Genomic DNA, 144,179 nt, shown 5'->3' with positions numbered 1-144,179 from the left:
TGGGAGGGCTTCAAGAAGGTATTCTATGATAAATATTTAACTACCGACGTTCGTTCGAGGTTGAAGAGAGAGTTCACGAGTCTCCGTCACGGGGATTCACATGTTGCTGAGTTTGTTCGTAAGTTTGATAGGGGCTGTCATTTTGTGTCCTTGATTGCAAATGATGTTGCGGAGAAGCTACGACATTTCTTGAATGGTTTGAGGCCGACGATCCGTCGAGATGTGATGCTGACAGATCCTATTGACTATACTGCTGCTGTTGCTAAAGCCTTTCGAGCAGAGCAGTCTCTGAAGGTACATTGACTAAGATATGCAGTTCAAGAGGAACCGTGCCCAGCAATCAAGTCAGCAGAACAAGAACCCGTCCACGGGACCACCGAAGCGGCCAGGACAACATAAACTGCAAGGACAGTCACCTAAAGAAAACATCCTGAAGACTGAGGAGAGGCCACTTTGTAAGGAGTGCAATCGCCGTCACTATGGCAAGTGCATGTGGGGCACCTACAAGTGCTTTAGGTGCGGAGGAATGGGGCAAAAGGCTGCTGATTGTCCAAAGTATAAGCAGCACGCGACTAGAAGGGCTTACGTGATGCATGCTGAGCAAGCGGAGCCATACACTATGCTTATTTAAGGTACTCCGACTATTTAAGTGTTTCATATTGCCTTATTACTTGAGCTAATAAGCATGAATGCTAGAATTCAATTGAGGTACATTGAGTTTGATTATTTAGAATTGCATGTTTTAAATTCTAAGGCTTAAGGAATTGAATTTTTGCAAATATTAACTATGTGGATCAAATTGTAGAAGATTGGAAAATTTAGGGGACTAAATGGGAATTTTCGAAAAAAATATTGAGGAAATTCGGGAATTTTTAGGACTTAATTGCATAAATTCGAAAATTTTGGAGGGGTTAAATAGCAAAACATAGGCTGAATTTGAAGAATTCTAGAACATTTGGGCTAAATTGCAATTTATCGAAAATTTTAAGGGATTATTTGCAATTTCGAAAATTCAAAGGGTTGAATTGCTAATATGAGAAACTAGAAGGGCCTAGATGATAGGAATTTCTCAAATTTATGGCCTTGTTTGATTTTAATGCAAATATTATCACATACAGAATTTCGTTAGCGGGCATAGCTATTTACGCTTTGCTAGATTCTAGAGCAACGCATTCTTTCATATCTGATTCCTTCATGAAACGATTGGAAATTTTACCTGAGGTCATAGAGTCGGGATTCAGAGTTACAGTGCCTTCGGGCGAACATATGGTCTCTACAAGCATGGTTAAGGATGTGGAGCTCAAATTGCAGAGGAATGTCGTTCGAGCAGACCTTATTGTATTGCCAATGCCCGAGTTTGACATTATTTTGAGCATGGATTGACTCACACTGAACGAAGCCACTATCGATTTTGTTGGAACATTTCATGTACGCAATCTTTATTTTGATGTTAACAAAACTTGTCATTGTGTTTCTAACATATTTACTCAAGTGTGAAGTTATTAAAACAAGAAGCAAGCTGAAACTGAATTCTGCACAAACTGAATTTCTGGCAAGTTTTGGTGTTTTTATGATATCTCTCAATTGGATGATTCAAATTACAATCTGCTAAATTTCCCGATTAAAAAACCTAATTTGGAACAAGTCGTATTTCACGTCAGTTGGGCAACTTCGGATGTTACCAAGGTCTAACTGATCGCTCAAGTACCGAACAGATTGCACGAAAACAGCAATCAGTTAGGAATGAGCCGTTACAGCACGTTGGCCATATCTCTCAGCTCGGTTATTGGAATAAAGCGATTTTGTATGCTTTGGAAAGATAAGACAATGATCTACAAATAATATTCAGAAGTCAAAGTCTAAATCAAAGCTTAAGATGCTGATAAATGATAATGAAATTACTGGTTCTGCACAAACTGAAATCAGCTAGGCTGATTTCAGCTTACCAACTGAACTGAAACTGAAACTGAACCAGACCAACTGAAGACCATTTGAACTGAATCCAAATGAAATTGAACCAGACCAGCTGAAGACCAGTTGAACCAGACCAGCTGAACTGAACCAACCAGACCAACTGAACCAGCTGAACTGAACCAAACCAGAAGTTGTCCAACTGAATTGAACTGAATTGAATGACCAGTTGAGTTGACCAGTCGGGAAAAAGTCCAGCAAGAGGAATTTGATCGTTGCAATATCAGAAACAGTACAGAAATTTTCCAAACGGTCATATTCTTGTGTCTAACGTATATCATTTTTGGGGCCTATAAATACATTATCTAGAAGATCAAACAAGAGCTTTTGAAGAGGATTCAAAGCATGAGTAGTTAGCATGAATAAATCAGCTAGTTGAGAGCACAAACCCTTGTGTGAGGATACATTTGATATGTAGTCTTTGCATATGAGACATTAAACGATATGCTGATTGTGAGGTGCTGCCTACAATCTTGAGTGCTAGGAGTTCAGTTATGCAGTAGCGTAAGTCCTAGCTGAATGGGTTTGTACAAAGAGTTGTATAAATCAAATTCTTATAGTGAATCCTTTCCAAGGGGAAGAAGGGGTGACGTAGGAGCATTTGAAGTCTCCGAACATCCATAAACAAATTCGTGTCTATTTGTTTATTGCATTTACATTGTTTAAGGATGCATTGTTGAAGCATTTTATGTGTCCTTCAAATACAAAAATTATTGCATATCAAGTGTTTGATAAATTGCTTCAACCAAATTATTTTTTACTCATTCAACTTGCATATATTTTAAATGATTTACAAAATATTTAATCGGTTTCTACGAAGGATTATTTCGAGTATTTTCCGCTTGGTTTGAACACTAAACTCGATTTAACATCGGTATTCAATATTTCAAGAACCGAGCTATTGTAGCTCAACGATTTACCCCCTAATCGATCCTGTCAATTGGCAGCGGAGGCCAGTATCTATTAGACCGCCCAAGGGGAGAGCCTTCATCTTTGAGGCGGTGCAAACTATCAAATGCCGCACATTATTTCATGCATTTGTGCCAAGAAGCTTATCCGGAGAGGCTGTCTAGGTTTTTGTGCTAGTATTATATCCATACCCGACACTGAGAGTCGATCGATCAAAGATGTGGAAGTTGTCAAAGACTTTCCGAATGTGTTCCATGACGATGTTTCTGGCATCCCACCCAAGAGAGAGGTGGAATTTGCATTTGAGTTTATGTCTGGTACTGTGCCAATCTCTAAGGCACCATATCTCCTAGCACATGTTGAGATGAAAGAATTAAATGATCAAATTCAAGAGCATCTAGAAAATGGATTTATTCGCCATAGTTTCTCTCCATTGGGCGCGCCAGTGCTGTTTGTGAAAAAAAAAGATGGTAGTATGAGACTATGTATCGATTATAGGGAGCTGAATAGGGTGACAGTGAAGAATAAGTATATGTTACCCTTAATCGAGGATTTGTTTGATCAACTGCAAGGAGCATCGATATTTTCAAAGATAGATCTTCGGTCTGAATATCACTAGTTGAGAGTAAAGGATGCGGATGTGCATAAGACGGCTTTCAAAATGTGTTCTGAGCATTATGAGTTTTTAGGGATGCCTTTTAGACTGACTAATGCTCCGGCGATCTTCATGGATATCATAAATCACGTCTTTCAGCCGTACCTCGATCAGTTTATTATTGTCTTCATTGATGATATTTGATATATTCCAAGAACCGAGAGGAGCATGATCAGCACCTGAAGACGACCTTGCGAGTTTTATGGGATCGGAAATTATATGCAATGTTCAGTAAGTGCGAGTTTTGGCTAGAGAAGGTGGCATTCTTAGGTCACATCATTTCGAGAGAAGGAATAGAAGTCGACCCATCTAAGATCGAGTCAGTTAAAGAGTGGCCAGTGCCTGAAAGTGTAACAGAAATCCGCATGTTTCTTGGGTTTAGCTGGCTACTATCGCAAGTTCATCAAGAGTTTTTCAACCATTGCAATACCCTTGAAATCTTTGACAAAGAAGAATGCGAAATTTGTATGGGGACCGGAGTGTCAAAACCAGTTTTGGTCAATTGAAGCAAGATCTCACTACCGCGCCAGTTCTAGCTATGCCGACAGAGCAAGGGGATTATGTGTTATTTACCGACGCTTCGAAACTAGGATTAGGCGCAGTTCTCGCTACACGATCAAGTCATAGCATATGAGTCTAGACAGCTGAAAACACACGAGAAAAATTATATGATGCATCACATTGAGCTTGCAGCAGTCGTATTCGCGCTAAAAATTTGGAGCCACTACTTATATGATGAGAAATGCAAGATCTTTACGGGCCATAAAAGCCTCAAGTATTTCTTCACCCAAAAAGTGTTGAACATGAGACAAAGAAGATGACTAGAACTTGTAAAGGACTACGACTGCAACATTAGCTATCATCCCAGCAAAGCTAATGTAGTGGCAGACGAGTAGAAAATGTCTAGTCTTGGCCCATTTTTCAGTGCAGAAACCTCTACAAACCGAAATTCAGATGTTTCATCTTGAAGTTTATGCTAGGGTAAAGACCCTTAATCTCTCTACTTTGACGATACAGCCTACTCTACGAGATATAATTCGAGCTGGACAGTCTAATGATGAGCAACTGCAGAAATGGAGACAGCGAGATGAATTGAAAGGTAGCGTGTTATATGTAGTCGATGATCGCATTGTCAAATATCGAGGTCGACTATGAGTTCCTAGTGGAGATTCACTTAGAGTTGACATTATGGCTGAAGCCCATAGTACCCCTTATTTTATTCATCCCGGAAGTACAAAAATATAAAAATGACTTGCAACTTTTATATTGGTGGTCGAGAATGAAACGAGATATTATGCACTTCGTTGACGTCTCAACAAGCAAAGGCAGAGAATCAAAGACCCGCAATAATGCTCCGACCACTTCCCATTCTCGAGTGGAAGTGGGAGAACATTACTATGAACTTCGTGGTAGGATTTCCAAACACGGTGAAAGGATTCAACGCCATTTGGGTAATAGTGGACCGCCTTACTAAGTCAGCACATTTCTTACCAGTAAAGACGACTTTTTCTATGACACAGTATGCAGAGCTATATTCGAGAGATAGTCAGACTGCATGGAATTCTCGTCTCTACAGTGTCGGCCAGAGACACACGATCACTTCATCATTCTGGAAAATTTTACATGCGATCTTAGGAACCAAGCTACTATTCAGCACCGCATTTTATCCTCAGACAGACGGTCAGTCTGAGAGAATCATACAAATTTTGAAGGATCTACTTCGAGCATGCGTGATTGATTTCCAAGAGAGTTGGGAACCGAAGCTACCTCTAGTGGAGTTCACTGACAACAACAGTTATCAGTCATCTATAGGAATTGCTCCATGTGAGGCACTCCACGGAAGAAAATGTAGATCACCTATCCATTGGGACGAGGTAGGAGAAAGAGCTACGATGGGACCCGAGATAGTTCAGCACACCGCATAAATGGTTGCCAAAATCCGAGACAGAAAGAAAAATGCTCAGAGTCGACAGAAGAGCTATGCGGACAAAAGAAGACGAGATCTCGAGTTTGCAGTCGCTGATCACGTATTTATAAAGATAGCACCTATGAAGGGTGTTATGAGATTTGGCCAGAAAAGCAAACTTAGTCCGAGATTCATCGGACCATTCAAGATACTAGAAAGAGTGGGAGTATTAGCATATCGAGTGGTGTTGCCACCTAATCTTGCAAGAATTCACAATGTCTAAAATGTATCGATGCTCTACAAGTACATGTAAAACCCTTCACGTGTACTGAACTTTGAGCAACTGCAACTTACGCCCTACCTGTAGTATGAGGAGAGGCTTACTCAAATCTTGGACAGACAAGAGAGAAGGCTGCAGAACAAGGTGATAAAGATGGTCAAGGTAAAATGAATAAATCACTCGGAAGAAGAAGCTACTTGGGAGACCGAGTCAGAGATGAGGAGTCGTTTAAGGTTTAATAATATGATTATATATTATTAAAATTTTCTAAAAATGCTGGAACCCAAATTATTTTACGAGACGAGCTTGATATTATCCGAGAAGCCGATTTTAGCCAAACGAAGGACTTTTAAAAGCCCAAAAAGTTATTATTTTTGAAAACAACTTTTATTTTACAATTAAATATGTATTAATGAGCCTAATTTACCTATGATTTTTTGGGCTTAACCATTCCTAAACTAAAAAGCCCAAAAACCCTAATCTTTAAACATCAAATTTTCAAAAATTATTAAAAGAAACCTAGGGCTCTTGAGACTCCATTCAGCCGAAATTTACACATAAAAAACACAAGAAGAATTCGAAAATTTCAAGAGGAAAATTCAAGGATCGTTCGTCCCTCTTCACAACCCACGCCAACGAACGAATATTCGAGCGTTTTTAACGCAAAGACACGTTTATAAACTCTTTTGATGCATCATTCAAATCATATTATGCATGATTGATGTTTTTTAACATGAAAATTATTTGAGTACAAATCGCTTAACATTTGTTTTGATGATTATTTTCAAAACTTTGATGATTTTACGATTTGTTTGAGAACATTATGAATTATAAGGGGCATTTTGCCAATAAAAGATATTTAAGGGATGGAAATAGAGTCGTTTAAAGGTGGATTGTAGGCTGGAACCGAGCTTGGCCAAGGATGGATGAACCTAGGGTTTCAAGGGCCACTCGAAGGGTTAAACGGGCAAGGTGGCTCGGCTAGGGGGAGTCAATGCCTAAGGCTTGTTTCAAGGCCTGTGCGTGGCTTGGGTGAGAGGCTAGGAGGAGTCCATGGGGGGCTAGACTCGTGGCTGGGTGGGCTGAAGCCATGCGTAAACCCTAGGGGAATTAGGGCGCGCGCGTGGCTTGATCTTACAGAGAGGGGCACACGGCTGGTCTAGGGGGCTAGGCTGGTCCAGTCGGGTCTAGGGAGGATGTATTTGGGTTAGGACACGATTTGGTACAGCATGGTCCGTGGTGGCTCGGGTTGTTTAGGGCTGCGACGTTGGGAGCTTAAGGGAAAAGGGCGTGTGGTTTGTCTTGAGGTTAGGGGCTAGTGGCGCTGGTCCAGGATGGTTCAGGGTGGTCTAGGAGTGCCTGGACGTGGTCTGGCACCAGGTGGCTCGATAGTGGTTCGAAGGTTTTGGCAGAAACATGGCTTAGGAAGGGTCTAGTGTTCGGTAATAGCCTAGGGAGGAAAGTGGCTCGAACCATGGCTCACGGGAGATGGTTCATGGCTCAAGGGGGTAGTTTAGGTATGAAAAATTTATGTTTAAAATTTGGGAAGAAAATATTTGGAATTTATTCGGCATTAAAACGCTTTTCGATTTAGTAATAGTAACGTCCAAAACCAACCTACGTAAACCACATGCATGCAAACGATTTAAATTTCTTGTGTGCTTCACATGATTGATTTTAAATGCTTACGTGATGAATATTATATGATTAACGGCATGACTGCATGATTAAATGATTTAATGTCATGATTTCATGAGAATTGTAGATTTTATCCGAATATTCGATAATAGGCTAGGGAAAGGAGAACGGGGACGACGAAGATATGATTGCAATAAATATTTTCAAGGCTTCTTAATACGATTAAAAATGATTAGATTTTTCTAAAAATGATAGAGTTCAAATTATTTTACGAGACGAGCACGATTTTATACGGAAAGCCGGTTTTAGGCAAACGAGGGACTTTTTAAATATCAAATGCATTATTTTTGAAAACTAATTTTTACAAACTTTTATTTTTCAATTAAATAGGTATTATGGAGCCCAATTTAACTATTTTGAGTTGGCTCAATTGCTCCGATACTTGAAATCCCAAAACTCAAGCCCATTATCATGCAAATTAAATCTATAAAAATACTAACATAGGTCTTTTGGGACTCACATCAGCCGCCCCACGCACACACCAACACACACTAAATTTCAAGAAGTTCATAGGGAAGAAAGATAGGGTTCTTCATTTCCCGTTCGTTCCTCTTCATGCCTCTCGCCTACGATCGTATATTCGAGCGTTGTAAAACGAAAAGGCACGTTTTCTAAACCTTTTGACGCATCATTCAAACCATAATATGCATGTTTTAATTATGTTCGCATGAAAAATATATATGTTCGATGATTTAATGAAACAACGATTATTTTCGAACGTTTGACGATTTTACGCTTGTTTATTTAGCGTTACTATTTCTAAGGGACGTGCTGCCAATTTAGAACTTTAAAGGGCTAGGAAAATGTCGTGTTAGGAGTGAAACGAGGGCTGGACATGAGTTGGAAGGGGTTGTGGATGTTGGAGGGTAGAATCCTAGGGTTTTCATGGGAAGTGTGGCTTGTAGGGGTTCGACTATGAAGGGGACGCACCAGGGCGGTGTGCGCAGATCAGATACGTGGCTAGGAAGAGTCCTAGTAGGGCTGGACTCTAGGCTGCACAAGGAAACATGAGGGCACTAGGGTGAGGCTGGCCAGGCATGGTCCAGGATGGGTCTGAGGGTGGTCCAGGGATGGTCCAGAGGGATCCTAGGCGCATAAGGGATCCTAGGCGCATAAGGGAGGGACTCGTGCGGCTGTTGCTGGTGCAGGAGGCTGCAGCATGGACCAGGGGCTCGGGGCTGGCTCGGTTGGGGCTGAGACTGGTCCAGAGTCGGCTAGGGTCAGGTGTCATCAATGGCTAAGTAGTAATAAAAGTCCTAGTTCGAGAATGAGTCCTAGGGAAACTAGGAGACTTGCGCGGCTCGTGATCTTGCGGGTAGGGCTTGTGCGAAGTTTAGGGGCTGGTTAGATGGGTCAGTAGGGTCCCTAGGTGGGCTGGTCACGTGAGGGTTGAGGAGGCTCGGGCATGGATCGATAAAAACACAATAGGGCTCGAAGGAAGTGGCTTAGGATCGAGTTAGTGTTAAGAAGAAGAGAAAAAGGGTCGAGCAATTGTCCATAACATCCCACTTTACGTCTAGGGGCAAAACAGTCATTCTACACTTGGGTAGTATGAAAAGGGTTGGCAGCGTCTCGATGGGTCATAACACATGTTAAATGATATATTTTGATGATTTTGATATAAAAAAATATGATATTTTATTATTTATTGTAAAGCTGTAAAATTTTGATTGTAAAAATGCTATTTTTGAAAAATCATGATATTATATGAAATAAAAGGAAAAATATTTGGAATGATGTTAATTGACTGTGACAAAGATGATCGAAGATATGTGGGGGATCCGTTTTAAGAAGAAACGGTGAACTTACAATTTTATTGGAATATTGTGATGGAAAGGCCTCAGAGGGAGGCCGTTTACGGGACAAGGCCTCAAACCTCAAAGAGAGCCCGACGATCGTATTTCAATATTTTTACGTCGGTGACTAGTGCCCGTCCCCATGCGCAATGATGAGCTGAGACTGATTTTTCGACCAGAGGATAAAAGGCTATTCACTTTAAAGGATCAAACTTCACCCAAAATGATAAATGATGCAAAACTTTATGATTTCATGATTTTACGATATATGATTTATTTATGCTTAAAATTATTTTAAATAAAAATATGATTTTAATGGCATGTGCGTATATGTATTACTTGTTACTCATGTTTAGGACGTGCTGATTCATTAGACTCACTAGGTTTGAATGCTCTAGGTGATGATGATATTGAGGGAGACGCTAACACTTGAGTGGATCGAGTATGGCAGTACACTCCGGAGGGACTTTATTTTCCGCATTAGCTTGTTAGTTAAAAGTTATAAAGGATTTTTGTTATGGATTTTATATGAGATTTTATGCTTTATTTCGAAGTTAGTTTCGATAAAAATAAAAAAAATTCAAAATCGAGAATTTTAGAGTCCAAGGGTAAAATGGTGATTTTACGTCCCCGGGTAGTACGAAAGGTCTGTCAGTGTCCCAAAGAATCATAATACATGCTAGATGATATTTTAAAACGTTTATGATGAAAATATAGAATTTTATGATTTACGCTAAAGTTGTACGATTTTTCATGTTAAAATGCTATTTTATGAATTTGGAAAGGACACGATATTTTATGAATAAAAGGAAATGAAAATATTTTGAAGGATGTGAATTGACTGTGAAAAATATGATATGATATTATATGATATGTTATGATATGATTGTGAATATCGTGAGGTAGAAGGCCCAAGAGGGAGCCCGTTTACGAGGAGAAGGTCCCAGAGGGAGCCTGACAATCGTATTTTCATTTACGGCGGTGCCTAGTGCCCGTCCCCATGCGCAATGGTGAGCTAAAACTGATCAATCAACCAAATGATACAATTACAACTTGTCACTTTCAATGATCAAACTTCACCCAAAAATGATATATGATGATGGAAAGCTTTACGATTAAATGATTTATGATTACAAGCTTAATTTCAATATATATATATATTATTTGTTACTCATGGTTAGAACGTGCTGAGTCATTAGACTCATTAGATTTGGATGGTTGCAAGTGAAGATGATATTAAGGGAGACGCTGACGCTTGAGTGGATCGAGTCCGGCAGTATACTGCCAAGGGACACTTATTTCCTCATTAGCTTGATAGTTGAAGTTTTGAAATAAAGATTTTGAGAATGATTTATTTAGAGATTTTTATGTTTCGTTTTGAAATTTAGTTTTGATCATGTTAAATGTTGACATATGATTTTTGTTAATTGATGACTTAGGGATTTTTATGCACTTAAGATTTTTAAATATTAAATTAATTTTTGGATTTTGGAAATGTTGAGTTATTTTAGTATGCAAGTTTCAAGGTTTATTAAAAAAAACAAAATTTAATAGGATTTTAAAGTTAAAAAGTAATTGACGTTTCACTAATGCTTTGAATCGTAAGGTTGTTGATGTTGATATATTTTATATTCATATTTCTAAATTGTATGAGGTTATCTGCACATCTGTCTTGATTTTAGATTCAAGAAAATGTGTTGGAATATTATATGTTTTGGAGTTTGACAAATTAATCTTTAAGAGAACAGAAGAATCTAACTAATCGAATAATCGAGTAATCATAACTGAAGACTTCGTATGAGCTGAACTAGAAAAAACATTATCAATTGAAGTATTTTTAATTGATAGGACATCAGTTAGAACTGATAATGTCTAGCTGAACTAATCGTCTGATCAGTTAACTTCTAATCAGTTGGCCACGTCATCAGTTGAAGTATCAGCAGACAGACTGATAGGTCGTACCAAAGCAGAACAGATGAATCAGAACAGAACACTCTGAATACCTCGTACTAGTGTCATATAAAGTAACTAGACGAAAATTCAACGAATATTTTTCATTAAATGCATTCAATACGACCATTGAGATCGATGACTATATATAGCTGATCGAATAAGTTGAAGATAAGTAATGAAGTGCTGAAAGAACACACAAACAATCAGTAGCGATACATTCTTCGAGTATTTTCTCAATATTACAATCACACATTCAAGCTCTAAGTTCACTGTATTAATCCGTAGAATTCAGGCTACCAGTTAGAGCAAATCAGTTATTCACTATAAAGTATTGATTGACTAAGAGTTTCAGTTTGACAGTGTTTAAAATCAACTGAAGTGGATTATTACAATTTGTTGTAATATAGTTAAATTATATTCTCGTAGTAGAAAGAGTGACGTATGAGCATTTGAAGTCTCTGCACATCCATAAAAATTCTCGTGTTCATTTCAGTTATCATTTCAGTTTTACACTATATTTTTCATAAGTATTCAATCTATATTTCAGTCTAATTCAACATTTTTATCAGCTGACTTATTTATATTGACAAACAAAATTTTAGGATCAGTTCCTCAAATAACTGATTCATATTTCTGGAAAGGAACCAAAATAACCTAAGTGTTTATTCAACCCCCGTTCTAACACTTAAACTCCTTAACCAATCCTATCAAAATGCTATATGTGTGTCCCATATTTCTATTGAACCAGAATTGATACATATTGTTAAGTCAACTCAGAAATCAGACGATCAAATTCAGAAATCGTATAAGTCAGTGTCTCAAGGATACCTATCTGGGTTTACAATTCATTCGGATGATTCTCCTTGTTTAAATGGAAGATTGGTTGTTCCAGATATGGAGGATTTGCGTACAACCATCCTTAAGGAAGCCCATTGCACTTGTTATAGTATCCACCATATCCCGGTTAAATCTGAAACTATTTGTATATCGAGAGTTATATGTGAATACGATAACGATGTGATGTATTTTTGAATAATAACATTGACATGATATGTGCAACTGAGGAAACACATTTCCAAAATTCACATGTCTTACTATGACCAAAGATTTCGTGCATTATTAAGTCATCAGATTACATATAATATCTTCACCCACAGGCAAGATGAATCTCCGACCACAATGTATTGGCTACTTCGTATTTCAAAACTATACTCAACCTCGCCATCTGATGATCATCAATGAAATTGGTAAACGGATCAAAGTGCATGCTAATACCTATAGTCTCTACATTGTCTCAGGTCAAATGAATAATTGTGTACAACCATAATCGCATATTATTTCAGTCGATAAGTGATAACCACTTGAACAGTCCGAGGGAGGGATATTCAGTGCATCATCAAATGATCATACATCTGTATGAAGTGACATATCCATGTCATTACTAATTAAACATGACGTTTACATCACATATGCTAGTCTCAAGCTCAAGCGACCTTTATCTTTATTTTAGCTGCTGATTCAACTAGAAACATGCTTAGAATATACAGGATATTTCCTAAGAGTCAATAAGGCATAAGCCACAAGTTGGCTCGCTAGAAACCTACTCTAACTAATTCATCCCATTTACTGGATTCATCTTGATTATCTTTCGCGAAATCTTTCCTCTGCCAAACATCATGTTCGAGCAACTGACAATGCAAATGGGATGTTTTCTTGAATCAACTTCTTACCAAACTACTTCGATTTTGTATTACATCAAAGCCTGAATATAACTTAAGTAAACCAATATTTGTGGCTAGAGGTGCAAACGAGTACTCCTTTTTCAAGCTCGAGTATTCTTTTTTCAAGCTCGAGTTCGACTTGTGAAGATATGAATTTACTCGACCTCGATATTGTACGTAGCATAATTTTAGTGTTTGAATTTTATATTGATACTATCAAAAATAGTGGTGTTCAAACTTCGGATAAAATCGAAAAAACCGAAAATCTAAACCGAAAAAACCGAACACTGAATCGAATCGAAAACCGAATTTTATAATTCGTATACAAATGTTAAAATCAAAATTTATTTGGTTCGATTTCGGAATATATATATCAAAACCGAACCGACCGAAAAGACCGAAATTTCATTAAATTAATAGTTTTATTTTTATTATATATTTTTTGAGATGATATCAGTGAATGATGAATTATTTTGAATAATATTTAGTTGATTGTTATTTATGTAATTCATTTTAAACTTTATATTTAGATGTTTTACTAAGAAATCATGTTAAAAAATAACATATTATATTTTACAATATATTTATCTTATTAATTTAAATAATTGTATCAAAACCGAAATAACTGACCGAAAGGGTCTAAAAAACTAGTCCTCGGGAGCATAGCCAGAACCATATGAAAGAGAGCTCACGCCTAGAAATTTCATGTGACAAACAAAATCAGTTTGAATCATCTAGAAGTCTACTGATCCAGCTTGTTTAGAGGCACAAAATTTTGTAAACCCACCACTTTCTCCTATAATCACTGCAGTAGATGTTGAAACAGGCTCAATCAAGAAATAAGAAGAAATTATATCAGTATGACTTCTTGATGAAGGAAAGACGAATCAACAGAAACCATAATCACACTATTCATTTGTCAAGCTCCATGCCCTCAATTAGAACCGATGTCGACACCATTTTCTTCCAAGAATTCCTTTGCTTCTATGATATCCTACATGACAAAACAACCTGTGAAATCTTCTTTCAAGAATTCCTTTGTTTCTATGATATCCTACATGACAAAACAACCCGTGAAATCTCTAAGCACGACACAATTTCAGCTTATACACAAGTAAAAACATAAGAAATCAAAATTCATAAGTCATTATTCTAATTCGGTGGCACGTAGAAACCATCATCCTTCTTCATTTTTCCATAGGTTCAGGTATTTTAGATACTCCATCATAAATAAAAACATGACTTGGCCTCCCATATATTTTCTGAATACCATATATTTTCTGAATTTCAAACTTTGTACCTCTACAAGAACCTTGTGGCTCCTAACTATCACCAACAATCAACAAACTAAGGAACAAAAGATCTTCCACCATAGAACAAGAATCATGATCCATAATGGTAAGTTTGTGTGAAATTTGGTACATACCTGTTGCAACAGAATTGCCTCATGCGGGCAAGTTGGAAATAGCATCAAGCCAATTCCAACCATTAATAGGCCATAGCATCCAAGGGATACAATGGAGTACATAGGCAGCTGTTACATGTAACCGGAAAGAATGAAACAGAATGTATGATTGAATAATACGAGAGAGAGCATGTAAGAAGCTTACCAACCAAGTGTAGCTCCTTGGAATTATGGATGCCTGAAGTAGGCCAACCCAAAGAGCTGATAGGGTTACAAGCAACGTCAAAATTTTTACAATGTGCTTCATTGGATCTGCAACTAGAAAATTAATTCACTTCAATCTTTCTAACCGCAATGCGAACATAAATCACAAAATATAATTCTGCAGTAAATATCTTGGAAGATCAGACACCTACCGTTGCATCATAGGCTATAGTTATAGCAACATTGTAACTCAAATATTTTATTTTGTAGAGTAGCTCAAGCGCCACTGGCCCACTTTTTAATCATTGTCAAATGAGTAGCCACACAGAATTGTTGATATTATGAACCAAACAATCTCTCCTAACAATTGCTCCTAAAACTAATGAAAATTGAGCCCATAACTTTAACTCTAACAACACTTATAGGATCATTCATGCCACATGATCAAATGTGATGCTAATAGTAATGGTGTGATTCAAATATTTTAAACCACACATTATTCCAAACACTATGTTTAAATCAATGTATTATATGAACAACCAAATAAGACATTGGGCTCAAGCATACCCAGCATTTCTTTTGTGGGAGACGTTGGAGAAGCTATGCAACTCATTCACTCAGTTTTGGATCCACTAAACCCACCATCAACTCTTAAAAATTTGCATTGCCATAAGAAGGGATAAGTATGCTGGTAATGTCGCTACCCCTTCCCACGCCTGCATATTCCAGGGAGAAAACCAATGCTGTGGTGCAATTTCTAAACCTTAAATGGCAGTTTAACTTAATCCTCAGGAAACTTTATTCGTGCAAACATGGAGGCATAATTCCTTTTCAAATCCTCATCTCTTAATGATAGATGCTACTGAATTATTTTGGACAAAGGAATAATGTAGATTGCTAGACAAGATTTCACATCAAACCATTTCAAAATCCCATATCATGTTGTAAATTTGATGGTGGAAAACAGAAGGCGAGAAGGCGCCTACCGAACTAATTTGACACTGATTGAAATTAAAAACACCCGGTAATAATACCATTACCAATACATCTGATAAAAATTACAGACCAACAAAAGATTAAATTTTTCTTAAGAAGCAGCATCCGGAAAAACACTGTCACAAAACAAATCAACAAACTGAAAATTCGATTAATTTCATAACATAATCATTTAGATCGGTATTCATTATCACAACTGGAAAAAGTCAAACCAGTAATTCCACAAAAAAATCCTACCCAGAAAAAATCCGAGAAAAACGAACAAAGCCATTCATGATCAGCACAAAAAACTCGACGCATACATGCTAAATTACAGGGAAACAAAAATTTGACAAACCAAACAAAGGAGGCTTACCTTAAAGAGAACAGAAACAGGCTAACACAAGGGCGCCGGTAGCATATCAAAGTGATGGGTTTCTTTTGTGGGGTAACCCGATACGGTGAGAATCTTATAAGGTGGCGGAGGTAGTGGTGGCGCGGCCCTGTATGAGCGGAAGGCTGTCCATTTTTTTTTACATTTAATTCAACAATTAATAATTACTTTTTTATATTATCTGCTTTACATGTGTTGATATTAGTAACATTGATTTTAGCAAATATTCTCTATGTTGTTTTGTAAAAAATTAAATTTTAATGAGAATATTGGAAATCGTTTTACACACTAGTACTAATGCGATAAGTGAATCTATAATAAAATTTAGTGTCGAATAATTTTTGTGAAAATTTTATATATTATATTAAAATTAAAAACTATAAAATGGTTTTGTATAATAAATTCGTGAGACGGATATCATATCCGACATGACTCATTAAAAATATTATTTTTCACTTCAATATTGATCGGATCAACTCGTCTCATATGATAGCTACTATTTTCTTGAGTAGGTATCTTGTGATATGATTTCACAGATCTATATATGTGAGACGGACTGACTCGCTTCATCTCTAAAATGAAAAATAATATTATTGACATAAAAATCAATATATATTTTCACTGGTCGAGTGTGAGATTTGTCTCATAAAATTGATCCGTCAGATGGTTTGTTGGATGTAATAATTATCCCTACTGGAAGAGCGATCGAACCGTGGTGCTTGAGTTAATGTGCGGTTTAAAATATTTGAGTTGCACAATTACCACCAGCTATAGCTTATAGTAAAGCGGTAAGCCCTCGGTCCTACAATTGATATCAGAGCCAAGGTCACGTGTTCGATTATCATGAATTGCAAGGAGGCGCAACTATTGAGATGGAGATTGTTGGGTGCAATAATTTTCTCTACTGGAAGAGCGATCGAACCATGATGCTTGAGCTGGTGTGCGGTTTAAAATAATTGAGTTGTATCATTACCACTAGCTATAGCTTTTGATAAAGCGGTAAACGCTCGGTCCTACATGGTCTCATAAGATTTTTTGTGTTTTTTATGTTATAAATGATATGATAATTAAAATTCAAAAATATAAATAAAGATAAAAAAATATTTTATTAAGAAACTTCTCGGATTCAGGAAGAGAATAACACACATCTTTCTGGTGCAGTTGGCCCGCCACCCACTGGTCCCCGGCCTACTGTTAACTTAACACCTGAAGAGTTGGCCAAGATTATATCTGATGCTGTAGAGGCAGCCTTGGCAAAGAAACCCCTCGCTAACCATTCTACCCGACCAAAGCAAAAACAGGTGCGTGTACGGGAAAAGCAGGAGAAAGAAAGGAGGAGGAAAGGGAGTCGAGTGCTGGTTCCAAATCTCCTACTGTGGCAGAAGAACTAGAAGAGTTGAGGAAAAATGTGAAAGTGTTGGAAGGACAAGTCGATTCTAGGAGCAGTACTCGAGTTGTTGTCAAGGTTTGCACATTCTCTGATGTCATCGTCCAAGAGCCACTTCCCGGGCACTTCAAATCAGCCAGGATAAGGATTATGACGGGAGTTCTGACCCTGAAGAGCATCTCGCCAGATTCGAAAACATGGCCATGCTACATTGTTATGAGGACCAGATTAAATGCAAAGTGTTCATGACCTATCTTGATTGACTCCGCCCAGAGGTGGTTCGAGGGATTGGCGCCTCAAAGTATCCAATCTTTTGAAGATTTTCAAAAAGTGTTCTTGCACCAGTTCAGCAGCAAAAAGAAATATAAGAAGATTGCTTTTAGTCTGTTTGAAGTAAAGCAGGGCCAGGATGAAACTTTAAGAGCATACATCAAAAGATTCAATCGTGTAGTTTTGGACCGCCTGAGCCCTCGAGACAAAAACTACTGCCTTCATGCAGGGGTTGTGGGAAGGAGATTTCTTTCGATCTTTAACAAAGAAGTTTCCCGGAGATTTCGAAGATCTCTTATCTCAGGCGGAAAAATACATCAATATGGAAGAAGCCCAGAACCAAAAAAGAGAAGCTTTGAAGAGAGCCCGGGGAGATCGGGTTGTCAGGCCCGAGGAGAGAGCTCCTAAGAAGAGTAGTCCAGGGCATTTTTCTCATATCCCCTTGAGAATCGCCCGAGATCTGGAAGTCCAAGAATGCAGCTCAGATTTCGCCCAGCACTCGAGTTCAATGGCACGATTTCGAAACCAGAGAAGAAAGGGTTTTGTACCCTCTATAAAGAATGTTCTCATGACACTAGTGAGTGTCGAACTTTGAAAAAAGAGTCTCATCGACGTTCTACACCAGTATCTCATACATACATTGAACCAAGGCAACCACCCAGGTTAGCCCTGCGCCCCGGGCCTAACACTTCTAGAAGATCGGCAGAGGTCTCGAGTGGGAGCAGGAGAGAGGAAGGAAAGCTCCCGGGAGAAGAGAAATAAACAACCAGAAAAGAAAGACTCCTCCCCAATTCGAGGAATAATAAAAATGATTTCGGAAAGGTCCACAGATGGCGACTCCAATCGGGCTCGGAAGGCAAGAAGTAGAAGAGAGTGTCTGAAAATTGATGGGAGGGAAAGAAATGAGCCGATCATAAGTTTTTGCCCGAAAGACCTAAGAGGAGTCAGTCTACCCCATAATGATGCTCTTGTCATCCAAGCTAGGATTGCCAATTATGATGTATTAAGAGTTTTTGTTGATAATGACAGCTCTGTTAAAGTCATCTTCAAAGAATCTTTGGTGCAAATGGATTTACATGAGTACCAGTTAGAGGCAGTTGAGACTGCCTTGTTTGGCTTCGCAGGTCACGCTGTATATCCAGAAGGGGAAATAAGATTACCAATAACTCTGGGATCTGGAGATTTGCGAAAGACGGTCATGACAGTTGACACCCGAGAAGTCTCTTGCTTTGTTGCCGACCTTGCTGAGACCTTTGCCACCCTTGAAACAATATGGACTAAAACTCAACCCAGCCAAATGTGTGTTCGGGGTCAAAAGTGGAAAATTCTTGGATTTCCTGGTAACAGATCGAGGAATTGAAGTGAAACCGGAAAAGATTAAAGCAGTACTTGACATGCCTTCCCCCCAATCTATCCGGGAAGTGCAGAAGTTAACTGGGAGAATTGCTGCCTTGTCTCGATTCATTTCTCGGTCTGCCCATAGAAGCTATCCATTTTTTCAAGTCCTGAGGAAGGCACAAAAGTTTGGATGGGATGAAAAGTGTGAGCAGTCTTTTCAAGATTTAAAAAAGCATTTGTCCGAACTACCCGTCCTGGTAAAGCTTGAGCCTAGGGAAAAGTTGTGGGTCTATTTGTCCGCCACAGTGTATGCTGTTAGCTCTGTACTCATCCGAGAAGAATGGACTGAGCAAGAGCCAGTTTACTATGTCAATCATGCCCTCAGAGGGGAAGAGCTAAAGTACAGTGAAGTGGAAAAAATAGCCCTTGCTCTGGTAATGACTGCCCGGAAACTGAGACCATATTTTCTCTCACATCCAATTGTGGTTTTTACCAACTCCCCACTGGGGCGAATCATGACTCACTCTAAAATCTCGGGAAGGATGTTCAAGTGGACAGTAGAGCTCGGGGAATACGACATCGAGTACGACCCCGGGTTGCTATAAAAGCCCAAGCATTAACGGATTTCCTGATCGAAATGATTCAACCAGAAGAGGAAGAAGTGTGGAAAGTTTTTGTTGATGGGGCGTCGAATCTGTCAGGATGTGGGGTCGGAGTGGTTTTGATTGTCCCATCAGGAAAAAAGGTAAAATTAGCTTTGAGGATCGACTCCCGGGTCACCAACAATGAAGCTGAGTATGAAGCCGTTCTGGCAGGACTACAAGCTGCCCGAGAAGTCGGAGCTTCCCAGGTCATTATTTACTCTGATTCTCAATTGGTCGCCCAGCAGATAAAAGGAACATACGAGGCCAAAAATGAAAAAATGCTCAAATATCTAAGGCTCATCACAGCCCGGGCAGCATCTCTGACTGATTGGAACATTGAACAGATTCCTAGAGAAGAGAATGGGGAGGCTGATACCTTAGCCAAATTAGCCTCTTCTATGTCATACATAAGCACTCGAGAAGTCTTGTGTTTTACCCGTTTGGTTCTCTCTATTGATGAAAATGTGCCACTAATGCAGAAGAATTCATGGATGACCCCTTTAATCGAGTATATAGTCCATGCCAGGCTCCCGAAAGATCGGACTCAAGCTTTAAAAGTCAAAAAGCAAGCACCCAGGTTTGTCCTTTTAAATGATATTTTGTACAGGAGATCATATCAGGGTTCTTTGCTCAAATGTTTAGCGGAAAATGAAGTAGAGTATGTCCTCCGAGAAATAAATGAAGGATGCTGTGGCGAACATCTCGGTGGAACCGCCCTGGCTCGGAAAGCAATATTAGCCCGATTTTGGTGGTCTCGGATGAATCAAGATGCTGCTCACCTTGTCCAGACATGTAAAGGCTGCTAGTATCATTCTAACTTTCAGCACAATCCAACTACTGGTATGCAACCCATCTCAGCATCACGTCCCTTCGATCAATGAGGCTTGGATATCGTGGGTCCATTTCCCATAGCCCGGGCACACAAAAAATTTCTTCTGATGGCTGTGGATTATTTCTCTAAATGGGTAGAAGCCGAGCCTTTGGCCAAAATTACTGAAGAAGAGGTGATGAAATTTCTCTTGAAAAATATTGTCTGCAGATTTGGTATCCCTAGAAGATTATTTTCAGATAATGGGCGGCAATTCCAGAGGAAGAAAATTATGTCTTTGTGTCAAGAAATGAAGATAACTCAGTCTTTCACCTCAGTACCATACCCACAAGCCAATAGCCAAACAGAGGTGACTAATAGGGTCATTGTACAAGCAATAAAAGTCCGACTTCACGGGAGAGGAAAAGACTGGGTAGAAGAATTGACAAGTTCACTGTGGGCATATCGGACTACTCCTCGGACCACCACTCGGGAAACTGCATACAGTTTAGTCTATGGCTCAGAGGCAGTCTTGCCTGTGGAGATCGGACAACCCTCTGCTCGGGTGGAATCTTACCCTAGTAACAATAATCAGGTCCGGGCCATTGAGCTTGATCTAGTTGAAGAAAAGAGGGATCGGGCAGCCATTCGAATGGAAGCCTATCGAAGTCGGGTTATGAAGTCATATAATAAACAGGTCCGAGCACGAGATTTCCAAGTTGGGGATTTGGTTATGAAAAAAGTAAAACCAATAGGTGATGTGGGTAAATTAGAAGCTCGTTGGGAGAGACCCTTCAAAGTAATTCAGAGAGTCAGCTCGGGAGCAGCTTATTATCTGGAAGATTCTCAAGGACACACCCTTAAGAGACCATGGAATGCCTTTCACTTGAAGAAATATTTTGTTTAAAGCCCAGTCCTTGTATCTGTTATTTGTGCATCGAATAAAAAGAAATTATTCAGAAACATGTCTACTAAAGTCCAGGGATCCGTACTCTGGACCGGGAACCCGTACCCCGATCATCTATTAAGCCTAGGGATCCGTACCCTAGCCCGGGGACCCGTATCCCGGTCAATTAAGCCCAGGGATCCGTACCCTGGCCCGGGGACCCGTACCCCGATCATCTATTAAGCCTAGGGATCCGTACCCTGGCCCGGGAACCCGTATCTCGGTTATCTATTATGCCCAGGAACTCGTGTCCTGGCCCGATGACCCGCATCCTGGTCATCTTTTAAGCCCAGGGATCCGTACCCTGGCCCGGGGACCCGTACCCCGGTTACTTACTAAGTCCAGGGACCCGTACCCTGGACCAGGGACCCGTACCCCGGTCATATACTTAGTCCAGGGACCCGTACCCTGGCCCGGTGACCTGTTCCCCGGTCATATACTTAGTCCAAGGAACCGTAGCTCGGTCATATACTAAGCCTGGGAACTTCTACCCTAGCTCGGTGATCCACACCCCAGTCATCAAATAAGTTGAAAAGACTTGTAACCGGATTTTGTTCAAAATATCTTTAGTTTGGAGAAACATTCAAAAAGTCTGAGGCATCTCTAAAAAATATTTTTAAATACTTATCAAAAGCAAAGAACAGTGACAGAAATATATTTCATTAAACAAAGGGAAAATCTACAAGGTGTCCGGAAGCCCGGAAATAAAACAAAATCCTAATCTATCTTGGGATCCTGTTCGTTGTCCTCCTCCTCATCCTCCGAGAGAGAAGCAGCAGCCTTCATCAAATCCGGAAAATCTTCTTGGTAAGGAGGAACAAGGCCCGTCTCTTGAAATTTCTTTAGGCATTTGTGGAAGCCCAGGTCAAAATAGACGAAGGCTTTATCAGCCACAATCTTCTTAAGTTCCCGGGACTTCATAAATTGGGCCATCTTTTCTTCTTGAGAGGCCCTCAAGAGATCTAAAGCAGCCTGTGATTCTTCAGCCTGAGCCCTGGAAGATTCTACCTCATCCCTGGCAGCCTGCATCTCCAGCCTAGCAGCCTCCGAGTGGTCTTCGAGGGCTTTCTGGGCCTCGACCATCTCTGCTTGGGTCAGTTCCACTTGCTGTTTCCAGCCGGCTCTCTCTCGGGCCAGGACATGCTCATGAAGCTCATTTATCTGGCCCACTTACTCCTGAAGTTTGTTAAACATCTCCGGGGAAGAGGAGGCCCGTTGATTTGCCAGCTTAGCTACCCTAGCCACCTGCGCATAGGCAGATATCAGCATCTGCAAGCCTTGCAAATCAAAGGAAGGGTCAGATTGGTAAAAAAAGAGAGAGAGAGAGAGAAGAGGTGAACTTACAGAGAAGGACCGGGAAACCCCTTCATACAGCTTTCGGTTTGGATGAAGTCCCTTGAGATGATCCACCTCTATGGGACGAAGAAGGCCTCGCACCATCTTGGTCAGATCCGTGCTCACCTCGTCGCCAAAAAGGTTTGGCAAATCAAAGGGAACTTCATCCTGGAGGTTAGGGCCAGCAGATGAATGGGGATGAATAGGTGATTGGGCAGGTATCTCGGGCTCCTCCTCCACAGTGATTGTCTCTGTAATCGGCTCCATGGGAGATTTCCTCTTGCGGTGATTTAGAGGAGCCGGGTCCTTCTCGCTGACCTGAGAGGTGGTCTCCTTCCGGGTAGGGATGGTCTTTTCCCGGACATCAGCCTCTGCCCGGGCCTGCCGCTCTTTCTGCTCTTGGGTTTCCCAGGCCCTCTTCTCTGCCCGGGCTTGTTGTTGTTCAGCTTTCTTTTTGGCAGCTGCTTCCAGAAGAGACGCCTTAACCATTTCTTCTTATGCTGCAATATAGATCGAAATTAGAGAAATAAAACAAGGAAAGAATCAAGTAAAAAGGAAGAGTAATTTACCATCCTGTGAACCAGCCTGACCGAACTCGTCTATTATTCGGTCCATAGGGTCTTTAGGGCGGGACCCTATCACATAGTGAACCAGATTGTACCTTCCAATCAGCACAGATGATAAGAAGGACTGGCCTTCCAAGGCGTCCCGGGCATAAGTAAAAGGGGGAAGAAGTTTGAAGTCTCGGGGAAGTTCAGGTTGCCCGGGCATCGAAGGTAAGAAGCCTGTCGAACAGATAAGGGAAGTTGGGAGTTGCAGAAAGAAATTTTTTTTCCCATCCCTTCAGAGAGAAAGAGATGTCTGTCAAGAATCGGTAATACATCCGGGCCATGAAAGAAAAGAACCCGTCATTAAACCGGCAGGAATAGAAGAATTGAAAGATGGAAGAGTTAATGGGTATATTTTTCATGCGGAAAAGAATGAAAGTGGCCGCCATGATTCTAAAAGTGTTGGGGTGGAGATGGTTAATCGAGAGCCCAAAGAACCGGGCAATCTCTTCAAATAAATAGTGGCCTGGAAACCGGAGCCCACTCTTGAGTTGTTCTAAAAAAAAGTTTGAAAGCCCGGGGGAGGAGTGTTCGGTTGATCATTTGGCCGGGAATTTTGATTTTATAGGTTTGAGGAATCGATCCTAAGGACCTAATTTCATCAGAGGCTCCGAGACGAAGAGTGGAGGTCATGGAGGAGAACCACAAGGGCCCTACAACCTTTCCCTTCCCCTTATCCTGAGGGCCAGTAGGATGAGAGGAAGAGGCTTTAGCTTTTTGTTTTGGGAAAAGTCGGGAAGATTGAATAGGAATACCTTTGGGGATATGAACAGAGATTTCAGAAGGGTTCGGGGAGTTATCCTTCGACAGACCCTTGAAATTTTGGCCAGAAGTGGAGGAAGTGGAGTTCGACATGACTGGAAAAGAAGAAGTAGAGCTAATAGGGAGGAAATGACTTACTGAAAAAGCAAAGTGGAGGTGATGACTGATAACTGGTAAAAAATCGCCTGAGCTGAAAAGAACGCGTCGCCGGAGAAGAAAGATATCAGAAGAAGTGTGATGGTGAAAAGTGAAAAGTGAAAAGTGAAAAGTGAAAATGAAAAAAGGTTAAGGGTATATATACGGACAAAAGGGCTGAGCAGAACCATTGATCGCGAAACGTATGAACAGGCAAGATTTACATGGGAAATTGCGCAGGATATTTGAAAAGACAGGCTCGAAATTCGAGGCATCGCAATGATTCTTTTCTTGGTATACGGAAAGTTTCTGACCAATGGAATTCTAAGGCTTACATCAGCCCTAATAATATGACATCAGCCCTACTAATTCGGGCAGACTAAACGACCTATTATCTTCTCTGACCGGGCACACAAGATTGATCGAGACAACGAGTATGACTCTAGCCCGACTATTTAAGGAGGGAGTGACGATGCCCCAGGATGACCCGGGTCATGGATAGTGCTCGGGTCAGGGATACGGATTTTTTCTGAATCACGGATGATCCAAAGTAACAGAGTAGGTCGGCAAAGGAAGCCCGGGTCTCGGGCGACCCGGGACATCGGAGGAATAGCTTGTCAGGGAGAATCTGTGAAAAGGATTCATCAGAGGCTGGGCCATTAAACGCCCGGGACATCTTCTCCCTGGGCCATTGGATGCCCGGGATCTTATGCAAATTCCCGGGAAAGTTTTTTCCCAGGCCATTTTGATATGAGCGCCTCGCTCAAGTATACCAGCAAAATAGAGTGTGGGTGGTCGACCTATCTCTGACACTAATCCAAGTGGTTGACAAAATCAGGTAGGCTGGATGTGACTAGTGTGAAGATTTGACATGTCAAAATAATAGGGTATAATCAACCGTCCTACTAATTAATGAGCAGCACAAAGAGCGATGTCGTCATTACACCCCTACTATAAATATCAGGTTTTCTCTTTGTATTTATTTCCTATTCAGATATTGAATACTCATATTTACTACTCATTTATTGCTTACACCAATATTACAATCGTCACCAAGTTACATTAGTTTCTTGCTTGAGTCCTTCACTGACTTAAGCATCGGAGTTGTCACGTCGGACACCCCTCCGGCGCCCTTTCATGTGGTTGTTTCCTTGTTTGCAGATTTCCTCGGCTGTCCAAGGAAAAAAGCTTTTGATCCAAGCATCTTGCTCTTATTTCCCTCATCATACTAATAGCAGATCCGGTGGAGCACCCGATCCGGCTGACTCATTTCATCCGGATCGCATCAATCACGTTTAATCGTGTTTTCATCCCATTGCTTTGAGTTATTTGAGTCAATTGTTCAAAAATTTCTTACATACTCACTTCGTACTCAATTGAAATCTAACTAAAATATTTTTTTGTTTGATCTGCGCGAAGCAGACGCTTGTAGAACTGCAAGAACATCTATAAATTACGAAAATTTACTTCTACTTGTATAAACTGAATATCTTTTGTTTTGTAGGCATTGAATTGCATCAAAAGGTTCAAATGCTGACATGTTTCCAAAATAAAATATATAAGTTGTATGACTATTTGAATATAAATTTTGTTTATACAATACAAGAAAAAAGAAAACATAATATCTTACAATTATTTTTTTCTCACTCATTCAAAAAAAGTACGTATTTTGTACACTTTTGTAACTTTCCATCTTTTTCTATCACCAAATTGTTGTTTCTCTCAATAAAAGTGGCGATCTTAAATGATATTCACGGGAAATTTAGGGTCCGGTTCCAGCAAGTGTCACTAGTCCAGACGCAGGTTTTGAAATTACTCTGAGCCTGAAATCACAAAGAAGATCGTTAGGAGGGGTCCAGGAGGGTGTCCTGGCGTAGCCCCTCCGACGCTCAAGTCAGAGACTGAGGATATATGGGGGGAGCAGCTAAGGGTGCTGCTGAAAACAATATAGTGAATAAATAATCATACGCTCAAACCTGGTATTTATAGGAGAATACCTGGGCCCTTGATGAGCTTGTTTTTCACTTGGGCCAGGGATGGGCCATGGATAATAGGGCCCTTGATGGGCCTGTTTTCCATGGGGTATCACCAGTCTCCCCCTCCCAAGTCGAACTGAATCGCAGGTTCAAAGTTCGATTAGTTTTGTTGTCCTTGGTTTATCGACGATGAGGACGTACCGTACTAGAAAAATCTATTTTGTTTGCCATTAACGAACGATGTTCAACGCTACGAAAATTACGGGGATCGACCTGCCCGGTTAGGTCTATTCCCGTAATTTTCGCAGCGCTGAACATCAGATCGACCTGCCCGGTCAGGTCGTGGGGGTGTGGGGGCAACGCCCCCATAAGATTTTCATAAACAAGTACTCGAAAGGGTGAGGCCGTGCATTTTTCCTGCCGTTCGCCAGTCTCCAAAGATTTGGAAACAAATCAAATCGTAATCCTGCTCTGAAAGGAAAAGATATCAAATAAAATCGCAATCTTAGTAAGATTTGGGCTCCCCCTATAAATATAGGCTCCTTCCCCACTTCATTCTCACTTCACCCCTACATAATTTTCTCTTCAATTCATTCGTCAGCTTTTCCCCGCACACAATTCACTTGTGCGTTGACACTAGCGCCACATCCCAACCACCCCGCCGTCACCTTCGCCTATAGCTCCGGGCGCCGCCTCGCCCCCAGCAGCCTAGCTCTCGCCCTGCCCCTCCTTCTCCTCGCCGCGCGCGCCCTAGCCCTCCGCGCGCCGCCTCGCCCACAGTTGTCTCTTGCCTCTCTGCCCCGCACGGCGCGCTGCCCATAGCGCCTCGCCCTTCTGCCAAGCTCGCCCCTCGCCTCGCAGCCCAGCTCGCCCCTCGCCCCTCTGCCCAGCTCGCCCCTTGCCCCACAGCCCCGCACGGCGCGCTGTCCCTCGTGCCTCGCCCCTCTGCCTAGCTCGCCCCTCTGCCTAGCTCGCCCCTCTCCCCACAGCCCCGCACGGCGTGCTGCCTCTCGTGCCTTGCCCCTCGCCCCTCTGCCCGGCTCGCCCCTCGCCCCTCGGCCCAGCTCGCCCTTCGCCCCTTCCCCCACAGCCCAGCACGGCGCGCTGCCCATCGCGCCTCGCCCATTTGCCCAGCTCGCCCCTCACCCCACAGCCCATCTGCTCGCCTCGCTGCCCATGCCCCGCTCGCCGCGCGCCCATACCTGCCGCTCGCCTTGGCCCAGCCGAGCGCGCCCACAGCACGATCTCCCGATCCCCTCCGCACGCTCGCCCGAGCCCCTCCGCACGCTCGCCTAGCCCCAGCCGAGCGCTCGCACTCCTGCCTCGGGTTCCTCACTTGTTCGTTCTTGCGGTCCTGTCCTTTGAGTATTTTTCCACGTCTTACTCGGGTCAGTTCTCTCCTTTACCTGTTTGATTACCCTTAATACTTATGTCTTCATCTGATTCCGAGTTTAATTCTTCGAGTGGCCCCGAGAGGTTTAGCGAGTCCAGCGAGTCTAGCAGGTCTAGCGAGTCTAGCCAGAGTAGGGCCTCCCTAGCTGACCCTGAATTTACCCTCGGTTCTCACGAGGAGGAAGTCACCACTCATAGCCGTCCTGGTAAGGAAGTGCGCCATGTGAGCCAACAAATGAACATATCTGAAGCAGACAATTTATGATACGGTCACTTGTCATCCCACATCCCTCCTGGTAGCGAATCAAAACTTAGAACTTTGTGGCACATTCCTCTATCCCATCAGATCATCATTCCTACCGCTAAGGACCGAACCTACCTAGCTCCCAAGGGCTGCTACACCTTCTTTCAGCACCACCTTGATGCCGGTCTCTGTTTTACCCTGTGCAATTTCTTCCAAGAATTGAGCAAATACTATCAGGTACATCTATGTCTGCTCACTCCCAATGCTCTTCGCTTGATAAGCTGTTTTGCTGTGCTATTCCGGGCCTTAGACCTCCATTTGAATTGCACCACTTTCTCCTACTTCTTTGTTCTGTCCAGATCAAAAGAAGGACCTTTTTATGTGACTTGTCGATCTAGCCATAAGCTTTTTGACGGGGCTCCCAGTCATGTGAAGGATTGGAAAAAATATTACTTCTTTATCCAGCCTCCTAAGGAATTGACCTGTTTCACGGATTGGTACCTTATTTTCACCAAGCCCGACCTTTCCAAGAGTTACAAGAAAGATAAGGAGTATCTGGAGATAATGAGTGTATTAGGAGATCGATGCTTTAGCATTCCCCAACTTCTATCTGAAGATCTCTTGTGCCATGCCGGGTTAAGTCCCGCGAAAATTAAACTGAAAGAGGACGCTGGTAGATATTATTATCTCTTCACTCTTTCTATTTCTCTTTTGCTTATTGTGTTCTTTGACGATATTCTCATTCGGTTCATTGTTTTTATTTGTAGGTGCTAGAGTCATGAATGCCGCACTGCAACGTGAGATTGCAAAAAAGAAAGTTGGGAGTTCATCCTCTGTCCCACAGAAATCAGTCGTTCCAGCAGTCACGACGGGCACAAAGGAAGATTGTAATGCTGCTGAGAAGAAGAAAACATGTTCTTGCTCTACTACTGCGAAGAGGCCTGCTAGCTCCCCTACTGCTGCGAAGAAGAAGGCAGGCTCATCCTCCTCCGCCCCAAAGCGAGCCTCCTCTCCACCTCCTCCAGCTGGTAAGAAGAAGGCGTCCATTGATCCTAGCCAGTCAGTCCCGCATCCTGGTAAGCGCAAGATTTCTGAGATCTCAGTTGTGTCGGTCTCTTCTCCAGATGGGTCAGGGTCGGATGTGGGGCCTCCCCTTGAATCAAGGGTACATCCTCTATACACATCAGATACGGCCATCGTGGGGCGGGGTCCTACTCTGCTGGCTCAGAAGATAATGTATCAGCTTCCTTCTGACGCGGATGAAGAGTTCATTAATTCACTGGAGTGGTCTGACCTCACTCGCCGGACATGCAGCAGCATCACTGAGGTATATTTTTCCTTCTAGTCTCTAGATTGATGTCCAATACATGTATGATTTTCTTGTCATCCTTTACTCTTGTCTACTTATCCATGGCATGATGTACATAGGGGAGTTAATAGAGCGTGCCAACGCCGCTCGATCTACTGCCTGCCAAGACTTGCGCGAGGGCATGGCTCTTCGTGAACAGCTCCAGGCTACCATCAATGAGATGAAAGCGACACATGCTAAGGAGTTCTCGGAGTCCCAAGCTCGAGGTGACGAGCTTCTAAAGGAAAAACAAGAGCTTCTGAAAGAGAAACACGAGCTTCAGCGACTGACAGGGGATAGTGTGAGGGAGAACCAGAGGCTGAAGAAAGAGTTAAAGACTGCTCATGCTGAGGCAGCACAAATCCATAGGGACCTCAAGGACGCCAAGGCGCAACACGCTTCCGAAGCCTCTTCATTCAAGGAAGAATTCTTCAAGTCTGAGGAGTTCAACGATATCTGCGCTCCTAAAGCTTATTATTTCCTGGAGGTGGGTTTCGAGGGTGCGGTCGGCCTCTTCAAGGCTCAGGGCTATCCTCCGCCAGGCGCCCCTACTGACTTCATTGACATTGAGGCTTTCGTAGCGAGTCTCCCCCCGATTCTTAGACCGTTACTTTTGTTATTTTTTTATTTCTGTAGACATTGTATGCCTTCGGGCCATATTCTGTTACTTTCTGCACTGCTTTACTTTCCATAGTACTATGCGACTTTTGCGATGTTTACATTTGGTTACTTTTTTTTGCACGCTTTTGGCATGTACGAACTCGCTTTACGCAACATTGAGTATTTTTCATTTGAATTTATGGCTTCTTCGGAGTTTGTATATGATATTATTAACCTGCTAGGGCAAATAAAATCCCCACCCTCTAACTCCTCTACTAGGTGATACTTTAGAAGGAAAATAAAAATTCCACATCCCCACCCTCCAACTCCTCTGCTAGGTGATACCTTAGCAGAAAAATAAAAATTCAACACTCCCGCACTCTAACTCCTCTGCTAGGTGATACCTTAGCAGGAAAATAAAAATTCCACACTCCCACCCTCTAACTCCTCTGCTAGGTGATACCTTAACAGGAAAATAAAATTTCAACATCCTCACCCTCTAACTCCTCTGCTAGGTGATACCTTAGCAGGAAAATAAAAATTCCACATCCCCACCCTCTAACTCCTCTGCTAGGTGATACCTTAGCAGAAAAACAAAAATTCAACACTCCCGCCCTCTAACTCCTCTGCTAGGTGATACCTTAGTAGGAAAATAAAAATTCCACACTCCCACCCTCTAACTCCTCTGCTAGGTGATACCTTAGCAGGAAAATTTAATTTTTCACGCTGCTCCTCTACTAGGCGATGCCTTAGTAGGAAAATAAAATTTCTCCGCGCCCCAACTCGGCTCAACTACTAGGCGATGCCTTAGTAGGAAAATAAAAATTTTTTCTCTTCTTCCAAACTCTGCTCCTCTACTAGGCGATGCCTTAGTAGGAAAATAAAAATTTTTTCTCTTCTTCCAAACTCTGCTCCTCTACTAGGCGATGCCTTAGTAGTAAAATAAAATTTCTTCCCGCTCCAACTCTACTCCTCTACTAGGCACAGCCTAAGTAGGAAAATAAAATTCTTCTCCGCCCCAACTCTGCTTCTCTACTAGGCACAACCTAAGTAGGAAAATAAAAATTTTTTTCCGCCCCAACTCTACTCCTCTACCAGGCGATGCCTTTGTAGGAAAATAAAATTTTTTCTCTTCTTCCAAACTCTGCTCCTCTACTAAGCGATGCCTTAGTAGGAAAATAAAATTTCTCCCCGCTCTAACTCTGCTCCTCTACTAGGCACAGCCTAAAATTTTTCTCCGCCCCAACTCTGCTCCTCTACTAGGCACAGCCTAAGTAGGAAAATAAAATTTCTCCGCGCCCCAACTCTGCTCCTCTACTAGGCACAACCTAAGTAGGAAAATAAAATTTTTCTCCGCCCCAACTCTGCTCCTCTACTAGGCACAACCTAAGTAGAAAAATAAAATTTATCCGCGCCCCAACTCTGCTCCTCTACTAGGCACAGCCTAAGTAGGAAAATAAAATTTTTCTCCGCCCTTACTCTGCTCCTCTACTAGGCACAGCCTAAGTAGGAAAATAAAAATTTTTTCTCTTCTTCCAATATAAAAACATTCAGGAATTAAAGAGAAGAACATAATTTTATTGAATGCCAAATGATTACATAGGAAAATTCGAAATGAAATACATCAGCAATCAAATCAAGGATAATATTTTCTAAGATGATAAGCGTTCCAGGGCCTCTTCAATGCCTTGCCTTGCGCATTCTCCAAATAATAGGTTCCAGAGCTCAGCCTTTCAATAACTTTGAAGGGACCCTCCCACTTTGGGTCCAATTTTCCTCTCTGCTCTTCTTGCAACTTCTTCAGGACCAAGTCACCTACCTGGAAGTTCTTCTGAATGACTCTCCGATTATAAAACTGTGCAATACGGGTTTTATAAGCTTCCATGTGAATTCTGGCAACCTCTCTCTTTTCTTCCAAAAGATCAAGGTCAGTAGCGCGTCTCGCATCATTGTCTTCGTCATAAAACATTACTCTTGCCGATTCCAACCCAATCTAAGCCGGGAGCACTGCCTCATTACCGTAGATCAAACTGAAAGGAGTTTCTTTGGTTTCTTCCCTCAGAGTAGTTCGGTATGCCCATAAGACACTTGGTAGCTCATCCACCCAATTGCCCTTAGCTTTGCCAAGTCAAACCTTTAGACCCTGCACCAGTGTCCGATTAGTCACCTCTACCTGACCATTACTCTGTGGGTAAGCTACAGAGGTAAAGACTTGTTGGATCTTCATCTTTTTACACCAAGCTTGGATCCTGGCCCCTTGGAACTGTCTCCCATTATCGGATATCAGTTTCCTAGGTACTCCGTATCTGCATTCTATACTCTTCCACAAGAACTTCAGGACGTCATTCTCAGGTATTCTGGCTAGAAGCTCTGCTTCCATCCATTTTGAAAAATAGTCAACTGCTACCAATAGGAACTTCTTCTGAGCAGGAGCTATAGAAAAACGCCCCACAATATCTATTCCCCACTGGTCAAAAGGACAGGCGGCCGTGACAGCCTTCATTGCCGCGGCCGGTCGGTGATGTAACCGGGCATGGCGTTTACAACTATCACAAGACATCACTAACTCTTGAGCATCACGCAGCACGGAGGGCCAAGAATAACCGGCGAGCAGCACCTTCCTTGCCAACGCATAAGCCCCTAAATGATTTCCACAACATCCCTCGTGAACTTCTCGGAGCACATAATCAGCCTCTTGATAACTCAAGCACCGAAGAAGCGGCCCTGAATAAGACGTTCTATATAAAACTTCTCCGATCATCACATAACGCGAAAACCTGGTCTTCAACTTACAAGCTTCGCGAGGGTTATCAGGAAGCTTTCCCTCTTTCAAGTAATCAACTATGCCAGTCCTCCAATCCTCCTCCTCCTGTTCAACTGCGGGTGAACTCGTGTGAGGTGTGAGTTCAACTTGAAATACCACATCTCTAGTCTTCCAACTTCCCATTGTTCCAGCCATTTTGGCTAGAGTGTCTGCCTTTTCATTTTCTTTCTGGGAATCTGTTCAAATGTAATCTCTGCGAATTTCTCTCTGACTCTGTCCACTTCTCGAGCATACTCAATAAAATTCTCATCTTTCACATCATACATCCCCTTCATCTGTTGTGCTACCAACTGTGAGTCAGAAAAAATAAGTACCCGGGTAGCTCCCACATTTCTGGCTGCTCGCAGTCCTGCCAACACAGCCTCATACTCTGCCTCATTGTTGGATGCTCGAAAATCCAATCTTACAGCCAACTTCACTTCCTCTCCAGCCGGTGAAATCAATACTACTGCCACCCCACTTCCATCCTTCGACGAGGAACCATCCACATACACCTTCCAAGGGTCTTCATTCTCCTGAAGCATGGTCTCAGCCAGAAAATCGGCTAAGGCTTGTGCTTTGATAGCTGTTCTAGGCTCATACTGGGATGTCATACTCTCCCAGCTCAGTAGTCCATTTTACCAAATGGCCAGACATATCGGAATGAGTGAGGATTCTGCCCAATGGACTGTTAGTTAGCACCACAATTGGATGAGCTAGGAAATAGGGCCTCAAGCGCCTCGTTGTCATCAACAAAGCCAAAGCCAATTTTTCCAACCCTGAATACCTGATTTCTGCCCCTTTGAGTGCATGCAAAACGTAGTAAATCGGCTGCTGAACTGATCCTTCTGACTTGACTAGGACCGAACTCACAGCTCCTTCAGTGGCAAATAAATATACCCACAAAGGCTCACCTGCTGCCGGTTTGGCCAGGACAGGAAGCTCAGCAAGATACTCCTTCAACTCGGTGAAAGCCTTCTCGCAATCTGGACCCCATTCAAATTTTTTTGCCTTGCGCAAGGTCTGGAAGAATGGTAAACTTCTGTGAGCGGAAATCGAGATAAAACGTGCCAGAGCAGCGATCCTCCCTGTCAACTGTTGAACATCTTTGGGTCCCCGAGGAGAGACCATATCTTCGATAGCTTGGAATATCTCGGGGTTGGCCTCGATCCCTCTTTCTGTGACCATATAACACAAAAACTTTCCACTCCTCACTCCGAAGATACACTTCTGAGGATTCAACTTCAGCCCGTAGGATTTGAGGGTCGCAAAGGTTTCCACCAAATCAGGTACAAGCTGGGATGAGTCTTTTGATTTTACCATGATGTCGTCCACATACAGTTCGACATTCCTTCCCATCTGCTCAGAAAATACCCTATCCATCAGTCTTTGATACGTGGCTCCGGCATTTTTGAGTCCGAAAGGGCATGACCACGTAGCAGAAAGTTCCTTCAGAGGTAATGAAACTCACTTTATTTTGGTCCTCCACGGCCAAGGGGATTTGGTGGTATCCCTGATAAGCATCCAACATACACAAATATTGATGTCTCGCTGTGGAGTCCACCAACTGATCTATCCGAGGCAGAGGATAACAATCTTTAGGGCATGCCTTATTGAGGTCTCTGAAATCCACACACATCCTCCATTTCCCTGAACTTTTCGGAACAAGAACCACATTCGAGAGCCAAGTAGGAAACTGCACCTCTCGAATGTGCCCAGCATTGAGCAACTCCCTCACTTCTTTTTTTATAACTATATCTTTCTCAGGCCCGAAATGTCTCTTCTTCTGCTTTATGGGACGAGAATTCGGTAAGATGTTCAATCGGTGCTCTGCTACATCTGGGCTCGTCCCTGTGAGCTCTTGGGCTGACCAAGCGAATCCGTTGAGATTAGCTTGTAAACAAATAGTGAGTTCCTCCCTGACTTTTGGGTCAAGGTCAGGGCCTATTCTAAGGGTCTTCTCATCGGGCCCCAATGTCACAATCTCCGACTTTTCATCCATCACCTCATGAACCTCCCTCACTACCACGGGCACCCCGCTTCGCCCCCTTCTAATCATATTGACCTCCACACGAGCCCTCTTCCCCTCTTTTTCACTATTCCTTCATAACATCGTCGTACAACTTTCTGGTCTCCACATAAGACTCCCACCTCCTTTCCCACAGGAAATTTCAACTTCTGAGATACGTGGAAGCTACGGCTCTGAAATCCTTTAAGGCTGGCCGCCCCAGGATTCCATTATACAATGAGGGGGTATCCACCACGGTAAATGTTATCATCTTTGTTACCCGCCGAGAGTCACGTCCCAAAGATAGGGGAAGAGTAATCTGACCCAGCGGCGGAATGGCATGGCCCGCGAACCCATATAGAGGAGTGGAGACTGGATCAAACTCAAATCCTTCCACCTTCATCTGATCCAACGTGCTCTTAAACAATATATTTACAAAGCTCCCATTATCAATGAAGATCCTTGTCACATCGTAGTTGGCAATGGTGGCCGTCACCACCAAGGCATCGTTATGAGGAGCCACGATGCCTCGAAGGTCTTCCGGCCCGAAGCTGATGACAGGATCTTGGGGTAAGTCTGCACCCCTGGATATCTCAAAATTCTCCAACCTCCTTCCGTGCGCTTTCCGGGCTCGCCCAGAGTCTCCATCAGTAGCACCCCCCGAGATCATGTGAATCATTCCTCTCGTGGGTTGGTTATCTTCATCTGCTCTCCTCCTCGGTTGGACAGGTTCCCGAGGAGCATCCTGACCACGCCCTTCTCTTCTCGGCTCTCCGACCCTCTGGTTGATCCAAGGAGGACCTCGACCCCGCTTAGGAGACGGGCGAGGTTTTGGTCGATCCCCGGATGAGGATCCCTCTCGTCTTTCTATCGGAGGCATCCTAACTCCGCCCTCCGCTCTCTGCGACTTCTCCCACCTTCCCTCTGGCTCCCTTACCTCCATCACTTTATCACGATTCCTATTGAGAGGAACATGTGACGAGAATTGTCCTTTACTTCTAGTTCTGTCCTCCTCTCTTTCCCCCGCACCTCTCTTCCTTCCCCTTTCTCCACTCCATCAACTCTACTTCCTCCGGGCCGGTTCTCCATCCTTCTGTACCGTTGGGCATCCTCCAAGTTTACATACTTCTCAGCTCGAGCCAACAGATCATCATAGCTCGACGGAGGCTTCTTGACCAGCGACTTAAAAAACTCCCCTCCTCTCAGGCCTTGGGTGAAAGCACTTATCATGATGTCCGGAGTAGCCACTGGTATCTCCAGCGCTGCATTGTTAAAACGCTGGACAAATTCTCGCAAAGTCTCAGACTCTTGCTGTTTCATCACGAACAGACTCAAATAATTTTTCTGATGTCTCTTGCTACTGGCGAACCGGTGCAAGAAAGTGACTAAAAAGTCCTCAAAAGAACATATGGAGTTAGGCTGCAAGGTGTTAGACCACTGCTGGGCTGACCTCACCAACGTGCCCAAGAACACCCGGCATTTCACTCCATCTGTATACTGATGCAACAAAGCCGCATTCTCAAATCTCCCCAAATGCTCTTCGGGGTCGGAATGTCCATCATATTCTCCAACATTCGGTTGTCGGAAACTCGGGGGAAGTCCTTCTTCCAGAATGGCAAGCGAAAAATGACTTCCTTTCTTGGGGGCCGGCGCTCTGCTTCCCACCTGTTGTCTCAACATTCGTATTTCCTTCCACATCTCTCCAATCTCTGCATTCCCTTCGCTTGGGAGGGGCTGTGTCTCTTCCATCCTGCTCTGCTGTCCCTCAACATTTTCCTCTCGCTCCTGGAGAGTGGCTTGCTCCTCGGCGAACATAGATTCTTGGTTCCTTTTCATGGCTTCATCTACTGTCCGAGTGATGAATTGGCCCAACTGCTCCAGGGTCAAGTTCCAAACATTTTCATTAGGACGAGGTTGCTCGACCCTGGTCTCTTGACGAGGTTGTTCTGTTCTCGCCTCTTGATGGGGTTGTTCCTGCCTTGCCTCAGCATGAGACTGTTCGGGTCCCCTCTGAGGACGCGATGACGCTGAGTTAACTCTTCTACTCCCTCTCCTTCCTACCATCTCTACGTCTCAACTCAAATTTTCCCACAGACGGCGCCAAGTGATACTCACGGGAAATTTAGGGTCTAGTTCCAGCAAGTGTCACTAGTCCAGACGCAGGTTTTGAAATTACCCTGAGCCTGAAATCACAAAGAAGATCAGTTAGGAGGGGGCCAGGAGGGTGTCCTAGCGTAGCCCCTCCGACGCTCAAGTCAGAGACTGAGGATATATGGGGGGAGCAGCTAAGGGTGCTGCTGAAAACAATATAGTGAATGAATAATCATACGCTCAAACCTGATATTTATAGGAGAATACCTGAGCCCTTGATGGGCTTGTTTTCCACTTGGGCCAGGGATGGGCCAAGGATAATAGGGCCCTTGATGGGCTTGTCTTCCATGGGGTATCATTAAATATAGTTCAAAACCCCTTGATTGGCTTGTCTTCCATGGGGTATCATTAAATATAGTTCAAAACCATGTGCAAAGTCAATTCAGGATTCCATTCTGAACAAGGGAATAAAATTGCAACTTTTTGCATAAATTTTGAATATCACTTTAATTCAGGAATTAACCAAAATTCCAGTCATTACTAATTTAGTCGTAATAATATGGAAATACTACCAATAAACCCACAATGGGATAAAATTGATATTGTATGAATGGAAATATAACATAAAAAAATTCACAACATAATCACCAATTTATCAAAATATAGTACATGCAGGTTAATTAGAGCAAAATCATGAAATTACCCGGTGGAGAGAATATGGGTTTGGGAGAGAACACAGTGAGAGCCGTACTCCACTTACGTTGGGATCGGATCTGGTAACATCTCAGTTGCTCCACGAGCTTCAGCCGAGTTATCATTGAGTTGATCCACCTAACCAGATCTCAATCTCTGCAACCTGCCACAATCTGCATAAAAAATCAAGATCTTTTGGACGTAGGGTGCAAATTAATAATTAAAATAGAGCAAGTCATATCATAGTTTTACGATGTTCAACATCCAATCCTTCTTCACAAAATCTTGATGGGAGACTGAATACAACTCCAAATTCTGAAATAAATACTACTTACTATTTCTACAATTCTATTATATTGTATGATGCATAATACAATCTATGCACTGGCTTCCTGAGAACCGCACACTCGGTCCTTGAATTCAAAGAGGATGCATTTTACTTGAAAAGGGTAAGACGGAAAAGGAATCGGAAGAAGAAATTATCATGGAAGCTACAACGGAATTGAAAGTGGGGACGTGGAAGTAGAGAAGTTTTCCTAGCGCACAAATGGAAGGAAGAAGGTATAATATCATGTTGGAGTATCATTATATCGCACTCAAAGTGCAACGGAAGTTTTAAAATTTTATTTCGACGTTCGAAACGTTCAGTAGATGTCGTATGAATTTAAACTATCCATAGGGTATATAGAATTGTTACTTTTTACGTTTTCAACATTGGCTCCATACTACTTCGAATTTTAAAAGAAGATAATGCTTCTTATATATATATATATATATATATATATATCACTTCGAATGGGTCTCCTTCATTTGATCGTCAAATTAAATTCACGATCAGGACATCGTTCCTTTTTTGGATCGCACGAGAGTTCTGAAACAATTTCTGCTTTGAGACTAGGACGACATAATTTTAGAAATCTGGAGACGATGCGACGACAATGGGCCGGCGAAGATGGAAAGGCGCTTCAGCCGAATTTTTTTTGAAAAAACAACTGTGTTGGCCGAAATTTTGAGAAGAATGAGAGGAAAAATTTTATTGTGTTGTGTATTGTGTTATGTCTGTTGTTATCAACCTTTGATAACATATTTATTAAATTACACAAGTCTTATGTTACTAAGATTCCTAATCATAGTGTCCTTAGTACTCTTAATTTTTATTAATTAAATTCTCGTGTAATCATATAATGTATTAATTAACTTTTGATAACGCGTGATATATTAGTATACACATCTTTTTATATCCAGTTGCAGTTCGGGGAGTGGTTCGATATGCCCAGAGAACACTGGGTATCTCTTCCACCCAATATTTCCCACGCCTTGCAATTTGACTTTTAGAGCTTGCACAATTACCCGATTAGTGACTTCCCTCATCCCATTAGCTTGTGGATAGGCTACTGAGGTGAAAGACTGAACAATCTTCATTTCTTTGCATCAGGCCATAATTCTTCGCCCTTGGAATTGTCGGTCATTATACGATATCAAGTTCCTGGGTATCCCAAACCCGCAAACTATATATGTTTTTTCATAAAAATTTTAATACCTCATCTTCAGTAATCCTGGTCAGGGGCTCGACTTATACCCATTTGGAAAAGTAGTCCACGACCACTAGAAGGGATTTTTTTTAAGCTCAGGCTACTAGGAAAGCCCCACAATATCCAGGCCCCATTGATCGAAAGGTCAGTATGCTCAAACAGGTTGCAAAGGTGAAGTTGGTATTTGGCAAAAATTACCATGACGTTGAATTCTTTGCAAGACTGAACAACTTCCCGTGCATCTGTACTCATAGTAGGCCACCAGAATCAGACCAATAGTGCTTTTCGGGTAAGTGCTATAGTCCCGAGATGATCCCCGCAGCATCCTTCATGAATTTCATTTAACCCATACTGAGCTTCTTCTCCGTCCAAACATTTGAGCAAAGGGTCATGGAATGATTGCCTATATAATTCTTCCTTAAGGACACTGAATCGAAAACACTACTTCTTGATTTTATGGGCTTGTTGAATGTCTCTTGGCAACTGGCCTTTTGATATGAACTAGAGCAGGGATGTTTTCCACGAACTTTCCTAGCAAGTTGTTGGACTGGTATCTATGGTCTACACCAGCTTGGTGTGATGAATGACATCTCTACCGTCTTCTCTTGCCAAGGATGACGCCATTTTGGCCAGCGCATCAGCTTCAACATTTTCTTATCTTGGGATTTTTTCTGCACTCCAATCAGTGAAACTTTCCGACAACTCTTGAATGACTTTCAAATACTCCTTTACTCTCCCTTCTCGGACATCATAAGAGCTTTGAACTGCTGAATGACTGTTTGAGGATTTGAGTATAGAATGATTTCGATGGCTCCAGCTTCTTGAGCGGCTTTCATCCCGATCACCACTAATTCATATTCAGCTTCATTATTTGAAGCCCGAAAATCCAATCTCACAGCTAATTTTATTTTTCTCCCGTGGGGGAAACTAGAACAACTCCTACCCCAATACCTTCTTTATCGGTAGCACAGTCAACAAACACTCTCTAGATTTCTTCTTGCCCGGGCTGTATCATTTCAATTAGAAAATCTAACAAATCTTCTAATCTAACAAATCCTGAGCTTTTATTGCAGTCTTTGGTTGGTAAGTGATATCATACTCCCGCTCTATTAATCATTTTACCAGCCTCCCCGAGATACTCGGTTTGGTCATGATATTTCTCAGTGAACGATTGGTGAGGAAATAGATAGGATGAGACAAGAAATAGAGTCTATATTTTCTCGCGATTTGACCAATGTGAAGGCTATTTTTTTCCAGTTTTGTGTACCTCAACTCGGGGCCTCTGAGGGCATGACTTACATAATACACCGTCTTCTAAGCAGTGTCCTCTTCTGGGATAGCGCACTTAGTGGCAGACAAATATGCCATCAATTTTTCTCTCGGTTCGGGCTTAATCAAGATAGGAAATCCGGCTAAATGGCTTTTTAGATCTTGAAAGGCTTGTTCTGTTTTATCATCCCATCCGAATCTCTGTGCCTTCTAAAGTATCTGAAATAAGGGATTTCTCCGATGTGCTGACCTTGATATAAAGCGGGACAAGGCTGCAATCCGGCCTGTCAGCTTTTGCACATCCTTGTTGGTTCTAGGGGAAACCATTTCTAAAATAGCCTTTGCCTTCTCTGGGTTAACTTTAATTCCTCTCTCAGTCACTGTGAAATCCAAAAACCTTTATCTTTTGACCCCAAAAGTGCACTTTAGCAGATTTAGCTTGACCCCATACTTTCTGAGAGTGGAGAAAGTTTCTTCTAGATCTGATATGAAGCCTGACATTTCCCTGGATTTGATCAAAATGTAATTCACATATACCTCCACGTTTATTCCGACTTGTTTTTCAAAAAAAAAAATTCCATCAATCGTTGGTAAGTGGCCCATGCATTCTTCAGACCAAAAAGCATTCATGTATAACAAAATTTTCCATCAGAGGTTATAGAACTAAACTTGTCTCGATCTTCCCGGTTCAGGGAGATCTGATGATATCCCTGATAGGCATCCATTAACACAGTAACTCATATCCAGATGTGGAATTAACCAGCTGATCGATCCGGAGCAAGGGATAATAATATTTGGGACAAGCTTTGTTTAGATCCCTGAAATCCACACACATCCTCCATTTCTTTGTGGCTTTTTGGGCTAGAACCAAATTTGAAAACCAAGTCGGGAATTGGACTTCCCGGACTTGGCCAGCTTTCAGGAGCTCCCCCAGTTGTTCTATTATTACCCTGTCTTTTTCTGGTCCGAAATGTCTCTTCTTCTGCACAACTGGCCGAGAGTTTTGAAGTGTGTTTAGTTTGTGTTCCATTACATAGGCATAGGCTGAGATCCCAGTTAACTCTATAGGGGACAGGCGAAGATATCCACATTTTGCCGCAAACAGACTATTAATTGAGCCTACGTAGATGACTCCAGATCCCGGGCAACTCTGGTACTTTTCTCGGGATCTCGTGGGATTAAGATAATCTGTTCTTGTTCTTTCCCCACCATCGTCTACACTTCTTCTAAAGAATGCACTTCTCCACCATTTCCTATCCTCTCTCCGTACCCACCCTTCTCGCCCTCTTATTCTCTACTCTAACAGTTTCAATGTAACTTCTTCAAGAGGGATGATCTACCCAGACTTTCCTTACTCTTCTTTTCACTAGAAACTTGATTTTCTGATGATAAATGGAGGAGACGGCCTTAAAAAGAATTCATGGCCGGTCTTACCAATATGACATTGTACGAGGAAGGTGTGCTGATCACCGTGAATGTGGTCATTATTGATTTCCTGATGTCTCTGAAACCTATCGTCAAGGGGAATACAATCTCCCCCTAAGGATGTACTGTATGGCCTGCAAATCCAAATAGAACAGTCTCTACAGGCTTGAGTTGATAATCTTTCAAATCCATTTGGTCCAGCGCTCATTGGAATATGACATTGACAAAATTTCCCAAGTCCACAGACATTCACCTTATATCATAATTTGCAAATTTGGCTTGGATGACCAAGGCATCATTGTGAGGTAGGATGACTCCTTTTAAATCTTGGGGCCCGAAACTGATGATTGGCTCTTCCTCTTTCCCCTGGCTATTCATATTCAAGACTTCTCGGTGGATCCAAGCTTTCCGGGCTTGTTTGGAATCTCTATAAGTATATCCTTTGGAGATCATTTTAATTACTACCAAGTTTGGGGATGTTCTCCGGGCCTTCCCATCTCGAGCTCTTTCTAACGTGGTAGATCTGAAGTGACTGCCCTGTAAAATTTTAGAATTTTGGGCTATGGTGGATGGTACTGCCCCCAGATTCTTGGGACCCATGGGAGTCTTCTCGCTTTCTTCTTTACCGAATAAATTTTGATAGGATCTCCTGGGGATGATTTTTCATTAACTGTTTGCACTCGCTGGTATCATGAAAAAATTCTTAATTAAGTGTACAAAACTTTAAAGCTGGCCTGAGAGCTGGTTGCCTTATCCTCACAAATGTTCAGAACTTGGTCCTTTGATCTTTTTAAGGGAGCGTAATTAGAGAAACGCCCCAGAGGTTTCTCTCTTCGGACCCGCTCCTCTACCCTTCTTGGTTGGTTGCTTATTTCTTTTCTAATAGCCTCCTTCTTCTTATCATAAGCTTTCTCCATATTGATGTATTTCTCTGCCCAAGACAGTAAAACTTTGAAAACTTTCGGGTAGCTTCTTTACCAGGTACCGGAAGAAGTCTCCCTCCTGGAGCCCCTGTGTGAACGCCATGGTCTTAGTTTCTGGGACACAGGAAGGTACCTCCAATGCTGTTTTATTGAACTTGCGGATGTAAGCTCTCAATGATTCTTCTCTACTTTTCTTGATTTCGAACAGGCTAAAACATTCTTCTTGTAATTTTTGCTGCTACTGAAGTGATGTAAAAAGATACTTTTGAAGTCCTCGAAATTTTGTATACTCCGAAGATCTAGCTTCTCGAAGCTGAATCTACCAACGTAGTTAAGAAAGTTTTGCACTTGATTTCATCGCCATAACAATGCAACATGACCATATTTTCAAAACGAGTTAAGTGCTCTTCATGGTCCGAGTTTTCGTCATGCTCTCTAATGTTTGCTGATTTATAGTGGTCTGGAAAGAGCTCATTGACTATACGGGTTGAGAAAGGACACCCTCTTGGTTGAACTTTGGAAGTCCGAGGGGACTTGGCTTGTCCTTCAGGTTTCTTCACCTTTTCTCTCAAGTCTTCTAGTTCTTCAGCCATGTCAATAGCCTTGGAACATTCCTCTTTTTCATCTTTCGCTCTGTCTCGAGAAGGATATTTTTCCCAGGACCCTTCCTCACGAGGTGCCCGACTATTGCTGGGAGGTATCTTTTCTGCCGTGGCATTTTGAACAGCCACTACTATCTATTGAGTTAATTGTTCTGGATTGATCATGAAAGTTTGCTGGGGTGGATTTTCTTGGGGAACCCTTGAGTCTGAGGATTCCGTTCCGGAATTGTCTCTTCGGGCTGACTTTTGAGTGGAAATCATATCTTCGTCTTAGATCTGATTTCCCACATATGGCGCCAATGATGATGACCGGATGAATTTGGTTGAGATGGGTGGACAATTTCACCAGGTCGGACTATGATTGTTCAGGAAAGGGTTCTCCCTAGCTTTTGAAATATCTGCACATGTAAAATAACAGAGATCGTTAGTGGGGCGTCGGAAGGTTTTTTGGCATATCCACTCCGACGCTCAAGTTAGTAAAGTGTTTTATGTTGAGAAAGTTAGTATTTCTTAGCAATAGAGTATATATCTGAATAAATAAATATCAAGAAAACCTGGTATTTATAGGAGGAAATTCAATGATCGTTGCTTTCAGTGACCAACTGCTACTCATGATGGATGGTTGCCCATGCCCTGCTTACTGAAAATGTTAAGTTTGACCCATACCTACTTCGATCGAGTCACATTAATCTTACGTGCGTCGAAAATCCTCCTAATGATGATCAAGTCATGGTGCCCCATACCTATGAGCTCACACATGACACATGTACCAGAATGTCTGGGTAAATATCATGGCGGCAAAGCACTTGTTCTGAATTTTTTTTACCCGGACTCTCACCACCCGGGCTCTCACCTCCCGATCTCAAAGATCTATGTGAACTCTCACCACCCGAGCTCTCACCTCCCGGTCTCAAATATGAACTATGCTCGTGCTGAACTCGTGGTAGGGCCGCTCTATTTTCTGGGCTATCTTAAGTACATACTGGAGATGACCAGGATACATGATATTTCCCGGAGTATCACCATATATCTTCATATTTTATGCCGAAGGAGTACTCGATTATCTCATAAGATGAATCACATTATTAATTGTCAAACACCAGCGTCAATTATAGAATCCAATGTTGGGGAAAATTCATATGACCATAGAATCAATCATTTTAATTCATAAAGAATTAAACTGTAAACTTTATGAGAAGCGTACCTGAAGCCAATAAGAACGAGCTCCTGATCTTCCAGATTTCACATTCTTTCTTGAGAAAATCATTTAGCTATTTTCTATAATGGAGGTAAAGAATAAAGAATGTGATCACACGCGATATGTGGTTATGACCAATATATAGATAATGTATATCATTATTATCGGATATTTCTGTTTTAGTTCATCATAAAAAACAAAAAATTACACTTTTGTCTCTACACATTAAATGTCCATAACCTATCATATTCATTAAATCCCATTAATCAAAACCTTAACCGATCACTTTAGGTTTTGGGTTTCACCCTATTAGACAACTCACATCACATTATAGTTTACATATAAGCTCATATAATTGAAATATGCCCAACAATCTCGCACTTGGGCTGTATATGTACCTTATAATTATTTTTGTAAAAATAACCTTATGAGCTCAAAATAGTTGTCATTATCAAAATATATCTATAACCAATCTGATCATCAATCACATCAATATAGGATTAAAGTAGTCTTTGCTACACATAAGGTAACTCGACCCATCAATGGTCACCTATACCAACACAACTGAATGATATGGATTACGAAGTAAATGCGTAGCATGGAAATTTCTTTCAATGTGATCATAACATGTCTATTTCCAACTGGTCCTCCTTAAACATTATGAGATCAAACTATAACCATAATCAGAGCGTGAATAAATTTAAATTTACTTCTACAAAAAATAACTTTAAATAACTGTAACTGAGAATATCTACAACTAAAAAATATTTAAAATAACAAACTCCCGCTAAAACTGAATTTTCTCAATTGACATAACACCCATACGAGTAGTGTTCTCATTAAATATTTTGCGTGGTAGTCATTTAGTAAAGCGGACCCGTAACCATGGATTTTGTACCGATATGCTCAATAGACAACTTACGACTCTGAATTCTTTATTTAACAACCAGGAACTTGATGTCAATATGTTTTTACTTCGTCGAGCTCCTATTTTTATTGAAATACATAATTTTCAATTTATTGTCACAATTTAATCTTAGTGGTCTTTCAATACCATCAACAATGCACAGTCCCATGACAAAATTTTGCAGTCATATTCCATGATTGGATGCCTCATAACATGCTACAAACTCAGCTGTCATGGTGGAAGAGGCTATAAGAGACTGTTTAGCTCTCTTCCAGGAAATGGCACCTCTAGCGATTAGATAGATGTAGCTCGACGTAGATTTCATATTATCTTGGCATCCAACAAAATCGGAGTCAGTACACCTGATGATCTCAAGCCGATCCAACCTCTGATATATGAACACGTAATATTTTGTTCTTTGTAGGTACCATAAAACTATTTTGACTGCTTTCAAATGTTCTGCTCCTGGATTACTTAGATATCTGACAAGCATTCCTATCATGAACGCAATATCTAGACGTGTATAAACCTGAGCATACACCAGACCCAAACTACAAATTCATAGGGAATCTTCTGCATTTGCTTTTCCTCAAATCATTCTTGGGGCACTGTTTCATACTAAATTTGTCTCCCTTAGCCACAATCGGTCTACAGTCTTTCATCCAATATTGCTTGAGAACTTTATTGCTATAGTCTTTATGTGATGATCCAAGAATGCCTCAAGAGCGATCCTGATATATCTGGATACTCAAAACAAATGATGCACCGCCAAGATCTTTCATCTCAAAATTCCTAAGTAGAAATCTCTTGGTGTCATGCCAAAACTAGCGAGCATGATGTCATCAATATATAAAAACAGAAAAATATGCTTACTCTCATTGAAATTATGGTACACAAAATCATCGAACAAATTCATCTCAAAATCAAACGAGATGATCACTTGATGAAATTTGAAATACCATTGTCGAGATGCATGCTTGATTCCATAGATAATTTCTTGAGTTTGCAAACCATGTTATTTGAGTCTTGGACAAAAAATTTCTAGTTGCATCATATAAAATGTTTCATCAATGTCACTATTGAGAAAAACAATATTTACATCCAACCTATGAAGCTTAAGATCAAAATGCGCCATCAAAACCATTATAATCCTTAAAGAATCTTTCGAAGAAACCGGAGAGAGTCTCTTCATAATCGATGTATTCTTTCAGTGTAAAGCCTTAACGACAAGATCAACTTTATATCTTTTCACATTGCCTTTTGAAATTATGTGCTTAATTTAAAATTATTTTTATTTAAAAATTATGTGCTTAATTATTTTCGTACATTTTATGCATAATTATTGCACGATAGAATTTACTTCACAAAATTTTAAAAGTTCATGCATTAGGGTTTCTAGATGCATTTCGCGCTCGAAAGAGGAACGGAGACCGGAGAATTATCACGAAAATTATTTTATTACATGATTAATTTTTATTAATTATTTTAAGGTGTCTCTAAGTGTGTTTTGCAAAAATGTGTTTTATTGGGCATTTTTACCTGCAGGATTTTTTTTTCCGGTACGTATATTTATCGAATTGGGGGACTTTTTGAGGGTAAGAGCTTACCAAGACAAAATATTTTCGGGAGTGTGTTTTGATTTAATGGGCCTATTTTTAAGCTCATTGGGCCTAAAACTCTTTTTAAACCTTTAAATGATAAATTAAGGCCCATTAGCATGTATTAGTCTATTTAATTAACACTTTAACCCCACTTAACCTAAACCCAGACACTCCACCAGCCGACACCCTCCCTCAACAAGTTTTCTCTCGGTTTTCCAGCCTCCCACAGCTGAAGGTTCCCTCGGCCTTGGCTTGTTCTTGCAAATAAATTCCTCCGGCACTCGTTCTTCGATCTCCTCGCGTCTATATCATCAAGGCACGTCCCGTACTATTATTTACGCATCTTACATGTCATATTTATGCTATTATGTGTGATTATTACCAAATTATTTCTCGATCCAGTCATGAGCATGAAGGTTGTCGATTTTTTTATGTGTTCTTGCATTTCCTCGGTTGATGCTCACATTTTCATGCATTTTTGTTCAAGGGTCTGTGGGTTCGAGTTGTTAGGAGGCTGAAAACTTTTATAAGGTGTGGTCTTGGGGTTCGATATGGTTGGTGTTGCAGTAGGTGGATGGATCGAGGGTGCTATCGGTGGTGTGCCATGCGTGCGTGATGGATCGAAGTAGGGGTGGTGCCGGTGGTGCAAGGGCTGAATGTGGGCAAGGACCAGACTTTGGTGGGTCTGAGTCACGGGCCCAGACCGCTGGAACCATCGGAGGTAACGGCCGCACGCGTGGAGAAGAGGAGCTCGGCGGGGTGCTTCTGGGGTTCTAGCGATCGTGGTTTTGGTGTAGGCTGCATGGGGCTAGGACCGTGAGTCCAGTGAGTCCAGAGGGGTCCTATGGTGGTCAGGTAGAGAGGGGTTAGGAGCTGGTCCCTTTGGTATTGAGCTAGAGTCGAAATATGGTGGGTGCGGCGAGCTAGGGTTTTCGAGGAACACTAGTTGTCATTTTCCAGAAACTTGCACGGCTGATTCAAAGGGATTTTTGGTCTGTTCTTGGTGGTTTCAGAGCCTTTTAAGGGTTTTTTAGGTGTGGTAAAAAGTTGGGAAATTTTGGTTAAGTTTCGAGTCGATTCGGGTTAAAACCGGGGCCTCGGTCCAAGTTTTAAAACGAATCGGTTAAGTTATGTAACGGGCTCGAGTTTATGTCTAAGATTGATTTTAAATATGTTTTAGGACATTTTAAGGAGTTTGGTAAGCTTTGGGTCAATTTTAGAGGTCAGGGATAAAACGAAAATTTTTGGGTTTCTAGGGGCAAAATGGTCATTTTGCACCCGGTGTGAGATTTTGGTCCTGGCAGTGCCCTGAGCACAAATTTACCATATTTTAAATGTTTATGCAACATGATCACGATTTTTAAGATTTTATGAAAATATACGTTGAATGTTTGGATTTAAGGACAATTGCATATGTTTATGATTTTTATAAGGTATGAAAATGATGATGTTTTGAATGACGGGAATTAGTTGTGGCTATCGAAGTATATGTAAATGCATAAGACATATATGTAAATGATGATGATGAAGCCTAGGCTTAGTGGATGGGTAATCCCGTCATTGATGTCCGACAGACGTCGGATACATATATATGTAAATGCATAAGACATATATGTAAATGATGATGATGAAGCCTAGGCTTAGTGGATGGGTAATCCTATCACTGATGTCTGATAGCCGTCGGATACCACGGTTCTATGTATGATGGATCAATCGTAAATGATGATGTACGATAGTCACCTCTAATGAACTGAATTCACCAATGATGAATGATGAATGATGAATAATGATGAACTATTTTGACACGTCACGATTTCCTATGATACGTTTACATTACGCTTTTAAAATTCATTAAAGATATGTTGTGTATGATATTCTTCATTGTTGTGTGCTATGTATATGTATTTGTTATTTATGGTACAGGTGTGTTGAGTCTTTAGACTCACTAGGTGTGTGTGATGCAGGTGAGTTCGATGTCGAGGGGACTGGAGGTGTTGAACTCTGAGTCGGCAGACCTCGTGGGCAACACGACCCGATGACCTCATGATTTTTCGCACATTCACAGATTTTATGTTATTCAGAGGATATGAGCATTTTTACGCTGGTTTATTTTACTGTTTGATATTAGGATTTTTACTTGTTTTTACTCTGCTATATTTTTATTGGTAATTACTTATGATTATTTTTAAATGATATTTTTAGTAGGACTGAATGCAAGCAATTTTTTTAAATGATAAATTTAAAATGTGAGCTTTATCAAAAAAAAAATATTTCTGCACTTTTAAAAATGGTAGACGCTACAGACTTTATCTCCTCATTCATAGATTAATTCCACTTTTGAGAGTTAGAACTTTCATGGCTTGATGGAAGTTGATAGGAATCATCTTCCACATTCCAATGTCTTCCTCATGTTCTTGAAAAAATACAATGTAATCATATGGCATTGTACTTCTTCGCTCTCTAGTGGATCTTCTTAATGTCATAGGATCTAGAGATGCTTGAGTTTATTCATCTGGAATGAGAAGGAAAAAGAATGAAAAAAGCTATCTAAAAGAAGATTGCTCTTTTATTGTGGGTGTTACCTCTTCTGAATCAAAAAACAGAAATCATAAAAGAAGAAAATGGAAAAAGCTACCTAAAAGAGTTTAATGAAGACCGTTCTTCTAGTGTGAGAGCTACCATTTATGGATTTAAAAAAAATAAAGTGTGAATGAGCTCTGTGTGTAGGAAAATAAAAAATATTTTTTGAAATTGAAAGTGTTGCGAAGAGATGTTGCCAACATCGGTGAAAACACCTCATTAGTGATCACATCATATGCACTTTATCATATTTTTGTTATATTTCATTCTGTTTTTAGCCATAATTAGTTCATTCATATACATAGATTTGGCAATGTTTTCTGCTCGGAATGTTATAAATGTATAAAAGGGAACATTAGGTGAAAAATATTATTTACTAAAAATCACATATTTATGATCTCTAATGGTTTAGTAGAGTTAAGCCGACGCGAAGTTTAGAAATTATTATAAAATCAATTACGTTGGATTATTTTTTAATTGTGCCAACATTTTCCTAGATTTATAAAATTTCACCAGTTAACTTTTTGTTTTCGTTGGTGGATTCTGTGCAATCTGTTAGGAGATGAAGGGCTACTCTTGCGAGAATTTTGTTGCCGTTGAACGGACTGTTGTTTACCCCTTGCATATTAATTTTCACTAATCCATATTCTTCTCTTTATTATCCGCTCAAATTTTTCTTGCATTCTGATTAACTATCTACGCAAATTCTCTTCATTATTATCGCTCTCTCCAAATTCAAAAATGGTATGAAAGGGTTTCGACTCCCATGATATTCGAAGTGAGATGAGTTATAAGAAGAGATGTTTCCCCCAACGTGACAACACCAGAAGGGGAGACCGATACATCGACCATGGAAATTTTTCCCGCGCCGGATATGTCTACTCCTCTTGAAACAATTGATCTAAGTGAACCTGATAATGGGATTGACGTTGAGAATTTTCCAGACTTTTCAGTTCTGAATCAAGTGTTTCAACCACCGCCCCAAGTCCGCTGATCAAAATGCGAGGCAGGATACAATCCTGATTACATTCCTTCCAAATGATTTCGCCACAAAGACGAATCATCTGATATATCGTTGTTGGCTGACCTTGAATACACATCTGGTGATGATTCAGAGGACACCGATTATGAATTTGTGGCTAGGGAATAGACTTCTCTTGCCCCGCAAGCAACTCCACTGAGGAAGGTGAAAAAATTCCCTCATCCACTAAAGAAAAAGAGGTTCCCAAGTAAACCGAGTTTCTCTGACGAGTAGAAGTTTCCCTCGCTCATTTTTTGGTAAATTTGAAGAAAGACAAATGCACTACATATGTGCCTACTGCTGAAGAATCCGAAGATGAACCTGATGTAGAGATGCAACAGGAATTTTCCGACAAGCCTGACCAGTCTAATAGCTCCTTTTCCATCTCTGATGATGATGAATTGGTTGATGATGATGATACTACTTAGAACGAGGATGTTGAGAGAAATGTTGCCAACACGGAAGAGACATTCTCTCATAAGTTTTGCTTAGAGAATTCCATAGCTCTTTTGCTTCTCTACGCCAATAGAGGGCTTATTGAATAGAAGAATATTGATCCGGATATGTACGAGAGATATAATTTGGTTGACTTCAAAACTAGAAGAATTTGGTCCACTGTTTCTGTAATTGCTCCATACTGCCGCAAGCCCGTCTTAGAGAAGTTCACCAATCTCAGCATCCAATTTGGGTGATGAGAGATCTGCAAGTTTGGCATAGATTTTTTCCGAAATCATGTATTTCAGTTCAGTCTCGATATCATCAATGTTCTATACAACACTCCGAGTGAGGATGAAGAAGGGGTTCAGCCCGATATTAATGAGGTTACTGTTGTGCTCACTAGAGGGTTGATAACAACATTTTTTGGTCATCCAATCCATCTCTCCGCCGCCAACCTAACTTCATTCTGCTCTGTGTTTCACAAAACAGTTGTGCACAAATGGACACCATCAACCAATTCAATTGTGATCACCAAACTACAAGCTTTCGTGATGTTTGTCATTGGCACTGAGGACACTTTTAATTTTGGGAAGATGATTTTTATTACTATGCTACAATATCCTAATGGAAGATTAAAGTCAATCAAGCTTCCTTTCCCTTCGTTTATCTATGGGATCCTAGGAATCACAAAGATTCATCCAAGACCTCGATGAGCATTTATCTATGGTGACTGAAGATTTGAAGATTGCTCCAGCCCTCTTCAAAGGAAATCGGAAGCTAGATCTTCCATGGTTAGAATCCACTGTTGACCTAGATGTTGGGAACATGTATTCAATATCTGACTATATCCAGCTTACTCCTACCATTTTACAAGCCTAAATTGACTTTGCACTTAAAAAAATTGTTCAAGCAATCCATTATGAAGATCAAGTGGCTCAGTACAGACTTTTATTGGACGTAGCTACTTATTCTGAACAAAAAAAAAATGAAATAGCAGTAGTGTACAAACTTCACAAAAATTTGGACCATCAGGAACAAAAGACAATGATACCACTGAACAAGAAGCTGAAGAGGAAAATGGTGGAGCTGATAGTGAACTATGATCTTATTTTTTTTATCTTGCTCTGAATTTGTTTAGTCTTAAACTCTTTTTGTGTTTCTTGAGCTCCTTCTTAATTCGTTAACTATTTTATTTTATTTTTTAATGCTATGATTAAATCTAATTGATGAATGTGTTTGTCCTCCTGTTGTCAACACTGATAACAACACATAAGCTAACGTGATCAAATTCAAGGGGAGATATTCAAATTCAGGGGTAGCTAAAAGGAGTTGCATAGGCTTGAATAGACTTGTATGTGTTTATTTTGTCTAGAAAGATAACAAAAAAAATGGAAGGAAACATGCATATCTTATTTTTTTTTAATAAGATTTTTCTTTTAAAAAAAATTCCTTTCTAGAAGGATGATTTTTTTTTAACTCTAGATTTTATCTCTATTATCTGGAAGAATTTGTTAGAAATTGACGTGACTCAGCTGGATGCTTCATACATTAGACTAATTTTCTTACTTTGTGAGAATCTATTCAAACCTATCAAGATAAACAAAATATATATATATTGAAGAATAATTATTGCACAAGAGTCGAAGGTGCTAGAGAGGCGAGACGAGCTATAATGCCCAAAAACCCGGACACACTAACCACATGCATGCATGCATGAAAATTTATTTGAATTTATTTAAATGAGTGGTCTAGAAGTATGTTTAAGTATGAGCATAGTTTAATGATTATTTAATCGAATGTTATGAAAGTGATCTTTCTGTGCGATATACGGCAAAGACGAGAGAACCGGGGACAACTTTGATGAGGTTTCTACTTTTAGAAAGTTATAAATAGAAACTATATATTTAGTAAGTCCAAATTAGAAAAGCGGCAACCTATTTATAGTAAATGATGAATTTAATCGTTAACGAACTTTTATGAAGAAAATAAGTAGTTTCGGGGGTGCGATATTAAAAACGAGTAGCACCAAATATTTTAAATATTGATGGGACTTTTTAGTAGGATTAATTAAGTATTTAATTAATTCTTTTATTGGGCCTAGATTAGCAAATATTTAATTAAATAATTAGGGCTCATTAAATAAAATTAAGTCCACTAATAACTAATTAAATAGAATCCTACCCTACCACTCCCCGAAAAACACACGCCACTTTCTCTTGGAAGCACACATTCACACACATTAGTCCTAGGAAGCGGCCAAGACATAGAAGAAGCAAGGGAATAAGGAAATTCGTGTCCCGTTCGTCTCTCGTCGCGCCGTCGCTCGTGATTTTTAAGCATAAACAATTAAGGCATGTTTCAAACACTTCTTGATGCACCATTCAATCCATAATATTGCATGAATATGATTTTTTGTGTGAAAAACTTGTAAGGATTATGGTTTCAAGTTTTCTACATGTGTGTCTCATGTTTTCATAAAAAAATTTTGATGTTTATTGAATTGTTGAAGGAGGGATGCAAACCAAGGTATTCAAGGGCTGGTATAGATGTTTAAGAGGAGGTTTGAAGGGATAAAAGTCACAATGGAAAGCCTCAAGGGGGCTGTCCAGCCTTGCACGCAAAACATGTGCAGGCCATGAACAGGAAGGGTGCGTCTTTGGTGTTCCTACGGGGCTACATGGGACTCTTGTCGTGGTCTTGAGGAAAGGGTAAGGGTCCTAGGAAGGTCTAGGATGGGTTTGGCTAAGGCTTGGACGGGCTGGTTTAGGGCTGGAACCGAAACTCCAGAACTTGCACTCGTGGGGGCTGTTTTGGTGTGTCACGGTTCTATGGGCTAAGGGGTTGGTTTAAGGCCTGGTCCATGGGCTAGTAACGTTACTCAGGGTCCTGGTGAGGGTGTAGTTTGAGCAAAAAGTCGATCCAAGGGCAGGCATAGCTGCTGGAGCGTTTGTTCATCGGCTGCGCAAGAAGATCCATTCGGCGAGCTGTTGTTGCTAGGAGTTTAGAGCATGGGGAGTCTGGTATGTGTCCAAAAGGGCCTGATCATAGTATTATTTAATGTCTAAGTAAGGGGTCTAGGTCTTGGTCTGGGTTCGTTTCGAGCCGTGGTCCGTTCGGGGTCGTAAATTGCCCGTACGTGTCAAAAAAGGGACGAATTGAGCCTATGTTAAATTTTAAATCCATGTTTTCGATTTTTTCTTGGGCTTGGGGACTTCCAGAAACTTATATTGAGTCTTAAGATGTCAATAAAGGTTAGGTATTGGGTTGGTTTGAGTCGGAAGGGTAGTTTGGTCATTTGTTTAATCAAAACGCGAAAACGGTAGTAAATGAGTCATCTGGTAAGCGAATTTAGTCGTTGTTGAAACGTAGGTCCTAAGATTAAATTTCCAGCAAGCTACTGAATATTTTTGGGTGTTTTTAAAGTTTTTAAATCGAGTCGTCTCCTTGAGTCAAAGTTTAAGGTCTTCCGGGTATGAATAGCGTTGAATCGTGAGCAGTCAGTTCGAGGAAAGTCAAGGGCGGTTTGCAACTTCCTAAAACAATTCCACATAATAAAAAATTTTATTTTTTGAAGTTTTAAAGTATATGCATGATATATGCTATTTTTAGAAATTTTAACGTATTTTACACGTATATGCTATTTTTAGCAATCTCGACGCATATGAATGATATAAAGCATATTTTTGAGAATTTTTACAGAATATTAAAAGTTATGAATATTTTATGAAATGGTAAAGTAAAGAAAAATATTTTTTAGAAATGTGAATTGATTGTGATGAAAAAGTAGCAAGGGATCCGTTGAAAACGGGAACGGTGAACTTGCAATGAAAAGGGAGTGAAACGTCGAAAATGGGGACGGTAATTTCAATGATAATTAATCCGTTGAAAAATTGGACGGTAAAGTTATTTTTATGATAGTCGGTGGGATCGTCGAAGAAGTGGACGTTGAACCCGGCGGCCTATTACTATGGTTTATAGATTGATCAATTGAATAATTATTATCACTTTCGAGGATCGGTCTTCACCTAAAAATTGATAATTTTAAAGGAAAATATTCATATTTATGCATGGTTTAAAAATTTGAATATTTTGAAAGTTTCATACTTGCATGAAAAAATCTATTTTTAGTAAAAGAAATTTTTATGCATGTGAGTGTATATTTACGTACTTGCTATATTAGGTTTGAGCATGCTGAGTCATTTGACTCACTAGGTTTGAAAAGTTGCAGGTAATGATGATGTTGACTCGTGAGGTGCGGACTATCGAGTCATCCGGGAAGCACAGTGCATATCCGAGGACCTAGAAATTCTGCATATGTTAAAGACTTTAGATGATTTTATGGATTATCGCTTTTATTTATAGACTGTTAGGATGCTAGAATTTATTGAGTTAAATTTTAGACTTTTATCGCATATTTTATTTATTCCGCATGAATGATTATGGATGATATGGAGTTTTGTTTATTTGACTACTTATGCTAGTTTATTTATGATGAATTAATTCTGCGTGGTGTAAAAAAATAGTGCAAAATAAATGAATTTAGAAGTAGGGTCGTTTCAGTTGGTATTAGAGCAGTGGTTCTTGAAAAGGGCTATGTCTGCTGATGTTTCCAAGGAGCTCGAGAAGTAACGCCTCAATGTTTGTGAGTTTATTTCTTTAATTTTTTTTATCTTATTATTGATTTAATTGTTTAGATATACATGCTTATATGAATGTCAAAGATAAATGTTAGATATTTTTTATTTTAAAACTGCATGTTGGTTATGTGTTGGGTTGGAAGACTTGTATAGAGATGCCTCATAGGCGAGTTCTTCGTAGAGATAGTAAGGATAGGCTGGGATGAGGAGATAGGCAGGAGGAGGAGATTCCACTGCCTCCCCCTAATCAAGATGCTAGTGCTCGTGTCCTAGCCGGTATGGCTCGATTACTGGAGCAACATGTTGGGAATGCTGCGAGGGTCCGACAAGAGGCAGTATATGAGCGGTTTATGAGGAGGGATCATGAGGACTTTTCTGGCACTATCGATCCATTCATGGCTGAGGGATTAGATCTTTGGAGGTGATTTTTATGTATATGGATATGGCAGATGCTGACCGGGTTCGTTGTACCATCTATTTGCTAAAGGGCGATGCTTCTTTATGGTGGGAGGGAGCGGAACATGGATTGAATCTGGCGATGTTGACATGAGAAGGCTTCAAGAAGGTATTCTATGATAAGTATTTCACCGCCGATGTCCGTTCGAGGTTGAAGAGAGAATTTATGAGTCTCCGCCAGGGGGATGCATCTGTTGCTGAATTCGTCCAGAAGTTTGACCGGGGCTGTCACTTTGTGCCCTTGATTGCAAATGATGCTGCAAAGAAGTTACGTCATTTCTTGGATAGATTGAGGCCAACGATCCGTAGGGATGTGATACTGTCTGACACGATTGATTATACTGCCGTTGTGGCTAAAGCCTTTCGAGCCGAGCAATCACTAAGGGACATTGAGTGGGAGATGCAGCGCAAGAGGAACCATGGCTAGCAATCAAGTCAGGAGAACAAGAATCCTTTCACGTGGCCTAGTAAGGGACATGATTAGCAAAAACCGGGAGCGTCAAAGAATGATGTAAAGCCTTTGTGCAAGGAATGCAACCGCCATCATTATGGCAAGTGTCTATGGTTCTCTGGAAAGTACTTCAAATGTGGAGAGCAAGGACATATCGTCTTCAATTGCCCTAAGCTACATGCACCTGCAACTGGTAGGGCTTATGTCATGCATACTGAAGAGGCTGAAGCAGAGCCGACACGACTCCGATTACTGGTAACCAAGTTGTTTAACATTTTTGCATTGCTTTTATTGCATAAAATGTTAAATTGGTTATTGGAATTGATTGGGATAATGAAGAACTTATGATAGGCTCATAATAGCTGGCATTTTTTGTTGTCATATCTCTCATTGTTACCACTTTCAACGTGCTTAATTGACACATTTTTGTGTGATTTTATTGTATGATGAAGTTTTCTGCTCTTGCGATAAATTTGGGCTAAAAAAGGTGATTTTATATCACAATTAAAGTTGCCGATATGATCTTAGTGGAAAAAATGGAGCAGAAAAATTCAGAATATGTTTTTGCATAAGGCGTGATCACGCCTTGTGACTACTCCTCGGCTGCCTAGTGAGAGTTGAGAAATTTTCATATCAAGGAATAAATTTCTGATAGAGTTTTTTCCATAAAAAACTCTATATTCTTAGTGGATATTTTTTTAAGTATCTTTAATTTTAGTGATTAGGATATTATTTTTAGATTATTGGGCTACTATGCTTGTTGGACCCAATCTTTCCTAGTTACCACAACCTACCTCACGTAAAAAAGGGGTTTTCCTTCTTTTTTGGATGGGACACACTATTCACGAGAATAGAGAGGCGGCAGCAGAAGTTCTTGAGAGTCAAGGAAGAAAAGCTTTCTCCAATCACCAACACAACTCACGTGAAGAGAAGATTTTCTCTCAACTTTTCTCCACAACTCTATACTAAGTTTTATTTCTGATTTAAGGGTTGTTTTTACTGTTTAATTTATCACTGTGAGGCATTCGTCCTTAAATTTAATATTCTTGTTATTCGAAGTATTTGTCGATTTATGATTTAATTATATGAACATTTTATATCGATTAATCTGACAATTTAATTCGATATATGATATTCTACTGCTAACCATGAATTCAGTGATCCGTAATTGTCATGAATGATTGGTACACGAGTAGCATAGATTAGATGTGTTGTGCTATCATAATATATTTAATCTAAATAAATCAACGAAATTCGATCTATCAATTGCAGCTATCTCGATTGTTAGATTTTAGGATTAACTGTTTTCACAAAACGAAAATGCTATTTTTAATTAATATGGAACGCTATCGTGCCCAATTAATTATTAATAAGTTTTGACTGGATGCTGGGTTCGGTCAATTAATTTAGGAAAGCTCAAGAATTTTAGCGGCTATCCCTATAATTCTAAGGTTAATTGCTTGGAACAATTTGAATAAATTATGTGTTAGCCTATGAACAGTTATATAATTAAATAGTAGAACTCCCTTGAATCAGATCTTTCTCATATTAAATTCTTTACTTTATTCTAGTTGATTAATTGTCATTTAAATTTATTGTTTTCCGTCTTGAAGTAATTTAGTTTAGCATTTTATTAAATTAATATTCCAAAATCCCCCCTTTATTTACATTTTGCTCGAAAGAAATAAATCTCCCGTTCCTTGTGGATTCGACCCTGCTCATCATTATACTTGTTTTTATTTAAAAGAGTAGGAATTAATTTGGTTGTCAACGACAGCACACCAACTTAGATGAGAAAAGGTTGCATGCTCTACCTGAGCTGGATTTAAGAGATGACATTAAAAATATATTGGGACGTAAATGCAATTTTCGAGATTTTAAGGATCAAAATGAAGAAAATTCGAAACTTTAAAGGTTGAAATTCTATCTTAAGGATCTGCAGCAGTTGTATTGGTTGCCGGGCATGAAGCGAGACACCTTGCGTTTTATGTCTGAATGTTTGACGTGCCAACAAGTAAGGCAGAGCATCGGAGTACGCAGCAAAAGCGTGATAGATTGCAAAATTTAAGCCAAGCGGATTAAGCATGAAGTGAATGAGGGAGCCTAAACTTTTAAATAATCAAGACTAGAGAAAAAATTTCGAGGACAAAATTCTATTCAAGAGGGGAGGAATTGCATCGCCCGAAAACCCGAACACACAAACCACATGCATGCATGAAAATTTATATTAAAATGAGTGGTCTAGAAGTATGTTTAATTACGAGCATGGTTTAATGATTATTTAATCGAATGTTATGAATGTGCTCTTTCTGTAGTCGAATACGTGATATATGGCAAAGACGAGAGAACCGGGGACAACTTTGATGAGGTTTCTACTTTTAGAAAGTTATAAATAGAAACTATATATTTAGTAAGTCCAAATTAGAAAAGCGGCAACCTATTTATAGTAAAGGATGAATTTAATCGTTAACGAACCTTTATGAAGAAAATGAGTAGTTTCGGGGGTGCGATATTAAAAACGAGTAGCACCAAATATTTTAAATATTGATGGGACTTTTTAGTAGGATTAATTAAGTATTTAATTAATTCTTTTATTGGGCCTAGATTAGCAAAGATTTAATTAAATAATCAGGTCTCATTAAATAAACTTAAGTCCACTAATAACTAATTAAATAGAATCCTACCCTATCATTCCAAAACACACGCCACTTTCTCTTGGCAGCACACTCACACACACTAGAGTCCTAGGAAGGGGCCAAGACATAGAAGAAGCAGGGGAAGAAGGAAATTCGCGTCCTGATCGTCTCTCGTCGCGCCGTCGCTCGTGATTCGTGAGCATAAACAATCAAGGCATATTTTCAAACCCTTCTTGATGCACCATTCAATCCAAAATATTGAATGAATCTGATTTTCTGTGTGAAAAACTTGTAACGATTATGGTTTCAAGTTCTCTACATGTGTCTCATGTTTTCATAGAAGTTTTTTGATGTTTATTGAATTGTTGAAGGAGGGATGCAAACAAATGTATGAAAGGGCTAGTCTAGAAGTTTAAGAGGAGGTTTGAAGGGATAAAAGTCACAACGGAAAGCCTTAAGGGGGCTGCCTAGTTTGCGTGCAGGCCGTGAAGGGGAAGGGTGCGGCTTTGGTGTTCCTACGACCATGGGGGCTGCATGGGACTCTAGCCGTGGTCTTAAGGGAAGGGTAAGGGTCCTAGGAAAGTCTAGGATGGGTTTGGCTAAGGCTTGGACGGGCTGCTTTAGGGCTGGAACCAAAACTCTAGAACTTGCACTTGTGGGGGTTGTTTTGGTGTGTCACGGTTATATGGGCTAAGGGGTTGGTTTAAGGGCTGGTCCAGGGATAGGAACGTGACTTACGGCCCTGGTGAGGGTCTATTGTGAGTCAAAGGTCGAGCCAAGGGCAGCCACAGCCGCTGGAGCGTTTGTTCCTCCGTTGTGCAAGAAGATCCATTCGGCGGCCTGCTGTTGCGAGGAGTTTAGAGCATGGAGCGTCTGGTCTGTGTCCAAAAGGGCCTGTTCATGGTCTTATTTAGTGTCTAAGGAAGGGGTCTAGGGCCTGTTCTGGGGTCGTTTCGAGATGTGGTCCGTTCGGGGTCGTAAATGCCCGAACATGTCAAAAAAAGGACGAATTGAGCCTAGGTTAAATTTTAAATCCATGTTTTCGATTTTGGCTTGGTCTTGGGGACTTCTAGCTACTTATATTGAGTCTTAGGATGTCAATAAAGGTTTGGTCTTGGGTTGGTTCGAGTCGGAAGGGTAGTTTGGTCATTTGTTTAAGAAGAAACGAGAAAATGGTAGTAAACGAGTCATCCGATAAGCGAATCGAGTCGTTGTTGAAACATAGGTCCTAAGATTAAATTTCCAGCAAGCTACTGGATATTTTTGGGTGTTTTTAAAGTTTTAAAATCGATTCGTCTCCTTGAGTCAAAGTTTAAGGTCGTCCGGGTACGTATAACGTTGAATCATGAGCGGTCGGTTCGAGGAAAGTCAAGGGCGGTTTGCAACTTCGTAAAACAATTCCACATCATGAAAAATGTTATTTTTAGAAGTTTTAAAGTATATGCATGATATATGCTATTTTTAGAAATTTTAACGTATTTTACATGTATATGTTATTTTTAGCAATCTCGACGTATATGAATGATATAAAGCATATTTTTAGGAATTTTTACAGAATATGGAAAGTTACGAATGTTTATGAAATGGTAAAGTAAAGAAAAATATTTTTTAGGAATTTGAATTGATTGTGACGAAAAAGTAGTAAGGGATCCGTTGAAAATATGAACGGTGAACTTGCAATGAAAAGGGAGTGAACCGTCGAAAACGGGGACGGGAATCTCAATGATATGGATCTGTTGAAAAGGTGAACGGTGAAGTTATTTTTGTGATTGTCGGTTGGATCGTCGAAAAAGAGAACGTTGAACCCGGTGGCCTAGTACTATGATTTATAGATTGATCAATCGAATGAATGTTGTCACTTTCGAGGATCGGACTTCCCCTAAAAATTGATAATTTTAAATGGAAAATGTTCATATCTATGCATGATTTAAAAAGTTGCATATTTTGAAGTTTCATGATTGCATGGAAAAATCTATTTTTAGTAAAAGAAATTTTTATGCATGTGAGTGTATATTTACTTACTTGCTATATTAGGTTTGAGAATGCTGAGTCATTTGACTCACTAGGTTTGAATGGTTGCAGGTAATGATGATGTTGAGTCGTGAGGTGCGGACTATCGAGTCATCGAGAAGAGCAGTGCATATCCAAGGACCTAGAAATTCTGCATATGTTAAAGAATTTTGATGATTTTATGGATTATTATTTTTATTTATACTATTAGGATGCTAGAATTTATTGTGTTAAATTTTAGACTTTTATCGCTTATTTTATTTATTCCGTATGAATGATTATGGATGATATGGAGTTTTTTTTATTGACTACTTATGCTAGTTTATTTATGATGAATTAATTATGCATGGTGTAAAAATAATAGGGCAAAATAAATGAATTTAGAAATAGGATCGTTTCACGAGCGATATACGAGAAAACAAAGAGAACTCACAAAGACGAAGTATCGTTGTTTTACTATGTTGTCGTTGTCGTGACGTGTTGGAGACATTTGAAGACAACACTCATACACAGTAATTGGAGAATTGTTTTGTTACTTCGAATTTCGACTACAAATATTTGCATTTTTATGTTTTTGTTATTTATGTTATTGATATATTATGATGCATTTTATTTTCTTGACTTGTGCAGTAAGATAGTTTTTCGTTATTTCACTGGTATTGATTTTGCAAATTAGATTTTTTTTCTAGCTATTATTTTGTCATGAAACATCACACAAGTGTGTTCACTTGTGCATAAATATCACTGTGTTATTTTAATTATTTGTGTTTTATAATATTATGCTACATGTTATCACAAGATGTAACAACATCCGAGACAATACTTATCTGATACACAATCCTTACCGTTATGTTAAACATAATACTTTTATGGAGGATTCCCCAGTGTTTTCATCGGTTCTTGAATCTTTAGGACATCAAGATCCCCTAGCTCAATTTAAATTCAATTATTATAAAACTCGAGCTAGCTTTATTTTTTATTTAATAAAACCAATGAACTTGATTTGATTCGAGCTTTTGTCAAAAAACCAAACCAATCTGACTCACATGTACTCTCACCCCTAGCGGTAACAATGAAGCAAATGGCAATAATTATACATCTGGGACGAATTTTGTAAGTTACAAAATTCGACCCGAGCCATAGCACAAGTGTTCAAAACACATCTTCTCAAGACAGAATATTTTAGAGATGAGTGAATTAATTACGTACATTGTCTAGAATTCACACCATGGACATGTTTAATCAGCTGGAACAGATCATTCCATTCCACGATGCACATTTGCTTAAGACAACTGACACCCTTTGTATTTTGCTACGACACCTTCCAAGATGCCGTCAGATCTAAAACTGGGAGAGAACAACCTTGGATCAACAGGTCCCGGCAGGCCGAAGGAAAGCGTGAAGGGTCCAGGGGGGCATTGCCGTTGGTATTTCATTTCGAAGACTCGAGAGTATTTCGTGATGGTTTTGCTACCTGTTGAAGTTAATCCTTTAACGCAGACACTTCCATCCCGTTGGATCTCAATGCTGAATTGACCTATTAAAAAAATGAAACAAGTATAAAGGTCGTGTCTTGCAGGGCTTAAAAGAAATTGGAGTTCAGTATGCAAAATGGTAATTTGATTCCCAAGGGCTTGGATACGGGAGTAATGGAATCGATAAGAGCCTTCACCAAACACGAGCTACATAGTACATACAGCTAACCTAGGATGTAACAACAAATAATGACACAAGCATACAATTATACACACAGTAGCAGAATAAATATTTGCAAATGCAAAAGAAACATGTTTATTTCCCCTACAGCCTTGCACATGGTATTTAGAAAAGAAACAAAATATGGCGAGAAACATATCATGTTTGTCTTCTAAATGAATGTCCGCTCCGTTGTAAAAAAGTTCCGAACAGGGGTTGAGATTTTGCTACATCAATGGTTATGTTTGTATTTACAGCGACAAAAACAGAACAGTGAAGCTTACATTAAATGCAAATGGCGCGAAATATTCTTCATTTTCAAGTCAAAAGGATGCAACATCAGGCCGACAATTATTTCTAGAATGAGGTGAAAAAGTGTAAATGCAACATAATTCATACTTCATAGTCAAACTAAAAAACTGAACGTACGTTACTTGCTGACTTCATTTTCAACACAAAAATATTCCTTTTTTTAACTTGTCAAGGCTACTGATAAAAGGAAACAAAAGTAATATCTTGATTCATTGACGTCTTTTGACAACTCCAGAAAGTATGCTGCATCTTTCATGCCATATTTAATTCCACAAAGCGATGCGTCATCCAATACTGGTCATTGCAAAAGCCTCTATTTACACAAATAAATCACCACATATAGGCAAATGACACAGGTTCAGGATTGTTGAATGGGTCGCACATGAACTATTCATGATATCAGTTTTCTTTAAGAAATTGTAAGAGGAAGTGCGGCAGAGGTGAGTCCAATTACTTAAACAACAGGAGCAACCACAAAAGCCCATGAAGAGGCCTGGTCTACAAGGGTTACAGAAGGACCAAGGTCCAATATTGTTTGATATCCAAAAAAATATTGTTGCATTGATTTCTAGACTGGCAAGGGTGGAGGAGGGAGACAGGGGACTTTACTGCATTATTCTTGAATTATCCGAATTTCAATACAAAAGTTCATTTCCATTGAACTTTGTTAATTGTGGAAATTGAGAAATCAATCCTAATGCTTTGTTCACTGTAATTGTCTGTATTTTATACTGGTCTTATCAAAATACCGGGAACTCGAGAGATGAGGACCAGAAACAAATAGTGCTTACACACTACATTAAAAGGAAGCAAGTTAACAGAATTACCTGGATCCTTCTTAACTCCAGGTAGAGCAATGCAGAAATAATATGCTGATGTGCTCACACCAATGTCCACTGTTCCAACAGGAGGTCCAATCCCGTCTCTACATGCTGTTCCAGTCAACACAATCGATGTGTTCGAACACCAATCTTCCACCTTTGGAATGGGTATTAGAGGTAACATGAACGACTGGGTCATGTTACCGGTAACTGGGACATTGCATGGATCGCAATCATATATTTCCATTCCTTCAGTTTTGTTGTCACTTGGATCCATTGTCTCTGTCACTTAATCCATTTTTGTTTCACTACTTCCCCGATCAATTTTCTTTACTTTAATTACAAATTAAACACAATTCGCAACTACATCAGCATCATCTTTCACAAGAATCACAAATCATTCTTGAAAGGAAATATAATTTCCATATTAAATTGATTCCCCTAATATTATATTTTCCTTGTTAATTTGATTGAGTATAATATTTAATTATGGTTTTGCCTTTCTAGATAATTATGTTAAGATTTTATTGTGATATAATATCTTCCTTAGATTTAATTTCCTATTGATAGATTATGTGGAATATTGGGTTTTACCTTTCTAGATATTATATTTATGATAAAGATCTTCTAGATATAATATTTATGATAATGAGATAATTATACAAATATACTCTAGATATGGTATCAATGTTTAAATAGAGTTTATTTCTAATTAAACTCTTACATTCCTTATGAAATAAGTTTCCTTGTGGAGATAAAAGTCTACATCTATAAATAAGAGATCAAGAACAACATAAAGGCTCTTTCTCTCTCTTCGCTAGGCCTCTTCTCACTCGTTATACATACATATACGCACGTGTGCATGCCGTGAATATCAGAGAAATATTCATCAAGGGACGTGCTGGCTTGAAGAGTGGTGATCGCGTGTTGCCTTGAATGTTGGGAACATCTGCAGACAACACCCGTAAAGAAGTTGGCTGAATATCGTTTTCGTGGATTCCCTTTTGGCATCACTTTTTTGCTTTCTTGTTTACGTTTTTATTCTGGTTATTTGTTTTAGAAAGCTTTTATTTTCTCGACTTGTTGAGGAAATTGATTTTAGGCTTAATCACTAGTGATAGGTTTTTGTAAATGGTTTGGTTTTCTAGTGATTTATTTTTTCCATAAGGCACCGCACAAGTATTTAAACTTGTGCAAATTTAATCTCGTCCAACAATTTGTTTAAAGTGAATTTGTGTAACAAACTTTAATATTCCGCTGCATGTTGTGTTAAATGTTGTAACATTTGACACAACACTCAATTATGATAAAACACAAATTTACGATTTTACACTATTTTTGATATATTTACACACATCTGTCGAACATAAGTTCTAACAAGTGGTATCAGAGCCTACTCTTGATATACTAAGTGCTGATTCTGGTTTTTGTTTTTTGTTTGACAGAAATATCAAATGGATCCATCACTTGCAAACACCGCACTTCGGCCACCAGTCTTAGATGGAACCAACTACAGTCTATGGAATGTCAAAATCCAGTTTCATATAAAGTCCATAGATGAGAGAGCATGGCAAAGAGTTCTAAGCGGTTGGTCTCCACCAAGGAGAATAGACGAAGATGGTGATAGTCTAATCAAACCGGAAAGTGACTGGACTACTGATGAAGTGCAGATTTCAAATTACAACTCGAAGGCACTGAACGCAATTTTTTCTTCAGTTGATACGAACATGTTCGGGCTTATTACTAATTGTGTCTCGGCCAAAGATGCATGGGGACATTCTACAAAGACACTGTGAAGGTTCTGAGAGTGTGCGACGAACAAGACTCAGGATGCTTACTTCCAAGTTCGAGATGATGAGGATGGAAGAATCTGAGAACATACTGGATTATGATCGTTGCCTACGGGAAATTGCTAATGAGGCGTTCAGCCTTGGAGACCCTATCTCCAATGAACGATTAGTTAGTAAGGTTCTCCGTTCTTTGCCCGAAAAATTCAACATAAAAATTTGTGCGATAGATGAGGCCAAGGACACGACTCATATGGCTTTGGAAGATCTTCTCAGTTCACTTTGCACTTTCGAGATGAAGGTGGATATGCAGAAGAAGGACAAAGGTAAAACGATTGCCTTCCAAGTATCAAATGATTCTTACAATGATCTCCTTCAAATATCCCAAGAGGTTAATGAGTCGGATCTCTGTGAGCATTCCATTGACTATATCACAAAGAAATTTGGGGATTACTTGAAAAGAATCAGAGATAAGAAGAATGATGCACAACCGTCGAAATTTCCTAGTCTTCCAGCACCCGAGAGACTGCAAAAGTTTCCTGTCCAACAACAGTTTCGATCAAAGAATGAAGGCAAAGGACAATTCAATTCGAAAAGGTATGATTCAGTGCAGTGTAGAGAGTGCAAGGGGTTCGGACACTATGCAAATGAATGTGCCAACAGATTGCGAAAGAACAAAGGCTACAATGCGTCTCTAAGCGATGAAAAATCTGATAAAGAGGAGAAATCCAATGATGAAGATAATCACACCTCCTTCCTTGACTGCATTATTGACAGAAAATCGCAGGCTACAGGTGAATCCTTTAGGTGTTGCCCTAGGTGTTGCCACTCCTGGCCGCAACATCTGCAAAAAATCAGTGTGTTTAAAATCCAAAACTTCTGGAAATTCGAGTGCAGATGAGGAATTGGAAGCTGATGATGAAGAGATGACTCTTGAGAGTGTACAAAAGCTTTAGGAAGAATTGTTTGAGGATTGGACCAAAAGAAACAAGCTTAACTCAACTCTTGTAAAGAAAAATACTGATCTAAAAGCCGTGGTTGCCAAACTTGAAGTAATTATGAGCAAAAAGGACTTGGAACTGGGGAAGACCAAAGAAGAACTTCAAAAGGCAACTGAAACCTTATCCAAGTTTAATTTGAGCACATCCAAGCTTGAATCCATACTTTCAATGGGAAGAGATGACAAGAAGGGTTTAGGGTTCAAAGACAGTGTATATGAAATTGGTGAGTCTTCAAAATCTACTGTTTTTGTGAAAAGAAAAACTGAAACATTCACACCGTCACAACCTACATCTTCAATCAAAAGCTCTCCACCAAAAAGACAACCTGCTGCACCCGTTCCTACGAAAAGAAAACGCAGGTATGTATGTCATTACTGTTTTAAGCCTGGACATATCAGGCCCTACTGTTTTAAACTCAGGGATGACCGCATGAATCAAACCACGAGTCGAATAAATGTTGCACAACATTTCTCGCAACACTTCCCACCATCAACCTACAGTAAGACAAATTTGGGTATCAAAGGTAAAAACTCACTGTAATGTTGTCCATGCTTCACTGAAAACTAACTACTGCAGGTCATTGGTACTTTGATAGTGGAAGCTCACGCCATATGATAGGATCACGAGAACATCTCATTGATTATGTCGATCAAAAAAGTGGTAGAGTAACGTATGGAGGGGGAGCTAAAGGAAAGATTGTGGGAAAAGGAACATTGAATGTTAAAGGACTACCAAAGCTCCACAATGTGCTTCATGTTGAAGGATTAAATTCAAATTTGATGAGCATAAGCCAATTGTGTGATGATAATTTGCTTGTCAAGTTTGATAAACATACTTGTCAAGTTTGATAAACATACTTGTGAAGTTTTTGATGAATGTAACATGTGCATTATGACAGGTACAAGGTCTTTAGACAATTGCTACCAAATAGGTGAGGAACTTTCATGCAATCATGCACAAATCAGTGAACTCGACCTTTGGCTTCAAAAAGTCGGTCATGTAAACTTCAAAACCTTGAAGAACTTGTGTCAGTACGATGCAGTACGAGGTATGTCTAATCTCTCATCTGGTATACAATATGTGTGCGGATATTCTTAAAAAGGAAAACAGACTCGCGTGTCACACCCAGTGTTGCAACCATCTGGGACAACACGCTGTCTGGAGTTACTTCACATGGACCTTATGGATCCTATGGAAGTTGAAATTTTTGGAGATAAAAAAATATTCTTTTGTGTGTGTGGATGACTTTTCACGATTTTCTTGGATAAGTTTTATTAGGGAGACCTTAGATGTGTACTGTGATAATTCTAGTGCAATAAACATTTCAAAAAATCCAGTACAACACTCTCGTACTAAACACATTGACATTCGTCATCACTTTATTCGAGATCTAGTAGAGAAAGGATTGATTCGGATGGAATTTGTTGATACAAATAACCAATTGGCTGACATATTCAAAAGAGCATTAGACTTTGAGAGGTTCTCCAACCTTAGGAAATCTCTCAGCATGTGTTCTGTCTGATCATTCATAGATGTCTCAGATGTTACAACATCTCGGACAACACCTAACATGCATGTGCATTTTTAGGCATTAGACATTCTGCATTTTCATGCATACTGTGATATGATGTATTGGAATGATGTTGGGTAATCTTCTGTTACACTTACAGTTCCTTACTCGATCTTGTATAACACACTTGGACATGAAAAATACTCTAATTGAGTCACTAAATAGTGAAGGATAATCATGTACATCATGAGTTTGTCCCATGTGAAAGGTGATTTGAGTAGATTGAAAATATTTATAAACATGCTCTGTATCAGAATAAAAGATTGGAAAAAGCTACCTAAAAGAGTCCAATGAAGACTGTACTTTTAGTGTGGGAGCTACCTCTTCTGAATTTAAATACAGAAATCAAAATAGAAGAAATTGGAAAAAGCTACCTAGAGGAGTCCAAAAGAAGATCGTTCTTCTAGTGTGGGAACTACCACTTCTATGATCAAGAGTTTAAGTCACCAAGTGTGGAGAAAAATCAAAATTCTTTTTGGAAATTGTGCGTGTTGTCAGAGGATGTTGCCAACATTTGTGACAACATTTCATTTGTGAACATATCTCATATTTGTTTTCATGTTTCTATTTCTGTTACATTCTGTTATTAGGCATAAATAGGTCATGCATAAACATAACATTATGAATATTGTTGTGTCAAGAGGGTATGAGTATTTCAACAGAGAAAATTCGATGAAAATCCAGATTTTGCTAGAAATCCAATATTTGTGATTTTTGATGGTTCACTGGTGTTAAAATCGATGTGGGTTTCAATTCTGAAAATTATTTTGAAATGATTTTGGACGCAATTATCTCAGTAATTTTGGTAAGTGATTACGGGCCAAAGCTGATCTGGTCTCCTACGAGAACTCAGTTTCTGACTATCGTCTGGCTATAGAGGTAGATGTCCATTCTGGACAAAAAGGGGGAAAAGACGTGACTCAAACTCAAGATAGTGTGAATTGAAAGGATCAAATGATACCATCTATCTGATACCTTTGCTTGATTTCGTTTTTAATGTTCTGCTTCGTTAAGGTTCTGCTTCCCTGCTGTGTTTCTGTTTTAATGAACTGCTAGTGATTTTTGCTGGTGTTGTCTCAGGTGTTGCCAACACAACGAACAACACCGTACTAACTTGATTTCATTCAGGGGGAGAAAAATTCTCATATTAAGGGGGAGTTAACTGGAGTTCAACTGAGAAATTGAGTTTGATTTGATTTTGTCCAGAAAGGTAAAAAGGGGGAGATTGAAGGGAAATATAATTTCCATATTAAATTGATTTCCCTAATATTATCTTTTCATTGTTGATTTGATTGAGTATAATATTTAATTATAGTTTTGTCTTTCTAGATAATTATGTTAAGATTTTATTGTGATATAATATCTTCCTTAAATTTAATTTCCTATTGATAGATTATGTGGAATATTGGGTTTTACCTTTCTAGATATTATATTTATGATAAAGATCTTCTAGATATAATATTTATGATAATGAGATAATTATACAAATATACTCTAAATATGGTATCAATGTTTAAATAGAGTTTATTTCTAATTAAACTCTTACATTCCTTATGAAATAGGTTTTCTTGTGGAGATAAAAGTCTACATCTATAAATAAGAGATCAAGGATATCATAAAGGCTCTCTCTCTCTCTTCGCTAGGCCTCTTTTCACTCGTTATACATACATATACGCACGTGTGCACGCCATGAATATCAGAGAAATATTTCGTCAAGGGACGAAATACGTGACTCAAACTCAAGGGAATGTGAATTGAAAGGATCAAATGATACCATCTATCTGATACATTTGCTTGATTTCGTTTTTAATGTTCTGCTTTGTTAAGGTTCTCCTTCCCTGATGTGTTTCTGTTTTAATGAACTGCTAATGATTTTTGCAGGTGTTGTCTCAGGTGTTGCCAACACAACGAACAACACCCGTACTAAATTTATTATATTAAGGGAGAGAAAAATTCTCATATTAAGGGGGAATTAACTGGAGTTCAACCGAGAAATTGAGTTTGATTTGATTTTGTCCAGAAAGGCAAAAATAAGGAGATTGAAGGGAAATATAATTTCCATATTAAATTGATTTCCCTAATATAATATTTTCCTTGTTGATTTGATTGAGTATAATATTTAATTATGGTTTTGCCTTTCTAGATAATTATGTTAAGATTTTATTGTGATATAATATCTTCCTTAAATTTAATTTCCTATTGATAGATTATGTGGAATATTGAGTTTTACCTTTTAGATATTATATTTATGATAAAGATCTTCTAGATATAATATTTATGATAATGAGATAATTATACAAATATACTCTAGATATGGTATCAATGTTTAAATATAGTTTATTTCTAATTAAACCCTTACATTCCTTATGAAATAGGTTTCCTTGTGGAGATAAAAGTCTACATCTATAAATAAGAGATCAAGAACATCATAAAGGCTCTCTCTCTCTCTCTTCGCTAGGCCTCTTCTCACTCGTTATACATACATATACGCACGTGTGCACGCCGTGAATATCAGAGAAATATTTCGTCAAGGGACGTGCTGGTTTGAAGAGTGATGATCGCGTGTTGCCTTGAATGTTGGGAACATCTGCAGACAACATCCGTAAAGAAATTGACTGAAGATCGTTTTCGTGGATTCCCTTTTGGCATCACGTTTTTGCTTTCTTGTTTACGCTTTTATTCTTGTTATTTGTTTTAGAAAGCTTTTATTTTCTCAACTTGTTGAGGAAATTGATTTTAGTCTTAATCACTAGTGATATGTTTTTGTAAACGGTTTGGTTTTCTAGTGATTTATTTTTGCCATAAGGCAATACTTGTGCAAATTTAATCTCGTCCATCAATTTGTTTAAAGTGAATTTGTGTAACAAACTTTAATATTTCGCTGCATGTTGTGTTAAATGTTGTAACATTTGACACAACACTCAATTATGATAAAACACAAATTTACGATTTTACACTATTTTTGATATATTTACACACATCTGTCGAACATAAGTTCTAACAATTCTCTAGCACACCACTTGAAAAATAAAAAAGGTAAAACTAGGTTCAAGTCCCCATTGACCAGGATAATCACGCCGAAATCCTATTATTTTAAGATTTAACGTTTACAAAGTTGATTTTTTGGGGGATTTAGAAAATTTAAATAACCAGAATTAGGAAAATTTTCAAATGATGATAATTTAAAATAATTAAGATTAAGCAATAAACAAGAACCCAAATGAAAATACGCCGTGACAAATATTGGAAAATTCAGTTATTCAATTATATAAATGACAAACTTTATTAATTCCAAAAGGATGAGGTTAAATTATAAGATCGTGAGTAAATGAAAATGAGCAGTCTTTCCAAAATAAATAGAATAATAGATAGTACAAAACAAGAGCAGAAATCTAATAATCTATATAAAAAAACATTAGAGAAAAATGCTCCAACTCAAAGCGATGTTTTTGTCCGTAAGCCTGTAATATGCAAGAGGTGGAGCTAGATAGTGTCACAAACCAGATAATTTTGTACACTAAAGTCGACCATTAAAAAAAAAAGAAAAAAGAAAAATACTTGGAATCTATGCAGAGGAGATTAATCGTTTCTCCTTCCCCAACCAATAAGTCGAAACAATTCTGTATAAGTATATGCATGCATACATAAAAAAAAAAATATAATTGTCAATTTCGAGTAAAAAATAAAGAGCGAAAATCGGAGACAACTAAATAATCCAGAAACTAGAACCGGCCGCCCTAACCTTAGATCGGGGTCGAAGAAGTCCAGAAGATTTTAGGGCAGTGAGCGGACCCGGAAAGACCGGAGTATCTCACGGTTACTAGAGCTTCGGTGCGCGAAAAAATAAGGCGCGAGCGGAGTGTGAGAGAGTTCCGGTGGAGGGAAGCAGACAGGAGAGGCGGCGACCGCAGATAATCGGCAGGGGCAGGATATGTGTAGGAGTATTCGGGTAGTGTGCGTAGGTGTGATCTGTATCGTTGTGCACGTGGGTATAGCGTGGTGCATAGTTGAACCGAACCGAACGAATCGATCCTTGTAGGATATGTCAAATTTTAAAAAATAATGGTTCAAATTCAGTTCTGAAACGTCTAAAAATCAGGCCATATAAACTATATGTATGAAAATTATTTACTTATTTATTTTATTTAATTAAAATCAATCCACATAAACCATATGTACGAAAATTAATTACTTATTTATTTTATTTAATTAATTTTCAATATTTAAATGATATATTTTATATGACTAAATGTTTAATTACATTATTTGAATGATTTCATGGAATTAAGGATTTTCATTCGGATATTCGATATTAGGCCTAGGAAAAGAGATTAGGGACGACCAAGATGAAAATATTTTTTGAAAAATATTTTTAATGCTCGATAATATGATTAAAATTTTCTAAAATTTTTTGAAGTCCAAATTATTTTACTAGTCGAGCCTTAATTTATTCGAGAAGTTGGTTTTGGTCAAACGATGAACTTTTAGTGCCCGTAAGTTATTATTTTTAAAACTTCCTTTAGTAAACTTTTAACATGATTAAATGGACCTAATTTACCTAAAATAAATGAACCTAATCATTCCTAAACTTAAAACCTAAAACCCTAACATCATTAAACCTAAATTTCGAAAATTAAAAACAAGAGAACTATGGTTGTTGGCATCTTGCAGCAGCCGAAACCACACACACATCACACACACTGGTTTTCGAAAAATTCATAGCAAGAATTCGAAGCCCAGACGTTCCTCGATCGCTTCTCCTCACTACCCCACGCTGAAGATTGAATTTCGAGCATTCTAAACACAAAGGCACATATCAAATCTTTCGTTTGTACCATTCAAATCATTTTATGCATGATTTATGTTTTTAAGCATGAAAAATGTTTAGATGTAATTATTTAATGTTTAGAGATTTATTTTCAAAGTTTTGACGATTCTGTGCATATATGAAACGTGTTGTGAATTCTAAGAAGATTGCTGCCATAGGAAGACGTTTAAGGGATGAGAAAAGAGATGTTAAGTGAAGAACGATGGCTAGATATTGGCATAAGACGCATATATGAAAGGCTAAGTTCTAGGGTTTTTGGTTGGATTTAAGGGCTCGGTTCAGGGGACAGCCGCACCAAGGCTTGGTCAGAGAGTCTGGGGTCTGGTGCAGCCATGCATGTGGTCGGGTCCGTAGATGGCTAGGTGCAAGGTGAGTTGCGATGAATTTGGGGAGAGAAGAAGGGCTCGATCATGGCTTAGGAAAGGAAAGGTTCGAACCATGGGTCTAGGTGGTTTGGTTCATGGCTTACGGGGGTAAGAAAGGGTCTAATAAGTTGTGTTTTAAATTTGGGAAGAAAATATTATGAAACATCTACTACTTAAAAATGCTGCTAATTTTTTTTATTTTTTTTACAAACTCACATTTTTGAAAATAAGCATTTAAGTATTTTGCAAGCCTGCAATACTACTGAGAATATGGCATTTAAAATTACTCGCAAACAATCGCCAGATAAAATGTTGCAGTTTAAAAATATTGCCAAACCGGTCCACAATCGTGCATAATTAAAATAAACTGAGTAAAATCATGAAAATCAACAGCATATAATAAAAACTTATAAAACTGATCAGTCTACTCAAAGTTCATAAAATCGTGATGTGCGAAAAAGTGTGTTCCTTGAGTCGTGTGCGCACATCCAGCTCAGCCTACTTAGAGTTCGGCACCCCCAGTCTCCTCATCCAAATGCTCACTTGCATCACACACGCCTAGTGAGTATAAAGACTCAACACATATGTATCGAAATAATAGCAAACACATATACATAGCACACAACTGTGAAAAATATATTGTAATCAACATATCGTTCATGCACTTAAAAAGCATAAATGTAAACGCGTCATTTGAAATCATAACATGTCAAAACAGCTTTTTGTATCATCATATTCTTAAACATTAACTTTAATTGAATTCAGTTCCTTAGTTGTGACCTTCGTATCAGCTTTATCATTTCATCATTAGACGATTGATCCATCTACATAAAACCGTGGTACATGGCGACTGTCAGACATCAACGACAATATTACCCATCCATTGTGCCTAGGCCTCATCATTAGCATTTACGTATACATCATAAGCGTTTACATATACATCATTAGTCACAACTAATTCTCATCCTTCAAAATATCATCATTTTCATCCCTTATCGAAATCATGCACATATGTAAAGTTTTCTTAAAATCAAGCATGTAACTTACTTTTCATAATTTCATAAAACCATATGCATGATACATAAACATATAAAAGCATGATAAATATGTGCTCAGGGCGATGTGGGACTAAAATCTCACCCCGGGTACAAAATGACCATTTTGTTGCGTGTTTTCTTGATTGCTCGAAAGCACACGACATCAAGTTATAGTAAAATGTATTTTTGAGTACGAATGTCGAATTCTCACGAGGAGTGTGAATATCAATGTATATCAATACTTGTAATTAAAATAGTCTCAACTTTATTTAGAAAAATCAAAAGAAGGTTGATTTGTTTAACAACTATTTAATTGCAAATGAATAATAAACTAACACCGAATGGAGAAATATCACTGAGAGAAATATCTAGATAAATGATTTCACTAAGTTTCCACGATAATCATTCCCGATTGAATTTATATTCATGAATTCTAACTATTTAATGACCAAGAACACTTAATTATTTTATTCCTACTTTCCCAAGTGACGAATAAACTTTATCATTCAAATCTCGATTCAAACATTCCTAATAAGAATCTAGATTTATATGATAAATGCACGCAAATTCTTGTCCAAGTCTCGCTAAAGTTATATGCCTTCCGAATGATATAAACATTCAACGATGCGTCTTTAATGATCTATACTCCTAGTCCCTCTCCCGAGTTGTAGAATTAATCGAATAACACACAATTTATGGCCTGTAAACTGCAGTCAAAACAATATAAAGAAAAACAATTAAAAAAGAAGGAATTCAATCATGTAAAGAACCGAGTCAAATTATCGTATCGACAAAGCTACGTCATTATCTAGACTAGAAAATTAGTTCATGACGAAATCTAAATAAAAACAACGCATGTTCAAAGATTTAGACATCGAAATACACGAGAATATAAAAATGAAAGAATAGATGACAAATCTGAAGTATCGTCTGCGTCCATAGATCCGTCGTTCTTCAGTATTTGTGATCGTTCTTCGTACTCTGAATCTTCATCTCTTGTTCGTGTCGGTATCCTGTGTGTTTTTTTCTCCAAAAAATGGCTCTCCTGTTCTGAACCCTCGATTTCTTCTTATATACCCGTCTGGGCCGTGAGTCGAAGCCCATTTAATCTTGTTTCTCCGCCATTGGCGCCGCGGCGCTGAGTAAGTGGCGCCTAGGAATTTTGAATGTTAGCGCTGCGGCGCTTGTTCCTTAGCACCTAAGCGCTTGTCTCTCAGCCTTGAGGCGCCGCGGCGTTGTGTGGGCAGCACCTAGGCGCTTATTCTTCGGCAATGATGCGCCGCGGCGCTTCTTGGGCAGCGCCTAGGCGCTTGTCTTTCGCACAAATGAGCGCTAGTGGCGCTTGTTTTGGCGCTGCGGTTCTCGTCTATCGTAGTTTCACGCTCAAAAACATCTCTGATTGCTCTAAACCATCAACTAGTTGTTTATCCCCTGCACGACACAAAAACAACAAAAACCACGCGTAATTCTGTTCGAAACCAGCATAGATCAAAAGGATTAACATATAAATTAAGTGCAATTCTTGCACTTATCAAATCCCCCAAACTTGAACTTTTGCTAGTCCCGAGCAAAATTAAGAACAAAAATAGAAATGCAGACTCAAGCAAGAAATTAACGCTGAAAACTATAGTCATGGATATGAAAAAAGTGACAGTGGCCTCAGATTTATCCATTTTATGTAATTCATAATCACTCAAGAGTCACGTACATGTGTGATATGTCAATGTTCATTTACCCAATCAAATGATCAAATAAATTTACAACACCCACTAGCTTTATTAACTCAAGGGATTTTCAGATCAGTTCAAATCACACTTCATAAATATACAAATTCACTTACACAGATCCCACAGGACTTTATTGGTAATTGTTTGGTTCAATGGATATTCAGTGCAAGTATACCAAACGATGATGTTACACAATGAGATGCTGACATGCAAATGATTAAAATTCATACTTACTAACCATGTTTCTCAGGTATCCATAGGCTTGACTTGAACAGCTTTTCTCCACTAGTATATTGGATAAGTGTGACAAGGTTAATAGGTCTTGTAGGCTTGTAACGTTAAGCTATGGCTCATGGCTACAATAAAAGGTATGAAAATCAAAATTTGAGAGAAATAATCGAATTTTCATCATCTTCACTCTTATTTCATTCCCCATCACTTCATTGTTTTCTTCCCAATCATATCCTCGATTTCCCATAATTTTCTTTTTCTCCACTTTTTGATTCATTCCTTTGATTATTTTTCTTTTCTTGTCACTTTTTCAACTCCTTTTTTCACATTTACTTTTTCTTTTTCTTTTCCTTTTCAAGGAGTATTTGAATCGTTACAACACCAATGAACTTATTTCTCTCAAGATTAGGTAGGACAATAAGTGTATAAGCTTCATTAAGTAGTTGTTGTGGGATGTAGAATAGATACAAGTGGGGGCTAATTTTATGTCACTGACAACACCACTTGATTTTTTTAAAATAGGCTCAAAAATGGGACACTAGGGATGTTTCATTTTTAATCGGTAGGCTCAAAGGCTTAAACAGTTCCAAAGATTGCCTAAATCATTCCTATGTCACATATTATCCGTATTTCACCTCGAAAAGTGTTCAAGAAAGTTCTAGATTACCGTCAATCCAGTGGTCAACTCATACAAACCAATCACATGCAATTTTCAATCAAATGGTATATGAGAGGTGAACAAAGAGAAGTCAAGCATCTCAATCTACTCGAGGCTCAATGGGCTAACGAACGATAATAGCAATGAAAAAAGGCCCAAAGACATTGAGAAGGATTGCCTAGATCATTTCTGTGTTTGCAAAAATGTCAATTAATGTCATGTGAAAATTACTATAATTCAAATTCCTATTGTCCATTTAGCATCACAAGCATGTAAATTGTCTCTAAGCATTGATAGTATCAAGAAACATGACCATGCAACGATATTTGTGACTATCAAGTTATCATGAATACATATATACATTAAAACCACGATTTCATTTTCATCATTGGCCACACAATGACGTATCCATGACTCTTCCTAACAATTCTAGCTTGCAATAAATAATTAAACGTTTTTTTTAAACAAGGGATTAAACTCTACTGTGCAGGGACTAACTAATTATGCAATTCATAGAATAAAAATTAAAACAGATTGAACGATAGTGAACGACCCCCCCCCAAATTTAAGTACGTGCATTGTCCCCAATTTACAGTAATAAGGCAAGAAAAAAAAATGGGAACACGTACCTCATACAGCGCGCTTCAGGAATCGCTGTCCTCGCCTGACAGCTCAGTCTCCTCGTCATCATAATACTCCTCATCATCCTCGATAGGTCTATGTGAAAATGCCGGTGGCTGGGGGAATACAGCTGCAGGGTATTGCTGTGCGAGCACCTGATTAAAATCATGCACGTAATCCATGTGCTCTCGTGTCATCCGCCACTGTCGCCTCGTAACACGCTCAATGTCATCGAGACGCTTGTGCGTGATCTATCCCCTCCCTGAACGTGCCTGTGGGACGGGAAGTGGCTGTGCTCCACTCCCTAAAGCCTCTCCCGGAGCACTCGTAATCTGTCTTTGTCTCCGATCCCGCGGGAGTCTAGCAACCAGTAAGATGTCGCCTTTTGTATGCAATACGGCCTCGCTATCATCCCATACAACCCCTGCTAACTGACATAGATCCATAATGGTAGAGGAGTGTGGCATACTCACAGTGGAAGTGCCTCGAGAAGCCTGCAACATCGAAGTCATAATCACGCGGCCCGCATCAACTGTCCTGTCGGTGATGATACAATAAACCAAGGCTGCCTTCGTTTTTGTCACATCAGATACGTGACCAGATGGCATCAATCGCGAGGCTACGAAGTGGTACCAGTTGTATGCCTCCCTCTACATGGACGTCGCAGGGAATGTGACTGGGGCTCATTGATTATTCAGTTTCCAAACCGTGCCCGGCTCACATAGTGTGGTAATGATCGTCTCATAGGTGTAGGCCTCTCGCATGAACAGTGTGTACCCATCTGTTTCGTAGGCTGGCATCGAATACAGCGAATTAATTGTTGTGCTATCGAAGGCAACCATTCGCCCCCGCACCTTTACGTGATAATTTTCGTGTTTGACCTTTAGATTAGCATAGAATTCCTGCACAATGGAGATCACAGCGTCTGCCGGCGGTTTCACAAACTCAGCCCAATGAATATTCCTAGCAACAATCAATGTCGTGCAATCCGGGATGCTCTGATCCATCCCTCTTTCCCGCTGCATGCTTTTATCTTGTAATTTAGAATAGTTTTCGGCAGCAGCGGCATTCCAGAATCGTCATCTATCAAAAGTAGCTATAGACGACTCGCCCTCCCCAGATTGAATCTACTTGGTCTTCTTCCTCGGCGGCATAGTTCAAATCAATATCAACACACTTAACAAAAGTATTCAACAATTCAATACCCCCAATATCAACACAAACAATGAATTAACGATTCCTTCCAAAAAGCAATTCTCCGAATCCAACAATTCCCAACAACAAACGCATTGAGACAATTGATCGAACACTTTGCGTATGTATTTCAAAACCTAAATCCTTAGGAATTCAAGCATTAAAATCAGAACTCACTACACCAAAGATTGTTACCTTATGATCAGTTTACCAAGATATGCTTAAATCCGTCCGGGTGTCGGCTTGGTGAAGAAGTCTCTTGGATATCGTTGAGCCAAGGAGGTGCTAGGAGTCAGAATTTGAAGATGGAATAGCTTGGGAGTGAATCGTGTGGTGTCTTGTGGTGTTTAGAAGGCTAATTTGTGGAGTTGAGCAATTTTTTTTTGGAAGAAAGGAGGAGCCGCGGCGCTGCTTGCTTAGGTTTCTGAAAAAGAATGAAGTCTCGGTCCTCTTTTTTTTTATAACACGAACTAGCGCCGCGGCGCTGAGTAAGTAGCGCCGCGGCGCTTAACCTTTGGCTTTCAGCACTTTCAGCGCCGAGGCGCTGAATATCTAGCACTGAGGCGCTTAATCTTCTCATTTTAGCGCTGCAACGCTTATAGTTGAGCGCCTAGGCGTTTTCTTCTCGGCTTTTAGCGCCTGCAGCGCTAATAGTATAGCGCCTAGGCGCTATTCTGGCGCAATTTTTGTCAAAGTGAGCTCTTTCCACGCCGCGTTTCAACTTGTACCTACATAAAAACACATAAATCAATGTCTAATCTTCACATGCCAACTTAAATAAAATCAGAAAATGTAAAAGCAATTATACTACTGATCGAGCAAAACTTGCACAGTGAATAATCCCAAAATTTATTTTATAAATGAAAGCTCGATTTAAATATCGCAAGTGCACGATAGTCAAGTTATAATAAACGTAAGTAAATACGAGTATCGTTCCACAAGGACTGCGTTACACTATTTTTATTTTCAATTAAAATTTCTTTAGCAACGATAAATTGAGTTGATGATTAAACTAATGTAAAGTAAACAATTAAAATAATTAAAATGCAAAGAAAACGTGTTCAAGAACGCAATGATTAATTTGGATTAAATCAAATGAGAAATGAATTTGTTGGGAATTATCAGTTCACCTACCGCTCGTGTTTAACTAATTACACTCGACTTTTACTCGTGCGTTCGACGGAATTCCCTAGACTAATTAATATACTCTGTCGAGCTATATTAATACTAATAAAAAACATGCAGTACTCAAGTGTCCTCAAATATTTAACAGTTCAAGATTGCATTACATTCTATGGAATCCACTAGCTTTCATTCGGGTGAACTATCACTATCGACACGTACCCAATTCCGTATATCTACTAAAATTGTAAATCTGTGGTTTATACTATTTGATCGTATTGTTAACTATTCGATCGAACTCATCAACAACATGAAATAATCAAAGGAAGTTAGCTAGGCTTCGATTGAAACACGAAAGAACAATAGCATAAACAAATCACTAATAAAAACGTCGAGAAATAATGTTCAACACCGAGTACGGGGTAGGATCCCCTCAAATCCCAACAAATCTAGAGTTTAGCTACTGAAATTCATGATAAAAACCAACAATCAATGTAAGAAATAAAATACTGAATAATGAAAATACTAAAGATAACGATGGATGACGGCCATGACGCGTGGAAATCTCGAGGTCTTCGAAATCTCCTTTGCTCCTAGCCTCCTCTCCAAAAAAAAATGATGAAAAGTCTGATAAAGATCCAAAAACGGCCGCTGCTCTCGTGTGTTAGGTTATAGTGTAGGATAGAGTCCCTAGAAATTCGGAAACAAATCTTTCTCAATCTCGCTTTTCGCTAGGGCGGTATATTTTGACCGCCCTAGCGAGAGGTCCTCGAATAAGCTTCCTCGAGCATGTCCCTGGTTTCGCTGGGGCGGTCACTTTTGACCGCCCTAGCGAGACACTTGCGCAAAATAATCCTCGGCCAGACCACAATGCTCGCTGGGGCGGTCACTTTTGCCCGCCCTAGCGAGACCTCTTCGATATTATGCCAAAGTTTCTCCCATTTTTTGGTTCAATTCCTACAAAATAACCACAGAATACACGAGATTAGTCAAATGCTCAATAATGCTAAAAAATTGCAAAATTCAACTAAAACAAACTAATATGATGCATGAACGTGACTCAAAACCAACACTAAAAACACGTAAAAACGAGTCCTATCAACCCCCTCATACTAACCTTTTGCTCGCCCTCGAGCAAAATAGGTTAAAGCACGAGATTCTAAACAAACAAAACAAACACAAAATACTCAAACAAGAAATAACCAACTCAAGTAAATGTCAATGGTGAGTTAACAACTGTTATGCTCATGCCTCAGTGAACTTTCCCACACACAAATTCATAATCAAGTCGAATCACAAACGAATACTCATTCTCATCTACACATAAATCTCGACACTAATTTGAACGTGTGTGTGTGTCATGATGGGTCTAGTCATTCGTACTTCAAATAGATCAATCATCCGATCATGCGAGTCACTCAATTAGCACTTCAATACCAGTATCACTAGCATGCACCCCCGTGTCCATTTATCACTAACCATAATTTGAACTTTATTCGATTCTTAAGTGCAGAGAAGGGTGTCGAAAAGAAGGAAAATAAGCTCAAGTGGCTAACAGTCGGGAGTACACCGATCATTTTCATTGTGCAATCGTCAAGACTTTTCGTCTGACTTTCCTCGTCTCCTTACATCTCCAACTTTTAGCCCAGGAATAGAATTCCATTCCTTTTATTTCGGCTCCCCCTCACCTTACATCTCCACCAATTTTTTCTTTTTCGATATATATATATATATATATATATATATATATATATATATTTTTATGCACAATTTCACACGTGTACTCCCTAGGCTAAGAATATATACTTTGGATTACAGCTGGTTAGGAGTATGATATTTTAATTCAGTGCATTGAGAAAGGGGGTATATGTAAAGTTCAAGGCAAATCACATGTTCTCATTCAAGGTCCCAATTAGTGACTTATTTTCACGGGTTTACATGCTAAATCAACTCATAAATGATGCCTTTCAAGTTAACCACACAAAACCTTCAAATTTCACCATTATTCCTACAAAATTCTAGTCCCCACACATATGTGCTCAAAAAGTTCAACTTTGTGCCAAAATTCATGCTTTAACAATCAAGAGTACCATTCATGAGGTGACCCAATCAATACTTTTGTATACTATCAATTCAACATCATCATTGGCTCATACACTATGTCTTCTCACCATAAACAACACCAAGTAAAAGAAATGCAACAATTTAAAACCAATTAACTAAGCAAACAAAACAATCTACCCCCCTCATACTAGAGTTGTGCAATGCCCTCAGTGCACAAAACGAAACAAACACTAAAAACATAAAAAAACTCATGAATGTAAATGCAAAGAAAGAATATGCAAAATAAAAGGCAAGGGGAAACAGTGAGCTCCCCTAATCAGAAATCGTCCTCCTCCTCATTCTCAGGCGGTGGGACTCCCTCTTCAGCCGCTGGGGGCATAGGATAATGGTATTGAAACTGGAAGGGTGGCGGGTATGCTGGTGTAGGTAGCTGGCCGGACGTGTCGATGCCCAAATGAGTTGAGATCCCCTGCACCAAGTATTCGATGTTCTGAATGTGGGCTTGATTAACGGCCTGGTACTCAGTCTGATAAGTGGCCCAAGCGCCCAATTCGTCGAGGCGATCTCGCATGGCACGGCGGCGTGGCTGCGGAGGTGGTGGTGCATGTCCTAAGGCCGGAGGTGGTTGAGCTGCTCCCCCATAATCGAAAAATACCTCCTCGGGCAGCTCAGCCTGTCTTTTCTCCCTCTTGGATCTATAAAGAGCCTCATCAATGGCTCTCATCGGCGGTAACCACTCATCATCATCTGCAAATATCACCCCCGCTCGGGCACACAGCTCAGTCACTATCGTCGGAAAGTAAAAAGCCAAATTGCTGCTATTAATGCACATGTTAAGCTGTCCGAAAATGAGCCTGCCCACATCAATCACCATCCCAGTACAGATGGCATAAAGAACAACCGCCCGCTCACGCTGCACATCACTCGTATGACCAACCGGCATCAATCTCTTAGACAAGAATGCATACCACAATGCCCCCTCCACTTTCAAAAACTTTTCAAGAAAGACCGTGTAAGTCCCCGGTTGTTTCCACGTGGTGCCCGGATAACAGAGTGTGCGAATGATCAAATCATAATCCGGGTTAAGCACCCACGCCTGAAACACCGAATCGTCCACCGACGGTAAACCCAACATATCATTGATCCTCTTGGGATCATACGGGACTAGATGTCCCCTCACAAATGCCTTTGACTCATTTCCCGCCGGAGCATTGGCATAAAATTTACGCACAACCGGAACCACTGCTGCATTCGGTTGTGCTACAAAGGCATTCCACCCTCTTCTTTCTATTTGGGACTCCGAAAATTGACCGATAAGAAACGAGCTAAATCCACGCTCAGGGATTGGTTTCCTATGTAGTCTAGCATGCTAAAATCTTTCCCTAGCTTTTTCATTCACAAACATAGATGGAGTGGAACGAGAACTAGAAGCACCCTAAGTTACCTTAGATCTTTTGGGTGCCATGTAGAGATTGGAGTGCACAAAGTATCCAACCGCTGGAAAATTGTTGAGGGTCGCCGGAAGAAGCTCACCGGAATATGTGGAAGATGACCGGAGTTGCTTGAAAGACCGCCGGAGAAGAAAATCTTGTAGCCTAAATGCTTCTTCGTGGAGTGTATGGACCAAGATTGAGTCTTTGCCCTGAAAAATCACCAAATAATAAGGATTGAGTACAAAAGATGGAGGGGGGTGCCGAAAATCGGAAGGGAGGAGTAGGGTTCGAAGTGGGGAGGAAAAGAGAATAGGAAAGTATTTATAATCTGCGCGACTCGCTAGGGCGGTAAAAACAGACCGCCCGAGCGAGAAGTTTTCGGAAAAAAAATTTTTTGTTAATCTATGCGACTCGCTAGGGCGGTCAAAATCGACCGCCCGAGCGAGAAGTTTTCAGGGAGAAAAATTTTTTTAATCTGCGCGACTCGCTAGGGCGGTATATTTTTCCCGCCCTCGCGAGACGTTTTCGCAAAACGCTTTTCTTTAAAAACGAGTACCCGCTGTGGCGGTCAGTTTTGACCGCCCGAGCGAGAAGTGTTCGGGAAAAAATTTGAATGCAATGCCATGCAACTACCTAAATGCAAATGATGCGATTAATAACTAAAAAAAAAAAAAAACTATAATCAAAATCAAAATAAGGAGTAGAAGTAGTTCTCAATTTATAGTCTAGAGCTCGACTCTTCACCCATGTCCTCAATGACTGTCATGGAGCCGAGTGACTCCAATTTGTGGCTCAATTGTGCCACCGATATAGTGCTTCAATCTTTGAGCGTTCACAGTAAATGTCCCGTCCTTGCCATCATGCAACACCACTGCACCCGATGGGAACACCTTGGCTATAGTGAATGGTCCTGACCACCTTGACTTTAGCTTGCCCGGAAAGAGTCGTAAGCGAGAATTGTATACCAACACCGCTTCACCCACTTTGAATTCCCTTCTTATAATGTGTTTGTCATGGGCTCGTTTGGTGCGTTCCTTGTATGATAGTGCAAGATCATAAGCTCTTCCCCGAAACTCATCTAACTGATTCAACTGCAGCAATCGTTTTTCACCTGCAAGAGCAAAATCAAAGTTTAGTGCTTTGGTCGCCCAATATGCTCTATGCTCTAATTCGACTGGTAGATGACATGCTTTACCAAAAAGCAACCTATATGGTGTAGTGCCTATAGGTGTTTTAAAAGCAGTACGATACGCCCACAAAGCATCATCTAACCGAATGGACCAGTCCTTCCTATTCACATTAACCGTCTTCTCTAAAATCCTCTTAATTTCTCGATTGGATACTTCAACTTGTCCACTAGTTTGGGGATGGTATGGAGTGGAAACTTTGTGGGTGACACCATATTTGCCCAACAGTTTATCAAAAATTTTGTTGCAAAAATGGGTGCCACCATCACTTATGATTGCACGTGGTGCACCAAATCGATTAAAAATATGTTTCTTCAAAAATTTTAACACCACTTGTGCATCATTAGTGGCACAAGCCTCTGCCTCCACCCATTTAGATACATACTCCACTGCCACCAGAATAAATTTCTTTGCAAAAGACGCAGGAAAAGGACCCATAAAATCAATCCCCCACACATCAAATATTTCACACTCAATAATGTTATTTAAAGGCATCTCATGACGGTTGGAAATATTACCTGTGCGTTGGCATCTATCACAATTGAGAACATACAAACGAGCATCCTTAAAAAGAGTTGGCCAATAGAAGCCACATTCAAGTACCTTAGATGCCGTCCGTATGGGTCCAAAGTGACCACCTACCTCACGGTCATGACAATGGTTTAGAATTTGATTGGTCTCCTCCTCCGCCACACATCTTCTTATCATGGAGTCTGCACAAATCTTAAACAAGAACGGTTCCTCCCAAAAATAATATTTCACGTCTGAAAAGAATTTCTTTCTTTGGTGAAACAATAAATTAGGTGGAGGTGTGCCAGTGACAAGAAAATTTGCAAAATCGGCATACCAAGGGTACGCATTTACCTCAAGCAATTGTTCATCAGGAAACCAGTCATCTATATCATCGTCACTGCCCTTAATTTCAACATGCTCAAGCCTAGACAGGTGGTCAGCAACTACATTTTCCACACCCTTTTTATCTCGAATTTCGAGATCAAATTCTTGCAATAATAAAATCCACCTAATTAACCTAGGTTTCGCATCTTTCTTAGCAAGCAAGTATTTTAGGGCAGAATGATCTGTATACACAGTTACTTTAGACAGAACAAGGTATGAATGAAATTTGTCAAAAGCAAATACTATAGCAAGCAATTCCTTTTCAGTAGTAGCGTAATTCAATTGAGCATCATTTAAAGTCTTACTTGCATAGTAGATGGTATGAAATACCTTGTTCTTCCTTTGACCCAGCAACGCACCAACAGCTGTATCACTAGCATCGCACATCACCTCAAACGGTAGCTCCCAATCAGGGACAGTCAGAACAGGTGCTGTCACCAAGCTTTCCTTGAGTATCTCGAATGCATGTAGACAAGTAGAATCAAAATTAAATTCAGCATCTTTCATCAACAAAGAGGATAAAGGTTTAGCAATTTTGGAAAAATCTTTAATGAAACGCCTATAAAAACCAGCATGCCCTAGGAAACTTCTAACTCCTTTTATTGATGAAGGTGGGGGTAAGTTTTTGATTACTTCCACCTTGGCTTTGTCAACCTCAATTCCATTCTCCGATACTTTGTGTCCTAACACAATCCCCTCTTGAACCATAAAATGACATTTCTCCCAATTCAACACCAAATTGCTCTCCTCACATCTAACTAACACCAAGTTCAAATTCTCTAAACATTCATTAAATGAGGAGCCAAAAATAAAGAAGTCATCCATAAAGATTTCAAGGAAATTTTCAGTCATGTCATGAAAGATAGCGGTCATGCATCTTTGAAATGTTGCAGGTGCATTGCATAAACCAAAGGGCATACGCCTAAACGCAAAAGTACCATAAGGGCAAGTGAAAGTAGTTTTCTCTTGGTCCTCAGGTGCAATTGTGATTTGATTGTATCCCGAGTATCCATCTAAAAAGCAATAAAATTCATGACCTGCTAATCGTTCAATCATTTGATCAATAAATGGCAAGGGAAAGTGATCTTTACGGGTTGCATCATTCAATTTCCTATAATCTATGCATACACGCCAACCCGTAACAGTTCTAGTGGGAATCAACTCATTTTTTTCATTAGTAATAACAGTAATCCCACCCTTTTTAGGCACACATTGTACAGGACTTACCCACGCACTATCAGAGATAGGATAGATAATACCTGCATCCAGAAGTTTAATTGTTTCAGCTTTTACTACCTCTTGCATCTTTGGATTGAGTCTCCTTTGTGGTTGTGCTAGAGGTGAGTATTTATCTTCCATCAGAATTTTGTGCATGCAGATCGAAGGACTTATCCCTTTTATGTCCGAAACCTTCCAAGCGAACGCTCCTTTATGCTCCTTGAGAACTCCCAAGAGCTTACTCTCCATATCATCTGTCAAAGAAGAGGAAATAATAACAGGCAATTTATTATTTTCTCCTAGATATACGTACTTGAGATGTGGAGGTAATGGTTTGAGCTCCAAAGTAGGTGGCTCCTCTAGGCTTGACTTTTGAGGCATTAAATCTTTTCTGTCTCCCAATTCCTCTAGTCTAAGCCTCACTTGCTTTCTCCAAGGTGGAATGGCATTCAAATGAGCTACCATCTCCATCTTTTCCTCGTCTAGCTCGTCCTTCTGCTTTTCAGTAGTGAGAGTGGCCTCCAATGGTTCTTTCAATCCATCCTGCACAAAATCACAAACAAGCGAATCCAAGACATCAATACGAAAGCAACTATCATTGTGCATTGTGTGCTTGAGAGTATTGAAAACATCAAAAATAATTTCTTCTTCTCCAACTCTCAGTCTCAATTTCCCCTCCTCAACATCAATCAGTGCTTTCCCTGTAGCCAGAAAAGGTCTCCCTAGGATTAAAGGCATCTCTAAATCTTCCTCCATGTCAAGTACCACAAAGTCTGCAGGAAAAATAAACTTATCCACTTTCACCAGAACATCTTCGATAATCCCACGTGGATACTTGACAGATCTGTCAGCCAGCTGCAACGACATCCTAGTTGGCTTGGTTTCACCTAATCCCAGTCTCCTAAACACAGAAAAAAGCATCAGATTAATACTCGCACCAAGATCACATAAAGCTTTATGAAAATTAATGTCACCAATAATGCAAGGTATCGAGAAACTCCCTGGATCTTTTTGCTTCGGAGGCATCTTGTTTTGAACTAAAGCGGAGCAATTTTCGGTCAAATTCACCGTCATATGATCTTCTAGCTTCCGCTTATTTGCTAAGATATCTTTCAAGAATTTTGCATAACTTGGCATATTCAATAAAGCATCAGCAAAAGGAATGTTAATATGCAATTTTTTAAATATCTCAAAAAATTTACCAAATTGTGCATCTAATTTAGCTTTCTTCATTGCTGCAGGAAAAGGTGGAGGGATAACAATTTTATTCTGTGCAATAGGTGTAGATGTAGAGTTAGAAGACTTACCTCCTCGATTTTTCACCTCATCCTCACCGTGCTTGGTCTTTTCCTCATTAGACCCGAGTGTTTTTCCACTACGCAATTCCACCGCCTTCACATGTTCTCTTGGGTTAGTTTCCATGTTGCTTGGTAAAGTTCCTTGCTCCCTATTAGCAATCAACTTAGCCAATTGTCCAATTTGATTCTCTAACTTGGTTCTGAAATCTCGTCTCTGTTGCAGAAATAAATTTAGTCATCATTTGCTCTAAATTGGACTTCTCCTCCCGAGACGGTTCTGGCTTGAATCCTTGGTGCATCACATATGGTGGACCTCTTTGTTGGCGATGTTGGTTGTTTTGACCTCCCCATGAAAAGTTTGGGTGATTCCTCCATCCCGGATTATATGTGTTCGAGTAAGGGTCATTTCTAGGACGGTTCTGGAATCCCACTTGTTTTACCGGTGCTCCCTCAGGCACATAGAATGGGTTTCCATCTTGGCAATCCTGCACATCATGCTCACCCCCACACTTATCACAGAAAATTTATTGCAGACGCATAGCCGACCCACTCATGCTCATCCCATCAATCTTTCTATTCAAAGCCTCTAACTGTGCTGAAATCGTCGACAAATCATTAACTTGATTAACTCCAGCACCTCGTCTCTGCCTATCAGACTGAGGATGATAGCTACTAGCAGCCATCTCCTCCAATAACTCATATCCTTCCTCCGCCGTCTTTCTCAGTAAGTTACCACAGGCAGCAGCATCTATCATAGTACGGTTAGGAGTAAGCAGACCGTAGTAGAAAGTTTGAACAACTAACCCAAGAGGCAGCTCATGGTGTGGACATCTCCTCAACAAGTCCTTGTAGCGCTCCCATGCCTCGTAAAGTGACTCTTGCTCATATTGAGCAAAATTAGTAATGTCGGCTCTGAGCTTCATAGTCTTCGACGAAGGAAAGTACTTGATCAGGAACGCCTTTGCCATATCTTCCCATGTAGTAATAGACCCTACAGGCAAACAGTTTAACCACGACTTAGCTTTATCTCTCAGTGAAAATGGAAATAAACGCAAACGAATAGCGTCATCAGACACGCCATTAAACTTAAAAGTATCACAAATTTCAAGAAAGTCAGCTATATGAGAATTAGGGTCGTCAAGTGCACTTCCCCCAAATTGGACAGTGTTCTGAATCATCTGAATGATAGCTGGCTTGATCTCAAACTGATTAGCTCGGATGACTGGTCTTACGATGCTTGGACGTGCTCCATCAAGAGACGGCTGTGCATAATCCAACATCGGTATACGCCTTGGCTCCTCTCTTTGTTGATCGCCTTCCATTCTTTCCTTCGCTCTTTGCTGCTGTAGTCGACGTCTAGCTGTGCGTTCGATCTCGGGGTCAAAAGGCTCAAGCTTAAACTCGAGTGATCTTCGCATGCACCACAAGAAAAATCTGCAACACAATGAGAGTATCAAATAACAATAAAATAAATAATACTAAAGAATTTAACTGAAAAATAAAAAATTGTGAATCAACAGTCCCCGGCAACGGCGCCAAAAACTTGATCGAGCAAAACTTGCACAGTGAATAATCCCAAAATTTATTTTATAAATAAAAGCTCGATTTAAATATCGCAAGTGCACGATAGTCAAGTTATAATAAACGTAAGTAAATACGAGTATCGTTCCACAAGGACTGCGTTACACTATTTTTATTTTCAATTAAAATTTCTTTAGCAACGATAAATTGAGTTGATGATTAAACTAATGTAAAGTAAACAATTAAAATAATTAAAATGCAAAGAAAACGTGTTCAAGAACGCAATGATTAATTTGGATTAAATCAAATGAGAAATGAATTTGTTGGGAATTATCAGTTCACCTACCGCTCGTGTTTAAGTAATTACACTCGACTTTTACTCGTGCGTTCGATGGAATTCCCTAGACTAATTAATATACTCTGTCGAGCTATATTAATACTAATAAAAAACATGCAGTACTCAAGTGTCCTCAAATATTTAACAGTTCAAGATTGCATTACATTCTATGGAATCCACTAGCTTTCATTCGGGTGAACTATCACTATCGACACGTACCCAATTCCGTATATCTACTAAAATTGTAAATCCGTGGTTTATACTATTTGATCGTATTGTTAACTATTCTATCGAACTCATCAACAACATGAAATAATCAAAGGAAGTTAGCTAGGCTTCGATTGAAACACGAAAGAACAATAGCATAAACAAATCACTAATAAAAACGTCGAGAAATAATGTTCAACACCGAGTACGGGGTAGGATCCCCTCAAATCCCAACAAATCTAGAGTTTAGCTACTGAAATTCATGATAAAAACCAACAATCAATGTAAGAAATAAAATACTGAATAATGAAAATACTAAAGATAACGATGGATGACGGCCACGACGCGTGGAAATCTCGAGGTCTTCGAAATCTCCTTTGCTCCTAGCCTCCTCTCCAAAAAAAATGATGAAAAGTATGATAAAGATCCAAAAACGGCCGCTGCTCTCGTGTGTTAGGTTATAGTGTAGGATAGAGTCCCTAGAAATTTGGAAACAAATCTTTCTCAATCTCGCTTCTCGCTAGGGCGGTATATTTTGACCGCCCTAGCGAGAGGTCCTCGAATAAGCTTCCTCGAGCATGTCCCTGGTTTCGCTGGGGCGGTCACTTTCGACCGCCCTAGCGAGACACTTGCGCAAAATAATCCTCGGCCAGACCACAATGCTCGCTGGGGCGGTCACTTTTGCCCGCCCTAGCGAGATCTCTTCAATATTATGCCAAAGTTTCTCCCACTTTTGGTTCAATTCCTACAAAATAACCACAAAATACACGAGATTAGTCAAATGCTCAATAATGCTAAAAAATTGCAAAATTCAACTAAAACAAACTAATATGATGCATGAACGCGACTCAAAACCAACACTAAAAACACGTAAAAACGAGTCCTATCAACTACTGAAAATAAAAGAAAAACAAATAAAGAAAACGAAAGCAATAAAAGATACTGGTTGGGTTTCCTCCCAACAAGCACTTGGTTTAACATCGTCAGCCCGACTGTCACTGTCTGTTCAGTTTGGTTCGCTCAAATTGACAATGTCGATATTCCTTACTTCGGTCCCATATTAAGTCTTAACCCGCTGTCCATTCACTTTGAAGGTTCTTCCATCACTACACTTTAGCTCGATAGCTCCATGAGGGTGCACCGTTTCCATAACAAATGGCCCTAACCAACGCGATTTCAGTTTACCATGAAACAATTTCAGACGAGAATTGAATAACAATACTTGTTGTCCGGGTTTGAGCTCTCTTCGCACAATAATTCTGTCATGCCATTTCTTGGTTTGTTCTTGGTAGATCTTGGCATTCTCTTAAGCTTCATTTCAAAACTCATTCATCTCACTCAACTGCAGTTTTTTAATATCTCCTGAAGCTTGCAAATCAAAATTTAATTTCTTCACAGCCCAAAATGCTCTATGTTCCAACTCCAATGGCAAATGACATGCTTTACCAAAAACAGCCTATAGGGAGACATCCCAATAGGTGTCTTGAATGCAGTCCGATAGGCCCACAATGCATCATCTAACTTAATGGCCCAATCCTTCCGGTTTGTGTTGACAGTCTTCTCCAGTATTTGTTTAATCTCTCAGTTAGATATTTCAGCTTGTCCATTTGATTGAGGATGATATGCTAGTGTCACCTTGTGCTTCACACTGTATTTTGCTAAAAGTAAGTTGAAAATTTTATTGCAAAAGTGTGTACCTTCGTCACTTATAATGGCCCTCGGTGTTCCAAATCTGGTGAAGATGTTCTTATGCACGGATTTAGCTACAACACGAGCGTCATTAGTATTGGTGGCGATTGCTTCCATCCATTTCGAAACATAATCCACAGCTAATAAAATATACGAATGACCAAAAGAAGGGGGAAAGGGTCCCATGAAATCTATGCCACAAACATCAAAAAGTTCCACTTCCAAAATATTTGTCAGTGGTAGTTCGTGACGCCTAGAGATGTTTCCTAACCTCTGGCATCTATCACATGATTTTACTAAGGTATAACTATCTTTAAATAAACTAGGCCAATAAAAACCAGATTGCAATACCTTAGCTGCTGTCGTGATGCTCCAAAATCTCCACCATATGGTGACGAATGGCATTGCTCCAGAATTTGGTGTCCTTCGACGCCATCCATGCATCTCCTTATAACTTGGTCAGCACATCTCTTATACACAAATGGATCATTCCAACAGAAGAACTTGACATCATGGAAAAACCTCTTTTTCTGATGATGGCTCAAATCTGGAGGAAGTGTACCACAAGACAAAAAATTTGCAATATCATCAAACCAAGGGAGTACAGAGTTTACCTCGAAGATCTGCTCATCCGGAAAGGTTTCCTGTATAGCTTCCTCTTCTTTCTTCTCCTCCAGCTCAAGTCTCGACAAGTGGTCAGCCACTTGATTCTCACTTCCTTTCTTATCTTTGACCTCGAAGTCAAATTCTTGTAGAAGCAAAATCCACCTTATCAAGCGTGGTTTTGCATCCTTCTTGGCGAATAGGTAGCGAATAGCTACATGGTCAGTAAAAAAAACTACCTTTGTACCGATCAAATAGGGCCTGAATTGTCGAAAGCAAACACTACTGCAAGCATCTCCTTCTCAGTTGTAGTGTAATTCTGTTGTGCGGCATCCATTCTGCGGCTTGCGTAGTAAATTGCCCTAAACATCTTTTCCATTCTTTGGCCCAAGACAGCACCCACTGCATAATCACTTGCATCACACATTAGCTCAAAGGGCTCCTTCCAGTCGGGTAATATCATAATCGGTGCAGTAACTAATGCTTTCTTGATCTTCTCAAATGCCTGCAAACAATCATCATCAAATACAAAAGTGGACTCTTTTTCGAGTAAATTACACAAGGGTTTAGTGATCTTAGAAAAATCTTTAATAAATCTACGATAAAACCCTGCATATCCTAGGAAGCTCCTTATTCCCTTGATGTTCTTTGTTGGGGGAAGTTTTTCGATTGCAACCACCTTGGATCTATCTACCTCTAATCCCCTAGAAGACACTTTATGTCCGAGAAAATGCCCTCTTGGACCATAAAGTGACATTTCTCCCAGTTAAGAACTAAGTTCTTTTCCTGGCATCTCTGCAAAACAAGGGGTAAGTTATGTAAACAATGATCAAACGAAGAACCAAATACCTGTAAAGTCATCCATGAAGACTTCCATTATTTCGTCCACCATATCTGCAAATATGGCCATCATGAATCTCTGGAAAGTTGCAGGTGCATTGCATAGCCAAACGGCATTCTCCTAAAAGCAAACGTGCCATAAAGACATGTGAAAGTAGTCTGCTCCTGATCTTCTGGTACTATAGCAATTTGGTTATAACCTGAATAACAATCTAAAAAGCAATAATGACAATAACCAGCACGTATATCAAGCATTTGATCAATAAAAGGCAGTGAAAAATGATCTTTACGTGTGACATTGTTTAACTTTCTATAATCAATACATACTCGCCAGCCAGTTACAGTACAAGTAGATATTAGTTCATCATTTTCATTTCTAACCACAGTTATTCCACCCATTTTAGGCACAACTTGTACAGGAGACACCCAACTACTATCAGAAATGGCATAAATTGCACCAGCATTTAACAATTTTAGTACCTCATTTTTCACAACTTCCTTCATTACTGGATTCAACCTCCTCTGATGATCCACATAAGGAGTATATGACTCCTCCATTAAAATTTTATGCATGCATATAGTAGAGCTAATTCCCCTAATATCAGAAATCGATCATCCTATAGCATTTTTATATTTCCTCAATACTCTCAATAGTTTATCTTTTTCAGTACATGTAAGAGAGGAAGAGATGATTACCGGATATGTCGACTTCTCATCTAAAAATGCATAGCAAAGGTGGCTTGGCAGATCCTTCAAGTCAGGGGAAGATGGTTTTACCTCAATTTTCTCATTTACATTCAACTCCTCAAGCGGTGCATCTTTTCTCTTTTCTTTCTGCAGTGCCTCAAGAGCCACCTTTTGCTCTTTCACCTCCCAATTATCATCATCAACAGTTCCTGCAGCACCTATCAAACAGCTCTCCAAAGGATCCCTAGTTCCTGCACATTCAAGAGACATACACGAGTCTATAACATCAATGCTTTTACAAGTGCTTACCTCATTTGATCCCTTCATGGCGTGATAGATATTAAAAATGACTGCTTCTCCGCCAACTCTCAAGGTGAGTTCACCCTTATGCACATCTATCAATGCACTTCCAGTCCCCAAGAATGGTTTCCCAACGATTAATGGAGCATCATGATCCTCTTCCATATCTAAAATCACAAAGTCAGCAGGAAAAATAAATTTATCCACTTTTACCAGTACATCCTCAACGATCCCACGTGGATACGTGAGACTTCTATCTGCAAGCTGTAAGGTTTGGTTTGACCTCTCCAAGCTCCAGTTCCCTATAAATAGAAAATTGCATCAAATTAATACTTGCTCCTAAGTCACATAAAGCTTTACTACATTTAGAACCACCAATAAAGCAAGGAATAGTAAAACTCCCTGGATCTTTTAATTTTTGTGGTAGTTTCTTTTGCAGAATGGCACTACACTCTTCAGTTAGCTTCACAGTCTCAAACTCCTGCAGCTTCCTCTTCTTAGACATCACATCTTTAATAAATTTTGCATAATTCGGCATTTGGTCCAGAGCATCAGCAAATGGTATGTTGATGTGTATCTGCTTGAAAATCTCTAAAAGTTTTGCAAACTGATTATCCAAATTCTTCTTTTTGAACCTCTGAGGGTATGGAAGAGTTGGCTTAAATACTGGAGGTTGTTCAACTTCAACTTCAGCTTTGGATCCCTCAGTTTCACCTTCTTCAACTGTCTTCTCACTTTCCACTCTCTCTTTGGGACTTTGTACCTCCAATTCCTTTCCACTCCTTAAAGTGACTGCCTTGCACTGCTATTTTGGGTTGACTTCTGTGTTACTAGGAAATTGTCCCCTGTTCTGATCTCTCAAAGCGTTGGCCAACTGCCCAATTTGCGTCTCCAAAGATTTCATTGTGGCACCCATATTTCCCATGTGAGTCTCCATATTGTCAAGACGAGACTTAGTCTTTGCCATTCTTTTCCAGACTCGGCAACAAACGTTCCTACCAAATCCTCAAATGAAGGCTTTCCTTCCCCTTTGATGTATTGAAACCCGGTGGAGGATTCAACACATTTTTATTATTCGCATATGAAAAATTTTTGTGATTTCTCAAACCAGGATGATAATTGTTAGGGGGAGGGTTACCTCGATATCCTCCAAATCCACCAAAATTTCGGTTTTTGATATACTGAACTTCTTCAGGTAGAGATGGTTCTTCTGCAACAGTCGATGGATCCTAAATTTCCGATGTGCTCACCTTATTCATCGCTGCTATTTGTGTGGTTAATGCAAATACCTGTGCAGTGAGTGATGTAATAGGGTCCACAGCATACACTCCAGCTGTCCTCTTTACTCCTGATCTCTCAGACGGCCACTGGTAACTGTTTATAGTCATCTGCTCAAGCAAGTCATAGGCTTGCTCAGGAGATTTGACAAAGATCGTGCCACCAGCTGCTGCATCTACTGTTCCTCGTGTTTGCCCATTTAGACCGTTGTAAAATAATTCGATTTGCACCGAGTCTTCAAAGACATGGTTCGGGCACTTTCTCAACAGCTCCTTGTATCTTTCCCATGCCTCATAGAGTTGCTCAAAATCAATCTGCCTGAACGTACTAATCTCAATCTTCAACTGTGCAGACTTTGCAGGGGGAAAGTATTTTGCTAGAAATTTAGTCGCCAACTCCTGCCATGTCGTGATACTCCCCAAAGGAAGTGATTGAAGCCATCCTCTTGCTTGGTCCCTGAGAGAAAATGGAAACAAACGCAATCTAATAATATCATCAGGAACATTATTAATTTTTATCGTATCCGTGATCTCCAGGAATGTCCTCAAATGAACGTGAGGATCAGAAGTGGCAGTTCCAGCAAACTGGTTTTGCTGAACCATATCGATCAGAGCAGGCTTCAACTCGAAATTATTGGCGTTGATGGTCCCTCTTGCAATACCAGAGTAATGATTGTTGATCACTGGTCGAAAGTGATCTCTGATAGGTATAGCCTCTGGCACGTATTGTCTGTCATTCTCTCTGTGTTCAGCCATTGCTTGTATCTGTTCTCTTCTTGCTTTTCTTAATCTTCTTGGAGTTCTTTCGATCTCCGGATAAAAAATAAGCGAGTCAGAGTTTTGCGATCTTAGCATGCACTGTCAAGCAGAAAAAATGAAAAACTCAATCAATATAAAATAAAATAAAAATAAAATATCTAAATTAAAATCTAGACTAATTGGTAACAATACTGATATAAATTCAAATTTTGACACTCCCCGGCAACGGCGCCAAAAATTTGTTGCGTGTTTTCTTGATTGCTCGCAAGCGCACGACATCAAGTTATAGTAAAATGTATTTTGGATAACGAATGTCGAATTCCCACGAGGAGTGTGAATATCAATGTATAGCAATGCTTGTAATTAAAATAGTCTCAACTTTATTTAGAAAAATCAAAAGAAGGTTGATTTGTTTAACAACTATTTAATTGCAAATGAGTAATAAACTAACACCGAATGGAGAAATATCACTGAGAGAAAGTATCTAGATAAATGATTTCACTAAGTTTCCACGATAATCATTCCCGATTGAATTTATATTCATGAATTCCAACTATTTAATGACCAAGAACACTTAATTATTTTATTCCTACTTTCCCAATTGACGAATAAACTGTATCATTCAAATCTCGGTTCAAACATTCCTAATAAGAATCTAGATTTATTTGTTAAATGCATGCAAAGTTCTTGCCCAAGTCTCGCTAAAGTTATATGCCTTCCGAACGATATAAATATTCAACGATGCGTCTCTAATGATCTATACTCCTAGTCCCTCTCCCGAGTTGTAGAATTAATCGAATAACACACAATTTATGGCCAGTAAATTGCAGTCAAAACAATAAAAAGAAACACAATTAAACAAGAAGAAATTCAATCATATAAAGAACCGAGTCAAATTATCGTATCGACAAAGCTACGTCATTATCTAGACTAGAAAATTAGTTCATGACGAAATCTAAATAAAAACAACGAATGTTCTAAGATTTAGACATTGAAATACACGAGAATATAAAAACAAAAGAATAGATGACAAATCCGAAGTATCGTCTCCGTCCCCAGATCCGTCGTTCTTCGTATTTGTGATCGTTCTTCGTACTCTGAATCTTCGTTTCTTGTTCGTGTCGGTCTCCCGTGTGTTTTTCTCTCCAAAAAATGGCTCTCCTGTTCTGAACCCTTGATTTCTTCTTATATCCCCGTTTGGGCCGTGAGTCGAAGCCCATTTAATCTTGTTTCGCCGCCATTGGCGCCGCGGCGCTGAGTAAGTGGCGCCTAGGCGCCCGTCAATTTTGAACTCTCGGCCTTGGGGCACCGTGGTGCTGTGTGGGCAGCGCCTAGGCGCTTATTCTTCGGCAATGATGCGCCGCGGCGCTTCTTGGGCAGCGCCTAGGCGCTCGTCTTTTGCACAAATGAGCGCTGTGGTGCTTGTTTTGGCGCTGCGGCTCTCGTCTATCGCAGTTTCACGCTCAAAAACATCTCTGATTGCTCTAAACCATCAACTAGTTGTTTATCCCCTGCACGACACAAAAACCACGTGTAATTCTGTTCGAAACCAGTATAGATCAAAAGGATTAACATATAAATTAAGTGCAATTCTTGCACTTATCTACCATTCTACCCCTGGAAACCCAAAATTACCATTTTACCCTCTGGACCTCAAAATTCTGACCCGAAACTTACCAAAATCCTTAAAACATCCCAAAACATATTTAAAAGTATTTCTTACATGTAAACTCAAGCCCGTTTCAAAAATTAATCGATTCATTTTAAAACTTGGACCGGAGTTCCGGTTTTAACCAGAATCAACCTGAAATTTAACCAAAACTTTCCCAAACTTTTACCATACCTAAAACACACTCTAACAGCCCTTAAACCTCAAACTCCAGCCAACTATGACTCCCTAAATCATAACCACAAGCTGCTGGAAATCTGCATAGCCCCATTCGAGAACACTAGGTGCACAACCCTCCATAATTTCTCCCCTAGCTCAAGACCGAGCGAACCAGCTCCTAACCAACATCTGCCCGACCACCTCAGGACCCTACTGGACCAAACCAACCCAAGGACTCATCCCCATGCACGCTGGAAATCGCACACACTCGCTATAACCTGAAATCACCACACCCGAGACTCGTCTCCTTACAAGCAATAGGCTGACTCCACATGTGGTTCCAACGGTGGTTGAGCCTCCCTGAGCCATGGCTCAGACCCACCAGGGTTTTTTCCATGGCTTGGTTCAGCCCTTGCATTGTCGGACCCACCCCTTACCTAATTCCCAAACAAAACGGCCAACAAGAGAACTAGCGATCGGCCACTACCATGACACGTTCTAAACCCAAATCCAGCACCTAGACATCTTCGATCTCAACATGTCCAGCCCTTAACAAGACGTAATACAACAGCCCCCTTGCAACAAATCAAGAAAACGTGAGTAACAAACATTAGGATGTTATATTTTCATATAAACATTCAACGAAATGCACACACGATTTGAATCAAAATTTTTACATGCATTTACACAAATTTTCGTATAATATCGGCGTGAATGATTTGCAAAAGGAAGAGACATGCATGCCTTGATGATTTAGGGTGTGATTACTGTAGTAATTAAATAGTCAGAAAAATGCTAATGGGCCCTTAATTATATTTTAAAAGGTTTAAAAAGAGTCTTGAGCCCACTAAGCTAAAAAATAGGCCCATCAATCCCAAACACACTCCCAAAAAAAATTTTGTTTTGGTAAGTTTTTGAAGATATTGCTCGAGCCCTCAAAAAGTCTCCAATTTCGATAAAATTTGTGTACCGATTAAAAATATGCTCCGACGAGTAAAAATGCCCAACAAAGCCCATTTCTTGCAAAATACACTTAAATCACATTTTATTAATTAATTAAAATTAATCATTCACTAAAAATATTTTTCTTAATTTTCCCTTGTCTTCGTTCCTCGTTCGAGCGTGAAATGCAGCTTAAAAACTGTAACGCACCGTATTTTGAACTACTTAAAATTTGCGAAAAAATAAAAATTTTCTTATATAAATAATAATCACTCAAATTGCGATAAAATAAACTGCTCGTCTAAAATATTTGAAATAAAAACGAGTACAAACAAAGTTTGCCAAAAAGGTACTCATTTAATCATCGTGAAATAGTTTCATAAAATCAGAGTAACTAAATTAACATGCTTGAAAATTCTTGAAAACATAGGCGGTCCTCAGGTTTAGCCTTCGCGCAGTCCGAGCCGACTCACTGGTCCCCACCTCTCGCCTCCTCAAACTCGTCATCACCTGCATCGATCAATTCTAGTGAGTCTAAAGACTCAACATGCATGTTTAAACTGATAATAACAAATAATACGTAATAAAATCACATGCATTTTAAAGTAGAGCATACATACTTAAACTTGAACGTACTTACATAAACATAGACGTGTCATCATATCGTAAAAATTTTCATAAACGTACTTGCATCATACATACGTGGACATACATAATCATCATAATTTTACGTAGAGATATGTTTCAAAGCAAGTGACTCATATATAAATGTGTCTGATCATACTAAACCACAGTACTGGGCTGGCAGGGATGTCCAGTACCACATACATGAGATCCCCGGTCATGCTTTATCGGGTGGATTGGTCTCTGGTCATGCTTTACTGCTTTCCAATCCTGATCTAAACCCGATCATGCTTTACCGGGATGGAGAGGTCCCCAACCACGTTCACGGGCTTCCAAACCCGTTCATTTTTGGTCACAAGACATTTCGCATACCTCAAAAACATAAACATTTTCTTTTGCACGTCGAACATACTTACGTAGCGTTGAGGGATTCGTTGGATCTCGCTTGGGCTACTGCTGCGCATACTAACACATTTTCATGCACTTAATTTTCATAACTTAGACGTAATAGTCATGCTCACCACCAAAATAAACAATTGATTTATGATGTTCTAAATCACTCGGGACTTGATCTCGTTTAATCATCATACTAAATCATGGCATCGAACCCAGAAACAATCTCTATATGAAGTGTGAACATTTTCCCAAACATGGAAGGCATGGACCTAAATAGTGGTTTAAAAATAATGGACAAGCGCCTAGGCGGTGGAAATGGCTGCGCTGCGGTGCTGCCTAGCGCCTAGGAGCTAGGCACTAGCGCCACGGCGCTAGCAATTCCGCAGCTCTAGCACTGCGGCGCCACAAAGGCAGCGCCGCAGTGCTAGGCTTGCGAAATCCGTGCACTTCGGCGCTTCCCATAGAGCGCTGTGGCGCTAACTCTACGCAAACTCGACCCCAAATGAACAATCTCGATGCAAACTCTAAGCCACGCCCTATCGACTCGAACCGATGCAACGAAACCCATCCTAGGGTGCTATGGCAATGACTCAAACTCACACAAACGTCCCAAAACAACGACGCACAACATACAACACAACACAACCCACAAACACGACTTTTTGACACCAAAATGCTTCCTACTACTTCTAATGCAACCAAGTGCCTAACGACACAAAACGAATCACCAAAAATCGTCCAAACATCATGCCCAATATACCTAAATTCAGCAGCGATCACCCGAAGGTTCCCAACAAAGCCTGCAACAAACAATACTCAAGAACACGTAAAGAACATGTTTTCATAACAACACAATTTGATCAGTCACACGAAAAAAAATCATAACTCACTCGTTTCTTGTCCAAAAATTACGAATTTACTGTCAAATCAAAGGTATCAAAAAGTACTACGTTTTATATGTTGAAAGTTTTTCCAGAAAACAATCGAAAATGTACAGTAATCAAAATGACAGCAAAATAGGTTTTTAAGATCTAAAAATCGTTTCAAAATCGATCCAACCATTTTTGCTCGAAGTTTGCATATCACACATGAATTTTTGCACACAATAAACATCATGACATATACTATGACAAGATCGTTGCAAAAATAAAAGAATATACATGTCTTTAATCTTTAAAACTCACAATACGACGATGCCAAAGCGGAGAAATGCGATGGACGATCCAGGATAATTTGTGGCACGATTACTTGAAGAAAATGAATGTGAATTCATTGAAAAATTCGAAGAGGAATGTGGCTGCTCTGAAAGAACTAAGAACCCTAGGTTTTTCTCAAATAAAAGAAATGAAAGCTCAGGGGAAAATTGTGTGTGTGTGTGTGTCGTATGTGTGTGTGAGAATATGTGTGTACGTTTGTTTATTTAATTAGGGGAAGAAAATTGCTTAATTAATTAATTAACATGCTAATTAAAATGTTAAACCAATAATAACTTTACTAAAATCCCCTAATTAAAAATAAAATACACATGCAATAAACTTTAAAAGTTTAAAATCTTAAAATCACCTAATAAATTAAATTAGAATTTAAAATGCTTAAAACTTCATGAATCATTTAACATAATAATTTTCTCGATTTGAAATAAAATATCACATTTTAAAAATCGTCCAAATCGTCGCTGGTCTCCTTTCCCCGATCCCGCATCGAATATTCGCCTGAAACGTGAGACTCAAGAAAATATTTTAACGTGCATCGACTAAACATAAATTAAATATAAAATAATGCAAATCATAAATTATGTATCGCTAAAATCATTTTAAAATTAAATAAATAATTTAACAATTTAAATAAATGTATTGGTTTTACGTGTACTGATTTTGGGCTCTACAAAAACCCTAATGCATGATTTTTTAAAATATCATGAAATAAGTCATATTCATGCAATATGTATGCATTAAATGTATAAAATAAATAAATACATAATTTAATTAAAGCCCTAGATTGCATGCATTCAGGTTACATAAATGTAAGTTTCCTGGACCTTACAACTCTCCCCCCCTAAAATAAAATTTCGTCCACGAAATTTAAAACATACCGAATAACTCCAGGTAGCGACTCCTCATCTCGATTTTGGTCTCCCAAGTAGCCTCCTCCTCAGAATGATTCAGCCACTTTGACCTTGACCATATGGATCACCTTGTTCCGGAGCCCCCTCTCATGTCTGTCCAATATCTACGTGGGTCTCTCTTCGAATGACAGATTCGGCGTCAGCTGAAGTGGCTCATAGTTCAGCACATGCGAAGGATTAGACATGTACTTCCGTAGCATGGAGACGTGGAACACATTACCTTCTAGATTCGATAGTAACGCAAGTATGTATGTGAGTGTTCTCACTCTCTCTAGGATCTCGAATGTTCCGATGAATCTAGGGCTGAGCTTGCCCATCTTCCCGAACCTCATCGCACCCTCCATCGGTGCGATCTTCACAAACACATGATCCCCTATTGTGAACTTAAGATCTCTGCGCCTCTGATCTGCATAACTTTTCTGACGGCTCTGAGCGGTCCTCATCTTGTCCTGGATCTTGACCACTAACTCTGCAGTCTGCCTGACAATATCCGGACCCAACTCTGCACTCTCTCCTACCTCATCCCAATACACTAGCAACCTACACTTCCTCCCGTATAGTGCCTCGTATGGAGCCATACCGATCGACGCCTGATAACTTTTGTTGTATGTGAACACCAAAAGAGGTAACTTCGGTTCCCAGCTGCCCTAGAAGTCGATAATGCAAGCTTGGAGTAGGTACTCAAGAATCTGAATCACCCTCTCTAACTGTCCGTCTATCTGAGAATGGAAGGCAGTACTGAATACCAACTTAGTACCAAACGCCTGATGGAGACTCTTCCAGAACGCAGAAGTGAACCTCGGATCCCTGTCTGACACAATGGACATTGGAATCCCATGCAGTCTGACTATCTCTTGATGTACAGTTCTGCGTACTGAGTCATGGTGAAAGTCTTCATGATCGGTAGAAAATGAGCTGATTTAGTGAGCCGATCGACGATCACCCAGATGGCATTATATCCTCTAGTAGTCCTTGGAAGCCCTGTCACAAAGTCCATGGTGATGTTCTCCCATTTCCGCTCGGGAATAGGGAGTGGTCTCAACTTCCCTACAGGTCTCTGATGTTCGGCCTTGACCTGCTGACATGCCAAACACTTGGAGACGAAACGCAGAATATCTCGCTTCATGCCCGGCCACCAATAAAGAGCCTGAAGGTCTTTATACATCTTCGTACTCTTGAGATGGATGGAGTACGGGATGTTGTGGGCCTCGTTCAAGATATCTTCTCTCAGGGAATCACTGTCAGGAACCCATAGACAGTCCCTATATCTGACTATGCCATCTACAACTGTATACAGTCTCTGTCCCTTAGCCTCGTCCCTCTGTCTCTACTTCTGTAACTTCTCATCAGAAGTCTTCCCTGTCCGAATTACGTCCTTCAATGTCGGGTGTACTGTCAGAGTAGCAAGATTTGGGGCATCGCCCCTGACCATTGCGTGCTACCATCCGCAGTTTCTGTACCGACAAACGAGAAATCATTGCGTGCTTCCTGCTCAAAGCGTCTGACACGCTCTTATGCACTGGCCAACTCAGACTGCTTCGACCTTACTAGGGTCGACCTCAATACCATTCTGAGATACAATATGGCCCAAGAACGCTACCCTGTCAAGCCAGAACTTGCACTTATTGAACTTGGCATACAACTGTTTGTCCTGTAATGTCTGCAGTACGGTCCTCAGATGTCGGATTTGCTCCTCTCTGCTACTCGAATAGATCAGAATGTCGTCAATGAAAACTATGACGAACTAATCCAAATATGGCTGAAACACGCGATTCATGAGATCCATGAAGATCACTGGTGCATTCGTCAAACCGAAGGGCATCACCATAATCTCATAATGCCCATATCGCGTCCGGAAGGCTGTCTTATGCACGTCAGACTCTCTCACCTTCAGCTGATGGTATCCGGATCAAAGATCTATCTTTGAAAATACCGATGCTCCATGAAGCTGATCAAACAAATCTTCAATCCTCGGTAGTGGATATTTATTCTTGACGGTGACCCTGTTCAGCTCTCGGTAGTCAATGCAAAGCCTCATGCTGCCATCCTTCTTTTTAACAAATAGTACCGGCGCGCCCCATGGAGAAAATCTAGGGCGAATGAATCCCTTATCTAACAAATCATGTATCTGATCCTTCAGTTCTTTCATCTCTGCAGGTGCAAGACGTTAGGGTGCCTTAGAGATAGGCACAGTACCTGGCATAAGCTCGATAGAGAAGTCCACCTCTCTGTCTGGTGGAATGCTTGAAACATCGTCCAGGAAAACACTGGAGAACTCTCTGACCACATCGACGTCCTCTAGCCTCTGATCGACTGTGAAACGACCTCTATTTTTTTTTCTAATCTTAAATCATAAATTCTAATAAAATAATTTAACATAACCATGAATCATAATAAATAACAATTTAAATCTCAAGTGCATAAAATAAAATCCTAAATCATCTACTAACCAAAATTCCTAAATCGACCTTTAAAAGATCGGCTAACAATAAAATTAACATAAAAATATCTCTGCTAGAAATCATTAACATAATCTTTAAATCCTTAATCTATCTAGCTAGTGCGGAAACATAAAGGCCCTCGGGTGTGTACTGCTGCACTCAATCCACTCAAGCGTCAACACCTCCCATAAATCATCCAAACCTGCATCATACAAACCTAATGAGTCTAAAGACTCAACACGTTATAAACATGGATAGCAAATAATACATATACATTCACATGAATTAAAATCATATTTTTATTTAAAATATCTTTTGAACATAAATAAACTATTTAAAATCATTTTAGCATAATTAAATCGTAAAATCATTTTAAAATAACTTTTAAGCATAAATAAATCCTTTAAAAATCATTTAAAAATAAGCTTTGAGCATAAATAAATCATTTTAAAAATCATTTAAAAATAGCTTTAATCATCATCATGAATCACATATCATAAAAATCATTTTAAACATAAGCTTTCAATCTTATATCATTTTGGGTGAAGTTTGATCCTTGAAAGTAACTAGCTTTTATCATTTGGTCGACTGCAGTCTTAGCTCCACATGGTCCATGAGGGTGTGCACTAGGCTCCACCATAGAAATACGATCGTCGGGGTCCTTCTATGGCCTTTTTCCATACACGGGGACCCCCTCTGGGCCTTGGCCCGTAAATAGGGGTGTCAAAATGTGACACGACCCGTCAACCCGACACGACCCAACACGAAAAAAATCAGGTTCGGGTTGGGGTTTTTCGGGTTCGGGTTGGGTTCGGGTTGGGTTGATTCGGGTTAGTGCCATGTTAGGCGGGTTTCGGGTTGGGTCGGGTTGGGTCGCGGGTTGACCCGCGAACTTTTTTTTTGAAAATATTACCTATATTTTTATATATTGTATGCTTGAACAAAATTTATTGTATATTTATATGATAAATTTTCATCATTTAATATTTATTTTGCCTATTTTTATTTTTTTAACAATTTTTTATTTGATTTAGTAAAATACTTTTAATTTTCTAAGATTAAACTTTCAAATTTAAATCAAAAATTTTGTTATTATGTGTTTAAATTAAAATATTATTATTTTTTATTTTTTTGAATTTTTTTCATAATTTTTTTAAAAAAATTTAAAATAAATAAATAAAATTCGGGTTAGGCGGGTTAGACGGGTTGAGTCGGGTTATACGGGTTCGTGTTTGGGTTGGGGGTTTTCGAGTTGCTTCGAGTTCGGGTTAGGTTCGAGTTGAAAAAAAAATAATAAAATTTTCGCGGGTTGACCCGAAACCCGACCCAAACCACCCGATTGACACCCCTACCCGTAAACGAGGTCACTCTGGGGGCTTGTCCCGTATATAGGTTCCCTCTGGGGCCTTGGCCCTCACGTCATCCACACAAAATCATATATCATATATCATATCTTTTCTCACAGTCAATTCACATCCCTCAAAAATATTTTTTTTCTTTAAAAATCATAAAATAAGACAGCTTTCCAAAAATAGCATTTTAAACAGTATAAATTGCACATATTTACCATAAATCGTAAAAATACATATTATCATCAAAATCATCATTTTAAATCATATAATATCATTTAACATGCGTTATGATCCTTCGAGATGCTGCCAAACGTTACGTATTTTCCTATGTGTAAAATTATCGTTTTGTCCTTGGACGTAAAAATTCTCGAATTTATCTTTTTCTCACTTTTAATGACATGGGCTTACCTTAAATATTTATTTAAGCTTAAATATAATATTCCATAATTTTATGAAGCTTAAAACTAGGCTTTTCAATTTATTCTTTAATCAACGTTCCGTGCGGCGATTAAATCCCGGATAAATCCAAAACTCATTATTTGATCCCAAATTTTAAACATAACATTTTTAGTATCTATTCTACCCTTCCAAGTCATGAGCCACACCCGTGGACCCATGGATTAAATTTTAGTTCTTTAATTTTCGAAATTGACACATAATCAAACACACCGAGCCATCTCCAAAAATACTCGAGCCACGCCCGAGCCACCTCAAGCCAAACCCTAGACAACCCATCTAGGCACCCTCTTGGACAAGCCCAGCCCATAGAACCTAGATCTGGCTCATTCAAACACCCCTGGAACCGAGACCAAAATCTGCACCCTTCTCTAACTCACGCTAGTAGACTCCTAGTCAACCTATGTCACCTCCAGCCGAGCCACACCTGAGCCCAGCCGACCGTGACCAGCCCTGGACCACGCCCAGACCCAGTCCAGACCCTAGAACCCAAGCTGCCAACCCATACAACCAAAAGAAGTTGCGCGCGTCACCTTGCTGTCCTGCGGTCCCCTTGTTTTTCTCGAGCCAGAAGCTAGCCAGCCGCACCAGCCCCTAGCCCGACCCTTGCCCATGACCCTAGGACCCTGATGAACCTACCTTGAGCCACCCAGCCCCAACAGCGAGCCCCCTTGGCAGCTGCTGTACTCCACCAGCGCGCGAGGAGTCATTTCTTTAAAGGACTCCTCCTAGGCTGCAACCAAGGAGTCTTAGCCATTCTAGGACCCTTCCTGACCCTGACCCACGTCCCTTAAGACCCAACCCCCAGACCTGGTCGAGCACCAAGACCCCATACAAAACCATTGAGCCCCTTGAACCATATCATGCACTCAAAGCCAACCCCAAACTCACGGTTCTTCTTTCTTCCCTTGTGTCCTACGGTTCCAGCCTAATTCCTATTGATTTTATCATGTTTCAAACAATTTAACCTTATTTTTTTCATGTAATGGCAGCTTGTCCATTGGATTCAAAACCGTTTTCAAATAAACGTAAAATCGTTGAACCTTTGAAAAATACCTATCCCGTCGTAAAATAATCGAACAACAATATTTTTCATGCATAAATAATTAAAAGACACATATTATGATTTGTATGATGTTTGAAAGTGTTTAGAAAATGTGCCTTTGCGTTTATAACGCTCGAATATACGATCTTCGGTGAGGGTGCGACATTGAACGACCGGATGACGAAGAACACAAGCTTCTTTCCTTCCCAAATTTTCGAAAATACTTGTGAGTGTGTGAGGAGAATTTCGGCTGATTGGTGAAAGAATTTGTGAGGTTTTGAAGACCTAATACACTTATTTATAATTTAATTAACAAATTAATGGACTTGGTTTTGGGCTTACAAGCTTAAGGGTAATTGGGCCTATTTAATTTAATTAAATTGGACCCAATAACACTTGTTTAATTAAATAATAAAAATTTATAAAAATTAGTTTCCATAAAATAATATTATTGATCTTTTAAAACTCCTTGTTTGCCCAAAACCGGTTTCCCGGGAAAAATCGAGCTCGACTCGTAAAATAATTCGAGCTCCAACATTTTCAGAAAAACTAAATCATTTTTAAATCATATTAGGAAGCCTTGCCATTATTTAAAGAAAATACATATTCTTGTCTTGGTCGTCCCCGGTCTCCTTTCCCCTGCCTATTATCGAATGTTCAAGTAAAATCCTTAATTTCATGAAATCATGTCATATTATCATTTAATCATGCAATCATACATTTAATCATGTAATAAATATCATGCAAGAATTTAAAACAAATTAAATAAAACAATTAATCAATTAAAATAATTTGCATGCATGCGGTTTACGTAGGTTGGTTTTTCATCATCCTCAAAATTTTCCTTGACTTGATTATTGCAACGCTTAGGTTCCCTTATACATCTCAAATTTAACATTTAACTTAAATCTTATTCTTCAATTCAGTCCTCAAAATCTAGAAAATTGCAATTCTAACACAAAAATTTCTCAAAGCCGACTCCTAAATCCAGCTCGCATCGTGCATGCATCCTATTCTTCTCTAAGTTCTTATCAATTTCACTACCCAACATGCATTAATCATTTGAATGTAGCATGCAACTAACATTTCTATCATGCATCATATAAACATTTACAAGAATTTTAAGCATATAAAATATAAAGCAGTAAAAACTCACATATTTGAGGCGTGACTTCTTGAGCTTCTCGAAGTGATAGTACACAACCCTTTGAGGAAAACCTGGCTCTGATACCATCTGAAACGACCTCAATTTTTTTTTCTAATCTTAAATCATAAATTCTAATAAAATAATTTAACATAATCATGAATCATAATAAATTAACAATTTAAATCTCAAATGCATAAAATAAAATTCTAAATCATCGACTAACCAAAATTCCTAAATCGACCTTTAAAAGGATCAGCTAACAATAAAAATAAGCATAAAAATATCTCTACTTAAAATCATTAATATAATCTTTAAATCCTTAATCTATCTAGCTGGTGCGGAAACATAAAGGTCCTCGGGTGTGTACTACTGCACTCGATCCACTCAAGCGTCAGCACCTCCCATAAATCATCCAAACCTGTATCATACAAACCTAGTGAGTCTAAAGACTCAACACGTTCTAAACATGGATAACAAATAATACATATACATACATTCACATGCATTAAAATCATATTTTTATTTAAAATATCTTTTGAACATAAATAAATCATTTAAAATCATTTTAGCATAATTAAATCATAAATCGTAAAATCATTTTAAAATAACTTTTAAAAATTAATAAATCCTTTAAAAATCATTTAAAAATAAGCTTTGAGCATAAATAAATCATTTAAAATAGCTTTAATCATCATCATGAATCATATATCATAAAAATCATTTTAATCATAAGCTTTCAATCATATATCATTTTGGGTGAAGTTTGATCCTTGAAAGTGACTAGCTTTTATCATTTGGTCGACTGCAGCATTAGCTCCACATGGTCCATGGGGGTGTGCACTACGCTCCACCGTGAAAATACAATCGTCAAGGTCCTTCTGGGGCCTTTTCCCATACACGGGGTCCCCCTCTGGGCCTTGGCCCGTAAACAAGGTCACTCTGGGGGCTTGTCCCGTATATGGGTTCCCTCTGGGGCCTTTGGCCTCACGTCATCCCCACAAAATCATATATCATATATCATATCTTTTCTCACAGTCAATTCACATCCCTCAAAAATATTTTTTTTTCTTTAAAAATCATAAAATAACAGCTTTCCAAAAATAGCATTTTAAACAGTATAAATTGCACATCTTTACCATAAATCGTAAAAATACAAATTATCATCCAAATCATCATTTTAAATCATATAATATCATTTAACATGCGTTATGATCCTTCGGAACGCTGCCAAACGTTTACGTATTTTCCTAAGTGTAAAATTATCGTTTTGCCCCTGGACGTAAAAATTCTTGGATTTATCTTTTTCTCACTTTTAATGACATGGGCTTACCTTGAATATTTATTTAAGCTTAAATATAATTTTTCATAATTTTATGAAGCTTAAAACTAGGCTTTTCAATTTATTATTTAATCAACGTTTCGTGTGGCGATTAAATCCCGGATAAATCCAAAACGCATTATTTTGATCCCAAATTTTAAACATAACATTTTTAGTATTTATTCTACCGTTCCAAGTCATGAGCCACACCCGTGGACCCATGGATTCAATTTTAGTTCTTTAATTTTCGAAATTGACACATAATCAAACACACCGAGCCATCTCCAAAAATACTCGAGCCACCCCCGAGCATTCTCAAGCCAAACCCTAGACAACCCATCTAGGCACCCTCCTGGACAAGCCCATCCCATAGAACCTAACCCTGGCTCGCTCAAACACCCCTGGAACCGAGACCAAAATCTGCTCCCTTCTCTAACTCACGCTAGTAGACTCCTAGTCAACCTATGTCACCTCCACTCGAGCCACACCCAAGCCCAGCAAACCCTGACCTCCTTTGGACCATGCCAGACCCAGCCCAGACCATCCCAGCCCCTAGAACCCAAGCTAGGAACCCCTGCAACCAAAAGAAGCTGCGTGTGTCACCTTGCTGCCCTGTGGTCCCCTTGTTTTGCTCGAGCCAGAAGCGAGCCAGCCGCACCAGCACCTAGCCCGACCCCTGCCCATGACCCTAGGATCCTGATGAACCTACCCTAAGCCACCCAGCCCTAGCAGCGAGCACCCTTGGCAGCTGCTGTACTCCACCAGCGCGCGAGGAGTCCTTTCTTTAAAGGACTCTTCCTAGGCTGCAACCAAGGAGTCTTAGCCATTCTCGGACCCTTCTTGACCCTGACCCACGTCCCTTATGACCCAACCCCCAGACTTGGTCGAGCCCCAAGACACTATGCAAAACCATTGAGCCCCTTGAACCATATCATGCACTCAAAGCCAACCCCAAACTCATAGTTCTTCTTTCTTCCCTTGTGTCCTACGGTTCCAGCCTAATTCCTATTGATTTTATCATGTTTCAATCACAGTTTAATCATATTTTTATCATGTAATGGCAGCATGTTCGTTGGGTTCAAAACCTTTTTAAAATAAACGTAAAATCGCTGAACCTTTGAAAAATACGTATCCCGTCGTAAAATAATCGAACAACAATATTTTCATGCATATATAACTAAAACACACATATTATGATTTGTATGATGTTTGAAAGGATTTAGAAAACGCTCTTTTGCGTTTATAACGCTCGACTATATGATCTTTGGCGAGGTTGCGACGTTGTACGACCGGACGACGAAGAACACAAGCTTCTTTCCTTCCCAAATTTTCGAAAATACTTGTGAGTGTGTGAGTAGAATTTCGGCTGATTGGTGAAAGAATTTGTGAGATTTTGAAGACCTAATACACTTATAATTTAATTAATATACTAATGGGCTTGGTTTTGGGCTTGCAAGTTTAAGGGTAATTGGGCCTACTTAATTTAATTAAATTAGGTCCAATAATACTTGTTTAATTAAATAATAAAAGTTTATAAAAATTAGTTTTCATAAAATAATATTTTGATCTTTTGAAACTCCTTGTTTGCCCAAAACCGGCTTCCTGGGAAAAATCGAGCTCGACTCGTAAAATAATTCGAACTCCAACATTTTTAAGAAAATTAAATCATTTTTAAATCATGTTAGGAAGCCTTGCCATTATTTAAAGAAAATACATATTCCTGTCTTGGTCGTATCCGGTCTCCTTTACCCTACCTATTATCGAATATTCGGGTAAAATCTTTAATTTCATGATATCATGTCATATTATCATTTAATCATGCAATCATACATTTTATCATGTAATAAATATCATGCAAGAATTTAAAACAAATTAAATAAAACAATTAAGCAATTAAAATAATTTGCTTGCATACGGTTTACGTAGGTTGGTTTTTCGGACGTTACATACTGGCTCTATGACTGATACAATACTGGCTAGTAATGCCCGACAGCCTCTCTTCATAAGCTTCCTCGCACACATGCAGGAAATGACGTGCGGCATCTGCTGGTTTCTGGCTGCCTGAAAATGAATGGCTTACCGCTGGGCGGTCGGACAGATACTGATCTCTGTCGGAAGTCTATGACAGCTCCGTTCAACGAAATCCAATCCATACCCAGAATAATGTCGAAGTCTGGCAACGATAGCACTATCAAATCTGCCTGCACCGTATATTTCTGTAACCGAAGCTCCGATCTCTTCACTATCTGAGAAGTGAACATTTGATCTCTGGATGGAATCAATACTCTAAATCCTAAATCCATTGCCACATGTATGATTCTAATCGCTTGACGAAGGTTTCGGATATAGACTAATGTGTAGCTCCTGAATCTAGTAATGCATGTGTGGCTACACCTGAAATGTATATCCTCTCTGCGACAAAACATACCATCAAATCTGATCGTGTTAAAACTTAAGAATTTTCTTACCGGCAATTAACCCAAAATAATCTTGAAATTACTGAATTAACCCACACATTGCTCCAAAAATTTCGAAATTAATCCTCAAAATATCAAAAATTGCCAATTTAGCCCCCTAAAGTTTCGAAAGTTGCACTTTGGTCCTTCCAAATTTTCGAAATTTGCTAAATGACCCCATAAAAATTTTGGGATTTAACCTCATAAATTGTGAAATTCTCGAAAACCTAAATGTCAATTCCCCCAAATTTCAGAAAATTCAAAAATCATCCCTTAAATTACCGAGTTTAGCAATTAGGCCCTAAAATGTCGGTTACTACAATTGGGTCTCAAAAATTCTCAAATTAACCAATTATTTTCTTAATCCCAACTAGGTAGAGCATGCATCTTAATTCCTTCTAAGTTATCAATCCCGTAAATTAATTCTCATCACAAGCATAAAATCCATGCAATCAAGCGATAAATTAAAATATTAAATGTAAGGGTTACCAGTAATCAATGTCGAATCTGGCTGTGCCTCGGCCTCCTCGGCATGCATCACATATGCTCGACAAGTAGTAGGGGCCCTTGTTCCTAGGGCAAAATTCTATTTATGACCCTCCTGCTCGCAAACGAAGCATTTGTAGGTCCCCCATAAACACTTGTCGAGGTGGAACTTGTTGCACTGCATGCATAGCTGTCTGTCCTCTGGCTTAGGCGCCAGGGGTCTCTGCTGTTGGGGCCTCCTAACCGGTCCCTGGGGCTTCTGCTGCCCCTACTGCCTTGGTGTCCCTGTATACTATTTCTTCTACGGCTGGGAGTTGGACTGAGTCTGATGCCGCTTTCTCTGCATCTCAATGTCAATGTCTCGGAGCGCCTGCTCCGCCTGGAAGGCACATGAAATGGCCTCATCTTAGCTCACCGATCTCATCAGAATAACATCCCGGCGTAGGGTGGGTCTAAGTCCATCCATAAAATGCCTCAACTTCTGATCGGCATCTCTGGCAATAATGGGCACAAAATGGCAGCCCCTGTCAAACTTCCGGATAAATTCCGCCACAGATGAGTCCCCCTGGCGGAGACTCATAAACTCCCTCGTCAGGTGGCCCCTGACGTCAGCTGGAAAATACTTTACGTAGAACATCTCCTTGAATTCGTCCCCGGTGAGGGTATGCAAGTCCACCGCATGCGCGGATCCCTCCCACCATAGGGATGCATCGTCTCGCAACATATATGTGGCGTACCTGACTCGATCGTCATCTCTCATCTGTAGATACTCAAAGTGCAACTCCAGATATCAAATACATTCCCTCTGCCAAGAATGAATCAGTAGTGCCCCCGAACACCTTCGGGTTTAGCTGCATCTCCTGGCGGCAGTGGTGGCGGTCCCGTGCCACCTCCAGGAATATCAACAACATATATCGAAATATACCGAAATAATAGCAAATACATATACATAGTACACAGCTATGAAAAATATACTGTAATCAACATACCGTTCATACACTTAAAAAGCGTAAATGTAAACACGTCATATGAAATCATAACATATCAAAACAGCTCTTCGTATCATCATATTCTTAAACATTAACTTTAACTGAATTCAGTTCCTTAGTTGTGACATTCGTATCAACTTTATCGTTTTATCATTATACGATGGATACAACTACATAAAACCGTGGTACCCGGCGGCTGTCGGACATCTGCGACAGTATTACTAATCCACTCTGCCTAGGCCTCATCATTAGCATTAACATATACATCATAAGGATTTACATATATATCGTTAGTCACAACTAATTCAAATCCTTCAAAACATCATCATTTTCATCACTTATCGAAATCTGCACATACGTAAATTTTCTTAAAATCAAGCATTTACATACTTTTCATAATTTAATAAAAATCATATGCATGATACATAAACATTTAAAAGCATGATAAATACGTGCTCACCTCCGGGTGCAAAATGATCAATTTGTCCCTAAAAACCCAAAATGACCATTTTACCCCTGGACCTCAAAATTCCGACCCTTACCAAACTACTTAAAACATCCCAAAACATATTTAAAAATATTTCTTACACGTAAACTTGAGCCCGTTTCAAAACTTAATCAATTTGTTTTAAAACTTGGACTGGGGTCCCAGTTTTAACCCGAATCAACCCGAAACTTAACCAAAAATTTCCCAAAAACTTTTACCATACCTAAAACACACTCTAACAGCCCTTAAGCCTCAAAATCCAGCCCACTATGACTCCCTAAATCATAACCACAAGCTGCTGGAAATCTGCATAGCCCTATTCGAGAACACTAGGTGCACAACCCTCCATAATTTCACCCCTAGCTCAAGACCAATCGAACCAGCTCCAGGCCAACATCTCTTAGACCACCTTAGGACCATACTGGACCAAACCAACCCAAGGACACAGCCTCATACACGCTGGAAATCTCACACACTCGCTATTACCCGAAATCACCACACTCGAGACTCGTCTCCTTACAAGAGATCGACTTGCTCCACATGTGGTTCCAACGGTGGTTGAGCCTCCCTGGGCCATGGCTCAAACCCACCAAGGTCTGGTCCATGGCTTGGTTCAGCCCATTGCACCATCGGCTCCAACTCTTACCTGATTCCCAAACAAAACGGACAACAAGAGAACTAGCGATCGGCTTCTACCATGACACGTTCCAAACCCGAATCCAGCACCTAGACATCTTCGATCTCAACATTTACAGCCCTTAACAAGTCCTAATACAGCAGCCCCCTTGCAGAAAATCAAGAAAACGTGAGTAACAAACATTAGGATGCAATATTTTCATATAAACCTTCAACGAAATGCACAAACGATTTGGATCGAAAGTTTGACATGCATTTACACAAATTTTCATATAATATCGGCGTGAATGATGTGCAAAGGAAGAGACATGCGTGCCTTGATGATTTAAGGTCGAAAACTTGAAGAAAAACGCGTCGGGGAAGCACCGGAGGAGTGGGGAAAGGTCTTCTTGAAAGCACACAGCTGTGGCTGAGAGTTTGCCGCTGGTTTTTCTCACATGGAGGCTGCTATGAGAGGGGAGGGACGGCTGATGAGAGTTAATTTGGTTTAGGGTGTGATTAATGTAGTAATTAAATAGTAAGCAAAATGCTAATGGGCCCTTAATTATATTTTAAAAGTTTAAAAAGGTTCTTGAGCCCATTAAGCTAAAAAATAGGCATATCAAGCCCAAAAACATTCCCGAAAAATATTTTGTTTTGGTAAGTTATTGAAGATATTGCCCAGCCTTCAAAAAGTCCCCGTTTCGATAAAATTTACATACCGATTAAAAATATGCTCTGACGTGTAAAAATACCCAACAAAGCTCATTTCTTGCAAAATACACTTAAATCACCTTTTATTAATTAATTAAAATTAATCATTCAGTAAAAATATTTTTCTTAATTTTCCTCGGTCTTTGTTCCTCATTCGAGCGCGAAATATATCTTAAAAAACCTAATTCATGATCTTTTAAAATATCATGAAATAAGTCTTATTCATGCAATATTTATGCATTAAATGAATAAAATAAATAAACACATAATTTAAATAAAACCCTAGATTGAATGCATTCAGATTACGTAAATTTAAGTTTCCCGAACCTTACGTATTAAGTTTTTAATTAATTCGAGTTTAAAAAGCATTACGATTTAACTATTAAGTTGATTAAATCGAGAGGATCGGGTTTACGTTTAATAAAACTATTAGAAGTCAAAATGAAGCTTGTATGACGGTTTAGGATAGGCTCAAGTTGAGAAAAGTAAGAAAAAGTTAAAATCGGAAAGTTTGGGGTCTAGGGTTAAAATAGTCATTTTACGTCCCATATAATTCGAAAGTTTTAGTAGTGTCCCGAGGAATCATAATACATGTTAAATGATATTTTTAAAATGTTTATATTGAAATTATGATGCTTTTACGGTATATGATAAGGTTGTACGATTTTCCCGAAAATGTTATTTTACGATTTTGAAGGATACTGTATCTTCCAAAAGGGAAAAAATTGTTTTGAAAGATGTAAATTGACTGTGACACAAAGGATAGATGGGGAATCCGTTTTAAGAAGGAACAATGAACTTTCTTTTTTGCCACAGCCCAGTGACGAGAGTTGTTGATGCCCCGCCCCCAGGTATTTTGTGTATATAGACTGATCAGTCAACCAGAGAATAAATGATAAAGGATAAAAGATAGTCACTTTCAAGGATCAAACTTCACCCAAAATGATATATGATGATGAAATATTTGTGATATTGCACGCCTAAATGATTTACGATTTTAATGCTTACGAGTTCTTATGTCAGCCTATTATAGTAAATGGTTTTTTTAAAGATGCATGTGCATGTATATATTATTTGTTATGTATTGTTATAACGTACTGACTCATTAGACTCACTATGTTTGGATGGTCGCAGGTGAGGATGATGTTGAGGGAGACGCTGAAACTTGAGTGTATCGGGTCCGGTAGTACACTTCCGAAGGACATTAACATTTCCTCATTATGTTTAAAGTTTTTAAATAAAGTTTCAGGATTTATTTTATAAAAATTTATTATTTAGTTGGAAGTTGGAGGTTGAGTTTTTCTTTAAATTGATGTATGATTTTACAGTTGACGGTTTATGGGATTTTATGCATTTCGGATTTTTAAATATGATTATTTTGCATGTGTGAGTTTCGAATTTTAAGGTATATTATATTAAAAAAATTCTAATATATTTTAAAGAAATATGTGTTGTAAGGAATTTTTGCTTGACAGATATAAGTTTATACAAAAACAATAGTGTCGGATTATGAATTTTTTTTATCAGAATTAAGTTTTGTGCCAAATATTACAACATTTTGGACAACATGCAGCGGAATATTAAAGTTTGGAACACAAATTGACTTTAAATAAATAGATGGACAAGATTAAATTTGCACAAGTATAAATACTTGCGCGGTGTCTCAGAGCAAAACTTAATCACTAGAAACCAAATGGTTTACAAAAAAAACCAATCACTAGTGATCTCCACGAAAATCAATTTCCTCAACACTTTGAGAAAATAAATGATTTCTAACAATCAAATACTCGGAATAAAACTTATTCAAGAAAGCAACAAAAACATGGTGCCAAAACAGGAGAAACAGAAACAATCCTCAGCCAACTTCGTCACGGTTGTTGTCTGTAGATGTCTCTAACAATCAAGGCAACACGCGGTATCTGTACTCTTCAAAACTGCACGTCTCTTAAAGAAAGTTTTTCTCTAAAATTCCACAACGTGCAAAGTCCTTGTATTATTGATCGAGAAGCCAACACCATCAATCTCCTTATTTTTCTTATTTATGGACTTCTACTCACATAGAGTTTTTCTCCACAAGGTAACCTATCAAATAAGGAAAAGCAAAAATTGATACATTATCAAGATAAAATTTACATAATTATCTCATCATCAAGAAAGACAAAACCTTATCAAATATTATACATAATCAACTTAATAAGGAAAATATAATATTAGGAAAATCATTTAATTTAAGAAATTTTATTAGTTAAATTAAGAGATAATATTTCCCTTCATGTGTAAAGGGATGTTTCAAGTTCGAATTAAAGTTCAAATTCGACTCAAAAGATTAGAACATATTTGTTAACTATTTGATATGTTGCTAGAAAACAAGTAATCGCAAGTTTGAAATTTATTTATTTAATATTAATATATAATTATGTCATATCAATAAAATATTAAGGTTGGGAACGATTCATAAAATATTGAATAAATAAATTTTGTTTCTAGGTTGGTTCGAACAACTTCGATGTCGGCTCGATTACAAATCAATTATTTTTCGATTCAACTTGATTTTCTTTACAGAACCATGGAACATTTATACCCCTAGATTGTGTTGTTTAATGTATAAGAAACTGCGGGTCACGAAAATGTCAGAATGAGACAATTTTTCCACAATAAATCATACAAATTTAATGCATGCTAATTTGTAAGTATACGTGGTAGATTCATTGTCCATGCTAACACACATATTCATATTTTATTATTTTAAAACACGCATTGAAAGAAAATTAACTTGATACTGTTGAGAGTTAAAGAAATGTGGAAACACGTTTTTGACAAATGCGTTTTTGTTCCTTTAGTTTAGTATAAATAATTGTAATCTTTGGATTCATTCTAGTTTTTCCTGCAATAATATTTCTTCCTTCTGGAAGTTCGGCGATAGAGTTTTCTTCTTCTTCTCTCCGCGAGATTCCAGCTAGCTTTAACATGGTATCAGAGCAAGCGATACTTCTCCAATTTTGAAATTGTTGCTTCGCATCAGTGCAGGTGTGAAGATCTGTACGTGAGCAACTCCAATTGTTTTACTGGAGCCTTCGATCGAGGTTTGTTGGAATGGCGGTTAATATTGGATTCAATGATCCGCTCTACATTCATCCATATGATATTCCTGGTATGTGTCTCGTTACTGATCACTTGTCTGGAATTGACAATTATGGAGTATGGAGTCGAGCTATGCTCATTGCATTATGTGCGAAAAATAAGACTGGATTTATTGATGGAACGTGTAAGAGGCCTCTCCTTGATCAGCCAAATCTTCATCAATGGGAGAGATGCAATGCCTTGGTGTTGTCGTGGATTATGAATTCAGTTTCGAAGGAAATATTTGGGAGAATTGTTTATGCACTAGATGCGTCTGCTGTTTGGTCTGATCTTAAGGATCAATATGATAAAGTCAATGGTACAAGAATTTTTGCCCTCCATCGAGAAATTGGGAGATTGACACAAGCTAACAACACTGTGTCAAGTTACTATTGTAAGATGAAACAACTATGGGATGAATACTCATCATTGGTTATATTGTCTTCGTATGAATGTGATACGGCAAGGCAATATATTGCACATGATCAGCAGCAGAAACTTCTGCAATTCTTGATGGGGCTCAATGATAGTTATGCACAAATTCGAAGTCAAGTCTTGATGATGAGTCCTCTGCCCTTAGTTGGTCAAGCGTTTTCTATCATATCCCAAGAGGAGTCACATAGATCACTTTTTATTGTGGAAGAACCATCAACATCATTCTTCTCTGTCCAAGGAAAGCTTGGTAACCAAAAGAAGGATATCTTAACTTGCGATTATTGTCACTGGAATGGCCATACTAAGGTGATAGGATCGATTAGGGGGGTAATCGTTGAGCTACAATAGCTCGGTTCTTGAAATATTGAACACCGATGAGTTAAATCGAGTTTGGTGTTCAAACCAGGCAGGAAAATACTCGAAATAATCCTTCGTAGAAACCGATTAAATATTTTGTAAAGTAAGTAAAATATATGCAAGTTGAATGAATAAAAATATTTTGGTTGAAGCATTTTATCAAACACTTGGTATGCAATATTTTTGTATTTGAAGAACACAAAAAAATGCTTCAACAATGCATCTTTAAAACTATGAAAATGATAAGTAAATACAATAAACAAATAGACACAAATTTGTTTATGGATGTTCGGAGATTGAATAATTCCTACGTCACCCCTTCTTCCGCTTGGGAAGGATATTCACTAGAAGATTTTGATTTATACAAACACTTGTACAAACCCACTCAGCTAGGACTTACTCACTGCCTAAACTGAACTTCTAGCACTCAAGATTGTAGGAAGCACCTCACAATCAGCATATTGTTTAATGTCTCATATGCAAAGACTACATACACAAGTTTATTGTCTTTGTGCAAGACTCACTCAACTAATCTTTGAAGTTCAACTCTCTTGTATATGTGTGAGTGATTGTGTTTGAGGAATTTATCCTTTACAATGTACATCTTAAATGTATCCTCACACAAAGGATTGTGCTCTCAACTAGCTGATATCTTCATGTTAACTGCCCATGCTTTGAAACCACTTCAAAAGCTCTTGTTTGATCTTCAAGATGTTGTATTTATAAGTCCCAACAATGATATATACATTAGACACAACAATATGACCGTTTGGAAAGTTTCTGTACTGTTTCTGAGGTTGCAACGGTCAAATTTGTCTTACTAAGTTTCTGTACTGTTTCTGAGGTTGCAACGGTCAAATTTGTCTTGCTGGACCTTTTCCCCGACTGTTCAACTCTGGTCAACTCAACTGGTCATTCAGTTCAACTGGTCAGCAGCTGGTTCAGTTCAGTTCAGTTGGTCAGCTGCTGGTTCGGTTCAGTTCAATTGGTCAGCTGGTTCAGTTCAACTGGTTCGGTTCAGTTTCAGCTGGTCTGATTCAATTCAACTGGTCTTGTTCAACTGGTCTGGTTCAACTGGTCTTCAGATGGTCAGCAGCTGGTTCAGTTCAGTTGATTGGTCAGCTAGGTCAGTAGTTGGTTCAGTTTCAGCTGGTGTGCTGAAATCAGCCCAGCTGATTTCAGTTTGTGCAGAACCAGTGATTTCATCGTCATTTATCAGCATCTTAAGCTTCGATTCAGACTTTGGCTTTTGAAGATGATTTGTCGATCATTGTCTTATCTTTCCAATGCATACTGAATCGCTTCATTTCGATAATCGAGCTGAGAGATATGACCAAACTACCGCAGCTGCTCAAACCCAACTGATTGCTGTTTTCGTGTGATCAGTTCGGTAATTGAGCGATCAGTTAGACCATGATAACATCCGATTTTACCCAACTGACGTGAAATACGATTTGTTCCAAATTGAGTTTTCTAATCATTCTAGTTGGCGGATTGTCATTTGGATCATCCACTTTAGCGATATCATCAAAAAACCAAAGCTTGCCAGAAATTCAGTTTGTGCAGAATTTAGTTTCGGCTTGCTTCTTCTTTTAATAATCTTCACACTTGAGTAAATATGTTAGAAACACACTAACAATTTTTGTTAACATCAAAATCAAGATTGTGAACTTGAAAATTTCCAACATAAGGACTTTTGTAACAAACTTGTTGGATATCCTCCTGGTCACAAATTGCACAAAGCCAATAACAACAGAAAGGTAGGACAAAATGGTAGAGCATATAAGGATCATTATAGAAATCGGAAACCATATGCAAATTTGACTGATATGGCACAAATTAAGACTACCACTCAGTCCAAAAAAGAAGATTTCAATGCAGCCGCTACTTCATTCTTCACCCCTGCTCAATATGTCGAGATCTTAAAGATGCTGTGGACTCATAAGCTTCCTTCTGTGACAGAACCAGTTGTGAATTTGGCAGGTATACCTAGTACAACGAACCTTTCATCTCGTGGATAATTGACAGTGGTGTAAATGAGCATATGGTTGGGAATTCAAATATTTTGTTAAGCTCTAAATCTGTAGCAACTTCTCCTAGGTCCGTAAGACTGCCAAATGGTACCAAGGCTCATGTCAATAAGATAGGGTCTGTTTTATTCACTGACTTCATCACCCTTAACCATGTATTACACATGACAGATTTCAACTTCAACCTACTTTCCATATCCAAATTCAGTAAAGATCACAATTGTTACGCTTTATCCCCATTTTTGCCTATTTCAGGACCTCAAGACTGGGAGATTAATGGGGATTGGTAAAGAATTCAATGGACTTTACCATCTTGACACAAGATCCTTCTCAAGCTCTGGCCCTAGCTTAGTCCCTTCTGTTTCATTTACTAATTCTGTTTGTAATAGCACTGTTGGTCATATCAACTCGATGGTTAATGTGTTTAATGATCATTTTGTTTGGCACAAAAGTTTGGAACACATGTCTGTATCTAGAATGCAAATGTTTCCCTTTATGCCAAATTCTGTAGGTCTCCCTCACCGTTCCGTTTGTCCAATGTCTAAGCAAACTAGAATTAAGTTTCCTTTCAAGAGCTTATCTCAATCATCTTGTTGTTTTGTCTTGATACATATTGATGTTTGGGGTCCTTTTCATAACCCCCACACATAATGGTGATAGTTATTTTCTCACAATAGTGGATGATTTTTCCAAAGCAACATGGGTTTATCTTATGCAGTTTAAGGTTGAGGTGCTGCAGATTCTAAATTTTTTTTTCCAAATGGTCCATACCCAATTTTCTGCTCTTGTGAAGATCATTCGGACTGATAATGCGAGTGATTTCTTCAAAAGTACATGTACTTTGTTGTTTAACACCTTAGGTATACTACATCAAAGTTCTTGTCCTTACACTCTACAACAAAATGGAGTCATTGAACGCAAACATAGACACATACTCAATATAGCTCGAGCTCTCCGTTTTCAATCCTCATTACCATTAAATTTTGGGGAGATTGTGTTTTAACCTCTTGTTATCTCATTAATCGTACTCCTAGTCCGCTAATAAAAAACAAGACACCATATGAAATGTTGTTCCATAAATCTCCAACCTTTGATCATCTTCGTGTCTTTGGGTGCCTGTGCTATACAACTTCATTCACTCTAAAGGACAAATTCTCTGCTCGAGAAAATCCTTGTGTGTTCTTGGGTTATTCCAACACACAAAAGGGATACAAAGTTCTGAGTTTGGGTGCTAAGAAGTTTTTTGTGTCAAGATATGTAGTATTCCATGAAAATATCTTTCCCTTCGCCACTCCTAATCCGATTTTGCCTATTTTTCCTCCTCATGATGCTTATAAATCTCCTTCACTTCAGTCAGACTTTGTTGAAGTTATACCCCCTATTCCTATTGACTTTGTTGATCCTTCGACTCAACCTCCTGCTACTCATATGGATCCCACGGTTTCCTAGCCTCAGAAACGATCCTTGCGTGTTTCCAAGCCTCCTGTTTGGACCAAAGACTACTCTTGCCCTACATTATCTTACAGTAATTTGGCCACTTCCAAATATCCCCTCACCAAGTATCTTACTTATACCAAATTCTATAAACCTTATCAGTCTTTCTTGGCTTGCATTTCTGCTGACAGAGAACCTAACTCTTATCATGAGGCTGTCTTGGACCTTAGATGGAAGGCAGCTATGGATTTAGAACTAGCAGCATTAGAATCTAATCACACTTGGGAATTAGTGCAATTGCAGATTGGAAAAAGGCACATTGGTTGTCGGTGGGTTTATAAGATTAATCGACATCCTGATGGCACAGTTGATTGCTTTAAAGCTCGTCTTGTAGCCAAAGGCTACACACAACAAGAAGGGATCGATTATCATGACACATTTTCTCTTACCGCCAAAATTGTCACTATACGATGTTTGATAAGTGTTGCGGCTGCAAAGAATTGGCCTCTTTATCAAATGAATGTGACTAATTCTTTCCTTCAAGGTGATTTGGAGGAAGAGGTGTATATGCAGTTGCCACCTGGTCATTCTTTTCAAGGGGAGCAGTGTGTTTGTCGACTTGTTAAGTCTCTTTATGGCCTCAAACAGGCTTTACGCCAATGGAACACTAAATTTGCTAGTGTTATGCGACTGGAAGGCTTTGTTCAGTCGGCCCATGATCATTCTCTTTTTATTAAGCGTGACTCTTTCCATATCACATCATTATCGGTCTATGTGGATGACATTGTAGTAACTGGAAGTGATGAACAAGCTATTTCTGATCTCAAGGTGTTTTTGAATTCTCATATCCATATTAAGGACCTTGGGTACTTGTGTTATTTCCTTGGCATTGAAGTGGCTCGGTCCAAGGAGGGGATTTATCTAAACCAAGGCAAATATGTGTTAGAATTATTAGCTGATTCTGGTTTGACATGTGCTAAAACCTGCAACACCCCTGTTGTGCAACATCAGAAGCTCACAAGTCATGCACTGAATGAGTTCAATCGACAGAATTCTGCTAGTGAGCTTGATGATAACTTACTGGCCGAGTTTGGTGTTTATAAAAGATTGGTTGGGAGGCTCATTTACCTTACTATTACAAGACCCGACATATGTTATGCTGTACAAGTTCTTAGTCAATTTATGCATGCACCAAAGAAATCACATATGGATGCAGCTCTGCGTGTGCTACAATATCTAAAGTCTGCACCTGGTCTGGGAATCATGTTCTCAGCCATTAACAATTTCTCATTGCATGCTTATTGAGATTCTGATTGGGCAGCATGTCCAATGACACGTCGCTCGATTACGGGTTATTGTATCAAGTTGAGAAATTCCCTGATCTCATGGAAGTCTAAGAAAAAAAGTACGGTATCGCGTTCGTCTGGTGAAGTGGAGTATCGAGTAATGGCGAGCACCACATGTGAAGTGACTTGGATACTTGGGTTACTAACAGATATGGGAACGACATTGAGCACAACGCCAACCTTGTATTGTGATAATCAGGCGGCTCTACACATTGCGGCAAATCCATTATACCATGAGCGTACCAAACATATAGAGATTGATTGTCACTTGATTAGAGAAAAGATCAAGAACAGTATGATCAAGACTGAATACATTCCCACCACCGAGCAGCTTGCCGATATCTTCGCTAAGGGTCTAAGTCAGGAGTAACGTTCTTATTTACTGTCCAAGATTGGTGTATTAAACCTACACCAATCTTGAAGGGGAGTGTTGAGAGTTAAAGAAATGTGAAAACACGTTTTTGACAAATGCGTTTTTGTTCATTTAGTTTAGTATAAATAATTGTAATCTTTGGATTCATTCTAGTTTTTCCCGCAATAATATTTCTTCCTACTGGAAGTTCGGCGATGGAGTTTTCTTCTTCTTCTCTCCGCGAGATTCCAGCTTGCTTTAACAGATACATGACATAAACAATAAAATTTAAAATGCACCCTAATTTAATTTTATAAATCTATATATGTGATTTTTTTTGTTTGTTTTGCATGATTGATCGATTCGTTAAATTGAATATTTAATCTCTAAAATAATAATAATTAATTTATCAATTAATTACAACTTCTCTAAATTAATAAAATTTCAAACTTCGAATATATTAATTTATACAAGTTTCACAATATAAACATATTCTAAACTTCTGCAAAAATAAGGTGATCGATTTTCTAAGATCCTTATAGTTTTTCCAATTAGATAAATACCACAATGAAAAATATTTCCTTGATTATACTTCTTGACATAGAATTCTAATGGCATACGAATTCTTCATACAAAGTAGTTTATTATTATCATTATCCTTATCATGTTTCCTTATTTCACTTGGATTCAATATATATATACATATATATATATATTTACATATATATATATATACTACGTACATATACATACATGTATATGTGTGTGTGTGTGTGTGTATATATATATAAAACACCGCACGCACATAAATTTTTTTTATACAAAGTCGTTTAAATTCTCTAAAATCTATATTAATTTCAATATACTAAATGGATGGAATTATGGTGGAAAAGCTCGCAGATGCCCTCAGTATCTTCTACCAGGTATGAATATATGCGTGCATGGTGCCATTATTCAATTTATTTGAAGGTTAAATTTCAATTTTAATAAAATTTAACACTTCAAATTAATTAAGAATTTAATATAATGGACTGTCTCTCTTCTTTGTAGATTTTTTTTTTCTTTGTTGTGTTTTTTTGGATTTGAATCAAGTTCGTTAATTTCTATAAAATTAATTTTATTTTTTTTAAAAAAAGAGGGAGAATAAAATTAGCTTTTTAATGTTTATTGAACTTGTATTATTATCACAAAAACTCATATGATACGAATCAATTTTGTGAGTCGACCCATGAAAAATTATTAATTATTATGCCAAAAAAATTATTTTTCGTTCTAAGTATGAATCGAGTCGATCCCTCTCGTACGAGACTACTCATTATTGTGAATGCTTTCCTCAATATCAAAACATTGTATTACGTACGTTTAGGATCATGTGTTGTTTTACACAGACGTACTCAATTTGTAAATGTTTTAATTTTCAAATCACTCAATAAATTAAAATTTGTATTTCAAAACTCTAATCCACAAGTATGACTTAAAAAATTAATATTATTTTAATTTCAATTTGTTTTAATAATTTTTTATTACAAGCGATTTGAGGTTTAATACGTAATTATTTCTATGATATTTGATTACTTTTTGGTTTGCTTGGTGCAGGAGCCTCTGTTGATATCTTTTTCTCTTTATTATGTGTTGATTGCGATTCTAGTTTTGGTCCATATATGGAAGCGAAACTTTCTCCCCAATTTCACCATTACGTGTTACAAATACAGGTAACTATATATTATTCATGAGTAGGTCTCTTGTGAGATGGTCTCACGAATTTTATTTGTGAGCAGGAGCCTAGCTTCACTAGGGGCTAGGGTGGTCTTTAGCCCAACCTAATCTCAGGATTAATATGTATATATAGTTATGTATTTTAGGAATTTTAGTTACTGAGCAAAATTTTTATACATGAATTTCTACGAGTTTTAAATAATCTAGCATTTGAGCTTATTCGGTATCTATATGGTTATCTTAATAATGTAGAATTAGAATGAGTAAATATATAAATTAAGAGTACAAATTGTAAATAATAATAAAATTAAGTGATAATTATTAGAGTACAAATTGTATAACTAAATTATTTAAATGAATAATGTCATATGTACATTCAATTTTTTTACTTACTTTACTATGAATTTATTTTAAAAGTTCATTATTATAAATGATATTTATCATATATCTTGATATATTAAATTCTTAAGATGATTTTTAAAATTTATCTAGTTCATACTATACAAAATAAAACAAAAAAATTAAAAAGTACATTAAATAATATTTACATTTTCAATATCTAGCCCATCCTATTTTAAAATCTTGACTACGCCCCTGTTTGTGAGACGAATCAACCTTACCGATATTCACAATAAAAAGTAATACTTTTTCATGGATGACCCAAATAAGATATTCGTCTAACACAATACGACCTGTGAGACCGTCTCACACAAGTTTTTGTCATTATTCATTTAGGAAAAACAAAATCTTTATTTATAATTAATATAAAATTTAATATATATTCAGCAGTCACTTGTGGATTTTAGGGTGGGAAAAAATATCGTCTGTTCGGTATATCGAGATTATAGTACTGAAAAAATATCGAATTTACCATATTTTTGGTATATCGAAGATTTCGGTACGGTATACGGTAATGATATCGGATTTTTTGGTACGACAATGATATGAAATATGAAAATTTTGACATACACCGGAATATCGAAAAAATATATAAAATTATTAAAAATAATAAATTTATAAAAATTTAAAATGTAAGTTTTTCGATATAAAATAGTATATACCAATATTGTATCGAAATCTCGATATATCGTATAATTTTGATATAATCGGTAAAAACTTGCTTATATGATATATAACTTTGGTACCATGTTATGCCACCCCAAGTGGGTTTGGTTTGTCTTGGATAAATTCGACGTTTACTTTTTCATAATAAATTAGTTTTTATGAATACTTGATAACGCGGAGTCCCAAGAAAAATATACAATAATGTTTTAAAGTTTGAATGATTATAAGATCTAATGGAAAAATTCCGAATATCATCCAATAAGTTATCTTAGATAAAATTGTAGTCTTTATAATTTGTCAAAATTTGGTATTAGTAAAAAATTGTATTTTTTTATTAATTTTGCAAATTGAATTTGATTTTATATATATATAGATAATATATAAAACTTTTTGTGTGTTTTCAGCTACAGGAATTTGTCTTGTGTGGGATTTTATTATTCACGCACTCCGAGACTCGAAGGAAACATCTGTCTCATTTTTTTCTCGATCACTATGGCTTATTTCTTTTGCTTTCTTGGTAATTCTGATATCTCTTTTATATATATATATATATACAGCACACACACACACACGGTTGTGTGTGTTTTTTTTTCTCTTTGAAAAATATAATATGTTGCTTACCTATCGATTGCAGGTTAATGTGTTACTTATTGTATATCATCGTCTGATGCTCAAAAAAGAGGAAGAGATAAAGCTGGTGACGGAAGGAAATGAGATGCTGACAAAACAACAATCCGATAGATGAAGCTTTTATAGTTTTAGATTTTTTTTGTTTGGTAGTTTTCTTATGCTGTTGATTTTATATTTTATTATATTATATAAATCAAATTTGGATCATGATAACTGAATAAGTTTGGCGTACGTAACTGCGTGAACTGGATTCTGATCCACTTTCTAAGATACATTTATACTTGAATAAAACTCGGACTCTTATCTGAAAGTTATGCATTTAAATTAAATTCTATATGTTCCGATTTAGGTAGGATTTTATAACATCTATCTTCATTCTCATTTATTATATTCATCTTTATCGGGTATTCAATTTCATCATCGTCCACGTATCATCGGAGGATTGAATTTGATCATACATTCGGGTCGGGTATCAGTATGATTCTTGAAAATTCACCTTTCATCCCTACACAAGAAAATCCTCATACCGGATTATTCATTTGTTTAGTCGGATAAAAAATCTCATTCATACACTCCTTCATTCAGGTTAGATAATCGAATTATCTGTCCGAGTTCAAATAAAATTGTCATTCATGATATGATAGATGCTATTTGTTAAATTAAGAGCACTAACTTCAAAACACAAGAGTTTGGTCGCATAATAAAAATCTGTGAACGATAAAATAAAAATATTATGTGCCTCATTGTTGGGTAATTACATCGAGGCGATAACGATCGTGATGATAAAAAATATTCGGAATAAAATAATCAGCAAGAACACAAGGATTTAGGTGGTTCACCCAAGATATACTACGTCCACGGAGCTACTGCAAATCTTTATTATAGGATAAAATATTACAAGTGTATACAACACTCAATCTCTCACAATCCCAACCACGAGTATAACCGATAAAATATTTTCTCTAACTCACACAAGAAAGCTAGGATTGGATATCTAGCAAATGAGCTCTATATATAGCAAACTCTACAAACGTGAAAGCCAGATGTAAATTCAAATTTTGCTAGCACTACAATAAAAATGACTTTTCACAGCGTGAAAATTCACTTTCCGCGGCGCGCATTGCACGCTGCACAACTGCAAGCTGTTGAAAGTTCAAGATTATCAACAGCGTGCGTATGCACACCGCAGATAATATTATCAATTGCGTGTGTATGCACGCCGCGGATAATAGTATCTGCGGCGTGCCTGCGCATACCTATGGCGCGCATGCGCACGCCGTTGATAATAATATCCGCTTGGCGCACGCCGTTGATAATAATATCCGCTTGGCGCACGCGCATGCCGCAGAAACTATTATCGACAGAGACGGATGTATTCTAGGGCTGTACTGGGCTGTAGTCCAGCCCACTTTTTTAATAATTTAGCGACGGTTTTTTTAAAAACCGTCGCTAATATTTGCGACGGTTTTAGTAAAACCGCCGCCGATGTGGATCGGCGACGGTTTTAATTATACTGTCGCTACTAGTGACGGTTTATTCAAAAAGTCGCTAATAACAGTCGCTATTAGCGACTGTTTTTTGAAAAACCGTCGTACATCAATGTCTTAGTCCAATCAAGTCCCGTCCATTTACAAGGATGAGACCAAATTTATCCTCTGATCCGCCCCACCTCAATTCTACAAAATTTCTCTCCCAAGTCCCAAGCCCTTTAGCGACAGAATAGAATTGCGGACTCCCGAAGAAATCGATTTGCTCATCGGCAAGGCAACAATCCAGGTAAGAATCGGCTATACATTTTTTATTTTGTTTTTTATAGCTTCTCTGTGTGTGATTTGTGGTTTCTTGATTGTTTGTTGTTGAGTTGTTGATTGACTATTACTTGTTTATTTGTTTAATAATTATTTTATTCTTGTTTAGGATTATAAATTGAACTATTTCAAAATGGAATATCAATCAGCTGCAAAGAAAGAAAAAACATTGATATCCTCTTTCTTTAAGTAGAGAGATCGTCAAGCTAGTGAAGATACTTCAATTCCTACGGTCCTTACAATGCAACATCAATCCAGTGAAAGTCTTCTATTTCCCAATATCCAAATTCCTTCATGTTCCTCTCCTAGAGACGATCATCAGTCTTCGTCTACTTTTATTGAACGAGATCCGGGAAAAATAAAACAAATATGTGAATATCATGTTAATATACGAGATGAGATAAGACGTTCATATCTAAATATGGGGCCTTATCAACCAGATATGTTGGAGTATCCAGGTACAAAATTTGGAAGCCCGAATCGTCGTTTTCAGAAAAAATGGTTTCAGAAATTTTATTGGTTGGAGTATTCGCCTTCAACAAATAAGGCATATTGTTTCTATTGTTTTCTTTTCCTGAATGATGTTAATTCATCTAATATCTCGGCATTAGTCAATGAAGGATTTGACAATTGGAAAAGGGTAAACCAAGGAAAAACATGTGCTTTTCTTGCCCATATTGGTTCTGCAGCTTCTTCACCTCATACTATGTGTGAGAGAAGGGCTGAAAATTTGATGAGGCCCTCACAACATATTGATAAAGTGATGCATGCACAATCTAAAGAGGAAAAAGAGAAAAATCGTCTGCGTTTGAACACCTCAATTGTAGCTATTCGTTGGCTAGCACTTCAAGGTTGTGCTTTTAGAGGTAATGATGAATCTCTATCTTCATCTAATCGTGGAAATTTTCTTGAATTGGTGAAGGCTTTTGCAAAAATGAATATAGAAATTGATGAAGTTGTGCTTGAGAATGCTCCAAAAAATGCCCAATATATCGCTCCAGAAATTCAGAAAGAGATTTTACATATTATGGCCAATAGAGTACGACAGATGGTTCGTGAAGAAGTTGGAGATAAATACTTCTGTATTCTTGTTGATGAAGCTCGGGATATATCTAAACGAGAGCAAATGGCCATTATATTGAGGTTTGTGAACAATCATGGGTTTTTGACAGAAAGATTTTTTGCCATCAAAAGTGTTAGTGACACTACCTCAATGAATTTGAAAAATGAGATATCAAATGTTCTTGTTCATCATGATCTCCATGTTAAGAAAATCAGAGGCCAAGGATATGATGGTGCTAGCAATATGCGTGGAGCGTGGAATGGACTTCAAGCATTATTTCTCAAAGATTGTCCCTATGCATACTATGTCCACTGTTTTGCACATCGTTTACAACTGACATTGGTTTCTGCAGCTAAGGATGTTAGTGTTATTTGAGAATTCTTTTCTCATTTGGACAATATTGTTAATATTGTCACTTCTTCTACTAAGCGCATTGCTGAATTACATACTGCACAAAGAAATGAAATTGAGTATATGTTGTCAATTGGAGAACGTGATTCTGGAAGTGGTGCAAACCATATTGGTAATTTGCAACGAGCAGGAGCTACTCGTTGGAGTTCTCACTATGATTCGGTAAAAAGTTTGATAGGTATGTACACTGCAACTTGCATAGTTTTTGAAGTTCTCAGTGATTATTCTCCAAATGGAAGAGTTAAGGCTGAAGTTCGGGGGATTTACAGAAACATGGCAAGCTTTGAATTTGTGTTTATTTTGCACTTAATGCATAAAATTATGAGAACAACAGATACTCTTTGTCAAATTCTTCAAAGAAAATCTCAAGACATTTTGACTGCTATCACATTTGTCACTACTACCAAAACTTGCCTTCAAGAATTTAGAGAATGTGGGTGGAATGAATTTCTTCAGGAAGTTAAAGTTTTTTGCTCAAGAAATGAAATTGATGTACCTGACCTTGATTGTCTATATAAGATTGGACGTTCCTGTCGGCAAACTACAATAGAACATCATTACCACTTTGATATTTTTAATGCAGCAATAGATTTCATTTTGATGGAGTTAAATACTCGGTTCAATGAGTCATCGGTGGAACTTCTTTCTCTTAGTACAGCTTTAGATCCTAAAAATTCATTTGACTCATTTAACAGTGATGATATTTGCAAGCTTGCGAAGAAGTTTTATCCTGGAGATTTCACAGATCAAGAAATTGTTGCTTTGGAGTATGAATTGATACATTATAAACTTGATGTGATGCAGAATTTAAAGGTTTCTACACTTATTAAGTTGTGTCAGCAATTGACCGAGAGTGGACGGTCAAGTGTTTATGTTATGTTGAATAGATTGATTCATCTTGTTTTGACATTACCTGTGTCTACTTCCACTACTGAGCGGGTTTTTTCAGCAATGAAGCATGTGAAGACGGCACTTCGCAATAAAATGGAGGATGACTTTCTTGCCGATTGTTTGACACTCTATATTGAACGAGATTTAGCTAAACATATTGATGTAAATTCTATTATTGATGAATTTTATGTTTTAAAATCTCGTAGGGCACAACTTCGTTGAACGATATAATGTAAATTTTTTTTTAATAATATATAACTTATCATATTGACTTCAAGCCCCCCCAACTTCCTGGATCCGTCCCTGATTATCGATAGCTCACTCATGCACGCCGCGGATAATATTATCTGTAGCGTGCAACGTACGCTATTAATATTCATATCCGTAGTATGCAAACAAATTCTACATCGTTCATTTGCAAGCCGATAAAATCAAATTCGTTAAAAAAATCAATCGAATGGACAAAAACAATAAACCAAAATTTTACAAAAAATTTAGTGTAACTTTAAGTTTAATCAACACAAAATTGATAAAAGTCATTGTTTTTCAGTATATCAAAACAGAAAGTCTGAAGATCCAAAGCAAGATACAAAATCTGTAACAACTAGCTGGTACATATATAAAAATGATTAAACTTTCAATACACGCAAATCAGTATAATATGTATCAATCGCACAATTCTATAAATTTAGATAACCATGCGACTGTGCTTCCTATCGCGTCCTCGAGAAACTGCATTTCATCATTTGGTTGAATTAGATCCACCTTCTCCACCAAAACCTTATCAACCCAAACTTTCCAACAAGATCTACCAAGAACAACGCGATGCACTTTTGTGTTTGGATCTGTGGATGCAATTCGACCTTCTGCAACAACTAATTCATCAGCACATTAATGAAGCAGCTTACATTTAGTATTAACACGAATATCTCCAAGACTCACATTCCTAAAATTTGACTGTAAATAAACAATGAAAAGTTATTGATTCAACCGTTTCTATTTTTGTAACAATTTTGCGGTTTAAAAATACATAATTTAAAGATAATTACCTGAGAAACATGATCAAAATCACCATTTTTCTTGGCACCAATATCGATATCACCTTTGCTACCAACTTCATTCCCGATAACACTACCAATACCACCACTAGCAACCTAATTTTACAATCAAATCGTGTCAAGCGATGTAATCATGATAATTCAAAATCATTTAAGTGTGTATATATACCAAACATATTTTTTATATGTTGTTTTTACTAACCCGTTCTTGCTGATTTTTTTTATTCATATTTTGTAAAAACATGGACCTCATTTCTTGCATTTCTAGCTGATTTTGTTGCATTCGTTGTTGAAGGCTTTGTACCATGGTTTGAAGTTGTTAAACATTTCCATTTTGTTTCACAGAAGCTCCAATTTTCGATGGTGTAACTCCGAAGCCCATTCTGCGTACTCTACCCGAGCTTCCTTGCCAAACATAAGGCTAATTTCATCATCAACAATGTTAGTTGTGTTTTGAAATTCAGGTGGACATGCTTTTATTTCTTTCTGCAAAAAAAAAAATTATGTGAAAATAACATAGTTATCTGCAAGAGCCAAGAGAAATAATCGGATTAAAAGAAGTAGTTTGAAGGTTATCATCTCATTAACCCATAAAGCTACATGTTGGTAGCTAAATCTGAGCCACAAATACAAAAGCAACGATAACCAAGGTGAAGATCATGCTCTCACTTTCTATAATGCTATACATAATTATCAGAATCAAGAGAATGTTAAAGGTATGTCAACATAACCAATCAAGATCATGCCCTTACTTTCTATAATGCACATAATGTGTCAATACTTAAACACCAAAAACACTAGCATGGGCTAATCCATTTTGTTTTCATCTCATTTATTTTATCCACGGCTAAGAATTTCTCAGTGGAGGTCACGTGTAATTGTGAAAGTGCAATGATTGAAGATTAAAAACCTAAACAGTCATAATACATGGTTAACCATATCTATGATGCAATTAGCTGTGCTAATTACGATATAATTAAGCTACATGGCATGCACGTGTGATTTATTGAACAAAAATCATTGACTCGTGAATCCTTGGATACGCATTTGGATCAATATCCTGAAGATAAATTGAACTCAACGCATACAGAAAGAGATATGAACAAGAGTTTTAATAGCTTGATATATTATGATACCCCATGGATGGGCCTGGGTCCACTACCTCTGGCCCATCCCAAGCCCAAATGGAAGACAGGCCCATCAAGAGCCCATGTATTCTCTTATAAATACCAGGTTTGAGTGTTCATTTGATTTATTCAATATATTGTTTTCAGCAGCACCCTTAACTGCTCCCCCCATATATCCTCAGTCTCTGACTTGAGCGTCGGAGGGGCTACGCCAGGACACCCTCCTGGCCCCCTCCTAGCGATCTTATTTGTGATTTCAGGCTCAGGATAATTTCAAAACCTGCGTCTGGACTAGTGACACTTGCCGGAATCGGACCCTAAATTTCCCGTGAGTATCACTTGGCGCCGTCTGGGGGAAATTTGAGTTGAGACGTAGAGATGGTAGGCAAGAGAGGAAGTAGAAGAGCTACCTCAGCATCATCGCACCTCAGAGGGGACCCGAACAATCTCATGTTGAGACAAGACAGGAACAACCGCATCTTGAGACGAGACAAGAACAACCTCATCAAGAGACAAGAGCCGAGCAGCCCCTTCACGAGACAAGGGTCGAGCAAACCCGTCCCAATGAGAATAATGTGGGGAACTTGACCCTAGAACAGTTGGGCCAATTTATCACCCGGACAGTGGATGAGGCCATGAAGAGGAATCAAGAGTCTATGTTTGCAGAAGAGCAGGCCACTCGCCAGGAGCGAGAGGAGAATGTGGAGGGCCACCAGAGCCGGGTTGAAGAGACGCAGCCCCTTCAAAGTGGGGAAGTTAGTGAGATAAAGAAGATGTGGAAGGAGATACGGATGTTGAGGCAGCAGGTAGGAAGCCAAGCGCCGGTACCGAAGAGAGGAAGTCCTTTTTCATTGGCCATCTTGGAAGAGGGACTTCCTCCAAATTTTTGACAGTCGAATGTGGGAGAGTACGATGGACATACTGACCCCGAGAAACACTTGGGGAGATTTGAGATACGGCTCTGTTGCATCAGTATTCGGATGGAGTTAGGTGCAGGGTGTTTCTGGGTACGTTGGTGAGGTCAGGCCAGCAATGGTTTAATACCCTGCAGCCCAACTCCATACAGTCTTTCGAGGATTTTTATACGGTTTTCTTGCACAGATTCGCTAGCAGCAAAAAACACCAAAAAAACTATTTGAGCCTGTTCGTGGTGAAACAACAAGAAGCTGAAACTTTGCGAGAGTTTGTCCAGCGTTTCAACAACGCAGCGCTGGAGATACCAGCGGCCACTCCTGACATTATGATAAGTGTCTTTACCCAGGGGATTAGAGGAGGAGAGTTCTTTAAATCGTTAGTGAAGAAACCTCCATCAAATTATGATGATCTGTTATCTCGGGCGGAAAAATATGTAAATCTTGAAGATGCCCAGCAGCATAAGAGGATGGAGCAGCAGCCTGGGAGAAGTAGAGTTGAGGGAGCGGAAAGAGGATGTAGGAAGAGAGGTGCGGGCAAGAAGGAGGAGGATAAAGCTAGGGACAGAGGACAATTCTCATCTCATGTTCATTTGGATGGGAGTCGTGACAAGGTGATGGAGGTGAGAGAGTCCGAGGGGAGGTGGGAGAAGTCGCAAAGGGTTGAGAGCAGGGCTAGATTGTCTTCGCGGGATAGACGAGAAGGATCCTCATCCAGGAGTCGACAGAGGTCTCGCTCATCCTCTAAGCTTGGTCAAGGCCCTCCATGGATAAATCACAGGATCAGCGGAGAGGAGAAGGTCGAGGTCAAGATGTCCCTCAGGAGCCCATCGAATCGAGGAGAGAAATGAATGAGGATAACCACCCCTACGAGAGGAATGATTCATATGATCTCAAGGGGTGCTAATGATGGAGACTCTGGGCGAGCTCGGAAGGCACATGGGAGAAGGTTGGAGAACATTGAGATATCTAGGGGTGCAGACTTACCACAAAACCCCGTCATCAGCTTTGGGCCGGAAGACCTCCGAGGCGTTGTGACTTCACATAATGATGCCTTGGTGGTGACGGCCACCATTGCCAATTATGATGTGGCGAGGGTATTTATTGATAATGGAAGCTCCGTAAACGTCTTGTTCAAGAGCACGTTGGATCAAATGAAGGTGGAAGGATTCGAGTTTGAGCTGGTCTCCACCCCGCTGTATGGGTTTGCAGGACACGTCATCCCCCCTTTGGGTCAGATTGTTCTTCCCCTATCCTTGGGGACTGATCCTCTGCGAGTAACAAAAATGATAGCCTTCACCGTGGTAGATACTCCATCAGCCTATAATGGAATTCTAGGACGGCCATTCCTGAAAGATTTTAGAGCCGTAGCTTCCACTTATCATCAGAAGCTTAAGTTTCCTGTGGGAAAAGGAGTTGGAGTCTTGTGCGGGGACCAAAAAACCGCGCGTAGATGTTATGAAGGGGTAGTGAGGGAGGAGGGGAAAAGAGGGCGTTTGGAGGTTAACATGATTAGGAAAAGAAGAAGTGTGTGACTTGGTCTTGTTGAAGGTACAAGAAGAGCAGAGGGTAAAGATGGACCCAGAGTGAGATGGTCTTTTCAGAGCAATTGAGAAATTTAATTCTGGAGCTTATTACTTGGAGAATGCTCAAGGCAAGGCTTTAAGAAGTCTCTGGAATGCTTACCACCTTAGGGAATATCATTCCGGGTTTTATCGTTGATGTATTTCATCTTTGCATTTTCCCATGTAATCAGTTGGAATTCAATAAAATCAAGTTCTTCTTTTCAATTCATGAATGTTGGTGTATTATGAAAGTGAGAAAATTTATTTTCCTGCTAAGACATCACCTAGCAGAGGAGCAGAGGCGGCGAGGAGAAAAATTTTATTTTCTTGCTAAGGCATCGCCTAGCAGAGGAGCAGAGACGGCGAAGAGAAAAATAAAGGCATCGCCTATCAGAGGAGCAGAGGCGGCGAGGAGAAAAATTTTATTTTCCTGCTAAGGCACCGCTTAGCAGAGGAACAGAGACGGCGAGGAGAAAAATTTTATTTTCCTGCTAAGGAATCGCCTAGCAGAGGAGCAGAGTTGGGGAGGAGCAAAAAATTTATTTTCCTGCTAAGGACCCGTCTAGCGGAGGAGCAGAGTTGGGAAGGAGCAAAAAATTTATTTTCCTGCTAAGACATCGCCTAGCAAAGGAACAGAGGCGGCGAGGAGAAAAATTTTATTTTCCTGCTAAGGCATTGCCTAGCAGAGGAGCGAAGGTGGGGAGGAGAAAAATTTTATTTTCCTGCTAAGGCATCGCCTAGCAGAAGAGCAGAGTTTGGCCGGAGAAAAATTAAATTTTTCTGCTAAGGCGTCGTCTAGCAGAGGAGCAGAGTGGAGGAGAAGAATTTCCTGCTAAGGCCTCGCCTAGCAGAGGAGCAGGGTGGAGGAAAAGAATTTTATTTTCCTGCTAAGACACCGCCTAGTAGAGAAGCAGAGTTGGGGAGGAGAAAAATTTTATTTTCCTGCTAAGGCATCGCCTAGCAGAGGAGTAGAGTTTGGGCGGAGAAAAATTAAATTTACCTGCTAAGGCGTCGCCTAGCAGAGGAGCAGAGTGGAGGAGAAGAATTTTATTTTTCTGCTAAGGCATCGCCTAGCAGAGGAGCAGAGTGGAGGAGGAGAATTTTATTTTATTTTTCCTACTAAGGCATCGTCTAGTAGAGGAGCAGAGTGGAGTAGAGACAAAATTAAATTTTCCTGCTAAAGTATCGCCTAGCAGAGGAGCAGAGTGGAGGAGAAGAATTTTATTTTCCTGATAAGGCACCGCCTAGCAGAGGAGCAGAGTTGGGGAGGAGAAAAATTTTATTATCCTGCTAAGGCACCGCCTATTAGAGGAGCAGAGTTAGGGAGGAGAAAAATTTTATTTTCTGCTAAGGCATCGCCTAGCAGAGGAGCAGAGTTGGGAAGGTGAAGAATTTTTATTTTCCTGCTAAGGCCTAGCTTAGCAGAGAAGTTACAAGATGATGAGGTGAGAATTTTATTTTCCTGCTAAGGCATCGCCTGGCAGTGGAGTTAGATGGTGAGGAGGTTGAAGTTTTATTTTTCTTGCTAAGGACTATTTTAGCAGAGGAGTCAAGGGCGCAGGGACGTGGAAATTATTTTCCTGCAAAAGCTTAATTGATGACCTTGAATATGGGGGCGATGAGGGAAGAAGGTGTTAGAAAAATTTATTTGGTTTGTCGATAACGAATTATGTTTGCCGCTACGAAAATTACGGGGATCGACCTGACTGGTCAGGTCGCGGGGTTCGACCTGTCAGGTCGTGGGGGTTTGGGGGCAACGTCCCCAAAAGCTCTTCAGAAACAATCATCCGCAAGGGTGAGGGCGTGCTTGTTTGAGGTGCGAGGTGATTGGGCGAGGTGTGAGGCAAGGGTGTGCTTGGGCGAGGGCGAGTAGGTAGTGAGCCTTGGGCGAGGGTGATGCGTGTAGGGGCGAGCGTGAGGAGGGGCGGCGAGAGGCGAGCAGAGCGCTCGGGCGGTGCGAGGGCGAGCATGGGGCAGGTGTAGGGCGGGCGGGCAGGCGACTGTACAAGCGCTCGGGCGGGCGAGGGGGCGAGCTGGCGTGCCGAGCGAGCGTGAGGAGGGGCGGCGAGAGGCGAGCGAACGCTCGGGCGGTGCGAGGGGCAAGCTGGCATGCCGGGCGAGCTTGGGGCGAGTAGGGGCGAGCGTGCGCAGGGCGAGAGGTGCGCCTGGGCGAGGCGAGCGTACGCTTGGCGAGGCGCGCCGGGCGAGAGATGCTCCTGGACAAGGCGAGCGTCTGGGCTGGGCGAGGGCTCGACTGGGCAAGGAGACGATGAGGAGAGGGAGAGCGTGCGTGCGTGCGGTAGGGCTACAATGATAGCAGGGCTGGGTGAGCATGCGCAGGGCAGGAGGGCGAGGTGGATAAGCGCGCAGGGAGACGGCTCGGCTGGACAAGAGACTCGGCTGGAGCACTCGTGGTGCGGCGGCTGGGCGGGGGGTAGGAGGCGAGGCTGGCGGCGGCGTACGTGAGTGAAGGCAGGGTGATGATAAAGCGGCGTTGAGGTAACGCGCAGCAGGATTGCGATTTGATGCGTTTCCAAATTTTTGGAGAATGACGGACGGCTGGAAGAAAATGCACAACTCGCACCCGGTAACCCGAGGACAGCACAACTAATCGAACTTCGAACCTGCGATTCAGTTCGACTCGGGAGGAGGAGACTGGTGATACCCCATGGATGGGCCTGGGCCCATTACCCCTGGCCCATCCCAAGCCCAAATGGAAGACAGGCCCATCAAGGGCCCAAATGGAAGACAGACCCATCAAGGGCCCAGGTATTCTCTTATAAATACTAGGTTTGAGTGTTCATTTGATTCATTCAATATATTGTTTTCAGCAGCACCCTTAGCTGCTCCCCCCATATATCCTCAGTCTCTGACTTGAGCGTCGGAGGAGCTACGCCAGGACACCCTCCTGTCCCCCTTCTAACGATCTTATTTGTGATTTCAGGCTCAGGATAATTTCAAAACCTGCGTCTGGACTAGTGACACTTGCCTGAATCGGACCCTAAATTTCCCGTGAGTATCCTTGGATAGTGAAATTTAAAACATAATAAAGAAATAGCACAGTTCTCTAGAAATGAATAGACTTAAATCATAATGTGCATACTGTGTCAATACTTAAACCAACAAAAATTTCTCTAGAAATGAATATACTTAAATCATCTAGAAATATTCTCCTGCAATTTTCATAAATTGCACATTAAATACTTATTTCCCAAGATGTTAACTTTAACACCGATGTTTGTTATGTGTGGTTATTTCAAATAGCTATGTGTGGGAGACATCAGCAGTTTTACAGAATGGAAACCAATGACCAAATATGTACTCTACTTCAGAACAAAAAATGCACATGTTAATTCCATTTTCCCAATTACACATTACCTTATAAAAGAAAAATGGTGCAAAGTTAATCTAATTATTACCATTTTCTCTCCAACAGCTTGAGTACTAGGCTCTCCATTTTTTCTGTGACCTTCAATCCAAACTTGCGATCTCATAACTTTTGTATCTGACAGGCTTCTCTTTTCCTTTAATATAGAAATATATACAAAATCGTTAGAACATAATTCAAAAGATGTATATATCACTAATTACATAAATTATAAAAAATAAAAAAAATTACCATAATGTGAGTCAAGCGAGCATAACCTCTCCGACTCATTGTGTGAACGTGATCTTGTTTTTTCCACATCTCTCTAAATCTTTCACTCTTCTCCTAAGATGAGTTAAAATCGCACAATCAAACTATTCAAAAGATTAAAACTTTATAGTCTCTTGCCCAACCAAAGCAACACAACCAAAATATGAGGATTCAAGGAAATTCAATACATTATAAACCAAATCCTCCTAATTAATAATATGAAAAATCCACATATATTATAGAGGGAGAGTCAATCGTTGTCTTGCAGGATAGAATTTTTTGGTTGTCTTGCAAAACTTCTTCAATTTCCAGGGCACATCCAATATTACAGTGATGGATTCTTCCCCGATCACGTCATAATCTGATCAAGAAGAAATGCTCACATGCACGAGAACACTACTGGAGGGGAGAGTAATCAGACCGCAGCATGAACAAGCCTTGAAATGCCCGTAGATTATTAACGGGTGTTCAATCATTCAATGGCACAAGTAGGGATTAAATTGTTCCTTTACTATGAAATAATGAAAACGAAAAAAGCAACTCTAGAAGCAACTTTAAAAAAAAAATAACTGTTATTTTAAAAAGAAAATTAACTGTTATTGCATAGTTCCTCGGTCATATCACCTTATAAGAACATATAAATAAATCCCACAAGATCTTTCAAGTCCTTTTCTTTTCTCATTTTGCAATTTATCTTATGCAGTATTCTTGGATTCTAATCTAAGCTTGTGGCCTATTAATGCGCCTTTATGTTCATAACAACTAAATGAAAGAATACAATATGTCCAAACAACCATTACATCCAAACACACACCTAAACTACTGACAAAGTGGTCTCGTCGAGGCAACTTCACAATACATTAACCACAAATATCTAAATAGCACCAACAAATTCAAAGTAAGTCAAATGTATTAAGTGACAATAAAAGAGTCCAGAAAAATTCTCACTTGAAAGTTAGGTGGTAATGTCCTCTATACAAACAAGTCCCATTAATTTTGGTCCATAAATTCAGGCTTCAAAAGATTGAGATCTCGTGAAACCAATCGACTTGTATTAGCTTCTCGTACAAGTATTTGCAATTTAGATTTCCTATCGCACCACAATTTTGCCAACTTTCGAAAAATTGATTTCTTTTCACAATCCTCAATGTTGTAAGTCAGCTCTACATTAAATAACAAGAAAATATGTCTACATTTTGTTATGAAAATGGAAATGAAAAATTAAATAACTAAATATATTACCTGAAGACAGCTCCACATCCTATCCTTCACATCTTCGATTATGTCATTCCATCCATTTAATGTATAAGGCACAAATTCTTTTATCATGCAACCTAGGAAAGAAGCGTACTTCTCTGAATTATCTCCAACCCGCTGTCCAAACTCATTACGCTCCAGCTCTTTACACTTGTCTTGGCCACTAACCATTTTCAACTTTGACGCATCACTGAAAATAAACAAGCAAACATCCTATCCTTCACTAACCACTAGTATGCTTTAGTAAAATAAAAAAAGATTTAAAATAGAAAACAATATCACCTGAATTTCATCTACAGATCCTTTGCTACGTTTTTTGACCATTTTGCTCATCTTTTGAAAGTTATTTAATGACCTGATAAACATGTAATATGACATGATACATCACTGAAAATAAACAAGCAAACAAATATATTAAACACTAAATAAATAGTTACGTAACTTTAGAAAAAAATGTTTCAATCAAAATAAATAACTATAAAATCTATCCCTGAAAATTTCTGTCATGTCTTAGTCACATAGATTCCCTCACACTCATTCCTTGAGTACGGTTCTTTCTCAGTAATGTTGATCTCAAGTAGGGACATATCAAGAGGTGTTGATGACGTATAAACATCTTCTTCAAGCACATTCATGTTATTAATACCCCGAAGAGGCGCTTTTAGCAACACATAACAATTTGTTTTTTCATTGTCCTTGGAATAGAATACTTTCTTTGCTTGTGATGCTAAAATGAAAGGATCACTTTCAAAAGTTTTTAGTCATTGGTGTAAGTTGACCAGTGTAAAACCATCTTCAATTTTGATACCAGTTCTAGGATTGGCCCAATCACACCTAAAAACAGGCACTTTGAAAGAATCTTCCTACTGTATGTGAATTTTCATTAGCATTAGATTGACAAACAGTATCGGCTTCAATTGAAACATCACTATCTTGTGTCGACCTTCCAACATCAATTGTGTGGAACCGATGTCCATTTACAATATATCTCGTATAAGATGTAACGTGCTTTCTTGGACCATGTGATAGCCATTGAATTCGGTCTGAAGAGTTAACATGGTCCTGTTTTGATAACCATTCAGCAAATGTTTCCATATGTTGCTTTTGTAACAACATTTCGTTACTTAAGAAACGATGATCTGATGTTTAAGCTCGTGAATGTGCATCCTAATTAAAATAATTGAATGGAGATGTTAGAATACACAAGATATGTAATAGATCAAGACTAACAATATGAAACTAACTACACTCAATGTAAGTAAGGTTCAACTTCTGCAGTATTGAACAACACATATTGATGTGCAGTTTGTAACACGTGATCCTCTAAAATCTTTTCTTTCCCTTTAGAAATTGGACGACCTTCTGATAATCCATATTCCAAATCATCGTTCCTATTAGAACAAACACCAATACTAGAAGCATTTTTTATATACGCACTACAAAATGGCATTTGTTCTTCTGCGAGGTAACACTCGGCTATGAAACCTTCTGGACTTGCCCGGTTCTTCACATACCCTTTTAGTATTTTCATAAATCTATATCACAAAGAAAAATTCACAAGAAAAAAGTGCTGATAGCAAAATCTAAATCTTTTTATAATAAAAAATTTGTCAAAAAGATTAATGATTATTTTATACCTTTCAAATGGATACATCCAACAGAATTGGACTGACCCACACAAGCGAGCCTCTCTTGCTAAATGAATTGTCAAGTGAATCGAGATGGTAAAGAAAGCGGGTGGAAAATACCTTTCCGATATGCATAGAATTTCAGCAATATTCTCCTCGAGTTGTTCTAAACTGTTCCTGTCTAATAGTGTTTGACATAATTCATTGTAAAATGCACCCAACAGAAATATAGCATTGTGTGTGTGGGGATCCAGACGCTAATTCATTCCTTAATCGTCTTTGGAAATAATTAAAAATAATTAACAAAACAGGGTCTAAATATTTTTTTTTTAAAATACAAAAGCGGAAATGAAACGTCTGCTATTCGTTTTCTTTAAAAGTACTAGAAATTTTTTTTTTTTAAAAACCTCAAATAACATCGGCCGAATTGCTTACACGAGCATAAAATATTTTTGATATCATTTTAAATAAATCAATCAACTAACATTTGAAAAGTATAGCCCATACTATAACCTCTCAAAAACCACTCACAAATAAAAAGTCGTAAAAATATTTTTAACATATCTTGAAATCATAAATCATAACTAGTGCGGAAAACTAGCGTCGGTCCTCGAGTTATGTGCACCTTCAGTCCAGCAAAGTCAACCATCAAGACCTCCATTATCATATTCATAATCAATATCACCTGCA

The 144,179-nt window shown here is 39.1% G+C and overlaps 9 protein-coding genes and 1 non-coding gene across 20 annotated transcripts; 6 read left to right on the top strand and 4 right to left on the bottom strand.

Annotated features, from left to right (window-relative positions):
- Positions 1–13,564: 13,564 nt before the first annotated feature.
- LOC142522486 (dolichol-phosphate mannose synthase subunit 3-like) lies at positions 13,565–16,016 on the bottom strand. Of its 6 annotated transcripts, none has more exons than XM_075625918.1 (5): positions 15,850–16,016; positions 15,066–15,214; positions 14,500–14,612; positions 14,316–14,423; positions 13,565–13,883 (listed from the first exon to the last, which is right to left on the bottom strand). In XM_075625918.1, exons 2-5 carry the CDS (start codon positions 15,109–15,111, stop codon positions 13,824–13,826), a joined length of 327 nt encoding a protein of 108 aa, XP_075482033.1. In that variant the 5' UTR covers positions 15,112–15,214; positions 15,850–16,016; the 3' UTR covers positions 13,565–13,823. The 6 variants fall into 6 exon arrangements, with proteins under 6 accessions (XP_075482033.1, XP_075482034.1, XP_075482037.1 ...); XM_075625919.1 differs by having other exon boundaries at positions 14,500–14,606; XM_075625922.1 differs by lacking the exon at positions 15,066–15,214.
- Positions 16,017–19,499: 3,483 nt separating this feature from the next.
- On the top strand, positions 19,500–20,312 carry LOC142521781 (uncharacterized). Its single transcript, XM_075624969.1, has one exon. It carries the CDS (start codon positions 19,500–19,502, stop codon positions 20,310–20,312), a length of 813 nt encoding a protein of 270 aa, XP_075481084.1.
- A 132-nt stretch (positions 20,313–20,444) lies between these two features.
- On the top strand, positions 20,445–21,221 carry LOC142521779 (uncharacterized). Its single transcript, XM_075624968.1, has one exon. The coding sequence runs from the start codon at positions 20,445–20,447 to the stop codon at positions 21,219–21,221; it is 777 nt and encodes a 258-aa protein (XP_075481083.1).
- Positions 21,222–32,624: 11,403 nt separating this feature from the next.
- Positions 32,625–36,307, bottom strand: LOC142521778 (uncharacterized). The gene is made up of 6 exons (XM_075624967.1): positions 35,922–36,307; positions 35,222–35,430; positions 34,651–35,113; positions 33,935–34,565; positions 33,106–33,822; positions 32,625–32,999 (listed from the first exon to the last, which is right to left on the bottom strand). Exons 1-6 carry the CDS (start codon positions 36,305–36,307, stop codon positions 32,625–32,627), a joined length of 2,781 nt encoding a protein of 926 aa, XP_075481082.1.
- Positions 36,308–62,014: 25,707 nt separating this feature from the next.
- Positions 62,015–72,129, bottom strand: LOC142522563 (increased DNA methylation 3-like). 6 transcript variants are annotated; one of them, XM_075626018.1, is made up of 4 exons: positions 71,870–72,129; positions 71,686–71,747; positions 63,776–64,057; positions 62,015–62,478 (listed from the first exon to the last, which is right to left on the bottom strand). In XM_075626018.1, coding segments are annotated over exons 2-4 (537 nt in total). In that variant the 5' UTR covers positions 71,687–71,747; positions 71,870–72,129; the 3' UTR covers positions 62,015–62,224. The 6 variants fall into 6 exon arrangements, with proteins under 6 accessions (XP_075482133.1, XP_075482134.1, XP_075482136.1 ...); XM_075626019.1 differs by having other exon boundaries at positions 63,776–64,102; positions 71,870–72,128; XM_075626021.1 differs by having other exon boundaries at positions 63,776–64,051; positions 71,870–72,128.
- A 16,691-nt stretch (positions 72,130–88,820) lies between these two features.
- Positions 88,821–88,927, top strand: LOC142523499 (small nucleolar RNA R71). Its single transcript, XR_012814690.1, has one exon. It is a non-coding gene; the product is annotated as a small nucleolar RNA R71 (small nucleolar RNA).
- Positions 88,928–91,653: 2,726 nt separating this feature from the next.
- LOC142521777 (uncharacterized) lies at positions 91,654–96,224 on the bottom strand. The gene is made up of 9 exons (XM_075624966.1): positions 96,024–96,224; positions 95,442–95,867; positions 94,642–94,993; positions 93,901–94,493; positions 93,532–93,726; positions 93,405–93,416; positions 93,214–93,325; positions 92,113–92,509; positions 91,654–92,041 (listed from the first exon to the last, which is right to left on the bottom strand). The coding sequence occupies exons 1-9, from the start codon at positions 96,222–96,224 to the stop codon at positions 91,654–91,656; spliced, it is 2,676 nt and encodes an 891-aa protein (XP_075481081.1).
- A 22,342-nt stretch (positions 96,225–118,566) lies between these two features.
- Positions 118,567–124,329, top strand: LOC142521776 (uncharacterized). The gene is made up of 6 exons (XM_075624965.1): positions 118,567–119,509; positions 121,252–121,543; positions 121,648–121,745; positions 121,846–122,097; positions 122,737–123,030; positions 123,187–124,329. Exons 1-6 carry the CDS (start codon positions 118,742–118,744, stop codon positions 124,327–124,329), a joined length of 2,847 nt encoding a protein of 948 aa, XP_075481080.1. The 5' UTR covers positions 118,567–118,741.
- Positions 124,330–130,362: 6,033 nt separating this feature from the next.
- Positions 130,363–131,379, top strand: LOC142521774 (uncharacterized). The gene is made up of 2 exons (XM_075624964.1): positions 130,363–130,399; positions 130,553–131,379. Exons 1-2 carry the CDS (start codon positions 130,363–130,365, stop codon positions 131,377–131,379), a joined length of 864 nt encoding a protein of 287 aa, XP_075481079.1.
- Positions 131,380–131,478: 99 nt separating this feature from the next.
- On the top strand, positions 131,479–132,623 carry LOC142521773 (uncharacterized). Its single transcript, XM_075624963.1, has 2 exons — positions 131,479–132,468; positions 132,585–132,623. The coding sequence occupies exons 1-2, from the start codon at positions 131,479–131,481 to the stop codon at positions 132,621–132,623; spliced, it is 1,029 nt and encodes a 342-aa protein (XP_075481078.1).
- The last annotated feature ends 11,556 nt before the right edge of the window (positions 132,624–144,179 follow it).

This window comes from Primulina tabacum, chromosome 13 (genome assembly GCF_025594145.1).
Source record: "Primulina tabacum isolate GXHZ01 chromosome 13, ASM2559414v2, whole genome shotgun sequence".
NCBI lineage: Eukaryota > Viridiplantae > Streptophyta > Magnoliopsida > Lamiales > Gesneriaceae > Primulina > Primulina tabacum.
The sequence above is the reverse complement of the archived record's forward strand: the minus strand, read 5'-3'. Positions and strand labels throughout refer to the sequence as shown.

Coding starts and splice junctions, on each gene's coding strand:
- LOC142522563 (XM_075626018.1), bottom strand. Junction 62,479..63,775: donor TGGAGTTAAGAAGGATCCAG/GTAATTCTGTTA, acceptor TTTTTTTAATAG/GTCAATTCAGCATTGAGATC.
- LOC142521779 (XM_075624968.1), top strand. CDS start 20,445: ATGGCTGTGGATTATTTCTCTAAATGGGTAGAAGCCGAGCCTTTGGCC.
- LOC142522486 (XM_075625918.1), bottom strand. CDS start 15,111: ATGAGTTGCATAGCTTCTCCAACGTCTCCCACAAAAGAAATGCTGG. Junction 14,613..15,065: donor TCCCACAAAAGAAATGCTGG/GTATGCTTGAGC, acceptor TTAATTTTCTAG/TTGCAGATCCAATGAAGCAC. Junction 14,424..14,499: donor CAAGGAGCTACACTTGGTTG/GTAAGCTTCTTA, acceptor TACATGTAACAG/CTGCCTATGTACTCCATTGT.
- LOC142521776 (XM_075624965.1), top strand. CDS start 118,742: ATGGCGGTTAATATTGGATTCAATGATCCGCTCTACATTCATCCATAT. Junction 119,510..121,251: donor ACTGGAATGGCCATACTAAG/GTGATAGGATCG, acceptor TTCCAACATAAG/GACTTTTGTAACAAACTTGT. Junction 122,098..122,736: donor TTCCCTTTATGCCAAATTCT/GTAGGTCTCCCT, acceptor TTCACTCTAAAG/GACAAATTCTCTGCTCGAGA.
- LOC142521773 (XM_075624963.1), top strand. CDS start 131,479: ATGTTGTCAATTGGAGAACGTGATTCTGGAAGTGGTGCAAACCATATT. Junction 132,469..132,584: donor ATTTAGCTAAACATATTGAT/GTAAATTCTATT, acceptor ATTGACTTCAAG/CCCCCCCAACTTCCTGGATC.
- LOC142521778 (XM_075624967.1), bottom strand. CDS start 36,307: ATGAAAAGGAACCAAGAATCTATGTTCGCCGAGGAGCAAGCCACTCTC. Junction 35,431..35,921: donor TTCTTGGGCACGTTGGTGAG/GTCAGCCCAGCA, acceptor TCCTCTCAATAG/GAATCGTGATAAAGTGATGG. Junction 34,566..34,650: donor TTCAGAGCCGTAGCTTCCAC/GTATCTCAGAAG, acceptor GATGTTATGAAG/GAATAGTGAAAAAGAGGGGA.
- LOC142521777 (XM_075624966.1), bottom strand. CDS start 96,224: ATGGCTGAACACAGAGAGAATGACAGACAATACGTGCCAGAGGCTATA. Junction 93,727..93,900: donor ATGAGAAGTCGACATATCCG/GTAATCATCTCT, acceptor GTGGATCATCAG/AGGAGGTTGAATCCAGTAAT. Junction 92,042..92,112: donor GCATCACGACAGCAGCTAAG/GTATTGCAATCT, acceptor ATCATGTGATAG/ATGCCAGAGGTTAGGAAACA.
- LOC142521781 (XM_075624969.1), top strand. CDS start 19,500: ATGATTCAACCAGAAGAGGAAGAAGTGTGGAAAGTTTTTGTTGATGGG.
- LOC142521774 (XM_075624964.1), top strand. CDS start 130,363: ATGGGGCCTTATCAACCAGATATGTTGGAGTATCCAG. Junction 130,400..130,552: donor AGATATGTTGGAGTATCCAG/GTACAAAATTTG, acceptor TCTCGGCATTAG/TCAATGAAGGATTTGACAAT.